Below are 144,179 nucleotides of genomic sequence, written 5' to 3'. Positions count from 1 at the left end.
TTTACATACACCTGAGCGAAATATATTTAAACTCAGTTTTTCACAATTCCTGACATTTAATCCTAGTAAAAATTCCCTGTTTTAGGTCAGTTAGGATCACCACTTTACTTTAAGAATGTGAAATGTCAGAACAATAGTAGAGAGGATGATTTAATTGAGCTTTAATTTCTTTCATCACATTCCCAGTGGGTCAGAAATTTACATACACTAAATTATTATTCGGTCACATTGCCTTTAAATTGTTTAACTTGGGTCAAACATTTCGAGTTGCCTTCCACAAGCTTCCCACAATAAGTTGGGTGAATTTTGGCCCATTCCTCCTGGCAGAGCTGATGTAACAGAGTCCGGTTTGTAGGCCTCCTTGCTCACACACGCTTTTTCAGTTCTGCCCACACATTTTCTATAGGATTTAGGTATGGGTCAGGGCAACCCCACAACATGATACTGCCACCCCCGTACTTCACAATTGGGATGGTGTTCTTCGGCTTGCAAGCCTCTCCCTTTTTCCTCTAAGCATAACGATGGTCATTGTGGCCAAACAACTCTATTTTTGTTTCATCTGATCAGAGGACATTTCTCCAAAAAGTACGATCTTTGTCCCCATGTTCAGTTGCAAACCATAGTTTGGGTTTTTTTATGGCAGTTTTGGAGCAGTGGCATCTTCCTTGCTGAGCGGCCTTTCAGGTTATGTTGATATAGGACTCATTTTACTGTGGATATAGATACTTTTGTCCCTGCTTCCTCCAGCATCTTCACAATGTCCTTTGCTGATGTTCTGGGATTGATTTGCACTTCGCACCAAAGTACGTTCATCTCTCTTTCCTGAGCGGTATGATGGCTGCGTGGTCCCATGGTGTTTATACTTGCGTTCTATTGTTTGTACAGATGAACGTGGTACCTTCAGGCATTTGGAAATTGCTCCCAAGGATCAACCAGACTTGTGGAGGTCTACAAATGTTTTTCTGATTTTTCTGAGGTCTTGGCTGATTTATTTTGATTTCCCCATGATGTTAAGCAAAGAGGCACTGAGTTTGAAGGTAGACCTTGAAATACATCCACAGGTACATCTCCAATTGACTCAAATGATGTTAATTAGCCTATCAGAAGCTTCTAAAGCCATAACATCATTTTCTGGAATTTTGCAAGCTGTTTCTAAGGCACAGTCAACTTAGTGTATGTAAACTTCTGACCCACTGGAATTGTGATTCAGTGAATTATAAGTGAAATCAATTGTTGTAAAAAATGACTTGTGTCATGCACAAAGTAGATGTCTTAACCGACTTGCCAAAACTCTAGTTTGTTAACAAGACATTTGTGGAGTGGTTGAAAAACTAGTTTTAATGACTCCAACCTAAGTGTATGTAAACTAAATTAGAAGGCCTATACAACATAACTAAAGGCAAGGTATAGTGCCTTCAGAAAGTATTCATAACCATTGACTTTTTCTACATTTTGTTGTGTTACAGCCTGAATTTAAAATGGATTACATTTCAATATTTTGTCACTGGCCTAAACACAATAACCCATAATGTCAAAGTGGAATTATGTTTTTAGAAATGTTTACAAATTAATTAAAAATGATAATCTGAAATGTATTGAGTCAATAAGTATTCAACCACTTTGTTAAGCCCAAATACGTTCAGGAGTAAAAATGTGCTTAACAAGTCAAATATTGACTGGCATGGACTCTGTGTGCAATAATTGTGTTTCACATGATTTTTGAATGACTACCTCATCTCTGTAACCCACATATACAGGTATCTTTAAGGTCCCTCAGTCGAGCACTGAATTTCAAACAAAATTCAACCACAAAGACCAAGGTAGTTTTCCAATGCCTCGCAAAGAAGGCCACCTGTTGGTAGATGGGGAAAACATTTAAATCAGACATTGAATCTCCCTTTAAGCATGGTGAAGTTATTAATTATACTTTGGATGGTGTATTAATACACCCAGTCACTACAAAGATACAGGTGTCCTTCCTAACTCTGTTGCCAGAGAGGAAGGAAACCCCTCAGGGATTTCACCATGAGCCTAAATTCGTTCAGGAATACAATTTGGTTTAACAAATCATATAATAAGTTACATGGACTCACTCTGTGTGAAATAATATGGGTTGACCTGATTTTTTAATGACTAACCCTTCCTCTGTCTCCATAGATACAACATCTGTAAAGTCCCTCAGTCAAATATTGAATTTCAAGCACAGATGAAACTACAAAGACCAGGGAGCATGTATGAAACCACCCAGACAAATCAAAAATACAGCAGTCCTTCTGAACTGCGCTGCAGGACAGGAATGACACTGCTCAGGGATGTTACCATGAGGCCATTGGTGATTTTAAAACAGCTCCAGAGTTCAATAGCTGTGATAGGAGAAAACTGAGGATGGATCAACAACATTGTAGTTACTCCGCAACCTAATTGATTAAAGTGAAAACAAGGAAGCCTATAAAGAATACAGAATAAACATATTCCAAAACATGCATCCTGTATGCAACAAGGCATTGAAGTAAATCCAATACAACACATCACAGAGTACCACTCTTCATATTTTCAAGCATAGTGGTGGTTGCATCATGTTATGGGTATGCTTGTAATAGTTAAGGACTGGGGAGTTTTTCAGGATAAAAATAAACGTAATGGAGCTAAGCATAGGCAAAATCCTGCAGAAAACCTGGTTCAGTCTGGATTTCAAAAGACACTGGGAGATGAATTCACCTTTCAGCAGGACAATAGCCTAAAACACAAGGCCAGCCTCCCGAATGGTGCAGCGGTCTGAGGCACTGCATCGCAGACCCAGGTTCAATCCCAGGCTGTGTCACACCCGGCCGTAACCGGGAGACCCATGACGTGGCGCACAATTGACCCAAAAAATACACAAGGCCAAATCTACGCTGGAGTTACCATTGAATGAATGTTCCTGGGTGGCTGAGTTACAGTTTTCATTAAATCTACGTGAAAATGTATGGCAAGACATGGAAATGGTTGTCTAGCAATGATCAACAACCAATTAGACAGCACTTGGGATGACCTGGCAAATAATGCTGTGAATAATGCATGACCTTGTAAAATGGCCGTCCTGGGAGCAACCAGAATGAAAATGCCACAAACGCTGTGGAGAGGTCCTAATTAGCACGACCTTAAACATGACTATAACACACATTATGTACACATACACAGCAGCAGATATTGGGCTGTGACGGTCATGGAATTTTGGAAGATGATTATTGGTCAGTCAAATGACCGCGGACACTATTATAATCCTTTCAATAGCAAAACATTTTATGGAAAGACACATTTTCTCCTCTCCTCCGCTCCTGACTGCATGTGATGTGCTGCTGCAAGGGAGGGGCCGTTGCATAAGCATGTAAAGACTCGTTTGCTACAACACCTTGCTTGTTTCAGCAAGGAACAACAGTCTCATCACATTGTAAAGAGTCCATGTTACCGCTGAAACAGACTAAACCGCACAAATGCCTGGCTGTATCGGTCTTCAGTCAGCTGTTCGGGCCAGAAAAAACTTAAGACGGTTATTTTATTTTCATGAGTCTTCATCCATAATCATTGGTTACACGATTATACGGTAATTGTGCCAGCCCTAATGTTACATAAATCAGTACCTCTACCATAAAACTAATCTTAAAACCTTCACATAAAGTATGTACAATATGGTAATTGGAAATGTTCATTGTATTTGCCTGAAATGAAAAATTCACAGCCAAACATTATCGAGGCCTATTGTATAAATATGATCAGAGATATAGAAACATACAACGCACTGATAAAAACCGCATTGGCAGATAACGAACTGCACATCATCCCCATGTCTTTGTAGGAATTATTGACACCTTTTCTCCCAGCAAAATGACTCCTGTGGTCAATTGTGTCTCCAATTATTTGCCTTACGTGCCTCAGTCGAGCCCCCGACAGGTTGAATGAACTGTATATGCCATTGAGAGTAGATATGACAGTTTGATGTCCCGCCATAAATGTCTTCAATCTGATGTGCACACTGCACCAACCAACACACAGTGAATATTAATAGCAGAGTCAAACACTGAACGCCTCCAAGCAGAGTGCAATCTGCTAACAAATACAACTGGGAACACAGGAATAGACATCAAACTTCACTTCACAGTAGGCTTGTGTCATTTGGTAAACATAATGTATCCAGTTTTGTTACGTGTTTTTAGTTTCTGTGCACACTAAGCAGGGACATTTTCACATTTTCAAGATGAAAAGCAGCCTCTGTCTATCACTGTGCTGAGATTCGATTGTATGGCAATATGCAAAGCAATGCTGGTGGTTATGGGGGGTCTGTAGGCCAAGCCTATTGTCCACATCTGACAGAGTATGAAAATGGAGTTCAGCAGCCTGTCTGCAAAACAGAACGGTTTGCTTCCGGTCTCTGTAATAATCTATCATCTTTAAGAAGACATTTCTCTTTGATTACAAAAGCTGCAATATCTCTCTCATCATCCCACTCATCAGCCCTTTGCACCCATCCTACATCCCTCTCTGATTGGCAGAGCAGGAAGTGGCTCTCTGTGAATGACAGGAACATGGTGTTGGGACTGTTAAAGTTCCTGTCCAGTTCTCCACAATGTCCCTGGGGGGTTAGTGGAATATAAGCCAGTTCCCCCCACCCGCCCCCATCCCTCCCTACTCCCCATCCACACCCTTATCGCCAGCTCTGGCCTTTCACCTCCACTGGGGAGACTCAGGCTCTTTATTAGTCTGCCGCAGCCAATAAAACCCTCTTTATAAAAGATAATGAAACCCACTTTCCTTTCTTCCTTGCGGTGGTAGATAAGAGAGGGGGAGACAGCTGTATCAGGTTCACTTCAGCTGTAACACAGAGCTAGGGGTCTATCAGTACACAGGGCAGAGGGTGGAGTAGCTGCTTTACCCATGCAGATCTCACTACTCTGGAGAAGACATAACAGCAGGGCACAATATGCCCAAGTGTCAGCATTAAGGAAGCTGCAGTTGTGTTCACTAGTATGCAGACAGCTCCAGTATAAAGAGTTGAGTTGCACTATAATTCTATGGATCAGTGGCAGCCTGCCTCTCCCTCCAGTCTACAGCACTGTACCTCTCAGTCATACACTACAATACATCAGTAAGGCAGTCATCCCTGATGAAAGTTTTGCAGAAAAATGTTGTTTGGGTTTTTATCCAAGCCAATACAAATACACTCAAACTGTTCCTGATATCCTACTTGACCTAGTGCCTTGGCTTTTTCCATGTGTGTGTTGGATGGAGTCTGAGTGTATGTTTTGTTTGACATTAGCAATCTGGTACAGATGGATCATATTTCAGAAGTCATGATGAGTCTTTTTCAGTGGAGTGGGACCAAATGGTTGAGCATATAGGCCATAATAGAGCATGGATAAAGATGAGAAATGGCAGTGTCATTTCAAAATGAGCTATGTTTCATCTGGGTGAGATCAACAACAACCAGAGTGGGAGCAATACAACAAGGCTCCACTGTTATAATAACCATTTAGCTGCAAAGTGCCCATCTTCTGCTGTGAAGGGCCAGCTCTCTGATACACATCTACTCCATTCAATTCCACTCACATTTATCTATACGGGTCTTTTTACAATGGCATTATATTCAAGGGAAACCAGTTAACCCCATATGAGCAAGCTTTGGTCGACTGTTAAGTCTTCAATGTGGTTATGATCATGCAGCCATAACAGTCATGCTTACCAGTATACTGCAGTCTAGAGTACATACAATGGCATCAAACGGAAATAAGAACATTTCCGAACTAAAGCTTTTGCATGCACAAACAGCCAAGCAACCATTGGTTGATGCAAGAATGGAGGTATATTAACATCAGCCAGCACAGTACCGTCTCAGTTTCACAATTTTATCCCCTTGTTATTGCATGCTATACATCTTCTAAGGCACTAGCACTTGAAGACAGACAAGCATTTGTTTTATTACAGCAGAGAAGAGGCGAGTGATTGTGTATAACGGCCACATTCTCTGCCTTGCTTTTGGTCCTTGCTGAGAGATATATCTGCTTATTGGAAGTAGTGAGGGCAGAGAAATTAAAAGCTCATGATTCCCCACGCTGTCTTAATTCATTATCAGTGACGAGAGGCTTGGGCACTACTTCACAAGCCTTATGCTGGCTTACGTGATGCCTTGGACCGGCTCTGTCCCTCTTTATTGACTTGGGAGGTTCAAACTACTGTCACTAGCTCTTCATAACATTTTCTCTAGTAGACTAGTGTTGTGTACTGTGGCCTCTACGTTCCAGGGATCTTCCTCACACTAATACAATTCCAACCTAAGCATTATTAACCCCCTCCATCTCCGTCAAAAATACCCTCCTTTCCCAATCTGTCCACCGTGTCAATTTATTACCTTACCCTGCCAGCCTCACCACAGATGTATCTCCCTGAGTGCTGTGCATGACAACACGAGGATCTCCTCTCCTTTTATTGTGCTTCAGGTTAATATCAAGGATCCCAAGGACTAAAGCGACATAAGATTTGTTATGTTCTCTATGTCAAGGTGAGGGACAGCCACTCATGCTCATTTACAAATGCAAAAACACTTATGGGGTACCAAGGGCGTATTCATGATCCGCAACATCTTCAAACAGTTTTAGTAGAATATACACTCAATATATTTGAGGACAACATTATATTGATATATATTTTTATTTATTTATTGCTACCGTAGGTAGCGTGAGATAGCACTAGTCAGCTGTACCTTAGCCAAAACTCTGGTATTTTTCATCCTATAACTTGTTCTCCATATTCTTTTTAAAAAGTGAGCCAACATGTTTTCAGCACTTTTATTTCCATGACTGATCAAAACTAATTTTATCATGCCCTCTCATCTCTCTGCAGCAAACATATAGTGAGCAATATGTTTGGAACATGAAATCGCAGTATCGAATCCCAATACATATAGAATCATGAGAATCCCAATACATATCGTATCGGCACCTAAGTATTGTGATCCTATCGTCATGTGAGGTTCCTGGCAATTCCCAGCCCTAATCTACTTGCCTTGTTTGTTTTCAGTTACAGTTACAGAAGGACTAGAGCAAATCAATAACAATCATCCCTCAGGAGAAATTCATTAAGAATTCTCCTACTAGATATTCATTTCACTAATGGGCCTCTGACTGTCTTATAATTCAACAACCTGTCACGACTTTCGTCGTGGGAAGGAGGAGCGGACCAAAATGCAGCGTAGTTGTGATACATTTTATTTAATAAGGAAACTATACACAATGAAACTAACAAAAAAATAATAACAAATGTACGAAAACCGAAAACAGCCCTATCTGGTGCAAAACACAGAGAAATGAACAATCACCCAACAAACACACAATGAAACCCAGGCTACCTAAATATGGTTCCCAATCAGAGACAATGACTAACACCTGCCACTGATTGAGAACCATATCAGGCCAAACACAGAAATAGACAAACAAGACATCCAACATAGAATGCCCACTCAGATCACACCCTGACCAACCAAAACATAGAAACATACAAAGTAAACTATGGCCAGGGCGTGACACAACCCGTCTAAGTTCTGGGGGAAACACTAAGTCAGACAACTTCATACGTGTCAAATATGTGCCATATTTTGGTCGACAACATGTAGTGAACACTTTCCAGTGTTAAGATACATGGATGGGGGTTGTGTAAAACCAGACATTTTTACGGCAAACCCCTGAGGCATGGATGAATATGTTCTGCCATAAGTGTTGCTGAGGGAGATGAGAGCTGTAGAACTGAGGATGCAAATATGCAATTATGTGAAGTACATAGATGAAATCGAATAAACATGCCCGGGCTTAGGCTAAATGGGTAATTTATTCTATTTATGAGAGTCAATGAAAACTGTGGAAGTAATCAAAAGCATTCGGATATGTGATGTATTTATATTTCAATATGTGCTACTGAACCCCTGCATGAGTGTCAACAAACTTAAAGAGGAAAAAACATGCTGGAACATTAAATGGTAATATTTATGCAACACACTCATTCATATCTTATGGTGCACAGACCCTCATGAAGAGACACAAATCAATGAAATCACACATATTAGTACACAAACAAGTATTTTAACTAAGTAGTACATCTTTGTAAATATCTTAATATAGGCTAAACATTAGCATGTTCAAGTGCATGTAGAAGTATGCATGTGTACACACACAAAATGCCTTTCAAAGTGTACCACTCTGTTTATTACAGTCTACTGAAGTAGTTGTAGATGCAGTCCCCCAAAAATACACATTCACACATATACAAACACAATTGCTGGAGGGAAGGGCAGCAGACTGTTGTTTAACCAGAAGTACTAAGAGCTGCAATATGGTGGTCTTTGACAGAGAGATTGACTCTACGTTTCCATGAGAGGTTAAACAACTGTCAGGTATTGCACCACAGAGAGAGAGGGCTCTACACCATGTTGCTCTTGATTTAATCAGTTGTGAATGAACCTCTGAGTCACAATACTCCACACTCCAAAAATACACTAAGGTTCCGTGTCTAAAAATTGTGACCCTGTCTATTGAAACAGGTCACTTCCGAGCTTTGTTGACAAACTTCCCAAATGATTTCCTGTTTTCACTCCCTTGTGCGATATGACTTTCCCAGAACTATGAAGGCCTGTAGAGAAAGCCTCAGGCTTACTTCCCTCCTGAGGTTACTCGTCTAGCATGGCCTCGAGGTGGAAATAGGTGAGAAGAGACCTGGAGTGGATTCTGTTCTTGAGAGTTATGACTACAGTACCTCAAATTAACTTCAATTAACTGTTAATAAGAAGAGCAAAGATGTTACCTGGCACAACAGGATTATTCAACATTAAACATCAAGAATTTTGTAAAATTGTCTTATTTTCCCCTTGCCTATATGTTTCCCAGCTCCATCCCTCTCTACCACCATCCCTTCCCCATGATCCACTACTCTCTATTCTATCCCTGTCCCTGAGCCAGTGTGTCGCATGGACTACCAGGAAATGAGCGCCAGGATTGAAATAGACCATGGTGTTGAGACAGAGCTTGGGCAGATGTCTGAATAATGGATGCCAGAAGATCAGCAGCGCCATTGTGCTGAGTGCGACTGCCTCTGTCTACCATGTCAAAGGGGGTTTGCACTAGTGAGCAGTGTAAAAGTCTGCAAGAGAACAAATTGACTGTGTCGCCTTGAGAGGTTTTAGAGGCAGCAGAACAATATTCCTTCTGCTGCAATCTGCAGTCAAGAACATTCCTCGTTTGTCCGACCATCTTTCTGAAAAATGGTTAAGACATTCCATTCCACGGAGGCACGTCCGGGATTGATGATACTCCAGAGAAAACGAAGACCACAGCCTCAGACTTTGACAAAGTCTCTGCTCACAAATGCAGCAGACCCAAAAGACCTAACCATGACAACCAATAACTTTAGGAGCTGAATGTTCAACCAATAAACAATGATTCATATTACTTATTAATTACATCCCAGGGATGCATCTGTGGAAGACTGTCAAGGTAATTGCATGATCACCTGAAAACGAACTTGCCTTCGGTTGAATACTCAGATTGTATCCATAACCATGCAGAGCATTTGTCAAGCTCACACACATAAACACCACCTGCATTCCATGGTTTGTCAGCTAATATGTCTCCCTTGGCACTTCCATGTTGCTGTTGCTGGTGCTTTTTTCTGCAAAACTCATTATGGGGAGAAAGAATTAGAGGCAAATATCTGGGTAAGACACAACAGTGAAGGCACTCAAACAGCTAATTATAATAACCTGACACAAGTGAGTAATTTAGCTGCCTCAAAAAGAGGCACGAGAGAAGCACTTAAGAAGAATGTAAGGCTGGAGGCCATTACATAGAGACACATTACAACACAAAATTGAGTTTTTCCAGAGCTTTGGATTTAAACACAGAGTTCTATATGTTTTCAACTAGAAGTGGAAAGGGGTTAGAACACAGATATCGATACAGCCCAAGAACTAGGTCATCATGAAACCTTTGTATCCTATCTGTCAAAGTGCTACGGATGTGTGTATCACATTAATAAACTATTTATACAGTAATCATCAGTCATGAATCATATATGGCATAACAGTTATCCAATTACAGCTGAATTGTGAACTTAAATGCAGCTCTGGCTCAGCAAAGCAGATCTAGGTCATCCTCTAACTAAAGCCTTATTACATTCCATGTTATGGTTCCACATGAGCACAAATTACGAATTGGCCTTTTCTAGATACTTCATTGATCGCCTCAGAATGGCATAATGACCACTTATTTCTATTTCCTTTATGTATGCACCATTTAACAACCTTGTACTTTACAAACATGCACTTTGTCCAAACTGTAATGCTATTCCGAGGGAAACTGCAAAGCTCTCCTGACCTACGACAACCCTCTCTACCAAAGTTGATTGGGTGTTAGAGGGGGTTTGATAACCTAAATAATCACACAAGAGTATGTTAAAGTGAACAAAGAAGATTGACAGGTACGCAGGTAACCAAAGTGGGGGAATGTTTGCAAATGAGTCGTCTGGGCTTCCTGAGAGAGTGATACCTGGAAGTCTGACAGTCGGAAAATAAATAAGCAGCCCCCACCCCCACCACACCATCAACCCCTCCCCATCTCCTCGCTTCCCCTCTTCTCCCTTCCCCTCCTGCTTTTTTGGGACCGAGTGGCGCAGTGGTCTAAGGCACTATATTGCAGTGCTAGAGGCGTCACTGCATACACGGGTTCGATCCTGGGCTGTATCACAACCGGCTGTGATGGGGAATCCCATAGGGCGGCGCACAATTGTCCCAGCGTTGTCCGGGTTAGGGGAGGGTTTGGCCTGGGTAGGCTGTCATTGTAAATAAGAATTTGTTTTTAACTGTCTTGTCTAGTTAAATAAACGTTAAATAAAAATGTCCTCTCCTCCCCATCCCTCTTCAGAAAAAGAAACAGGGTGCAAAAGTCATAAGGTAAGTACTTAAAGACATTAACCATGCATCAGCAGAATGTGTCTCAGAGAGTGGGCGCAGCACTCATTGTCCTCCCCACATTAACTCAGCTTGGTTCCTCGACTGTAGATCTGACATGGTTCCTATGCCCGACGGTGAGACTGCCAGGGGAATAGAGGGAAGAGCAGTGTGTTTCTGAACTGTAGAGGAGGATGGGAGTCGAGAGACAGAAGACTATATTATTTCAGCTCTCCTGTTCATCTTGCCATGCTAATGCAGGGTATACAGTATAAAGCAGTTACATAACAATGATAGATTACTAAACATAAACACATTAATCCCAAACCTCAGCCACTCTCAGTCCATCCTACCGATCACTATAGACCACCCTCATTTGGTTTCCATGTGCCATATATCAATTGTGCTGTGATGTTTTACAAAACATTTAAACCTTTCTAATCGTATATTATCCACAGATTGAGAGCTAAAGATGAAAACCTTTCCTACGAGTATTATTATATTATTTATTGAATTACTATGGTTTTCCAAATCACCCAACACTACTATATGTAAGGCTCATTTTAAGTGCATGTTGTGATTTTTTTCACCATTCCTGTACCTGTGACCAGAAACAAGCAACAGTGGCAATGCCAGAATAAATTATCTATTGATTGTGTCTTTCCGCAGCAAAATGTACAGAGTTGTGATTCTTGTATGCTCCATATATATAGCACTCTGTTGGTGGCAAGAATTTTATATAATTTAAATTGAAAACTCTAGGAGTTGAAACAAGTATAGTTTTTTGTACCAGTTTATAAACCATGTGCCATGGAATTGAACATCGAAAATCTCATCCCATTTATTTTGCAACCTGTATAGTGCAGTTGTCAAAATGTTTGTCCTCAGATGAAAATAATATATTTTTCTATTTATGCCAGTTCCTTTCAGCCAATTTGTATCTTTAATATATGGCAGGCAAACAAGTTACCTAAATTCTACCTTTTCCACTTGCATCCTCCATTTGTGTGGTAGTGCTGCAATCATTTGGTTGTAAGTTTGGATTGACCAGATATTCCCATATATTTTCAATAACTGCATATGTGACATAACTCCTCCCTTTCTATCCATAATATCATTAATAAATATAATGGAAATTAAATGTTTTTTTATGAATCAGTAAATTTGAGTTTAACCATTACATTTGTTGTAATATTTGTTCTATCTTTTCTGGAGGATAAAACTGAAATTGTAACCAGCTTTGTATGGCCTGTTTAAGAAAGGGCGATATTTCAAACAAAATAAAATGTTCAATTAGTAGGAAATGAGAAGTTGTAATCTGTGTGAAGGCAAAAGGCAATTTTTGAACAAAGGATGAGCCTTTCTTAATGATCTACTGGAGATCCATTTTGGGTTTAAGTGTAATTTATTTATGAGAAAAGCTTTTAGTGAGAGGTTTAAAGCTTTAATATTTAATAATTTTAGCCCACCAAACTCATATTCATTATAAAAATAGGCACGTTTAATTTTGTCTGGCTTGGCATTTAGCATTTTCTGCTCATATGATTAAAAAAAGGAGTCATCTGGAGTAGGCAGTGCCATTAGTAAGTAAGTAAACTGTGATAGGACCAAAGAGTTAATCAATGTGATTTTTACAGAAATAGACAAGTATTGACGTCTCCATGGTTGCAGAATTGTATCTATTCTTGCTAACTTACTATTGAAATTAATTGTGGTAAGTTAATTTACAGTTGAAGTCTGAAGTTTACATACACTTAGGTTGGAGTCATTAAAACTCGTTTTTCAACCACTCCACAAATTTCCTGTTAAAACCTTTCTGCGCACGGAACCCGCTAGCGGGCTGAAATTCCACAACATATGGTGATCATTACATAAATAGTCATATTGAACATTCATGAAAATACAAGTGTCTCACATGTATCGAAAGCCTAGAATCTTGCTAATCCAACTGCGTTGTCAGATTTAAAAAAGGATTTACTGCGAAAGAATACGATGTGATTATCTGAGCCTAGAGCCCCATAAAAAATTTTTTTTTTTAAATGTGACCAGCACAGGTGTAACATAATCACAAACTACATTAAAATAAATTGTTTACCTTTGACGATCTTTGTCTGTTTGCAATTCCAATACTCATTGTAACACAATGAATGATCTTTTGTTTGATAAAATCCATTTTTATAGCCTAACACAAAACATTTTGTGAACCGCTTGTGTCGTGAATTCCGTCTCATTCCATTTTCGATGACACATTCCAGGTAAATAACCCACACAGAACGTGACTTTTCCAGTCATGTTAGGTTTCACTGCAATCAACTGGTTTGTTTGTAACACAATCAAACGTGATGGGCCATTTCGCGGGACATATTGACTGAAAGAAAACGATTTGAAGACAAGTCATGACATCATTGTGCACCAATGATTTGCCCGCTGTTTCGTTGATTGACTGTCTTTTAACCCAATGACCACTGACTGTCTTGAAATCTAGCTGGGTTAGATAGCCAATGAGCTGAGATAAACGGCAATACGCCATGTTTATGTGTTGCAAGACCAACCCATGTAGTAAGCTTCAGCGTAAAGTGAGTCATTCGCTATTGAAGTTTCATACTGGAAGAAGCTACGCATATTACGCACTGCATTGTTTGGTGAACGCGCAGATTCAGCTGTTTATATATCACTCATTATGGTGACTAAGTCAGGGAAAGCTAAATCTAAGTCTAGATATACAGATGTACACACAATTTTAGAATAAATTGATTGGGAAGGTGAGACCGAGATTGTTGTAGGATGCTTCATTTAGCGATTGTGGAGGAATATTTTTGGAACAGGGGGGGACATCGTTTTAGACTAGTAAGTTCTTATCATTAATAATATAAAATATTATTTGTTTATTTGTGATTTTTTTTTAATTTAGAAGCAATATATATACATGTAATGTCATGAAATGTGAGATGCGTGTGTCTGCCGCCCCACCCCAACCCACATGAAATAGCCTATTTGAGGCTGTTGAGGAGAGGGCAGGACCACATCAATGGCCAAAGTGAAATGGAGACAGTAGATCTAGCTGGCCTGTCATAATATAATAGAGACAGTAGATCTAGCTGAAATGTCATAATATAAAAGAGACAGTAGATCTAGCAGGTAATAATAATATATTCAACCTAATATATTCAACCTAATATATTCAACCTTCAACTCTCTTTATATATCTGTTTATTATACCTGTTGACACAGGGCTCATATGTGAAACTATTTTAACTGAACATTTTCTTTCACAGTGACACTGACTCCGACTGGGAGTCTTATCCGGTGTCCTGTGCAAATTCAAGTATGCTCTCTCTAATTCTCTCTTTCTCTCTCTCGGAGGACCTGAGCCCTAGGACCATGCGTCAGGACTACCTGGCATGATGACTCCTTGCTGCCCCCAGTCCACCTGCCCTTGCCGCTGTTCCAGTTTCAACTGTTATGCCTTCGGCTATGGAACCCTAAACTGTTCATTTTTACTCTTGAGGTGCTGTCCTGTTGCACCCTCTACAACCACTGTGATCTCCACCCGGCACAGCCAGAAGAGGACTGGCCACCCCTCATAGCCTGGTTCCTCTCTAGGTTTCTTCCTAGGTTTTTGCCTTTCTAGGGAGTTTTTCCTAGCCAGCGTGCTTCTACACCCGCATTGCTTGCTGTTTGGGGTTTTAGGCTGGGGCTATATAAATTGATTTGATAGAGGACTGAGGGTCTTCCAAATATTGAAAGTGTGTACATAGTTACCCATGTTGTTTTGTAAATGTATATATTTTTTTTTCATATATTTTTTAAGCAATTATTATATATTTTTTTAATATTTTTTTTCTTTATTTTTTTGGGGGGGGATGTGTGTTAGAATACCATTTTGGTATGTTATATATAACATAATATAAAATGTATACCTTCACCAATTTGGCCACTTGGGTACATTTGGGCTACTTGTGTGGGACACCTGGTGACTTCATGATAAATGTCATGTAGCACACTCATTTTGGAAGTTATCATTCTGAAACTTTGCACAAGTACTGTTTCCCTCTTATATTTTTCTCATTGTTTTATCTAAACCAGATCTATTGTGTGTTATTCTCCTACATTCAATTCACATTTACACAAACTTCAGAGTGTTTTCTTTCAAATGGTACCAAGAATATGCGTATCCTTGGTTCTGTGCCTGAGCTACAGGCTGTTAGATTTGGGTATGTCTTCAGGCGGAAATTGCACAAAGTAGGGGGGGAGCTGCAAGAGGTTTTAACAAACTAGAGTTTTGGCAGGTTGGTTAGGACATCTACTTTGTGGATGACACAAGTAATTTTTGTTTACTTTTGTTTACAGACAGATTATTTCACTTATAATTCACTGTATTCCAATTCCAGTGGGTCAGAAGTTTACATACACTAAGTTGACTGTGCCTTTAAACAGCTTGCAAAATCCCAGAACATGATGTCATGGCTTTAGAAGCTACCTGATAGGCTAATTGACATAATTTGAGTCAATTGGAGGTGTACCTGTGGATGTATTTCAAGGCCTACCTTCAAACTCAGTGCCTCTTTGCTTGACATCATGGGAAACTCAAAAGAAATCAGCCAAGACCTCAGAAAAACATTGTAGACCTCCACAAGTATGGTTCATCCTTGGGACTCATTTCCAAACGCCTGAAGGTACCATGTTCATATGTATAAACAATAATACCTAAGGATAAACACCATGGGACCACACAGCTGTCATACCGCTCAGGAAGGAGATGCGTTCTGTCTCCTAGAGATGAACGTACTTAGGTGCGAAAAGTGCAAATCAATCCCAGAACAACAGCAAAGGACCCTGTGAAGATGCTGGAGGAAACAGGTACAAAAGTATCTATATCCACAGTAAAACGAGTCCTATATCAACAAAACCTGAAAGTTCTCTCAGCAAGGAAGAAGCCACTGCTATAAAACCGCCATAAAAAACCCAGACTACGGTTTGCAACTGGACATGGGGACAAAGATTGTACTTTTTGGAGAAATGAAATCATCCACTCTGGCTTCAATGAAGACAAAGGGACCCCACTTGATTCCCTGCAACGATTGTCCACTATGCCGACCACGCTTACTGCACTGAAACATGGACTGATATTTGGGACTTTTGACCAACGTGTTCAGCCAGCACAGAAGAAGCATGCTACACCAGAGGAAAGTTAATCTAATCCAACTGGCATTTGAGGGAGATCTTACAAAAAAAAATAGAAATAGATGGGCTACATTCTATTAGGTCTATAGGTTTTTGGGTAGCCCATTGGTTTTCGTTGCTGTAAATGGAACTCTGTGTATCACACCCTGATTAGTTTCACCTGTCTTTGTGCTTGTCTCCACCCCCCTCCAGGTGTCCCCCATCTTCCCCAGTGTATTTATACCTGTGTTCTCTGTTTGTCTGACAGTTTGCTTTGTCCGTCAAGCCTACCAGCTATTTTCCCCTTGCTCCAGTCTTTTTCTATAGTTCCTATTTTCCCGGTTTCGACCATTCTACCTGCCCTGACCCTGAGTCTGCCTGCCGTTCTGTACCTTTTGACTCTGATCTGGATTACTGACCGCTGCCTGCCCTTAACCTGTCGTTTTGCCTGCCTCAATCTAGTAAAAAACTTTTGTTACTTCAACACTGTCTGCATCTGGTTCTTCCATAAAATGTGATAATATGTATTAGAAACGTGTTTATGGTAGGCTGGCATTGCTTAATTTATTACGTGGGTCGAATTTGTTCCACAGAAGTGTATTGTACCATATCACGTGTTGCTGAACTCATGAGCGAGCGGTATGATTTTTCATGTTTGAAGTGTAGACAGCTGTTCATGGCTGCATCTCACTGTAGTAGGCTGTAGGCTGTTTTGGTTATTTGGATCTCCATTCGCCTTTCATTTAGTGCGTTTGTTTACTGTTAATGTAACTAGCCTCAATATAGATTGTCATGCCTTTATCGATTTCTGATATTTAGTTTCCTAGGCCTACTTGGTACCACTGTTTTGTTCTGATCACATTCATTCGCATTCACAGCTGTGTCGGTATTCCAAGACAAACTGCTATTCAGTATGCATGAATAACTTGGCTACTACTTTCAGCATTTAGTTTGCATTATTTTGGTAAGACAGCTGTGTGTACGGCTGCACTGAATTCACATAGAGCAATTACCCTATTGCAGACAGCCTATCTAGCTTGTTGCCTATATTCATTACCAACACAGCCTAGCTGTAGGGTGCTGTCCATTGTGCTGATACAGCGCAGCAGAGACAGGCTACAGATTTCAAAAGCACTCAATGATCTGGGAGTCTCGGCATTTGAACATTATGTTTACTGTGGTGTAGTGTGATTATATAAGCAGAATTCAATATAATTCCAATGCAAGAACACCCCAAAATGTTTCCCCCTTGCCGATTTCAACTACCCCTTTAGTCACTTTATCCTGGCACCGGATCTGCCTGAGAGGAAGGGCCAACACGGCAAGAAAAGGGAGTATGAGAGGGATCCAGGGAGCTAGAAGGACTGGGAACAGGTTCCTTCCTGTTGTTTTCCTAAAAAGCTCTATGTATCACTGCCTGTAACACTGTCCCACTGTCAGAGACAGGCCATTATGCCACAAGCACTACACTGCAATGAGCAGCATTTCTCTTGATTTCAACAGTTCTGGTCAAATAGTAGCCAACAAAAATATATTGTTTCCTGCACTGAATGCATTGTTCTCTCGTCTGTCATATTTTGTCCAATTTTGTGTAGACTTACAATGTTTCATAGCTTCTTAACCTACAGAATAGCTGTATGTGAAGGACTGAGAATGCTCTCTGAAATGAAAAGGTAAAGCCCCACCTGATATCAGTTGATTCTTGAAAAACTCTAAGCTCCTTTTTAAGTGACAGGAGATCAAGCTACTCATAAGCTCTTCTCTGCCATAGGACTGAACAGATTCTCCTCAGGATGACATCAGCTCCCTGCTCTGACTCATCCATCCCCTCTGGACAGTCCAGTCTCAGACAGCTGTGGGGTGGCTGAAAGGTCATCACACATACTACGTCAAATCACATGACATCATCTAACATAAAACCCTTCCACTCTGGAAAGTGGTAAGCGTCAGAAAGCTCCCGTGGAGTCAAACACTTGTGATTTATTACATTCATACATCAACCATGTCCAATTTTCTAATTCCCTCGCCTTTTTCAAAAGGTGATGTAACTAGTCTGGTCAGTGAAGACAAAACCAGACAGACAGGGAAGTGGTGCAGAGGAACAGGGGAAGGAGAGGTGATGAGATAGGGACTTTCAGACAGAAGGGCATGCAGACAGACATTCTGATAAAAACACAAACAAAGAAAACATGCAGTACTGCAGTACAGGATTGAAATAGCAGACTTAGTGTGTGGTTAGAAGCTTCATCTCACCCAACATAAACATTCATATTCTACTCAATGCATAGAGTCCTATAGACACACATGGCCCTCCACAGCAAAGAGCAGCACTAAGCTGGTCCACTTTTTCCAGACAGATAATTCTAGGTTTGTGCCCACTAGCGCCGACCCTCTGTCGGTCCTGCTTTCTCTGACCTGTAATTACATGCCATTCATTTGATTGTTCATTAGTTCAACCCTCGCCTCGGCACAGCCAAACAGGAACCCCCTTATTAGTGGTTCATGACTCCTCTCTCTCCGTGCCGGGCTTTGGGCAGGGGTGGAAAAAAGCTGTGCGTAGCGGAGGAGGAGTGGTGGGCGGTACCGAGAAATGGGGGAGGGAGGGGTGAGGCGGGGAGAGATGTTGAGCAATGGGAGTAGGAGAGGGGAGACCTTGTTTTAACTCTTTGCCCTGGCACTGCTACAGGAAATCCAGGCCTGCACTGGGGCAAAGGAGGGAAATGATGTCATGGTCTGGCTGGAACTTACAGTAGATTGAATAGTTCCCCTTTTTTTCCCACATTTACTCAACGTAAAAATTACAAATATAGATTTTGCCTAAGCACCAATGTTTTTCTCCCCCTACACGAAAAACATCCAGTTACTCAAACTACAACAGGATGCTCAGAACAGGTGCAGGAGGAAACCAACAAACAAACAAACCACTGTTCACAATCCTAGAGAAACAGACAGTCCTTCCAAATAATTCCCCAAAGCGAACGGATCCACACTGGAACTACAATAGGGCTGGCACAATTACAGTATAATCGCGTAACCGACAGCTATGGATGAATACAGTTACAAAAATAAAATAACCGTCAAATTGATGTTAAACGAACAGCTGACTGAAGGCAAGATGGGTGAGGTTGAGTCTTAAGAGTCCATGTTATGGCAGAAACAAAGTGATGAAACCTTGTTGCTCCTTGCTGAAAGCAACAAACAAGTCTTCGGTTGCACATAGAAATAGAATGAATAGAACAGGCTTGGAACCTCTAACCCTGGCAACTGACTCTTCGCTAAGTCCCACCCTAGAATTTTGGGCAACCAATCGCAGTGCTCCAATGGATAGTAACTGTCGTTAAGTCTGACACCTCAGCCAAGTTCACGTTTAAATCACATCCAACCCAATGGGGGATATGGCACAAATTGATAAATAATTTAACAGTGCACCAGCAGAACTTGCTACTGTGATTCCTGAAATACAGAGCCTGTTAATGGAGAATTTTTCGAATCCCAAAATGATACTTTTGATACATTGTTTGCTAGCTCAGCTGGTTAGCTAGCTCTTAGCTGAGGAACGTTCAACTCCGTTCTCATGGACATTGTGCGAGTAACCGAAAAGTCTCTGGTTTGAATCTCTGAGCCGACAATGTGGAAAAATCTGCCCCTTGAGCAAAGCAGTTAATCACCAACAACAACTGCTTCGTGGGTGTCGGTGACATGGAAGTCAATTAAGGCACCCCCTTCCCTTTCTTATATCGAGGCAGAGTTGAGTATTAATAACTGGTCTTGTGATTTGCTAGCAATAACATTGAGTCACCATCAGTCGATACTTTTAAAATTTTAATTCTGAAAAAGCTTAAATCACAGGAAGTTGGTGGAACCTTAATTGGGGGGGCTCATGGTAATGCCTGGAGTGGAATTTGTGGAATGGTATCAAATACGTCAAACACATGGTTTCCATGTGTTTGATGCCATTCCATTTACTCCATTCCAGCCATTATTATGAGCTGTCAGCAGCCTCCACTGGCTTAAATGTACCTATGTTTGTCCTGTTCAACGGTGGTCCTTCTGTAGGTTTTTCATTAAAACTTTGATCAAATTCAACCACTGACTTTTTCCTAATTTGTGTGTTGCTCAACTCAGCACGAATGAGTTTATGCCAATTGAATCTCAGCTTGCGTAGTACACGTCAAGGCCGCAACGTCTCCAGTTTAACAAAACAAATGGGGAAAAAAATGGTGGTTGTGTTCAATAAAGGTTTTTATTAAAAGTATGAATTTAAGCACCCCACCCACGGAAGGACCACAGACAAACATAGACCTGTACAGGTAAGCGTTTTTAGAATTTACATTTTTACAAGTATCGTCTGATGGTGACACTGTTGTTGCTAGCAAATCACACGACCAGTTATCAATACTCAACTCCGCCTCGATATAAGAGAACAGGGTTGAGCGTTCCTCAGCTAGTTAGCTCTAAGTATCATTGACCCCCAAACATTGCTAAAGCTAGCTAGCCACTTCATAAATTTGTTTTTCTAAATGTATGTTAGATAGCTAAGTTAGCAATGTTATGAATACAATTCCCATTTGCTGTCGACATCAGGATATGATTTGAGAGCACTAGTTTGCTCCAAAGCGGTTATAGCTTTGACTGCATTCTGACAGTGAATTCAGAGCCATTCAGTGGCTAGCTACACTACAAACATAATTTTAATCAGGTTCCCGTGAAGCAATTGTAATGACAGTCCACCACAATATACTCAACAGTTTCCTAATTGGCAAAGGGTAGTCTGTGTTAAATGTCATTGTATATTAGAAACACAGTTTCAAATCATTGTGAGGGGATTTTGCCAATGGTTGAATGGGGAATTGGGCTTCCCGGGACAATGTTGTCTGAGGTTGCAACAGTACCCAAGAGAGGCGGGTTTAGTGAAGGGTAAATTTGTTCTGTAAATGGGTACACTCGCAGTGGCTGCTTGGTATTGTGATTTCATAGTTTCCATGGTAATATAGAATGTTCACTCAAAATATTTCTTGCTATTGGAACGGTTATTATGGTTACCAAAATTCTATGACCGTCACAGCCTTGTCTACTACTAAACAGACACACTAAAACCCTACCCAGTGTGTTAAGGTATGTATAACTACTGCAGCTCTCTGCCCCACAGCTACAGTACTGTGTGTGAAAATACTGGGACAGGTAACCCCTGTGAGTGAAATAAATATTTCAGTCTGGGAGAATGAAAGCGAGAAGAAAGAAGTGGGAGCTACATGTTTAATGATTATCCTGGTGACATCTAAAGTCAATTGTTTTATTCTTCACACACACTGAGATCAGATGAGTACTGGTTTAACAGACTGTCATGTCAGAAGGGCTGGATTATACCCTGCACTGGCGCTTTCTCTTTCACATGAAAAGCAGAGCGGCGTTGAGAAAGCGAGGGGTGAGGCGTTAAAATCGTTCCTTCATATTCCTTGTAGCATCAACAGGCAGTGTCGTCACCCAACGGTGTTGAACAAAAACGCTGTGCCTTGTCAGGGTGACAGCATGGTGACAGTGGCTACTCCTCATACTGTATAATTACTGATGTGCTGCTGTAATTAAAGTCCCCCGTCACAGTCCTCATAGCCCTCCACTCTGTCCCCACACACTGACCTTTACCAACGCAAACACCGGCTCATTGTCTCAGCTCACCCTATACATCTTCCACAGGGATACAGATAAATGTCTGTGTGTATGCACATGTCCAAGTGTGCGTGCATATATAGTATGATCGGGTTTATGTATGCCAATACCATAAACCTCAACTTCAGCACAAGTACCAATCAAATGTTCTCCTTCCAACTGACAAGCTGGTGTGTTGTCATTGTGAATTCAAGCCCTTTAGGTTGGAGGAGATTGAAGACCTTCGATGGGCAGATCATACCGCATAATGATGCAGAAGATGGAGTTGGATCCCCTTGACACAGAGCACTGCCACTCTACCTCTGCTTTCCTTTGAGCTTTCAGTCCTGTCTGTCAGTCATCAGTAGAGCAGACAGCCTGAGACAGGGAGTGGAGGAGTGATGCTGCAGAGGGCTGCTATTTGTTTAACGTGTCACTGAAGCAGCAGTGTTGTCTGTGAAGGGCCAGATGGAGAGGAGTTGTGGCTGTGGGCAGCATGCCAGCTGTAAAGACACTGACACTCCTACAGTGCTCTAACAACAACAGTGCATGAGCAACGGGTCACAAAGTACTAACTCACAACTACAGCTGTGCGGTTTCGACCTTTTCATAGGCACACACACACACACAGTATTTAATCTTAAAGTGTAGATGGGGGTTCAAGAGTGTGACAGCATTCCATTTGCAAAGAATGAAGCCCGGGGAGGCAAAAATGGAGTCACACTAACACACATTCATACAAATGGTTTCTCTTTCTCACTTAAACAGAAGCACACACACGCATACATTTATGCCACTTGTCTACTGAATGACACTTCATTTTGTTCTATTTTCAGCCTCTTTGCATTCTGTGGGAGGGTGAAGGACAGAGGGCCTAAAGCTGTCTCAGGTCATTACGCCACATATTTTCTCTTTTCTTTCAGAGAGAAAGAAAGAAAAAGCTCTGGCGCTTTACAACAGCGGGATAAAACTGACGGGTTAGACAGGGCTTCCTCTCTGAGCAGATCGGAGTGCTGCCTGGATATGGGCTTCCAGAAGCCGGGCTGCTCAGCGGTGCGTGCGGCGGTGGGGTGGGTGCAGCCGAGCCTGTCACAACCTGACGGGCCCATCCAGAGGTGCAGCCATGGTGAGGGATGATTGATGATAAACATGTACTCACACAGGATCTAAATGCCAGCACGCTCCTGTGATTTAATCCCCCCTCCCTCATCAAACACACAGCCTTTACGGATTGATCTTATGCCTGTGTAAACCAAACCCCCTCTCCTCTCACTCCCTAAAGCCAATGACAAGCGTGTGAGGAGTGTGAGAAGGACTGCCATTATAATAGTCACAATCCATTTCGGTCTTCTAGACTGGTTGGTAACCGAGGTTAAGAAAAGGTGCATTACTTATTGATTACTTCATTAGGCCATGATCAGCTCTGTCATTCCACTCAAGCATATATACCAATTTGAGACCAGCTATGTTCGTAATTGATTATTACCACATGTGTAACAAATAGACCTAGGCAAGCCAGTATTTCATGCAACTCACTGCTGAAGAATTTAAGGCTGAGTTATATATTTTTTCTTTATTTTCTTTGTCTGTACCAGACCAGAGGAACATTAACCTTGATCTTTCTTTATGCAATCATTATAGAATTAAAAATGTACCATCACAACTCAATCATCCATAACTAGACTTGTAAAGATAGGAGGGAGTCATTATACTTTTTTTCTCACCAATTGGCAAGATAACATAGAACAAATGGATTTTGTATTTAATTAATGTAATGTCTATTTCCTCATTAATTAGAGCACTATGGTGAAATTGCTACAGTTCCCATGTAGCCTAACTGAGAAGAATCTCAGAGCCTTGTACTGTACAATGGCTCTGAAGAATATGTGACAAGACTGTCTCCTAGTGGTGATCAGGCAGAGGATAAAACTCAACCACTGCTTGAGTGACTCACACCTGACCAGAAAGACTGATCCTTGACAATCAGATCTGGGACTAGACAGAAGCCACAGTGTTGTAGTGCAAGCAGAAGCTAACCAAAGCATCAGATATAACATTGTGTGTAATAGGCTAGACTGTGTGCAATAATCTGGCTATGGATTAACCATCCCCCAATCAGAGACCACAAAGAGGTCATTGTGCTGGCCTATCAAAAAGAGAGAGGGGAGAGATTTTGGCGATGGTTTTCGAGTGCAGCTTGCAGGCTTGTTCTCTGTCTGAATAGTTATTTCACACTGTTTATTTAGATGCAGTGATGTATTGTGATTTATCTGACATCAGAGCCACCACAATGTTCCTTCGCCTCTTCCATACCATTCCCACCCCCGGGTCATCAACTCCCACCGTGGAAATTGCTTTGACGCTGCTGGACTATGTTCAATAAAACTCAGTACTCAGAGATTTATGGACGAGAACAATGCATCAAAAAAAAAATTGCCATGAGAATGTGTTGGAGAATTGATTGATACAATCAATATGATAAATCAATGTTTACTTTGTGAATCAAAAATAGACTTACCTGGATATCAATCAAATACTTCCCTTGACCTCAGTCAGGTGAGCTGTGACCTGTGACTTCAGATGAGCTGAGATGAGCATTACAAAAATCACACACACACACCCAAACAAATTAATGTACACGCTTAAAACACACACACACACACACACACACACACACTAAAGACACAGCTTAAATACAGCTCTTTCTGCCTAATCATTCAGCCAAGACGCAAGTTGGGTGCTGAGAGGATTGGCACCCTACTCAGCCTCTGTGGGTGAGCAATGTGAAATCTATGGTAGGTCAAACCACATGCCCCAGACAATACCACAGATGAGACCTAGCAAATATTCTACCTTACCTTCCTCAACCTTACATTGATCAACTCCGCTTATGCACAATCAAAATGAGAAAAGCAAATTAATTATTCAGCAAGCTATTGCACATAGGTCCTAATACCAAGTGGACATCCATTCATGTAACTCAGACTTGTCTCCAATAAATCTTCAGTTCATGTGCAGATCTTAAAACCCATAAACAGTACATGTGTAATACAAAACCATGTACTGTTCTATTTTGGAGTGAATTTAGCTGTGTTTCTGTTCTCACATGTCCTCTTGTCCCATGTTTGAGGTTAAGATGCAGTTGGTGGTTCAGACAGACTCACCTTGGGCCACTTGGGGTTGAGTAGACGGGCCTTGACAGCGTCGTCCAGGGCAGCCTGGTAGCATCCCAGTTTGTGAAAGGCTGCTGAGCGGTTGCTGTAGAGGATGCAGTTCTGTGGGTCGGCTCGCAGGGCGTCGCCATAGAGACTCAAGGCAGCCTGGAAGTCGCCGCGTTGGCACGCCGCGTTGCTCTGCTGAACTCTCTCCATGAACTCTGCCTTGCTGAGGCCACATCGGCCCCCTTCCTCTTCACCCACAAGCCGTGCCGCACTGCCAACTGTCCTGGAGCCGAAGATCGAAAACTGGAGATAGAGGGCAATGAGGAGGAGAAGTTCCATAATTAGGCAGGTCAAAAGGACTGAAAAGTGAAATCATTAAATACAATTTAAAGATGGATATGAGAGCAGAAATGTTTTCTACTTTTACAAATTCTTTGGGGTTTAATTTAAACACTAAGAGAGAGCTTGTCCTATCATTGATTCAGCAAATTTCAAAGCCATGTAGGCAGACCGGCAGAACCCCCTGACTCATGAAATAAACAAAGACAATACCTTCCAGCAGTAGTTCACAATAAAACAACTAAAGACTTAGAATTACTCCAGTAACATTGCAGATCCCAAAAATACAGCTGTTTCTTTCAAACTATTTAGGAAGTCTTAGAAAATGACTGGTTTTGAAATGTTGTGTCAGCTGACCAGAGATGCTTTGTTAAGTACATTATTCAATGAAAAAAAAAAAAAGATTGTCAATCTGATGGAGCCGCTTCCCCAATACCTCATTCATACCACACCTCCTCCAGCTGAATTCTGGGATAGGACAGAGCAGCAGTCAGCATGCCTGGTAATTACTTCCAGAGGGTGAGAGAGTGAAAGGGGAAGATAGGAGAGGAAGGATAGACATTGGCTATGACTGAACTACATTCAACATCACACTATTGTGGAAAGTATTAACTGAACAACAATCAACATCACACGATTGTGGAAAGTGTGGTTTTGACATTCCTCACTTTGCATCCTTCTGCAAAATGTTAATCACGATAATTACAGCATCAGTTAGGGCAGTAAAAATGCATGAAGCTCAGATCTGGACAACCTGTACGCTAACTACCATCCTCTGTTAAATGTCCTCCTTCTGAGTGTTACAACTGGAGTGAAAGCATGTTGAAGTAGGATAAATGATGGGATTGGGGTAAATTTAGGCTAAGTGGGAGTGTGCATACAGTAGCTGGTGCAGCCACCCACTGGTAAGAGCTGTTTATGATCTAAGAATGCACATCAACCAATGGTAAATAACAGACTGGGGCCTAGTGTGGTTTGGGGGCTGTTTTGTTGCTGTTCAGTGCATGTGTTTGTCATTGCATTTGTGTTGTGAGCTTGTGCATGTAAGCTTTTCTCTGGGTGTCTGAAGGGGGTGGAACACTGGAAGCAGAGTCAATTTTAAACACTTACCCATCATCATCTGAGACAATTTTGCCTGTTTGTTATCAAAAATTAATATACTGATGATATACCATTGGCCATCAATGTATTCTTATTAACCACTTTCAACACAATCTAAATTTGCTAATGGATGTGTGATTGAAGGTCCCCTCTATGGTCTAGACGAGGGTACGTTCTGGTCTCTGGCCCAACACATCCTGGGGTATCTGTGTAGGCACTGCACTGGACAGGAAGGGTGGAGAGTGAGGGAGAGAGTGCTGTGATAATGAAAGCCTAGACAACTAGGGGTCCCTATAGACCAGTTGGATAAAACTTCCTAACATGTCATTCCCAAAGGACTGCAGAACAGAATGAAGGAACACATATAGGCTACACTCACACTAGTGGACCACCAGGGGCTGTTCATTAAGCTATTCAGATATTGAACTCATGGTGAGTAAGACGGACACCACCAGAGTACCAGTGTGGTAGTTTATGCCTTCACACCAAAATGAAAACATGTCAAAAGCCAACGATAACATGATCTGCAACAAATTGAGGGCATGAAAACTGGAGGGAATATGAATCGTTAATGCATCAATCTAAAAATCAAACTGAATTTTGAGGTGCTTAGCAAATTCCTATGCCATGAAATGTTGCATGTGGTTCACCAGGACTCTGTATTTACATAGCAATATCATTGAAATATATACATACAGTGTGGCTACACAGTGTTAGGCTACTGTAAATATATACATCTATTATTATTACAACGGTCTGAACTTCAGTTTTTCAAAGACTTCTAAATCAACTCACAATAACTGTACAAAAATGTAAACACAATGTTAAAAAAAGTAATCGTTTTAACAATGTTTCCCTGCACCTTTTCACCATTGAAATAACTTAGTAACAATGTTTCCCTGCATTGTTTGAGTTTATTTTATTTTTAGAGGGACAGTGCACATTGTAGTTACATAATGTCTCGAAATTTGATTTTCAGCATTAATAGCGTCATCCAGAATGTTGTTCGGGACCATTGTGAGCATTGACCCTGCATCCTTTTGGTTATAAACTGACTCTGTCGACTCATTTCATCTGTAGCCTAAGCATGAAAAATATTTTCAGTTACCATATTCAGTCGACAGTGCAATAGTAAATGTGATAGCTATTTGACAACTATTCACTAACAAAATGTACCAATATGGTATATCTTTGTAAGTCATGTGACTGTCTAGCAGTTTTTGTGCTCTGTACCTTTTCCTTAAAAGTTGCTTGCTTCTCCATCCTGTGTGTTTGTAGGCTACTTGTCTTCTGCGGCAGGCTTTTATGATCCCATGATAAAAGTCACTAAATACAATGGCAGTATATTCTTCAATACGTCTTCCAATTGTTTCCGAAGGTTGCCGGGTAGTCGAGAAACTGTAAAAATATTACGTCAAAAGTATTTTTTGGAGTCCTATAGAAACTTTTCTCAGGGATAGTGCGCCATGTTGTCAAAACCTTTTTTATTTTTTTCCTTGCCTTTTCCCCTGTTGCCATAGCGGATTTCTGTGCTGCAGACGTATCTCGAGACAGTTAACTGCAGTCTACCTCGTGACATCAGAGGGGCGTTAGCCTACATTTTCATTATCCCTACACCTGTGTTTTTATTGGTTTAATGTGTGGTATTTATTATAATCCAAACAAATTGATCTTGAAATTCATATAAAGAGTCTTCAACACAGTGGAATGTCACTGCTTGCTTTTCTCCCGTGAGACCCTGATTGGAAATGCTCTTTGAGAGACAGATTATTTTCCATGGCCCCCAACTCTTGTTGAAGTGTGTTACATTTTTCAATATCCCATAGCAAACACATATGGTCAGCCACGCAGATATCATGTGAACAATGTCATAAGCATAGCCGCGGGGACTAGGGGTGCCGAGGGTGCTGCAGCACTCCCTGAAAAATCAGAATTAACAAAAAAATAAATAGGATTTTTTTTTCTCACAAAAATAGCCCACTGGTCCTTTACTAGTATTGGTTGACCAACATCTGTAGATCTGGCAAAAACCTTCTTTCAGTATCTCCGTTTTGGCAAAAAGGTAGTGGTATAATTAACAACAGTATCTTGCAGGATTCAATAGTTGGAATTATAAGAGTTGTTGCCCTGTCATTTCTCTGCGATTGTCATTCTACTGGTATTCAGATAGAACAAAACCCTGTCCTCAAAAATGTACATCAAAAGGTGCAAAGTAATGGGCAAAGACACAAAACATTCACATCAAATTAAATATTTTTATTGATCAAATAACATGGAAAACAACCACCTTTTTGTGCAGTATTAATTTACCATCCTTACAAACCACTTAATGTAAATGTACATTACTGTATTGTACATAGGCTGGTCATCTCGGTTTGTACCCGTAGACTTTCCATCACCATGAAGAAAAACAATGCACAATACAGTAATTGAGTACATTGAGACATCAAGTGGTTTGTGATGATGTGATGTGAGGATGTGGCTCATTTGGTAGAGCATGGCACTTGCAATGCTAGGGTTGTGGGTTGGTGGGACCAGTGTGAAAATGTTTGCACTCACTACTGTAAGTTGCTCTGAATAAGAGTATATACTAAAATGGAAAAGGAATGAATAGAACATTTCAGTTTTCCCATAGAAATACGTAGCATTTGCAAAGTATCTCAATAAATATTCCACAAGTATTATCAGACTCAAGTTACAAATACTGGTAAACACTCAAATACATTTAGTTTAAAAAATGTCACAAAAGTAGTGCACTGGGCCTTTACTAGTCCTGTATTAGCGGACCAAACTACTTCCCGTAGCTATGGTAACAAAAAATTAAGAATTACAGGACAATAGCTTTAAAACTTGGTTTTAAACCAAGGAACCCAAGGAGCTCTCCAAATAGGTCAGGGACAAAGTTGTGGAGAAGTACAGATCAGGATTGGGTTATGAAAAATATCTGAAACTTTGAACATCCCACAGAGCACCATGAAATCCATTATTAAAAAATGTAAAGAATATGGCACCACAACAAACCTGCCAAGAGAGAGATGCCCACCAAAACTCATGGACATGGTAAGGAAGGCATTAATCAGAGAGGCAACAAATACACCAAAGATAACCCTGAAGGAGCTGAAAAGCTCCACAGCGGAGATTGGAGTATCTGTCCATAGGACCACTTTAAGCCGTACACTCCACAGAGCTGGGTTTTACGAAAGAGTGGCATGAAAAAAATAAGCAAATATGTTTGGTGTTCGCCAAAAGGCATGTGGGAGACTCCGCAAACATATGGAAGAAGGTACTCTGGTCAGATGAGACTAAAATTGCTAAAGTTATCTAGGCTAGGGGTTAGGGGAAGGGTGGCTAACACGCTAAGTAGTTGTGTCACGTCCTGACCTTAGTTCCTATTGTATGTTTCTATTTTAGGTTGGGGTGGGCATTCAATGTTTTTGTTCTATGTTTGGTATTTCTATGTGTTTGGCCTGGTATGGTTCCCAATCAGAGGCAGCTGTCAATCGTTGTCTCTGATTGAGAACCATACTTAGGTAGCGTGTTTTCCCACTCTTGTTTGTGGGTGGTTGTTTTCTGTTTAGTGTATGTCACCTTGCAGAACTGTTTTGTTTCTTCCATTCACTTCGTTATTTTGTTTTTGTGTGTTCAGTTAATAAATTAACATGGACACTTACCACGTTGCGGATTGGTCCGATATTTCATACTTGTCGTCAGACGACGGAGAGATCCGTTACAAGTTGCTAATAGGCAAAAATTTGAAATTTGTCTGTGATGTGTTTGAGTTGCTACACTATCTAGAACCTTAAAAGGTTATTTGGCTGTCCCCACAGGATAATCATTTGAAGAACCATTGCTGGTTCCAGATAGAACTGTTTTGGGTTCCATGTGGAACCCTTTCCACAGAGGGTTCTATATGGAACCCAAAATGGTTCTAACTGGAACCAAAAAGGGTTATCCTATAGGGACAGCCGAATAACCCTTTTGGAAACCATTTTTTCTAATAGTGTAGACGTTATACACCCACCCATCCTCCCCAACCAACCTACCTCTTTCATTTTTGGCTTAAAGGTACTACATGTAACAATTCAACAACAAACCCAATGACATAACTCCATTAACTCTCTCTAATTTCAATATGCCTTGTCTAATGCTGTCTTGGCTAGTTATTATATATAAAATAAATAAATATATATTATATATATTTATATATATATTATTTATATATTATAAATAAAATAAAAAATGACTGTTTTATTTCAAGGAAAAGCCTTCAGTCCCGCTCAAAATGCCTTAGACAGCTCTTTCGTCCCACCCAACACACATGCGGAGACTCCACCTGGCTTAACTAGTCCCTCTAGAGACGAAACCTCTCTCAACGTCACTCAACACCTAGGTTTACCTTCACTGTACTCACATCCTACCATACCCTTCTCTGTACATTATGCCCTGAATCTATTCTACCACGCCCAGAAATCGTCTCCTTTAATTCTCTGTCCCCAACGCACTAGACAACCAGTTCTTAAAGCCTTTAGCCGTACCCTTATCCAACTCCTCCTCTGTTCCTCTGGTGATTTAGAGGTTAACCTGTTGAAACTCCCCATCCCGGATCCGGGATCGTGACTAAAGCCTCAGGCTCATTAGCATAACGCAACGTTAAAGATTTCTGAAAATCGCAAATAAAATGAAAATAATGCGTCTGCTCTCAAGCTTAGCCTTTTCTTAACAACACTGTCATCTCAGATTTTCAAAAAATGCTTTTGAACCATAGAAATTGACTAATTTGTGTAAGAGTATGCAAAGCTAGCATAGCATTTTGAGTAGCATTTAGCACACAACATTTTCACAAAAACCAGATAACCAAATAAATAAAATCATTTACCTTTGAAGAGCTTCGGATGTTTTCAATGAGGAGACTCTCAGTTACATACCAAATGCGCAGGTTTTCCTGAAAGCGTCTGTGTGTAGGAGAAATCGTTCCATTTTGTACATCGCATTTGGCTACCGAAACGAACCGAAAATTCAGTCACCTACAACGTCAAACTTTTTCCGAATTAACTCCATAATATCGACCGAAACATGGCAAACGTTGTTTGGAATCAATCCTCAAGGTGTTTTTTCACATATCTCTTCATTGATATATCGTTCGTGGAAGCTTGCATTCTTCTCTAAATTCCATGGAAAAATACTTGCAGCTGACTTTTGCGCACCAATTTCGGCGCAGGACACCGGGCGGACACCTGGTAAATGTGGTCTCTTATGGTCAATCTTCCAATGATATGCCTACAAATACGTCACAATGCTGCAGACACCTTGGGGAAACGACAGAAAGGGCAGACTTACTCCTCTCGCATTCACAGCCATATAAGGAGACAATGGAAAACAGAGCCACAAAAATCCTGCTCATTTCCTGGATGCCGTCTCATCTTGGTTTTGCCTGAAGCTCACGTTCTAGGGCACGCACAGAAAATATCTTGGTAGTTCTGGACACGTCAGAGTGTTTTCTTTCGAAAGCTATCAATTATATGCATAGTCGAGCATCTTTTTGTGACAAAATATCTTGTTTAAAACGGGAACGTTTTTCATCCAAAAATGAAATAGCGCCCCCAGAGCATCAAGAGGTTAACCCAGGCCCTGTAGCCCCCAGTTCCACTCCTATTCCCCAGGCACTCTCATTTGTTGACTTCTGTAACCGTAAAAGCCTTGGTTTCATGCATATTAACATTAGAAGCCTACTCCCTAAGTTTGTTTTACTCACTGCTTTAGCACACTCTGCTAACCCGGATGTCTTAGCCGTGTCTGAATCCTGGCTTAGGAAAACCACCAAAAACCCTGAAATCTCCATCCCTAACTATAACATTTTCCGCCAAGATAGAACTGCCAAAGGGGGCGGTGTTGCAATCTACTGCAAAGATAGCCTGCAGAGTTCTGTCTTACTATCCAGGTCTGTACCCCAAAAAATCCAGCTTCTACTTCTAAAAATTCACCTTTCCAGAAACAAGTCTCTCACTGTTGCCACCAGCTGTGCCCTCGACACCATATGTGAATTGATTGTCCCCCATCTATCATCTTTTTTTGTTTGTGTTTTTTTTGTGTGGAATTTTTACCCCCTTTTTCTCCCCAATTTCGTGGTATCCAATTGTTTTAGTAGCTACTATCTGGTCTCATCGCTACAACTCCCAACTCCCAACCCGGCCATCTAAGCCCTCAATCACACATTAATGATCAATGAACCTACCAGGTACAACCCCAAATCAGTAAACACGGGCACCCTCATAGATATCATACTAACTAACTCGCCCTCCAAATACACCTCTGCTGTTTTCAATCTAGATCTCAGCAATCACTGCCTGCATCCGTAATGGGTCTGCGACCAAACGAACACCCCTCATCACTGTCAAACACTCCCTAAAACACTTCTGCGAGCAGGCCTTTCTAATTGACCTGGCCGGGGTATCCTGGAATGACATTGACCTCCCGTCAGTAGAGGATGCCTGGTTATTCTTTAAAAGTGCCTTCCTCACCATCTTAAATAAGCATGCCCCATTCAAAATAAATGAACGAGGAATAGATATAGTCCTTGGTTCACTTCAGGCCTGACTGCCCTTGACCAGCACAAAAACATCCTGTGGCGTTCTGCATTAACATCGAATAGCCCCCGTGATATGCAACTTTTCAGGGAAGTTAGGAACAAATAAACACAAGCAGTTAGGAAAGCTAAGGCTAGCTTTTTCAACCAGAAATTAGCATCCTGTAGCACAAACTCAAAAATGTTCTGGGACACTGTAAAGTCCATGGAGAATAAGAGCACCTCCTCACAGCTGCTCGCTGCTCTGAGGCTAGGAAACACTTTTGCCACCGATAAATCCACTAAACTTGAAAATTCCAATAAGCATTTTTCTATGGTTGGCCATGCTAACCAACCGGCTACCCCTAACCTGGTCAACTGCCCGGCAACCTCCACAGCAACCCGCCAAAGCCCCCACCATTTCTCCTTCACACAAATCCAGATAGCTGATGTTCTGAAAGAGCTGCAAAATCTGGATCCCTACAAATCAGCTAGACAATCTGGATCTTTCTATATTTATCTGCCAAAATTGTTGCAACCCCTATTACTAGCCTGTTCAACATCTCTTTCGTATCGTCTGAGATTCCCAAAGATTGGAAAGCTGCCGGGGTTATCCCCCTCTTCAAAGGGGTGTCACTCTAGACCCAAACTGCCACAGACCTATATCTATCCTACACTGTCTTTCTAAGGTCTTCGAAAGCCAAGTTAACAAACAGATTACAGACCATTTCGAATCCCACCGTATCTTCTCCGCTATGCAATCTGGTTTCAGAGCTGGTCATGGGTGCACCTCAGCCACGCTCAAGGTCCTAAACGACATCATAACCCGCCATTGATAAGAGACATTACTGTGTAGCCGTATTCATCGACCTGGCCAAGGCTTTCGAATCTGTCAATTGCCACATTCTTATTAGCAGACTCGACAGCCTTGGTTTCTCAAATGATTGCCTCGCCTGGTTTACCAACTACTTCTCTGATTGAGTTCAGTGTGTCAAATCGGAGGGCCTATTGTCCGGACCTCTGGCAGTCTCTATGGGTGTGCCACAGGGTTCAATACTCAGGCCGACTCTCTTCTCTGTATACATCAATGGTGTCGCTCTTCTTGCTAGTGATTCTCTGATCCACCTCTACGCAGACGACACCATTCTGTATACTTCTGGCACCACTTTGGACAATGTGTAAACTAACCTCCAGATGAGCTTCAATGCCATACAACTCTCCTTCCGTGGTCTCCAACTGCTCTTAAATGCAAGTAAAACTAAATGCATGCTATTCAATCGATCGCTGCCCGCACCTGCCCGCCCGTCTAGCATCACTACTCTGGGTGGCTCTGACTTTGAATACGTGGACAACTACAAATACCTGGGTGCCTGGTTAGACTGTAAACTCTCCTTCCAGACTCACATTAAGCATCTCCAATCCAAAATTAAATCTAGAATCGGCTTCCTATATCACAACAAAGCATCCTTCACTCATGCTGCCAAACATACCCTCGTAAAACTGACCATCCTACCGATCCTCGACTTCGGCGATGTCATCTACAAAATAGCGTCCAACACTCTACTCCACAAATTGTATGCAGTCTATCACAGTGCCATCCGTTTTGTCACCAAAGCCCCATACACTACCCACCACTGCGACCTCTCGTTGGTTGGCCCTCACTTCATACTCGTCGCCAAACCCACTGGCTACAGGTTATCTACAAGTCTCTGCTTGGTAAAGCCCCGCCTTATCTCAGCTCATTGGTCACCGTAGCAGCACCCACTCGTAGCACGCTCTCCAGCAGGTATATCTCACCCCCAAAGCCAATTCCTCCTTTGGTCGCCTTTCCTTCCAGTTCTCTGCTGCCAATAACTGGAACGAACTGCAAAAATCATGGAGCTGGAGACTCATATCTCCCTCACTAGCTTTAAGCACCAGCTGTCAGAGCAGCTCACAGATCACTGCACCTGTACATAGCCCATCTGTAAAAAGTCCATCTATCTACCTCATCCTCATACTGTATTTATTTATTTATCTTACTCCTTTGCACTCCAATATCTCCACTTGCACATTCATCTTCTGCACATCTACCATTCCAGTGTTATGTTGCTATATTGTAATTACTTCGCCACCATGGTCTATTTACTGCCTTAACTCCCTTATCTTACCTCATTTGCGCTCACTGTATATAGACTTTTTAGTTTTCTTTTTTTCTACTGTATTATTGACTGGCAACACTGTCACCTCCGATGAATCTACGATAATCGAGAATTTCAAAGAGCATTTTTCTACGGCTGGACATGCTTTCCACCTGGCTAACCCTACCCCGGTCAACAGCTCTGCACCCCCAATATCAGCTTGCCCAAGCCTCGCCAATTTCTCCTTCACCCATATCTAGATAGCTGATGTTCTGAAAGAGCTGCAAAATACCTTGACTCCTACAAACCAGCAGGCCTAGCCAGTCTAGACCCTCTCCTTCTAAAATTATCTGCCGCAATTGTTGCAACCTCTGTTACTAGCCTGTTCAACCTCTCTTTCGTATCATCTGAGATCCCTAAAGATTGGATCGGAACGGATGACTGGAACAAACTGCAAAAATCACTGAAGTTGGAGACTCATCTCCCTCACTAGCTTTAAGCATCAGCTGTCAAAGCAGCTTACTGATCATTGCACCTGTACATAGCTCATCTGTAAATAGCCCACCAAACTACCTCATCCCCATATTGTTATTGATTTTTTTTTTGCTCCTTTGCACCCCAGTATCTCTACTTGCACATTCATCTTCTGCACATCTATAACTCCAGTGTCTAATTGCTAAAGTGTAATTATTTCGCCACTATGGCCTATTTATTACCTTACCTCCCTAATCTTACTACATTTGCACACACTGTATATAGACTTTTCTATTGTGTTATTGACTGTACGTTTATTTATCCCATGTGTAACTCTGTGCTGTTTGTGTCGCACTGCTTTGCTCTATCATGGCCAGGTCGCAGTTGTAAATGAGAACTTGTTCTCAACTGGCCTACCGGGTTAAATAAAGGTAAAATACAAATAAAACATAACATTCTGAGAACCATGTTCTTAGAGCTTCTTAGAGCATTCTAAGAATGTTATTTAAAAACATACATTCTGTTCTCAGCATCAACAAAACTCTATCCTCTATCTTGTTAAGCGTGTTCAGGTGGGTTGGCTGCGCCCACTAATTGGCGACACCTCATCTGAATGATTGCTTGTTTCCTTTGAAATGGGGTCTGCTTGACTAGACTAAAATTAACAGCTTAAAATAAGTTTAAAAAACATGGCATGTTAGCTCCATCCTGTTGGCGCAGTGAACTAATTCAGTGGATGGAGAATAGAAGATCATCAGTTAGAATCTCACTGACGCCATGTCACAATGAAAAATACATGTGTTTGCATGCTCCAGTTTCAACTGTTCTGCCTTATTATTATTCGACCATGCTGGTCATTTATGAACATTTGAACATCTTGGCCATGTTCTGTTATAATCTCCACCCGGCACAGCCAGAAGAGGACTGGCCACCCCACATGTGCTCTCTCTAATTCTCTCTTTCTCTCTTTCTTTCTCTCTCTCGGAGGACCTGAGCCCTTGGACCATGCCCCAGGACTACCTGACATGATGACTCCTTGCTGTCCCGAGTCCACCTGGCCGTGCTGTTGCTCCAGTTTCAACTGTTCTGCCTTATTATTATTCGACCATGCTGGTCATTTATGAACATTTGAACATCTTGGCCATGTTCTGTTATAAACTCAACCCGGCACAGCCAGAAGAGGACTGGCCACCCCACATAGCCTGGTTCCTCTCTAGGTTTCTTCCTAGGTTTTGGCCTTTCTAGGGAGTTTTTCCTATCCACCGTGCTTCTACAACTGCATTGCTTGCTGTTTGGGATTTTAGGCTGGGTTTCTGTACAGCACTTTGAGATATCAGCTGATGTACGAAGGGCTATATAAATAAATTTGATTTGATTTGATTTGATGATTGATGCCTAAGCAAAGGAATTTCAAAATAGTTCATCTAAGCTAGCAGTGTTATTAAATATCTAATTTAAATATTTTCTCAGAACATTATTTAATTACCTTTAAATAACCTATAATTTCTGTTCTGACCCTGCTGGTCATCTATGAACATTTGAACATCTTGGCCATGTCCTGTTATGATCTCCACCTGGCACAGCCAGAAGAGGACTGGCCACCCCTCATAGCTTGGTTCCTCTCTAGGTTTCTTCCTAGGTTCTGGCCTTTCTAGGGAGTTTTTCCTAGCCATCTTGCTTCTACACCTGCATTGCTTGCTGTTTGGGGTTTTAGGCTGGGTTTCTGTACAACACTTTGTGACATCAGCTGATGTAAGAAGGGCTTTATAAATACATTTGATTGATTGTGGCACCATATTTAGGCAGCCATATTCTTTGAGTGTTTCGTGGGTGATTGTTCCTGTCTCTGTGTTTGTTGTCACCAGATAGGCTGTTTAGTTTTTCACGTTTGTTGTTTTGTATTGTTTGTGTTTATTTGTTCATTAAACATGTATGAAAATTACCACGCCGCATTTTGGTCCGATCCTTGCTACACCTCTTCGTCAGAGGAGGAGTTAGAAGAAAACCGTAACAGATTGATTGTTCTCAGAATGTTAATAAAACCTCCTAGGACAACTTTCAGGGAACCATAGTATAACGTTCTCAGAACCTCCCTGCAACCTCAAAATGAAGGTTCCCAGAACAGGAAAGAATTTCACTTCCGTTCTCAGAACGTTTAAAAAAAAACGTTACATTTTTCTTGTCAGGAAGCGTATGGCTTCATTACCCAAAACCAATGGGAAACTAAAAATGTACGTTCCCATAACTTCCAAGGAACCAAACGTGCTAGCTGGGTTCTGTTTTATGTAGGCTAACCCTACCAAACATGACATGTCATACTAATCTGAGTGTCACAGATTTACGATTACTATGTCATGTCTACTCTTTGAGGCCAGGCTGCAAAATCATGCTCCTCAATGGAAATTGTGGATAGACATTTTTTCCTCGATATACTATCCTCAATCACATTTGACAGAACATTGATAATCATCCACTATAAACAACAATTGAAATTGTCTACAATATGCAGGCATGTGCTTCTGGGCATGGTTTTGAAGACAAATGGATTTATGGATGTTGAATTTACTAACCACACACAGGAGGTAACCCATAATAAACGTTAATTAATGGCCATTAGGCCATTATTACCATTTAAACAGTCCGTTATTTGATTTTTAAGTGGATAAAGCAGCCTGCACTGGCCACCAGAGGACGCTGCCAGCTATACAACTTGTCGACATGTTGTACAATATATGTCTATGTCTTGAGCCTGGCCTCCCTCTCATTTTGCGATCCTGTGTTTACTGCAGTGATTAAAGTTCAAGATAAAGTTGGAATTGGGCTATGCCTATGTGATAACGACAACCTTAAAACATTTGCCGCTGAGGAATTTACAGACAGATAGAACTTAACATTTATAAAATATGCTTATAGCCTACTATAAAATTGATTGGAATAAAGCAATATTCAACCTCCCCATTGCATAATTCAGAGGGATTCAGGTTAAGCATGGCTTGTCTAACCCCGCACAACAACGCAGACCACACTTTGAGTGCACTCCACTCGGTTATCTAAAGTCTTACTCAGTTATCTAAAGTAGGCACTATCTGTCCTAATATTCTCTTGAAGTGACACTTGAGAAAACATTGGGTAAACATCCTAGGTCTGATTCTGGCTCAGCATTTCAGTTCACAACGTTCAGACATCTAGCTTAACTCAGACATCTATGCCAGTAAAAGCCTAGTCCTAAACATATGCAGTCAGGCCTAATCACTTGAAGGTGGACAGAAATCAGACTGAACATTAATTTTCATGAATGGTTTATGGAACTGTTTGCGCACTGTATGCTCTCCGACTTTCCTCGAAATATTTAAACTAAAATGATGCGCGGTTGGGTAGCCTATTGCGCGCACTAGGCTACACAACCATGGGGAGATCACAAGGCCTATTAGATCACTTTTTACGGTCTATTGGGATCATTACAAGGGTAGCCTATAATATACACTTTTACATATTGTTTTATCAAATGTTCTCATGATGGGGACAGTATTTGACAGCATGCCAATAGTTATCTTTTGTTCACTGAACCTCTCCAGACGCACGTGAAACGTGAGCAGCTTTTACCTAGTCTGAACTGCACACGACAGCACCAACATGTATATTTTTTCAAGGTTCATCGTGAGATACTCAAGCATTTTATGCTGAGACAGAAAGTGCTTTGCGGAAGACTTACATGTGTGTGCGTAATCGTTGGATAGTGTGGTAGCTCTGTTCGTTTTCCATTATTTCGGACAATAGTATAACTTTAATTCAATGTTTTTATTTTGTTTAGAGGTCCATGCATGATATAACGTTAATGATAATGGTTAGGTCTAAAATATGTAAGTGCTCTGTGATTCCAATTAGTTCAATAGTGTAGGCTACGGCAATGCATTTCTTAAGTATCTAATAGTATGATAGAGTCTATTTAACGCGGACAGCGAGATTAGGGGTCATACAGATCATTTATTTATTTATTTTCAGCAAAAATGTATATGAATATACTTGGGTTTTTCAAACAATTTGGTGCCTTTTGAGAAGTGTATCTTTGTCAAAAATAACTTTTAATTTCAGCTGATTTTAACAGTCTGTCATAAAAAGCAGGTTCGACTTTTAAAAAAACAATTTCCCACTATAGTAAGTGCCAAATAAAGTAACAGGTTTGACCAAGTGATACTAGCAAAGCAAGCAGCATGACAAGGTACAGCACAAAAAGTTAAATTGATCCCAAAAACATTCGAGCCTGTTTTTCTATGCATATTTGACCGTTCAAATTTTCACCACAAAAAAACATCAACAAAGAGTAGAACCAGCTTAACCGCTTTCACATTATGATTTGACTATTATATTTTCAATATTTCTTTTGAAAAAACATATTTTAAAAGGATAGTTTCACCATATTAAAATGAGAGTTCAGTTCACATAACAGGGTTGACCTAAACATTAGGGATAGAAGTAAATGAATCACGCATTGAATAAATAAATATCTTCAGAAATGACTTTTTCAAAGCAGCAAAATAATTAAGGCTTTACAATGATGGTGAAAAGCTGGAGAAATGTTAGGATTAAGTGGGTTAAAATAATGTAAAACAGCACTTTAGTAAGTCTTTATTAATTTAAAAATCCAGATTGATTGAATTCTCCATGTGGTCTATATTAATGGTCTATATTAAAGGGCACCAATTTAATATAGCCGGCTTTTAAAATGCAATATTTGTGCACAATGTCGACTTAAAATATCAGAGGGACGAAAAAGGTTTATAGAACGAACCATTTGTTTTAATGCCTATACTCTCGGGATTCTCTTTCTATTCCAAGTCGGATCAGTCAGGTTTGAGTCGTCAACATGACATTTGCTGCGGCTGAGCAGAGGCCACTCGCCTAGTTGTGTTCGGTCGAATCCGCCGCTTTTGGTAGCGCGGAGTCAAAATAGTCGCGACTCTTTTGGTAATGACAATGATATGGACCCCTGCAGCAAAGCCAGCGCAGCCAGAGGACACCGTGTAAAAATGGTCTGTACACTTATCTATAGACTGACCCAGTTTTGTACCCACGTTTAAATAATTAGTTCAGTAATTTATTACACACTGTCAATAACGTAAAATGTGAATACTACTAAAGCAAGGGTCATAAAAGCAAGGGACACAAACGTGCATTTGTGAATACAAGCAAGATGAATTTCCTTCTATATTGGGTATTCTCCTGCTAGGGAGGGGAATGTGATTTAACGTTGTTTACATTATCCAAATGATGACCATAATTTTAGCAATAGCCTACGTATTTGTGTAGGCCTATCTAGGCGTATTTGATAATGCATGATGTAAGTTGAGGTGCCCATTAATTAAGTTACTACAGTTTATGGCCTATAGACCCAGCAAATATAAATCAAATGTATCATAATATGCAGGACAGTTAATACAGATTTGCTCTAACTTCCAAAGACATTATGTTTATCCTATTTTTCTGAATTGTAGCGGTGATCATACGGGTTAATCAATTTGAGTACATCGCCATGCTAGCCTGTACAATATATTATGTTGTCTTAGACCTCATTAGGGGAATGGTGTGTGACAAAAGCTCTAAAATCCCCACGACTCGTCTAGGGAAAGTGTTGTGTGACATCGAGGAGTGCCCAGAGGAGTGCCCAACGGTGATTGGTTGCGGAGGGAGGTCCCCGCTGTCGAGTAGGAATAAAAACATCTTCTAATTCTCATCAGTGAAAGCTCGACTGGAACTGGAATTTTCCCACTTGACCTGACTGTTGAGAAGTTTGCATTTTACCCTAAAACAGAAGTCTACTAAGGTAAAGTGAAACTTTACTTTGATTGTCTTGGTCTTAAAGCCTGCAATATATGTGCTTGTTTGGATTATTCATATTTTCTATTTATAGGGTCTGTTATTGAAGCAATTGTAAAAGCTTTAGAAGAAAATTATAATATGCCTACATAATTAATTTGATGTAAGAAATAGTATTATATTTAAGTACCTATTATAAGCACCTATTTTATGTATTTTTTTTACCTGTATTTATTTAAAAGTTTGTATTGTCTTAGAGTGTCAGTGTACTCCATTGCTTGCTTATAGGTTTTTATTGATGTTCTTTCTGTAGTGCTAATAGAGTGATATTGAACTCAACCTTTAATGTGGAGGATGTTCATTAATGTGGAGCTCTTCCTCTAATGCTTGTATCCACTGCTGATCTTTCTCTGTGAATTAACACTTAAATGTAGCCCAGTGGTTAAGAGCACTGGGCCAGTAAGCAAAAGGTTGCACATCTGTCTATGTGCTCTTAATCAAGGCACCTAACCACAACTGCTCTGGATAAGAGCGTCTGCATAATGTGGTGCATGAACACAAGAGTACAATCATCTTAAGCTCTTCCTCCACAATTATTGAAAATGTATGAATTAATGTGCTTTCACACTTGTAACACATTAATTAATCAACTTGTCTGTCCTTAGCTAGAGAAATGAACAACCCACAGGAGAGAGCTCTTCACGTGGCCACCCCACTGAGGGAGAGCCTTGCCCTGACCAAAATAGCAGGCACCTCTGTCTACCTGAAACTAGACTCATCCCAGCCCACAGGATCCTTCAAGATCAGGGGTATTGGACACCTTTGCAAGACAGTAAGTGAATCACCCATACCTATGAGTTAGGAGAGGAAAAGGATGTGGAGTGAGGGGGTGCTTGTGATAAGATGGGGTGATGTTGTTGTGCTAGAATGCATGTTAGGGGCCCCAGCAAAACAACATGGGGTGTGGATGTGCAGGTGAATGGTATATAGCATGTTCCCAGTAGGACCAGTCCAGACCAGTTTGAGGAGGTCAGTCCCTGTCTGAACACTGGACATGTGATTAATTTGATTTAATTTGATATTTTCAATGTGGGGTCCCTTGAGTTCTTCTTATAAATGGGAACAGAACTGTGAGTCATATCATGTGGTCTTTGTTGTCTTTCAGTGGGCTGAACGAGGCTGTGAGAGATTTGTCTGCTGTTCAGGTAAGTAATCAATCACATCACAGCTTGAAATCACTGCTTAAAAATCTTTGTCACAATACAAGAAGCATAGCATATTATCTCAGAAATCTATATTCTTCTGGGATCTTTCATCTAAGCACTCTCCGTATAGTATCCGTTTTCCTAAAGTGGCCAATGTCATTGCTCCATCACAGGAGGAAATGCTGGTATGGCAGCTGCTTACTCAGCCCGTAAGCTTGGGGTACCTGCCACCATTGTCGTGCCCAGTGTCACCCCGGAACCAACAGTTGAGAGGCTGAGGGACGAAGGCGCCGATGTGGTCATTCATGGCAAGACGGTGAATGTGAGCATCGAATATGGACAACAGCTTGTGGCCAACAACCCTGGATGGATCTTCATCTCTCCCTTTGATGACCCTCTCATCTGGTGAGTTACAGATACCATATCAATACACTTCAGCAACATCAGTGTTGCTCTATTTCCTGTGAATGTACTGATAATAATAGTCAAAGTAAGAGTGTCTTCCATGAAATAAGGAAAGCTGATAAGGGATAAGAGACATTCAACTCTATTCCAATCCAAATGAAACTTTGCGTGGCATATTTTCTTGTATACATTTATTATGCGTAATATCCTGAGTGTTACCATGCTTTACTGAGTAAAACTTGTACATTGTTCTCTGTGCAATGATAGGATGATTGGCAGAACCTATGAGGATATCTTATTGTGCATTTTTGTGCTGCAGTTAACAAGAGGGATTGAAGATAATCTAATTCTACAAGATGACTGAACCCTCATAGCAGCCAAATGTTTCTGGTTAATTTCACAGCCAAACACTAACTATACACTTCAGCTGAATAGACTTCAATGTTATCAGCAGCATTATAGCAGAACCAGCAGCCTTTTCTTGTCTCATGAACGATTAACAACATAGCTTATTCCGAAAGATTGTTAGTGTTCCATTCCAGTCAACATAGAACGATTATACAAAGCAGATTCTAAGGACTGCTTTGCAATGTATCATAAAATGTATTGTGAATGAAAAGTGAAAACATTTTTGTTTTTCAATGTGTGTGTAGGGAGGGCCATGCGTCTCTGGTGAAGGAAGTGGAGTCCGAGCTGCAGGAGAAGCCTGGGGCGATGGTGTTGTCTGTTGGAGGTGGAGGCCTCATGAACGGGGTTGTCGAAGGACTGCGTCGCGCCGGCTGGGAAGATGTTCCAGTCGTAGCGATGGAGACCATGGGGGCACACAGCCTTAATGCTGCTATAAAGGCTGGGAAGTTGATCACTCTGTCTGAGATCACAAGGTAAGAAATTGTAAGAGTCACACTCACACCAAGAGACCAGGATCTTTAAAAAAATAATAATAATAATAACTTTTATTTCACCAGGTAGGCTAGTTGAGAACAAGTTCTCATTTACAACTGCGACCTGGCCAAGATAAAGCAAAGCAGTGTGACACAAACAACAACACAGAGTTACACATGGAATAAACAAGCGTACAGTCAATAACACAATAGAAAAAAATAAAGTCTATATACAGTGTGTGCAAATGGCGTGAGGAGGTAAGGCAATACATAGGCCATAGTAGCGGAGTAATTACAATTTAGCAAATTAACACTGGAGTGATAGATGAGGAGATGATGATGTGCAAGTAGAATACTGGTGTGCAAAAGAGCAGAAAAGTAAATAAAAACAATATGGGGATGAGGTAGGTAGATTTGGTGGGCTATTTATATATCTCTTTGACATTACAGACAAAAAGCACAAAAAAAGAAGGCAAAGCCGTATGCACAACAACAATTCTATCATCTTCATCTCCACAGCATTGCCACAACATTGGGCCTAACAAGAGTATCTGCACAGACCCTGAAACTTACTGGCGAACATACCGTTTACTCCGAGGTGGTCACAGACCAGGATGCTGTCAAAGCTGTCGAGCTCTTTGTTGGTGAGCATCACAAACAGTAGGCTAGACCTGTGTAGAGGATCATATGATTACTACTGTATACCTAAAAAAGCCCACAAGCCTCTCTGATACTGAATTCCTCTTCCTGCTCCAGACGATGAGAAGGTCCTGGTGGAGCCTGCGTGTGGCGCTGCCCTGGCAGCTGTGTACTGTGACATCATTCCCAGACTGCAGAAGGAGGGCAAGCTGAAGCAGGACCTGGGCCCTGTGGTGATCGTGGTATGTGGAGGCAACAACATCAGCATGGAACAGCTCCAGAAACTGAAGCAGCAGTTGGGCATGTCTTCTAGCTAGGCAGACAGACGGCTTTGGGTTCTGCTGATTCTTTCTCCATCACTCCATTCCCCAGATCGTTCCAGCTTTAGCTCCCCTACTTAATTGTGCACTACCAATATGTGCATCTGATTATGTGTCATGAACACCATTGGGCCAAATCATTCCAGACTGCGTGCAGTATATTCCTGAAAGGGCATGACTGGCTGAAGGATGAACTGACTTTCGATTCAGCAATAGGTTACGGTTAAGATAGAAAAGCATTGAAAGGTGTTGATAGGCATACAGTCTACTGCTCTGGCAGTAGTAGTCTTTCAATTGAATTGCCTAGATGATTAACTTCTTGGTTTAAAATTAACCAAGTAGAGTAGTATTGTTGTTTGTATTTAGCATGTTTTATGTTCATGTAAACTATACCATTGGTTGTATTTTCTTCACCCTCTTTTGTACTGTATGAGTGATATTTCAAAATAAATATAATTATACACATTTTTACTGAATATCCTGTCTGTAAAGAGTCCTGTGTGTAGCTGGTGAGAGAGTCAGGCGCAGGACAGCAGATATGAGGAAAAAACGTGTGTCACAATGCCTAGAATGGTGGGTGTGGAGTCAAATGCAGAGAGCAGAGGATACTGGGGAAACCTGACTGTATTAGGTTTCTAGAGCGAACGCCCAAAACAACAGGCAAAATCAGTCACAAAATTGGCCAACCCAACACAGGGCACAAACGGACAGGAACACAACACACACAACCTGATTAACAGAAAACAAGCCCGCACAAAAACAGATGGGCCTAACAGGCTTAAAGAGACTGAATCAAAAAACGAAATAAGAGACAGGTGCGACCAATAAGACCAAACAAACAGAAAAAGAAAAGGGGATCGGTGGCGGCTAGTAGACCGGCGACGACGACCACCGAGCGCCACCTGAACAGGCAGGGGAGCCACCTTCGGTGGGAGTCATGACAACGTGCTTTACTCAAAAAAGTCAAATATACAAAGAAACATCTTTAGCACACACAGACGGACCAAAATAGACAAACAATCACTCACAAAAACTATGTGGGGAACAGAGGGTTAAATAATGAACAAGTGATTATGGGATTGACAACAGGTGTGTGAAACAAAGACAAAACAAATGGAAAATAAAAAGTGGTTCGGCAGTAGCTAGAAAGCCGGTGACGTCGACCGCTGAACGCCGCCCGAACAAGGAGAGGGACCGACTTCGGCGGAAGTAGTGACAGTAACCTGTAACATACCTCGTAACCTGTAACATACCTCGTTTATCCTCCTCAGGACTATAAATGGCCCAACACACTGCGGCCCCAGCTTCCGGCAAGTCAGTTAAGAGTCAGTCAAGTCAGTTAACAATGACGGCCTAGCAACAGTGGGTTAACTGCCTTGTTCAGTGGCACAACGACAGATTTTTGCCTTGTCAGCTCGGGGATTCAATCTAGCAACCTTTCGGTTACTGGCCCAACACTAACCACTAGGCTACCTGCCGCCTCTTCTACCGGCCTATCAATGTCCTCCTGACCACCACTGTGGAACACAAGTGGCTCTTTGGTTTACGTTATTGTACCAAAGTTTCAACATACCATGCAAGATGGACTAACCATGCCAGGTGAAATGGAATTACTGTAATTACATTGTCTTAAAAAGGAAAATTAGGTGACAACCAGTTCTGGAATGACGTAACAAAAGTGTCTCAAAAGAAGGCATGTCACGCTTGTCTGTCCTTAGCTAGAGAAATGAACAACCCACAGGAGAGAGCTCCTCACGTGCCCACCCCACTGAGGGAGAGCCTTGCCCTGACCAAAATAGCAGGCACCTCTGTCTACCTGAAACTAGACTCATCCCAGCCCACAGGATCCTTCAAGATCAGGGGCATTGGACACCTTTGCAAGACAGTAAGTAAATCACCCATACCTATGAGTTAGGAGAGGAAAAGGATGTGGAGTGAGGGGGTGCTTGTGATAAGATGGGGTGATGTTGTTGTGCTAGAATGCATGTTAGGGGCCCCAGCAAAACAACATGGGGTGTGGATGTGCAGGTGAATGGTATATAGCATGTTCCCAGTAGGACCAGTCCAGACCAGTTTGAGGAGGTCAGTCCCTGTCTGAACACTGGACATGTGATTAATTTGATTTAATTTGATATTTTCAATGTGGGGTCCCTTGAGTTCTTCTTATAAAGGGGAACAGAACTGTGAGTCATATCATGTGGTCTTTGTTGTCTTTCAGTGGGCTGAACGAGGCTGTGAGAGATTTGTCTGCTGTTCAGGTAAATAATCAATCACATCACAGCTTGAAATCACTGCTTAAAAATCTTTGTCACAATACAAGAAGCATAGCATATTATCTCAGAAATCTATATTCTTATGGGATCTTTCATCTAAGCACTCTCCGTATAGTATCCGTTTTCCTAAAGTGGCCAGTGTCATTGCTCCATCACAGGAGGAAATGCTGGTATGGCAGCTGCTTACTCAGCCCGTAAGCTTGGGGTACCTGCCACCATTGTCGTGCCCAGTGTCACCCCGGAACCAACAGTTGAGAGGCTGAGGGACGAAGGCGCCGATGTGGTCATTCATGGCAAGACGGTGAATGTGAGCATCGAATATGGACAACAGCTTGTGGTCAACAACCCTGGATGGATCTTCATCTCTCCCTTTGATGACCCTCTCATCTGGTGAGTTACAGATACCATATCAATACACTTCAGCAACATCAGTGTTGCTCTATTTCCTGTGAATGTACTGATAATAATAGTCAAAGTAAGAGTGTCTTCCATGAAATAAGGAAAGCTGATAAGGGATAAGAGACATTCAACTCTATTCCAATCCAAATGAAACTTTGGGTGGCATATTTTCTTGTATACATTTATTATGCGTAATATCCTGAGTGTTACCATGCTTTACTGAGTAAAACTTGTACATTGTCCTCTGTGCAATGATAGGATGATTGGCAGAATCTATGAGGATATCTTATTGTGCATTTTTGCGCTGCAGTTAACAAGAGGGATTGAAGATAATCTAATTCTACAAGATGACTGAACCCTCATAGCAGCCAAATGTTTCTGGTTAATTTCACAGCCAAACACTAACTATACACTTCAGCTGAATAGACTTCAATGTTATCAGCAGCATTATAGCAGAACCAGCAGCCTTTTCTTGTCTCATGAACGATTAACAACATAGCTTATTCCGAAAGATTGTTAGTGTTCCATTCCAGTCAACATAGAACGATTATACAAAGCAGATTCTAAGGACTGCTTTGCAATGTATCATAAAATGTATTGTGAATGAAAAGTGAAAACATTTTTTTTTCAATGTGTGTGTAGGGAGGGCCATGCGTCTCTGGTGAAGGAAGTGGAGTCCGAGCTGCAGGAGAAGCCTGGGGCGATGGTGTTGTCTGTTGGAGGTGGAGGCCTCATGAACGGGGTTGTCGAAGGACTGCGTCGCGCCGGCTGGGAAGATGTTCCAGTCGTAGCGATGGAGACCATGGGGGCACACAGCCTTAATGCTGCTATAAAGGCTGGGAAGTTGATCACTCTGTCTGAGATCACAAGGTAAGAAATTGTAAGAGTCACACTCACACCAAGAGACCAGGATCTTTAAAAAAATAATAATAATAATAACTTTTATTTCACCAGGTAGGCTAGTTGAGAACAAGTTCTCATTTACAACTGCGACCTGGCCAAGATAAAGCAAAGCAGTGTGACACAAACAACAACACAGAGTTACACATGGAATAAACAAGCGTACAGTCAATAACACAATAGAAAAAAATAAAGTCTATATACAGTGTGTGCAAATGGCGTGAGGAGGTAAGGCAATACATAGGCCATAGTAGCGGAGTAATTACAATTTAGCAAATTAACACTGGAGTGATAGATGAGGAGATGATGATGTGCAAGTAGAATACTGGTGTGCAAAAGAGCAGAAAAGTAAATAAAAACAATATGGGGATGAGGTAGGTAGATTTGGTGGGCTATTTATATATCTCTTTGACATTACAGACAAAAAGCACAAAAAAAGAAGGCAAAGCCGTATGCACAACAACAATTCTATCATCTTCATCTCCACAGCATTGCCACAACATTGGGCCTAACAAGAGTATCTGCACAGACCCTGAAACTTACTGGCGAACATACCGTTTACTCCGAGGTGGTCACAGACCAGGATGCTGTCAAAGCTGTCGAGCTCTTTGTTGGTGAGCATCACAAACAGTAGGCTAGACCTGTGTAGAGGATCATATGATTACTACTGTATACCTAAAAAAGCCCACAAGCCTCTCTGATACTGAATTCCTCTTCCTGCTCCAGACGATGAGAAGGTCCTGGTGGAGCCTGCGTGTGGCGCTGCCCTGGCAGCTGTGTACTGTGACATCATTCCCAGACTGCAGAAGGAGGGCAAGCTGAAGCAGGACCTGGGCCCTGTGGTGATCGTGGTATGTGGAGGCAACAACATCAGCATGGAACAGCTCCAGAAACTGAAGCAGCAGTTGGGCATGTCTTCTAGCTAGGCAGACAGACGGCTTTGGGTTCTGCTGATTCTTTCTCCATCACTCCATTCCCCAGATCGTTCCAGCTTTAGCTCCCCTACTTAATTGTGCACTACCAATATGTGCATCTGATTATGTGTCATGAACACCATTGGGCCAAATCATTCCAGACTGCGTGCAGTATATTCCTGAAAGGGCATGACTGGCTGAAGGATGAACTGACTTTCGATTCAGCAATAGGTTACGGTTAAGATAGAAAAGCATTGAAAGGTGTTGATAGGCATACAGTCTACTGCTCTGGCAGTAGTAGTCTTTCAATTGAATTGCCTAGATGATTAACTTCTTGGTTTAAAATTAACCAAGTAGAGTAGATTGTTGTTTGTATTTAGCATGTTTTATGTTCATGTAAACTATACCATTGGTTGTATTTTCTTCACCCCCTTTGTACTGTATGAGTGATATTTCAAAATAAATATAATTATACACATTTTTACTGAATATCCTGTCTGTAAAGAGTCCTGTGTGTAGCTGGTGAGAGAGTCAGGCGCAGGACAGCAGATATGAGGAAAAAACGTGTGTCACAATGCCTAGAATGGTGGGTGTGGAGTCAAATGCAGAGAGCAGAGGATACTGGGGAAACCTGACTGTATTAGGTTTCCAGAGCGAACGCCCAAAACAACAGGCAAAATCAGTCACAAAATTGGCCAACCCAACACAGGGCACAAACGTACAGGAACACAACACACACAACCTGATTAACAGAAAACAAGCCCGCACAAAAACAGACAGGCCTAACAGGCTTAAAGAGACTGAATCAAAAAACGAAATAAGAGACAGGTGGGACCAATAAGACCAAACAAACAGAAAAAGAAAAGGGGATCGGTGGCGGCTAGTAGACCGGCGACGACGACAACCGAGCGCCGCCTGAACAGGCGAGTCATGACAACGTGCTCTACTCAAAAAAGTCAAATATACAAAGAAACATCTTTAGCACACACAGACGGACCAAAATAGACAATAAACAATCACTCACAAAAACTATGTGGGGAACAGAGGGTTAAATAATGAACAAGTGATTATGGGATTGACAACAGGTGTGTGAAACAAAGACAAAACAAATGGAAAATGAAAAGTGGTTCGGCAGTAGCTAGAAAGCCGGTGACGTCGACCGCTGAACGCCGCCCGAACAAGGAGAGGGACCGACTTCGGCGGAAGTAGTGACAGTAACCTGTAACATACCTCGTAACCTGTAACATACCTCGTTTATCCTCCTCAGGACTATAAATGGCCCAACACTCTGCGGCCCCAGCTTCCGGCAAGTCAGTTAAGAGTCAGTCAAGTCAGTTAACAATGACGGCCTAGGAACAGTGGGTTAACTGCCTTGTTCAGTGGCACAATGACAGATTTTTACCTTGTCAGCTCTGGGATTCAATCTCGCAACCTTTCGGTTACTGGCCCAACACTAACCTCTAGGCTACCTGCCGCCTCTTCTACCGGCCTATCAATGTCCTCCTGACCACCACTGTGGAACACAAGTGGCTCTTTGGTTTACGTTATTGTACCAAAGTTTCAACATACCATGCAAGATGGACTAACCATGCCAGGTGAAATGGAATTACTGTAATTACATTGTCTTAAAAAGGAAAATTAGGTGACAACCAGTTCTGGTATGACGTAACAAAAGTGTCTCAAAAGAAGGCATGTCACGCTGTTGTTCCCAAAACTATGTTGACATGTCTATCTTAACAGTTATGATAATCAATATTATCTTATAAAGTTGAAGTCGGAAGTTTACATACACCTTAGCCAAATACATTTAAACTTGACTTTTCACAATTCCTGACATTTAATCCTAGTTAGGTCAGTTGGGATCACCACTTCATTTTAAGATTGTGAAATGTCAGAATAATAGTAGAGAATTATTTATTTCAGCTTTTATTTCTTTCATCACATTCCCAGTGGGTCAGAAGTTTACATACACTCAATTAGTATTTGATAGCATTGCCTTGGGTCAAACATTTCGGGGAGCCTTCCACAAGCTTCCCACAATAAGCTGGGTGAGATTTGGCCCATTCCTCCTGACAGAGCTGGTGTAACTGAGTCAGGTTGGTAGGTATCCTTGCTCACACACACTTTTTCAGTTCTGCTGACAAATTTTCTATAGGATTGAAGTCAGGGCTTTGTGATGGCCACTCCAATACCTTGACTTTGTTGTCCTTAAGCCATTTTGCCACAACTTTGGAAGTATGCTTGGAATCATTGCTCATTTGGAAGACCCATTTGCGACCAAGCATTAACTTCCTGACTGATGTCTTGAGATGTTGCTTCAATATATCCACATAATTTTCCTCCTCATGATGCCATCTATTTTGAGAAGTGCACCAGTCCCTCCTGCAGCAAAGCACCCCTGCAACATGATGCTGCCACCCCCGGGCTTCACGGTTGGGATGGTGTTCTTTGGCTTGCAAGCCTCCCCCTTTTTCCTCCAAACATAACAATGGTCATTATGGCCAAACATTTCTATTTTTGTTTCATCAGACCAGAGGACATTTCTCCAAAAAGTATGATCTTTGTCCCCATGTGCAGTTGCAAACCGTAGTATGGCTTTTTTATGGCGGGTTTGGAGCAGTGGCTTCCACCTTGCTGAGCGGCCTTTCAGGTTTTGTCGATATAGGACTCGTTTTACTGTGGATATAGATAGTTTATACCTGTTTCCTCCAGCATCTTCACAAGGTCCTTTGCTGTTGTTCTGGGATTGATTTGCATTCGCACCAAAGTACGTTCATCTCTAGGAGACAGAACGCGTCTCCTTCCTGAGCGGTATGACGGCTGCAAAGTCCCATGGTGTTTATACTTGCATACTATTGTTTGTACAGATGAACATGGTACCTTCAGGCGTTTGGAAATTGCTTCTAAGGATGAACCAGACTTGTGGAGGTCTACAATGTTTTTTCTGAGGTCTTGGCTGATTTCTTTAGATTTTCCCATCATTTCAAGCAAAGAGGCAAAGATTTTGAAGGTAGGCCTTGAAATACATCCACAGGTACACCTCCAATTGATTCATGTGATGTCAATTAGCCTATCAGAAGCTTCTAAAGCCATGACATAATTTTCTGGAATTTTCCAAGCTGCTTAAAGGCACAGTCAACTTAATGTATGTAAACTCGTGTCGGGGCGGCAGGGTAGCCTAGTAGTTAGAGCTTTGGACTAGTAACCAAAGGAAGGCACTTTTAGAGGTCACTGGCAAATTTTAAGAACAGCGTAGTCTGCCCATTGAATAGGCTATTTGTCAAATATAAATGGTAAAAACCGTTGCCACAATATTGATATTGAAGTACACAGAGAGTTACACTTAGTGAGAAAATGCTTTGGCCTTGTTGTTTCTCTAATATTATCTGTGTCCCTGCCTGAGGTGAGGAGCTGTTGCAGAGGGTCCACACTAGAAGTCTGAAACTTGTATCCCCAGTTCTGTTTCCTCATTGGCTGGCAGATTTTTAAAACGGAGGTGATCAGCCAATTGTGAGAGGGGAGACTATAAGGATATTGCTGACCAATATCTAAAACTGACTCTAACCAAATATTAACCAATTCTGAAATTAAATATCGGTTTGCAGGTCAGTAGTGTCCATAAAGACCCTCTGAAGACAGGCTTCCTTCCCCCTGTCAAATGACCCAAAACACCTTAAGAGTCCCGGGCATAAAATATTCTCAGAGTTCCTCACATGCAGCCCAAGATGCACGCAGTCTGGGATTGATATAGTATGCAACAGGTCACAATGTGTAGCGTACCAATGGTGGAATGGGAGTAGGTGACTGAGGAGAGGCACAGATCTAGCTGAAACTGGCCCGGCACTTGTTGCTCTGAAAAAGGGTCTGGTTTATAGCAGACTGGGGTGATGTAACACGTGTTTGAGTTTGGACTAGGGCCCTTACATAAAACACACAGAGGGACGGAAGTAAGGAACCAGAGCACCCAACCTTTCTCAATAATCTGTGGGACCACAAGACAACCAACTTTATCTTTCAACACCCATTCAGTAAAGGTTTTATTGGGTCCCCAGAGAGAATGATTTATTTCAGCTGAGGTAGAATGGTTTTAAATATCCCCGCATTAAATTCTGTCCACCAGAAACATTGCGTCATGGTCAGGGCTGAAGGGAGGACGAGGGAGGGCCTTATATGCTTTTCTGTGGGCAGAATTAAAGAGGTCTAGAGTTATAACGCGCCTTTTAGCGCCCCTGCTATCTTTTAGCGCTGGAGATGTGTTGGTAAAATTGAGGTAGAATGGTTTTAAATCTCCTCGCATTAAATCCTGCCCACCAGAAATGCTGCCTCTGGTTGAGCTGGTTTCTTGTTTGTTTATGGCCCGATACAGTTCGTTGTTTATGAAGAGACATACCCATCCCCCTTTGGACTTGCCCGAGGCCACTTTCGTCTGATCATGCCTCAGCAATGATGTGTGAAGAAAATCGTCAACATTTTATCTGCTAGAATAGCATATGCCAAACACACATCTAAGCAAAGACTGGCAAATGAAGTGGATTTACACTATGATTAAATGCTAGTGAATGTGGCTGGGGAAAAAACACTCAAAGGTCAATATCACTAAAAGTGTTGTTTTTTGTCCTCAATATAAATCATTCAAAATTGTATATAAAAAATATACACTGGATTAAATTTCAAAAGAATCATTGTGTGTATGCCTTCATGATAATAGAAGCATAATGACATTTTAGACTATTTTATTTCACTGGAAGGAGGCAATTTTTCAATGTCCCAAGTACTGCTCAATCAACTTCAACGAGAATAATTCAGAATAAAACTATACATCTAAAAAATATTTACTAATTTTCTTCATTAAATGTTATCTTATGTATAGTCATTTTATGTTAAATGCTGCACTTGTAAGGGTTTTCCTCCTCCTCTTCGTCTGAGGAGGAGAAGCGAGAAGGATCGGAGGACCAAAGCGCAGTGTGGTTTGTGTTCATCATGTTTCATATAGACGATAAACGTGAACACTACAAAATACAAAACAACAAATGTGGAAACACCCAAACAGTTCTGTCTGGTGCAGACACGAAAAGACAGAAGACAACCACCCACAAAAACCCAACACAAAACAGGCTACCTAAATATGGTTCCCAATCAGAGACAATGACTAACACCTGCCTCTGATTGAGAACCATATCAGGCCAAACATAGAAACGGGAAAACTAGACACACAACATAGAATGCCCACTCAGCTCATGTCCTGACCAACACTAAAACAAAGAAAAGACAAAATAACTATTGTCAGACCGTGACAGCACTTTTCCTAAGAATATTGACTATTTTCTGGACGTCCTCAAAATCTTTGTCCACCCTGTTACATTGTGCTTACTGGCACTAAGAAAATATATATTTTCTACAATGTAATTACAAACTGCATATTATGCCACTTCCTGGGCGGGAAAACAATTGTGGTGAATCTGGTGAGTATCTAGAGTTTATACTATTACATTTTCATCATTATATGTTAGTGATGTGATGTGGGAAACATAACGTCCACGCAGTTAAGCAAAAATACAAAAGACGTTAATCGAATTTCATAATATATTTTTCAAAAAATGCAAATTACTTTCCATGTGGCAGCCATTATCTTAGCTTCATCATGATTACTTGGAGCATAGTTGCTAACTTTAGCTCAAAATGTCTACCCTGTTATTTTCCACCCTGTTATCCATGTACACGTAACAGGGTGGACATGCACTCAACAGGTTGGACAAATGGATACCTTGCAGTAATGTGTTGCAAAATATGTTTTTATTCATAAATTGTATTTACACAATTACAGTATATATAGCATGGGCAGTATTTTAAGAATAAATAAATATAAATTGAATTAGTTCTTTCTGAAGGAATGGCACCTCCTCTTAGTGCAGCGACAATACAGAGAACGACGTAATGCTGACCCAGAGAGAAGGAGAGAGTATCTTGAGAAAGAGAGGGAGAAATGGAGGAAAGATAAAGAGAGGGAAGAAGAAGGCAATAGCTGAACTCAGTGACAGAGTGCAGTGTGCAGAAAGAAAGAAATGGAGAGATTCAAAAAGGATAATCAGAGGCAGAGCCAAGCTGAGTGCGTTGCTGCAGTCCCAAACACCCCCCTAAACTCCTGAAGATCAGCCTGGGCCTTCAAGATTAGAATATGCTTAAGATAAGACATTTAAGATTATTAGTTGGTAAACTAAAGAGATAGATCATTTAAAATCAGAAGTGGCAAAGGAGCGGAAAAAAGGAAAAGTACAAGAAGAGGAATGCAAGGATTAGGGGAGAACAGGCATCTGTATCGCCTCGTTCAACAGTCAAAGCATTGCTGAGACGTCAGAATGTGACATAACGTATCAAGAGGGCTCTTCTCTTTCACACATCTCTCATTAAAGATATCAAAACAAAATACAGAAATGCAAGGAAACAGAAGAACAAGCAAATCATTGCGAAAGTGACCTCTGTTAATATGTTGAAGAAGTATACGCTTCAGAAGTATGCCCAGACGGTGTTGGGCTTTTCAAATAAGAGAGCAAAGTTGGAAGGGGACCTTTGCTCTTTTTTGACGAGGAAGGAAAGCAGAACAGAAACAGAAATCGAAAGGAAAGTGAAGGATTTCTTTCTCCGTGATGATGTAAGTCATATAACGACCGGCCACAAACAAACCATCACATGACTAAAGAACAAAATGCAGAACAGGCTTTTGACTGACACAATGACAAATCTGCATAGGAAATTCCTGTCTGAGGAACTTGGCCAGTTGTCCTATACCTCCTTCTGCTGCCTCAGAACATTTGGGGTTGTTACGCCCAATGACACTGATCGTGAAATTTGTCACTGCAAAACCCATGAGAATTTACAGTTCATGGCAAATTCTCTTCACAGCCTTGGGCTTTTGTCCACCAAAAGCCTTGAGGACATGGTCAACTCAAGTATGTGTGACCCGAAATCGAAGCTATGTGCTTATGGTGAATGTAAGGATTGCTTCCTCACCACTCATCCATCCAACTCTGAAACCTACTGGGAATGTAGAAGTTCCTTTGACACAATGGAGACGATCCAAAAAGATGAAGAGAAGTGCTCCATGATAACCGTGAAGAGGGAGGTCACAATAACAGAAACTGAACTGGTCAGTCAGTTTCAAGAAAGGCTCGCCAAGTTTAGGCAACCCATCTTTAATATCAAGTGGCAATACCAGGCCTATAGGGAGCTTAGGGAGAGTCTGAAGAACAATGAATGCTTGTTGCACATTGACTACTATTCATGCAAATACAGTCAAGAGACCCAGTCCGAGCATTTTGGAGGATCTCATCAGCATGCCACTCTCCACACTGGAGTGCTCCACACTGCTACATACCAACCACCAATTGCTTTTTGCTCCATTTCACCATCACGGAGACATGATCCACCTGCCATCTGTATAACCCCTACCTTGTCACAACACAACTGATTGGCACAAATGCATTAAGAAGGAAAGAAATTCCACAAGTTTACTTTAAGAAGGCACACCTGTTAATTGAAATGCATTCCGGGTGACTACCTCATGAAGCTGGTTGAGACAATGCGAAGAGTGTGCAAAGCTGTCATCAAGGCAAAGGTTGGCTATTTGAAGAATCTCAAATATAAAAAAATGTTTTGGTTACTACATGATTCCGTATGTGTTATTTCATACAATGTAGAAAATAGTAAAAATAAAGAAAAACCCTTGAATGAGTAGGTGTTCTAAAACTTTTGACCGGTAGGGTATGTGTGTGTTTTTTGTGTGAGTGTCAGTGTAGTGTGTGTATATATAGCTGTATAGTCTTGTGAGTGTGCTTAGAATTAGTGCAAGATTGGGTCAGCCCAGATAGTCTGGGTAACCATGAACTATTTAGCAGTCTTATGGCTTGGGGGTAGAAGCTGTCTAAGAGCATGTTGGTCGGAGAGTCGATGCTCAGGTACCATTTGCCGGCAGGTAGCAGAGTGAACAGTCTATGGCTTGGGTGGCTGGAGTCTTTGGCAATTCTTCAGGCCTTCCTGATATAGAGGTCCTGGATGGCAGGGATGTCGGCCCCAGTGATGTACTGGGCTGTCCGAACCTCCCTCTGTATCGCTTTGCGGTCGAGGGTGGTGCATTTGCCATACCACTTTGGCAATTCTTCAGGCCTTCCTGATATAGAGGTCCTGGATGGCAGGGATGTCGGCCCCAGTGATGTACTGGGCTGTCCGAACCTCCCTCTGTATCGCTTTGCGGTCGAGGGTGGTGCATTTGCCATACCAAGTGGTGATGCATCCCAGTCAAGATTCTCTCGATGGTGCAGCTGTAGAACGTTTTGAGGGTCCGAGGGCCCATGGCAAATTTTTCAGCCTCCTGAGGGGGAAGAGGCGTTGTCGTGCCCTCTTCATGGCTGTGTGGGTGTGTGTGGACCATGTTAAGTCCTTTGTACTGTGGACACCAACAAACTTGAAGCTCTTGAACCGCTCCACTACAGTCTCGTCGATTTTGATCGGGGCCTGCTCTCCCCTCTTTCTCCTGTAAACCACGATCAGCTCCTTCGTCTTAACGACGTTGAGTGAGAGGTTGTTGTCATGGCACCACACTGCCAAGTCTCTGACCTCCTCCCTGTAGGCTGTCTCATTGCCTTCAGTGATTCGGCCAACCACCGTCGTATCATTAGCAAACTTGATGATGGTGTTGGAATTGTACGTGGCCACGCAGTTGTTGGTGAACAGCGAGTACAGGAGGGGACGAAGCACACACCTCACCTTGAAGGGTGAGGCGGGTTGAGGGTCAGCGTGGCGGGAGTGTTGTTGCCTACCCTCACCACCTGGGGCTGTCCCGTCAGGAAGCCCGGGATCAAGTTTCAGAGGGAGGTGTTCAGTCCCAGGGTCCCCAGCTTGGTGATGAGCTTGGAGGGGACTATGGTGTTGAATGCTGAGCTGTAATCTATGAACAGCATTATCACATAGTGATTTCCCCTCTTGTTCAGGTGGGAGAGGACAATGTGAAGCGAAATGAAGATTGTCTCATCTGTGGATCTGTTGGTGCAGTATGTGAATTGGAGTAGGTCCAGTGTATCTGGGATGATGGTGTTGATGTGTGTCATGACCAGCCTTTTAAAACACTTCATAATTACAGATGTGAGTGCTACAGGGTGCTCCAAGGTTACCTTGGAGTTCTTGGGAACAGACATTGGTGTTCATCTTAAAATATGTTGAGATTACAGACTGGGACAATGAGAAATTGAAAATGTCAGTTTAGACACAGCTGGTCTGCACATGCTTTGAGAACACAACCTGGTATTCTGTCTGGCCCAGAGGCCTTGTGAGTGTTAACCTGTTTAAAACTCTTACTCCGGGAACAACAGGGGCTTTCACGCAAGACTCAGTGTTGTATTCCTCGAAGCGAGCATAGAAGGCATTTAGCTCATTTGAGAGTTCTGCATGACTGGGCATCTCACAGCTGTGTTTACTTTGCGCCCCCCCCTCCCCCCTCCTTGGGTTGTGCCGTGGCGGAGATCTTTGTGGGCTATACTCAGCCTTGTCTCAGGATGGTAAGTTGGTGGTTGAAGATATCCTTCTAGTGGTGTGGGGCCTGTGCTTTGGCAAAGTGGGTGGGGTTATATCCTTCCTGTTTGGCCCTGTCCGGGGGTGTCCTCGGATGGGGCCACAGTGTCTCCTGACCCCTCCTGTCTCAGCCTCCAGTATTTATGCTGCAGTAGTTTATGTGTCGGGGGGCTAGGGTCAGTTTGTTATATCTGGAGTACTTCTCCTGTCCTATTTGGTGTCCTGTGTGAATTTAAGTGTGTGTTCTCTAATTCTCTCCTTCTCTCTTTCTTTCTTTCGCTCTCTCGGAGGACCTGAGCCCTAGGACCATGCCCCAGGACTACCTGACATGATGACTCCTTGCTGTCCCCAGTCCACCTGACCGTGCTGCTACTCCAATTTCAACTGTTCTTCCTTACTATTTTTCGACCATGCTGGACATTTATGAAAATTTGAACATCTTGGCCATGTTCTGTTATGATCTCCACCCAGCACAGCCAGAAGAGGACTGGCCACCCCACATAGCCTGGTTCCTCTCTAGGTTTCTTCCTAGGTTTTGGCCTTTCTAGGGAGTTTTTCCAAGCCACCGTGCTTCTACACCTGCATTGCTTGCTGTTTGGGGTTTTAGGCTGGGTTTCTGTACAGCACTTTGAGATATCAGCTGATGTACGAAGGGCTATATAAATAAATTTGATTTGATTTGATTTCATCCGTTATCATTTGCAAGCCCTGCCACATATGACGAGCAGGAGAGCCGCTGTAATAGGATTCCACCTTCCTCCTATATTGTCTTTTTGCATGTTTGATGTCTCGTCGGAAGTCTTGGCGGGATTTCTTGAATGTGTCCATCTCTGTGTCCCATTTCTTGTAAGTGGTAGCGCTAGCATTTAGCCCGATGCAGATATCACCTGTAATACATGGTTTTTGGTTTGCATACGTTCATATAGTCACTGAGGGGATGACATCTATGCACTTATTGATGTGAGTGGGAATTCTATGTTGTGTGTCTAGTTTTCCGTTTCTATGTTTGGCCTGATATGGTTCTGAATCAGAGACAGGTGTTAGTCATTGTCTCTGATTGGGAACCATATTTAGGGAGACATCTATGCACTTATTGATGCACTCTGGATGTCCAATTGGATGTCCAACTCTAGAGCTTGTTTATGGAAAAGTGCTTAATGTTCATTTCATCTCAAATAAACAGCACAGCAAGAATTGGACATCCAGAGTGCATCAATAAGTGCATAGATGTCTACCTAAATATTGTTCCCAATCAGAGACAATGACTAACACCTGCCTCTGATAGAGAACCATATCAGGCCAAACATAGAAACGGAAAAACTAGACACACAACATAGAATGCCCACTCACGTCCTGACCAACACTAAAACAAAGAAAACACAAAATAACTATTGTCAGAACGTGACAGCACTTTTCCTAAGAATATTGACTATTTTCTGTACGTCCTCAAAATCGTTGTCCACCCTGTTACATTGTGCTTCCTGGCACTAAGAAAATATATATTATAAAAATATATATTTTCTACAATGACATTACAAACAGGATATTATGCCACTTCCTTGGCGGGAAAACAATTGTGGTGAATCTGGTGAGTATGCAAAAATACAAAAGACGTTAATCGAATTTCATAATTTCAAAATATATTTGTCAAACAATGCAAATTACTTTCCATGTGGCAGCCATTATCTTAGCTTCATCATGATTACTTGGAGCATAGTTGCTAACTTTAGCTCAAAATGTCTACCCTGTTATTTTCCACCCTGTTATCCATGTACACGTAACAGGGTGGACATGCACTCAACAGGTTGGACAAATGGATACCTTGCAGTAATGTGTTGCAAAATATGTGTTTTTATTCATAAATTGTATTTACACAATTACAGTATATATAGCATGGGCAGTATTTTAAGAATAAATAAATATAAATTGAATCAGGTCTTTCTGAAGGAATGGCACCTCCTCTTAGTGCAGCGACAATACAGAGAATGACGTAATGCTGACCCAGAAAGAAGGAGAGAGTATCTTGAGAAAGAGAGGGAGAAATGGAGGAAAGATAAAGAGAGGGAAGAAGAAGGCAATAGCTGAACTCAGTGACAGAGTGCAGTGTGCAGAAAGAAAGAAATGGAGAGATTCAAAAAGGATAATCAGAGGCAGAGCCAAGCTGAGTGTGTTGCTGCAGTCCCAACCACCCCCCTAAACTCCTGAAGATCAGCCTGGGCCTTCAAGATTAGAATATGCTTAAGATAAGGCATTTAAGATTATTAGTTGGTAAACTAAAGAGATAGATCATTTAAAATCAGAAGTGGCAAAGGAGCGGAAAAAAAGGAAAAGTACAGGAAGAGGAATGCAAGGATTAGGGGAGAACAGGCATCTGTATCGCCTCGTTCAACATTCAAAGCATTGCTGAGACCTCAGAATGTGACATAACGTATCAAGAGGGCTCTTCTCTTTCACACATCTCTCATTAAAGATATCAAAACAAAATACAGAAATGCAAGGAAACAGAAGAACAAGCAAATCATTGCGAAAGTGACCTCTGTTAATATGTTGAAGAAGTATACGCTTCAGAAGTATGCCCAGACGGTGTTGGGCTTTTCAAATAAGAGAGCAAAGTTGGAAGGGGACCTTTGCTCTTTTTTGACGAGGAAGGAAAGCAGAACAGAAACAGAAATCAAAAGGAAAGTGAAGGATTTCTTTCTCTGTGATGATGTAAGTCATATAACGACCGGCCACAAACAAACCATCACATGACTAAAGAACAAATGCAGAACAGGCTTTTGACTGACACAATGACAAATCTGCATAGGAAATTCCTGTCTGAGGAACTTGGCCAGTTGTCCTATACCTCCTTCTGCTGCCTCAGAACATTTGGGGTTGTTACGCCCAATGACACTGATCGTGAAACTTGTCACTGCAAAACCCATGAGAATTTACAGTTCATGGCAAATTCTCTTCACAGCCTTGGGCTTTTGTCCACCAAAAACCTTGAGGACATGGTCAACTCAAGTATGTGTGACCCGAAATCGAAGCTATGTGCTTATGGTGAATGTAAGGATTGCTTCCTCACCACTCATCCAACTCTGAAACCTACTGGGAATGTAGAAGTTCCTCTGACACAATGGAGACGATCCAAAAAGATGAAGAGAAGTGCTCCATGATAACCGTGAAGAGGGAGGTCACAATAACAGAAACTGAACTGGTCAGTCAGTTTCAAGATAGGCTCGCCAAGTTTAGGCAACTCATCTTTAATATCAAGTGGCAATACCAGGCCTATAGGGAGCTTAGGGAGAGTCTGAAGAACAATGAATGCTTGTTGCACATTGACTACAGCAAAAAATATTCATGCAACTACAGTCAAGAGACCCAGTCCGAGCATTTTGGAGGATCTCACCAGCATGCCACTCTCCACACTGGAGTGCTCCACACTGCTACATATCAATCACCAATTGCTTATTGCTCCATTTCACCATCACGGAGACATGATCCACCTGCCATTTGGGCCCACCTTGATCCGGTTCTTGCTATGTTGAAGCAGAAGTACCCTGAAGTCAGTCAGCTTAATTTCTTTAGTGACGGGCCGGCTACACAATACAAGCAAAAAGGAAACTTCTACCTACTTGCCACAGAACCACGTAAACAAGGCTTTCAAGAGGTCAATTGGAATTTCTTTGAGGCCAGACACAGCAAGGGGGCACCAGATGGGGTTCGAGGGGCCCTCAAGAGATCTGCAGATAGAGCAGTGCACCATGCAAAGGATATCCCAGAGGCACAGGCCCTGTACACTGTCCTAAAGGGCCCCAACTCCTCTGTGGAGATGTTATTCATGTTGTTGAGGTAAGATCAGAGGTAACTCTCCTTCCTCCCCATACACACATTTTTCTTGTACAGTAGCTGGTTGAGTATTGAAATGTATAAGGTGTTTGTTACTCATTATATCTTATAATATGCTTTATCTTCTCACCTCAGATGCCTATCTTAGATGCCATTAAAGAAGGATGAAGATTCATCAGGTTATCAGGTTCTCACCAGGCCAGATAACATACAGGGACATTACTTGCCTGTGCAAGAAGGATAGTGGCATGTTGGACTGTCTTTGTTTTCAGCTCAAAGAGGCAACTCTGGGTGACCCTGCAGCGTCTAACCAGCTCCCTGCATCTCATGACAAGCATGACACCATATGGCGACCTGGCACAATTGAACTTAATCACGTAGAGGAGTGGTGTGTTGTCAATTATGACCATGAAGGATAACTGGCATCATCATGGATGTAGAGGAACATAACATTCAGGTGAAATTGCATCAAGTCCAAAGGAAGATATTTGTTGGTACTCAGATGGACAGATCATTTGTCTGATGCCAGAGCCACAGGCTGTTAATAGATGCTCTGTGCAGATGGAAAAATCCACCTGGAAGTATGTGGAAGAGCATTTGGGGTGAAAGGGGGGATATGGAAAGAGGGGGAGCGAGAGAGAGGGAGAGGAAGAGAGGGACAGGAATGTGTTTTAATGCTAATTCCAATGATTTTGTACCGCCAATGTATTTTTGAGTTGTTTTTCACAATGAATATGTAACTAAATAGCAGTTCCAGTGTTGTTACATGTATTACTATGTAGATGTCTATTCGGGTTTAATTCATGTTCTGTCCCGTTATAGCGGTCCACCCTGTTGTACCTTGGTCCACCCTGTTACCTTGGCATCTTCTTCAAATTAATTCAGTTTCATTGTCAAATATTAAGAATTTGTGTCATGTATTTTAGAGTAAGACACGGCCAACACCACACAATTATAAACTTGGATAAAATATAATTAATACCGGAAAGATAAGGTGCAAATTAGATGATGTTCTGTATAAAACCACACATTGTATATAAAATCTGTTATCTCTTTATAATTTGACCTGAACAAATGGACAGGGTTGACAAGGGGACACAAAAGCTTTATGAAAATGTAAATATGATTAAAATAGTCCAATGAAAGTAATTAAAGACAGTTAAGTGCATGTCCGTAACAGGGTGGACATACAGTGCCTTGCGAAAGTATTCGGCCCCCTTGAACTTTACGACCTTTTGCCACATTTCAGGCTTCAAACATAAAGATATAAAACTGTATTTTTTTGTGAAGAATCAACAACAAGTGGGACACACTCATGAAGTGGAACGACATTTATTGAATATTTCAAACTTTTTTAACAAATCAAAAACTGAAAAATTGGGCGTGCAAAATTATTCAGCCCCTTTACTTTCAGTGCAGCAAACTCTCTCCAGAAGTTCAGTGAGGATCTCTGAATGATCCAATGTTGACCTAAATGACTAATGATGATAAATACAATCCACCTGTGTGTAATCAAGTCTCCGTATAAATGCACCTGCACTGTGATAGTCTCAGAGGTCCGTTAAAAGCGCAGAGAGCATCATGAAGAACAAGGAACACACCAGGCAGGTCCGAGATACTGTTGTGAAGAAGTTTAAAGCCGGATTTGGATACAAAAAGATTTCCCAAGTTTTAAACATCCCAAGGAGCACTGTGCAAGCGATAATATTGAAATGGAAGGAGTATCAGACCACTGCAAATCTACCAAGACCTGGCCGTCCCTCTAAACTTTCAGCTCATACAAGGAGAAGACTGATCAGAGATGCAGCCAAGAGGCCCATGATCACTCTGGATGAACGACAGAGATCTACAGCTGAGATGGGAGACTCTGTCCATAGGACAACAATCAGTCGTATATTGCACAAATCTGGCCTTTATGGAAGAGTGGCAAGAAGAAAGCCATTTCTTAAAGATATCCATAAAAAGTGTTGTTTAAAGTTTGCCACAAGCCACCTGGGAGACACACCAAACATGTGGAAGAAGGTGCTCTGGTCAGATTAAACCAAAATTGAACTTTTTGGCAACAATGCAAAACATTATGTTTGGCGTAAAAGCAACACAGCTCATCACCCTGAACACACCATACCCACTGTCAAACACGGTGGTGGCAGCATCATGGTTTGGGCCTGCTTTTCTTCAGCAGGGACAGGGAAGATGGTTAAAATTGATGGGAAGATGGAGCCAAATACAGGACCATTCTGGAAGAAAACCTGATGGAGTCTGCAAAAGACCTGAGACTGGGACGGAGATTTGTCTTCCAACAAGACATAAAGCAAAATCTACAATGGAATGGTTCAAAAATAAACATATCCAGGTGTTAGAATGGCCAAGTCAAAGTCCAGACCTGAATCCAACCGAGAATCTGTGGAAAGAACTGAAAACTGCTGTTCACAAATGCTCTCCATCCAACCTCACTGAGCTCGAGCTGTTTTGCAAGGAGGAATGGGAAAAAATTTCAGTCTCTCGATGTGCAAAACTGATAGAGACATACCCCAAGCGACTTACAGCTGTAATCGCAGGAAAGGTGGCGCTACAAAGTATTAACTTAAGGGGGCTGAATAATTTTGCACGCCCAATTTTTCAGTTTTTGAGTTGTTAAAAAAGTTTGAAATATCCAATAAATGTCGTTCCACTTCATGATTGTGTCCCACTTATTGATTTCTCATAAAAAAAATACAGTTTTATATCTTTATGTTTGAAGCCTGAAATGTGGCAAAAGGTTGCAAAGTTCAAGGGGGCCGAATGCTTTCGCAAGGCACTGTATCTTATGGCTGATTCACTGAAAATGTGTTTATAATTGTCTAACTCAAGTGCTGGAGCTTGGCCAACATGCTTTTCTACAAGTCTAATAGTTCCTTTTTATAGTAAAACATTAAAGGAAAACCAATTCTGAAATAAAATGTAAAATATTGCATGGTTCAAATGGTACTGTTTTGTGATATTGACACTCAAACAGAAAAAAATATCAAATATTGATGTGACTTAATCCTTCTGCTTTGCCTTCTTGGGCGCATAGGGCAGTCCGTGTGTTTTTCCTGCGTGTGTCTTCTGACACAAACACAAGAGAAATAAGTGAACAACAAGACGCTTACATCAAGAAATGTTTTATTGTGACACAGAAATCTCAAATGCCATCTTATTCTTTACCCCTCTATAATTAATTTTAGAGATCTGTGTTATGTTTCTGATGTGCAGAGGTAAGACATTAAAAGTTAAGTTAATGCAAACATAAATAATTGTAATAAATATCAAGTAAATGTACAGCACACATTTTCTTACCGCAACACCCCTTTGTATGAATATGTCCGTTTTAATTGTCTATTCAAATCCTCCAAAAGCAGGTAAGAACAGAAAGAGAGTGTCCTTGTTAGCAGCAATTTACCCTTTAAAAGAACAAAACCAAAGTAATTTGGCAAGCAATCCAAACATCCATCTCAAATATTTTGTGGTAGCTCTCATTGTGTTCTTCAAGTCCCATCCAAGTCAAATAGCTGTTTAACTCACACAAGAAAACATGTTTCACCATTGAGTAGAAGAGAATGAGCGGTAGAATCCATCTGAGTTCCAAGACATTAAGGTGACATATAACTAGTCATTTCAAAATTGGTAAAAAATAAAACCCCAACAAACTGGATATCCAATAAAGAATATCCTAGATATATCATTTTTATAATCATATTCTTTCCCTGGAAGAATAGCGCAGAACAAAACAAAACAAAAAATAATTGTTGAAGTGAAGCATCAAATATAATGTAGAAGTCTATTTACATGTTTTCTTCTGTGAAGTCCTTACACAGCTAAAACATTTTGGTTATGGGTCAAACAAAAAAGCAGCAGAACCACTGCTCATTCGTCACAGGAAATATATAAAAAGGCTAGACCCCCTGGTGAGTGGATTGTGTGTGTTTGGCGGGGGGATTCGGCGCACATTCAGTAGCACACAAGCAGTGTGGGAGGGCAGCTCGGGATAACAACATCTCCCTCAAACTCCACAAAGCAACACAAGTTTCGTAACCTGAAATGCAAGTATAGCAGACCTGGCAACCCAGAAAGCCAGACTTGACAACCAGGTAGAGCTTTAGTCTGTTAGTCCAACTTCAGTGTACCTGACAGTACCCTGCTGCCACGGCTACTAGGATAGTTTCAAAACTCAAAACTGCAACCTCACGTAATAGATGAATATGACTTTTTACAAGACTTATATACATACCCTCTTTATAGACTTAAATAAACCATATTCACTGTATATATAGGCTGATAGACTGCTAAAAGACTAAACTAACTATCTTTACAGGCAGTAACTATATAATGCCATACAGAGTGCTTGTCAACGTTTTGACTGCAGAGAGCTGACCTGGTAAAAAAACCCAGTTTCCTTTTCTATGTCAAACATCAAACAATACACAAGCCTTGATTCCAGAGGAATATTTGGAGTTTCCTTTTCACACAGAGACTCCGTCTCCCCTTCTTGAGGAGGAGGTGCTTGTGGTAAAGGCATGCCTTAGAAATAGTACCCTCTGGAAGGGTGGGAGGGGAGCAGTAAAAACTAAGCTTAGAAGACCAAGTCCTCTGAAAGAGGGATGGGGAGAAAAGTGAGGGGAAATAAGGTGGAAGAGAGAGTACCTTTCCCTATAATCAAAAAGGGTATGTGCCCTATCACAGGTCCCTCCCACTATGTGTGTAGTGATCAGTCAGCTCACTGCCACTTCAAAACAGAAGAGATAACAACATTAGTGTCAAGGAAAGTGGGGTTGAACTCCCCTACATCAGCTCTGAAAAACACACTCCTGAAATGCTCAACCTGATTAGAATGGTTTTGAAATTAAGCAAAAGCCAAACATAAAACAAGTAGAAAAAAGAAACGCTTCAGTGTCTTCTTGGAAAGCAGGTTGGCCTTCTGTTCTGTGGGTAGCTCCAGGAGAGGGTGGAAGTAAAGTTGGGCAGGAGAGGGGTTGAGAGGGTGGGGCTGTATGGGTAATAAATAGTAGGGTTGGTGTTGAAGCTGCATTTATATGGAGGTGGTGTACTCCATCCATCAGGTCCCTTTAGCCGCTGAGAGGGTCCTCACGGTAGTGGATGGAGTAGCGCAGCTTCTCCAGCATCACATCCAGGGAGCTGTACTGGGGCAGTTTCACCATAAACATACAGGTCTCCACCCGGATGTAGCGAGAGTCTGGCGAACCTGGCAAACACACAGATAGGTAAACATACTGGATGAAGAAAAAGCATCTTAAAACATTAAATGTAATATTTACATTTGAGGTTTTTTTGTAGGACACTGGCTTCTTACTTTATCTTAATGAAAAAAAAACATCAGTTGCAAAGATGTGAAAAAGTTTTGTATTGCTTATGTTTTTGCTATTGTGAACTCGTGAAGTGGTACATACAACGGCCGGATCGGCAAGTCACGGTGAAACATTGATATGTTTTACTCTTGTTTCTATTCCTCTGCTACTACTAGGATGTAATTGACATTTGGCACTAATTGCAGGTGGAAATGTTACATGTATAATATAACCTTTAAAACATTAAACATCTGCAGAAGGAGCCACTGCACTTCTACTATGTTCAAATTCTGTTCTGCTGAGAGTATTATGTGCAGTCTGGAAAGTCATTTCCATCAATTCTCCATGTCAATAATGGCCCATAGTATGATTGTTATTGCCTGGAACAGAAGCAGGCTGTCTCGTTTCGTGACCCTAACCTCTAATCTATGGAAGCTATTGTACTCATCAATCTAGTTTTACTGTTCATACTGTTGTGGTTGGAGTCTGACATTGGTTACATTTTTTTGTTGCTATCTAAAATATAAAAAGTTGGGGTAAAAAGTCCTTTGAGCAGCTTTGACACTTTGGTCTACTCTAAATATTCTTTGGAGTTTGATCATAAGGTCTGAGGTGATCAGTTTTAAGATAACAGCTCTGCATCTTCTCCCCATAGAACATCCCCTACTAATTAACACTACATTACAGGTGGGTGAAAATAGAAAATCATTGTTTCAAAGTCCGTCCAAGTTTTAAGACAGTGTGAGCTAATAAGGACAATAAACACAATCCTCCCAAGAGTTTGTGCACAAACAGCACAGAGGACATCAAGCACTTATTAACCCGTGTGGCTTTGACTCGTATGTCTGTTGTCCCACTACAATCTCCTATGACACACACCACTGACTTTTCCAGGCACTTACCTGCTCCCCCGTCCGGAGGGGCGATCTTCATGGGGTAGGGGGGTACGTGAGCGGTGTCCGGGCCCCCGTCCTTGCAGGGGCAGGTGAAGGGGACGCGCTCCTGGTTGCAGGAAAACTTGATGAACTTGCAGAGCTCCTCCTGAGTGAAAGCCTCCAGCGCCATCCAGAAGAACTCAATGTGCTGGTCGGTCTCCATCAGACCCACCTGATACATGGTGTGGGCCTACAGAGAGAGAAGTAACAGGGGTTCATGCAAAACAGGGACAATTAAGGGACTCTTCTAGGCAAAGACATTCACTATTACTGCCCACCAAAAATATTATCTTTTCATTACTCTATACAATAACTCTTACTTCTTAGTGGTGGAGTGATGATTGAAGGTGTGTGTGTCGTAGGGTTTCAGAAGGGGATGTGTACAGTAGGTGTGAGTGTCCTCGGGCTTCAGAAGGGGATGTGTACAGTAGGTGTGTGTGTTGTAGGGTTTCAGAAGGGGATGTGTACAGTAGGTGTGAGTGTCCTAGGGTTTCAGAAGGGGATGTGTACAGTAGGTGTGAGTGTCCTCGGGTTTCAGAAGGGGATGTGTACAGTAGGTGTGAGTGTCCTCGGGTTTCAGAAGGGGATGTGTACAGTAGGTGTGAGTGTCCTAGGGTTTCAGAAGGGGATGTGTACAGTAGGTGTGAGTGTCCTAGGGTTTCAGAAGGGGATGTGTACAGTAGGTGTGAGTGTCCTAGGGTTTCAGAAGGGGATGTGTACAGTAGGTGTGTGTGTCGTAGGGTTTCAGAAGGGGATGTGTACAGTAGGTGTGAGTGTCCTAGGGTTTCAGAAGGGGATGTGTACAGTAGGTGTGAGAGTCCTAGGGTTTCAGAAGGGGATGTGTACAGTAGGTGTGAGTGTCCTCGGGTTTCAGAAGGGGATGTGTACAGTAGGTGTGAGTGTCCTCGGGCTTCAGAAGGGGATGTGTACAGTAGGTGTGAGGTGGCAGGGAGGGTATGGTATATGTATTAGCTACCTCGCACTCTCTGCGAGGTTGGAAGAAAGCGGATATTTTCGGTTTTCAGAGATACAGTATTTTCAATCTAACTTCCGTTTCCCCTGAAAAACGGATGTGGGGACTCCGCTAAGGCGTTTTTACACCTGCTACGTTAGGTTAGCTACCTTGAGAAAATCCAGGTTGATGTAGGGCAGGCCACAGGTTCGTAGCTCCACCTCCAGGGGGCTGAGCATGGTGAGGAGCTGCAGGGGAATGATGGAGCCCAGGCCTGCACGCACCGCTGTCATACACTCCACATTCTGCAGCTCCCTCAGGCGCAGGCCCCGCACTGCTTGCGCATACACATCCTTATTCTGCCAGCTACAAACACACACACACACAGGACAGACAGTGTAGAGGGATAGAGGGGTTAAACAGAGATAGCACATTCTGTTAAGGTCAGAAATTACTGTCCTGAAAGGACAAACTTACTTGGAGAGAAAAATTGACGGCTAAAGGGTATCGCATTAGAGAACATCAACAAAGACTCATACGAACTAAACAAGTCCCTGGGCCATAGAGACAGAATGTCACTGTACCTGACACCAAGGTTGTGCCCCCCCTGGCACAGGTCCACCTCCTCTCCAGTCATAGTGATGTAGGTGAAGGTGCAGCAGGGCTGGCTGGGGGAGTCAGGACTCTCTCCTGAGTGGTGCTGGGTCGAGATCTCTGCACACAGGGCCTCCAGATCATCCTCGTCACTCACCTGGGATGTAGAGGGAAAGGGTCAGGTTGAGGTCAATGGAACACTGTTCTTTGGGAACAAGGGTGGGAAATGGTATGGCGAAACTACAGTCTGGGTTTGAACTGTAGAAAGCAGAAGTCAGTAATGACTGTATGGAGTTTACAGTGGAAAGGGACTGGTCAATAAGCTAGCTATTGGCCGAACCATGGAACATCTGCATACAGCATCATCCGTTTTTTGATGGGTTTGTTTCTGGTCAGAGCTTTCAAAACTTCCATGGAGTCAGTTCCTCCTTTCATTATCAAAATCACCTCAACTTCTCCAGAAACATGACCAATATGCATGTCTAAATGACTGTCTCTTACACCCTCAAACTTCTTGACGTAGTTGTATGTGAGCAGGTCGGCCTCCTGCAGGTCCTGCTCTGGGTCCAGAGGCTCACCCACCAGGCTCTTCCAGAAGGAGCCCAGCAGGTCCAGGGGCAGGGGCACATCTGCCCGGATGGCAATGCCCAACAGCTGGCCAAAGAACTGCAGCAGCTGCTCCTCCGCATAGCTGATCGGACAGGGCGTCAGAATATACTTCCCCTTTGGAACAAAACAGCACAGAAGCACCACAATCAAGTTAGAGACTCTTCTAGCCTATCAGTAATACAGTGATCACAGGCCATGTAGTGCCCAACTGGTTTGCAATCCAGACACGGTTTACACTCCTAATAAACTGGGTAGATCGAGCCCTGAGTGCTGATTGGCTGACAGCCATGGTATATCAGACCCTATATCATGAGTATGACAAAACATGTATTTGTACTGCTCTAATTACATTGGTAACCAGTTTATAATGGCAATAAGGCACATTATCATCGTTCCTGGTGTTAAAATGGTGCTGCAACCAGGGAAGGCAGATGGGAGGGGGGGGTTCACTGTATCTTGTTGCGGTGAAGGCAGATGGGGGTTGGGGAGGGTCACTGTACCTTGTTGCGGTTGGCTGCTGCACTGGGGCAGGGGAGCAGCAGGGAGAGGGCGGAGCTCTGGAGTTCCTTACACACCTGCCACAGGAAGTGACGAAAGGAGCCACCTGGGGGAGTCACAGAAGTCAGGGGTCAACTTAGACAGTGTTTCAGTCTTATTGAACAGAGTTTATTCCTATAGGACAAAGGTGGGAGAAGATGGTTGATACTAACTGGTACCGTGGACCTCCTCTCCAGTGAAGCGGATGTTGAAGGCATAGGTGGGGTCTCCTCCGCTGGCCAGCTTCACACACAGCTGGGACGAGGGCACACAGGCTAGCTGGCGTGCCGCCTGGCAGAAGTAGGTGTTCTCTGAGGAACGGATCTCTCCTGGAGGAACACACACCATCAACACTGAACGTAGAGGGCATAACGTGAATGAAGGTAAAACAGGGCTCTGGGCTTGTCCTGTGAGCTCACCTCCAACAATCTCCAGAGGGTCCAGTGTGATCTCAGGGGCAGCGTGGTCTGCAGTCCGCTGTACTGTGGCGTTCAACACCTGGTTCATCACTATCACTTTGTTATCATAGAACACCAGGCCTGCATAGAGATATAGGGTGAAGGTAGAATAAGTAGGTCAGCAAGACTGTTTTAATACTGTTCATATGCTCCACCTACAGCTTAAACGATTTAACAACCAGCCAATTCCCTGACACAACACCACTCCTTAATGATCCATACAGCACACTGTTGCTGTGTGCCATTGACCTGACAGAGCAGTTCTGATATGTTATTTTTGTGTGTGTGTCACCTTTGGCCCCAGAGAGCAGTGCTGCGATGCTGTTCTGGTAGGTGTGTGTTTGTCTCAGCTCCACCAGGGGCAGGAAGAAACTCTCCAGGGTGTTGTTGAGAGACTGCAGGAGAGCAAAGCGTAGACGCAGGCTCTCCACAGGCACATCTACACACACACAGGGGAAATGTGAACACAGCAACACATATACGCAAATACACATTCCCACCCACTCACTAACACGCACTTACACTCATGATTAATGATGTCCAATACCACACAAACACGTGTAATAATAGACTGTGTATGTAAACTAATGACGTGGTATGTCAGTGAGCAGGTCACATACTGAGAAGACAGGCCACGCGTGGGTCAGCGACGTCACTGGGTTCCAGGTAGGCCTCATGGGGGTGCAGCCTGGCAGGTGTGATGGCCAGGTGACCACACAGCCTGTTGATGTACTGAACCAGCGCTACGTCCATCTCCAGGCTCCACCTCCTACAGGCCTTTTGGGCATGCCGCGTGTCTATACAGGTACATCTGGAAAACCAGAGGAGAGGTAATACAACAGAGTGGTTAACCACTACATATGAAGAGATCCTCTTAAGGCAGATGTAGGATCTTAATTTGATCACTATTGTTGCTGAGATTTCCTGCACAGCAGGAAAACGTGTAGTATATTTGATGTTTAAATGGCTTCTGAAGTTTGTAATTTCCACTTTAAAATGTCAGACTTGATTTGCCCTAACGAAAAATGTATCAACCCTTACAAAAATGTAAATGAATTATAATCCACATTTCCTGGCTCAAATCAAGATCCTACATCTGTGTATAATATGGCTTAATCTGGCACCAGCTGCCTTTCTCTAATTACAGAGATTACATGTACTGCACAGGGCAGTAAAGTGTGTGACTCAGATGATTTCACGTGACATCATTTCTTAGAGTACATCATGTTTAAATGTGTGATGTGTGTTGACGTAACCATCACAGTGTGTTCCATGCTCCAACTGTTTACAACATGCTCCAGGTCATGTGTGTTCCTTTCCACACTAGGAATGTGAAGGCTGACTGCAGGGCCGGGAGGGGGGCGGGTCGCCAGGCTCACCTTTCAAAGTGAAGGTCATAACCACAGGCCAGAATGGCCCTCCACACGCTACGGATATCCTGCTTGGCACGGTCCACAGCAAACTTATGGAAGCCCTCCAGAGTCAAGTACTTCTCCTCTGGGACTACGTGAGAGGGGTGAGGGAGGAGACAATACATGTAGAAATACATTAACAGCCAGACTCACAGATGCATGGACTTTATGCTCTCAGTTTCCATCTCGTCATCTACATTCTAACTGGAGGGAACTGTTCGTCACTTCCAGAGAGATATTGGCTGACAGATGGGTAACATGAGAGGGTACAGAGTGGTCAGTACCTTCAGGCTTCTTGGCAGGAGATTTCTCTGTGTCCTTCTCATCAGGCCTGGATTTCTCAGGGGACTTGGGCTTCAGTACAGTCTTCTTCTCACTCAGTGCAGTCCTGACAGAGACATGGAAAAAGGTCAGGAACAGGGGCCAATGGAAAATGTCTGTCCAAATGAGTACTGACGAATGTCATGGCTGAAATAACAGTATACTGAACGAGGCTTGATTTGATGATTAAGCATAATAAGCAACATTTAATGTAATGTAAATGTCTTAAATGTTAATCACTCTCCATTTTCCTTCTGTAAGTGGATAAAGAATCCACAGAGAACAGTTTTTATTGCTATTTTTTTGTTTCTTAACATGAGAATTGAATTCGTAAGACTCGCTATTTAAGTAACACATTTGAGTGTGGGAAGCATAAGAGAAGGCTCTTAGTGGGAGTGTAATTTTGAAACCCACTACTTTCCATAATTACAGGTGGGAGTGGAAACTATTTCAGAAAATGGTGTTCAGGGTGGCATTGTGTGTGTGGTGAAGGACAAAACTCACCTGACGCTGTTGAGCACAGACTTCTCCTTGCTGGGTGGTTTGGTGATGGGTCTCTTGGTGCTCACCACCTTGACTGCGTGCTGTTCCTTACCCGCCTTGCTGTATTTGTTCTTGTTGGGCTTGGGGGTGCCATATTTACGCAGGATCTGTGGAACATATAACACTGCTCAGACAAACATGGCTGCAGATGCATATAGATGAGTGTGTGTGTGTGTAAAATCATGTGGATGAGACAGGGTCAATTAAGCATATATCTATTTTGTTGTCTTCAAACACTCATGAGGGGGGGGTGTACCAACCTGCGTCAGTTGGTCCTCCAGCACCTTCTTAGGCGGCCGTACACTAGTGAAGAAGACGTGGAGGAGGTTTCCAGTAGTCTGGGAGTTGATCTGCTCCTTGCTCAAGTAGATGTCTGACACTTTGACAGGCTTGGCTGGTGTGAGGCTGAGCATCTGCTCTGAGTGTACACAACTCTTGAAGATGTCCATCAGCACGTCTCGTGCACTTGGAACCAACTTGTCCCCTGGGAACATAGGAGAAAAGATTAAGACCCCTCCAGATGTAGGACTTTTATCTGTATTGATAGAGTACAGATGATTGAGCCATAAACTACTTACCTCTGAGAGACTTGTTCAGGAAGTAGTCCTCAAGGGCGGAGCTGCCCTGTGTGTCAAACAGGCTTGGGTTGACGCTGGAGGCTGTGAGGATCTCCTCATTGGTCAGTTCCATCAGCTCCTCCTCACCCTCCAGGCTGGATAAGCCAATCAAGTCGCTGCTGTTGAAGAGACTAGCGCGGATCTTTTCCACTTTGGCTCGGGCGCGAACCTACATTCAGGATGTGCAAAACAGATGAAGGACATGCAAGTCTGCCTCCATCAAAGCAAAAAATATATATAAATCAACAATATCAATATATCAAGTTCTTTGTAAAATGCACTTGTGACCCACCTCTATGACAGCATAGCCCTTGATGGGCCGGGCCAAGATGGAGTTACTGTCCAGAGAAGTGACGGTGTACATGGAGCCCCCGTCTGACACAGAGGCTGTTTCTGCGTTGTCCAGAGGTTCCCCCAGGCTGCCAAGACTGCCCAGGCTCCCCGTGCTGCACAGGGAGATATCCAGGCTCTCCTGGCTGGACACCGTGTGGGGATCCAGGGGCACTTGCTGTGGGGAGGGTATGGTCGAGGCTGCAGCCACAGGGGTGAGAGGTGGGGCAGCCAGCAGCTCCTGGTCCACAGAGAGCTCACTGGCGGTGCGGGACACACCCCCCTGAGAGGAGCTGCAGATGGAGGTCTGGCTGGTGGAGGCTGAGGCCGAGACACTCATGGCTGGAGTCAAGCAGCTGGAGCTGTCTGGGCTCTCGTTGCTGGAGAAGGGGCGCCCAGGCTCGGGGGCTGCTTTGCCATCCAGGGGGGTGGACACTCCGGCTCCTGCCTTGGGCTTCTTAGGTTCTTCCTCCTGCAGGGGGATGAAGATCTCGTCCTTGAAGAGACCCCCGTGGGCATGGCAGGCTCTGCGGATGGCGCTGCGCACCACAGCCTCCTCCAGGTGTGTGGGGATGCCAGAGAGCACCAGCAGACGGCTGTGAGCGGTAGGTCCCACCAGGGCCTGGCAGGCGTCCGTCACAGCATCACTTGTCACACTCAGCCCCTGGGGGTCCTTGTTGGCCAGGTGACGGAGGATCATGAGCAGGGTGAGGCCACGGTGGAACCACAGCATGTCCTCAGGTTTACTACCGGCCATGTTGAGCAGGGCGCTGTCGCTCTCTGACAGACGAGCCCTTCCAGCAGAACCCCTCTTCCCTGAGGCCACTGCGGCCACTGCTGCTGCCGCACGCTCCCTCTTCATCTTCACCTTCTTACGCTTGGAGAGCAGGCTGGGGCTCTGGGGGGTCTGGCCTGGGGAGGAGGAGGAGGATGAAGAGGAGTCGCTGAGATTAGGGGCACTGGTGGAGGACAGGGCTCCCACTCCTGAGCACCCCATGTTGAGGGGGACGGTGACCTCAGCTATAGCCAGGCACACCTCCATCAGGGCGTGGAAGTAGGTGGAGAATCTGCTCTGCTCATTCCCCAGGGCCAGGCCACCGCCACCAGAGGAGGAGCCCCCTGCTCCGGCCCCTGCAGTCACCCAGCCCTGGGTCTCCCGGTCATACAGCTTGCGGAGCTCTGTCTGCAGGGCCATGAGCACGGCCAGGCAGGGGTTAAGCAACAGAGCGATGGAGCTGGACAGGCCTGCAGGGCTTTTCCGCTGCTCCAGGTGGTGGATCTTACGGAAGAGCTCAGCCAGCAGATGGAAGGAGAGTTCCTTGACACAGGGGGCCAGATCTGTGGTCCATAACAGCCCACCTAGAACGTCACAGACAGGAAGAGAGAGGGAACAGAAACTCTTAGAAAATAGTGACCAACTTGTTGTCAGCACAAAACAGGATGCGATATTAGTCCCATACAACGAGTGACTGAAGGTTATGTAAAAGATGTAGACGTTGGACACCTCATGGATCGCCATGGAGGCAGACATTGTAGCACCTACCCAGCAGCTCCACCACCTGCAGCAGCACAGACGAGGGCACTGTGTCCAGCTCCTCCTCAGAGTGCTCATTATTCTCCCCTAGCTTCCACGTCAGCAGCTGCTCAGCAAATGCCATAGCCAGAGGGAACTCCAGTGGCAGGGAGTGCAGCACCAGCACCACGCCAGGAGGGGGCGACACCCCTGAGAGAGAGACAGTGAAACAAACCAAGCTATTATCAATACATGTTAATCATTTGAAACAGAGAGAAACATAATTAACATATATATGCTGAAAAGAGTTATTACTGTAAGCCAGGACTAGGGGAGATCAAGCACTCACCCAGTTTGATGTGCACTTTGTCGGTGGGGATGATGACAGTGGGGAACTGGTTGGTAGTGGGAGGGGGGGTGAGGCCTGTGTTGGAGGGTGAAGCATCCAGAGGGTAGCACACCGCCTCCATCAGGTTGAGCTGGCCGTTCCTGCGCACCTTGTGACCAAGGCCATAAACCATAACCCGCGCCCATGGGGCTTTGTACAGGGAGGAGCTAGTGGGGAAGAAAGGAAACGTGAGAGAGGCAGAAAATGGGGGCACTGTAAAGACATCTAGGATGGTCAAGGGTCATGGGTTAAACTTAGATAAAGGTAATTGGAAACAAAAAAGTATGTTAAATTAGCTCACTCTTTGCGGCAGCCTAGTTGGCTCTCTTTGCAGGAGACGATCACGAAGGCAGCACCCGGGAAGTTGACATCCATGCTGACCTTTGACTCTGATACTGGGAAGTCCTCTGAAGTGAACTGCTCTGGTGCATTCTACATAATGGAACAGGGGAAATAAAGATGAACCATATTAAAACAAAAGATCTCCATCCCTGGGGAAATATACATTCAGACAGACTCGGGTCATTAGTTAACCCTGTGCAGACCTGTAGAAAGCAACAGATCTGCTTGGTGAGCTCCAGCAGGCTCTCCTCCCCCTGGTGCAGGGCGCGGGTGATGGCCACGGTGAGCCACTCCCGGATGGGCTGTGCGTTGCCCTGGTAAAACAATTCTGTGGGAGAACAGCTCTGGCCCTGCAGATTGTGAAGTAGAGACTGGGCCACCAGGATGGAGCTGGAGCTGATGGTGCCATCTGCAGGACAAACAGAGAACACTCAGCACAAAGATCATGGAAAGGTTGTCTAATAAATCAGTCTGTGATACCAGCTCGGGTAACACAGTCTGAAATAAAGCACTGCAAAAATGTTGAAAGATTTCTTATAAGCCAGAATGTCACATGCCTTAGGTGACAACAAATCGTGATAGCCACACACAGAGACCTGCGTTTTGAAGTCGGTTCAATAAGATTTCCTGCGGATATTTTGTCATAAATTTCCACCGGCAGCAGGACAAAATCAGTGGACAACAGGTATACATTCAACATTCTGACTTGTAAAGGGACTGTTTGGAATTTTGGAATCTAAATGTTAGAGACGGTAGTGGATGCTTGTCCAGTCTACACTCGGATTCTTAAAAGCAGACTCCAAATCACTCCATTCATTCAATTGTACACCTAAAAATCCATGTGTTATTTCAGTCTCGTCCATTTTCTAACTTCATTCTATTTAACCCATTATTTTCCGTGGATCATCATGTCATCCAGAGAGAGTCTGCTCACCAGGTAGAGGCGGAGCCAGCAGCTGATTGGACAGTAGCTGCAGGTGTTCCAAAGTGATGTCTCTAATGGCTGGGATGTGGAGGAGGCGGGTGAAGGTGTGGGGGCTCTTGGGGGCAAAGATGTTGAGTAGCGCCATGCGGCAGTAAAGCCGAGCAAGGGCACTCTCACAGCGCAGGAGCTCCCTGAAACACAGCAGGCCACGGGGGATGATTTACAGTTCATAGCAGTGTGTTATTTCAGCGTGTGTGTGTGTGTTAGTTACCTGTGGATCTGGATGTTACTGCTGTCGAGATTAACAAGGCCATTGGCAGCAGTACGGCGGGACCCAACAGGGGGACGCTCCAGCATTTCAATGGGGTACCAGTACCTCACCAGCACCCCCTCACTGCGCAGGTACGTCTCTACCTGTACCAGCTCATTCACCTGAAAACACAGACACACACAGTAAATAACAAGAGACAAAGCTTAACTTATTTTCGCTTTGTTTCTATGACAACTGAAGTGAAGTGTTCCACACTCACAGAGTCCACGTCCAGAACCACTCCGTGCAGGCCGAAGGTTTTCAACATTCCTCGGATGGCAAACTTGGGCAGGGCTGTTCCGCCTGTGGTGCTGTTGGTGTTGTTGCTGTCTGGACAGCGGATGACCACGGTCAAACCTGAGACGAGGAAACATACTGTATAAGTAAGGGCAAAGCCGGGTAACACTACAGCCTATATGTTCATAATGATAATTACAAAACATTCTTAAAAGAAAATAGTGCTTCAGTAATTGTTAAACCAGCTATCAGGAAAACTCCTGTGTTTAATAATGTATTTACAGTGAGGGTCAAAGGTGATGAAAACAATAACGGTTCAATAACCGAGGTCTCTGCCATGGTGGTGGGTGCAAGTGCAGGGTACCTTTGCGGACTTTATCGATGGTGAACTTGTTGGCCTCATCCTTGATGTCCTCGATGGTGGGGAGGTAGAGGTCCCGGGGGATGCCCCCGTTCTCTTCATACAGGAACTCCACTGTCTGCCTGGCGATGTCAACCATGCCTGAACAACATTTCAAGCAATAAAAACACCACAAAGAACAAACGTCAAAAAGCATCCCTTCAAAAATGTCAAACAGTGGAGTCAATGGGGAGCTGCTCTTTAAACAGACATACAGGGTTGACCACCTCTTACCACCTGGTTTTCAGGTGAGTGTGAGTGTCCCAAGCTGCTCAAAGAGCAGAGGAGCAGAAACGAGAGACTGAACATAAATCCTCACCCAGCTGCAATGCTCCCTTGATCTGGTCCAGACCGGACTTCCTCTCTGCCTCATTGCGGAAGCGACGGCGGATGGTGGGGAACACCTTGGTCTCCCAGGCCTTCACCAGCAGGGCATAGTGGTCCTCCTGGGTGGGTGAAACAGTACATTCATGCCAACAGTGAAAATCCAGGATACCAAAAAGAGAATGGGTTATTTCAAGTCTCTTCTCAGAACAATAAGCACCAGAAAAATATTCAACTCACCCTGGGAACATCGTCATCATCTTCGTCATCACTCTCGTCGTCAGCGATAGGCGGGGGGTGTGCTTCAGGCCCTGAGGTGACCAGGTTCTCGTAGCTCAGCTCTACCTTGTAGAGGGACGACGAGTCACTGTTGTACTCTGTCTCGACAGGGGAGGACAAACAAAGCCAGTTCTTACAAACGCTACCAACTGGGAGACATAAACACAGACAAGACAGTGAGGGTGAGGGTTAGGGCGGGGTGGGTTTGCAACCAACTGGGGGGACGGGGTGAGGATTAGGGCTGCGACCAAACAGCAAACGCAACCAACTGGGAGACATATACAAACAACTGGGAGACATATACACAGACCAGACAGTGAGGGTGAGGGTTAGGGCTGCGGGGCGGGGTGGGGTTGACCAAACAGCAAACGCAACCAACTGGGAGACATATACACAGACCAGACAGTGAGGGTGAGGGTTAGGGCTGCGGGGCGGGGTGGGGTTGACCAAACAGCAAAGCATTTCTGGGGAACATTTAAGTACCTTACTGTGATTGTTTTCAATTAAAATGGTAAAACATTTCTCAAGGAATAATTTTGCTAGGACTGTCTGAGAGTGGGGAGGAGAACACTGAAAAGTTGCTGTTATTGGCAGAGTGGTTTGGAACTCTTTCTTGTTGGTCTATTAACTAATTTACCGCCTAATGATGTCACTAGGAAGGCCAATACTCCCTCCCACCAAAACAGGCAGACATTTCAGACAGTCTTTTCAAACAGCTCTTACACTAAAAGGATCAACATAATATACACAATTTCACAGTATTATTTAACCTCAGTGAGACAATATATTTAAACACAGGAAAATCACCTTTTTGACTGCACTGGGCCTTGAAGTAAAACAACACATTTTACGTTACGTGACCGGAAAGTAACTGAAACACATGCATTTGGTGAAAGGGGAAAGTGAAAGGAACATACGTTGCTGGGCAACTGCTACCGCGGCGATCCGACAGGGAGGTCCGTGGGATCCAGAGTCAGATGCCACACTAGCACCCGCATCATTGTCGCTGTCAGATGCCATGGCGAATGGGAGGGCCTCGAAGTTGGCACTGATTTCCTCTGCCAGGTCAACACAAAAGTCCGCAGCATTGCGGTGTGCTTGGCCCTCTGCGTACGCAAATGCCCGGCAACCAAAGTTGGCACGAATCTTTGTGTTCTAAACAAAATGCAAAACACACCATGATGACATACAGGCTGCATTAATTAGGCTTTATCTTGTTTAACTTGTTATCTTGTTTTACCCACCTTCTTCTGAATGTGCACCAGAGGCCACATGCCCCCTGCTACATCCTCCAGGAAGGGGCTGAGGCGGTGGCCGCAGTAGGTGAAGTAGACCCGCCCTTTAGAGACCTGGCCAGGGGGTGGAGGGGTGCCCTCAGAGCGCTCCCAGCCAATGCCCGCCACATCCCCTGTAAGCAGGAAGAGAATGGTCACCATCCAAGATACAGTTCAAAATCAGATGTTTCACCAAAATGTTATAAATATGCAATACACATTAGTTCCATAAGCAAAAACAGTCAAAAATAGGAGGTAGGTGATATTATGAAACTAGATGAGAGGATTGTTTCCCATCTCACCAGGAAGTAGGGCTACGTCCAGCCTCACACTCTTCCACTGCAGCAGACTGGAGCCATTATAGTGCACAGCCCTGCCATTACTGAAAGGGAGAAACACAGAGACAGCACTCAATCTTAGACAGGGCAGTGAGAAACCTCACAGAGATTACATATGTCAAATCCATAGGAGCATATACTTGTGAAAGAGGCAGGTGCCAACAGGGTTGGTCCATGCTCCGTCTCTCTTCTCCGCCTCTGTGGCAAAGCCAAAAGACACAATAGGGCCGCTGTCGTCTTCCGAGTCTCCATAGGAGACAATCTCTATTTCCCAGTAAAAGGAAGGAGCCTACAGGAAAAAGGGGGAGAGGAATTTAAAGATTCCAAATGAGTTAGCCTGCTTCATAAGCATGCAAAACTGAATGACCATTAATATAAAACCTAGCATGTGCCATTCCCAAGACATCCAGTAAGTGTAGGGGTGCCCACCTGAACAGGTACAGGTGAGGTGGCATAGATGAAGGTTCCCCTGGGCAGGCCTCCTCCAGCGCTGGGGTCGGCCAGGAAGGTGACGGAGGTAAGGCGAGATGAGAACATGCAGGCACGCACTGGAGGGAACACCCTGGTTGGACTCCATGTAATCTCTTTGGGCTAGGGAGAGATATAGTCCGGAGCAGAGAGCGTTACAAGGCTCCACAAACTTTAAACTGAATCCCTTCATCCCTCAAAAAAATCCTAGTATGGTTTTGTGTCAGTTATTCGATCAGTAGATCAATGAGTACAGCAACACCCACCTGGCACCTGTCTGTCTGGAGGGGAGGGGGTGGCGGTCGAGCGCAGTCTCGGTACAGCATCCTCACTCGCTCACACTGTGCCTCAACCATGCCCAGACGCTCCCCTGCACAACACAGCAGAATCAATACTACGGTCATAGAGAAAATATGGCCAGTAAAAGTACAGTCATGCTGCATTGTAGAAGTTGTGTCATCATTGAGCACTATGCTACTGGGTGAGAGTGGGTGGTCACTCACCAGGACTGCACTCCTGGGCCACTAGGTTAAGCACCTCCACAGCAGCAGGACACTGCTGAATGAACTCTTCACAGAACGAGCTGTCCTCCAGGAGCTGGGCCATCACCAGACATGCCCTGGGAGCCAAACACAACAGACACATTTAAACCTGCACACTAACTAAGCAAAACAAATGTATGACATACAGGTGCAGACACACACTTGGAGGAGCAGCAAAACATCTTGACCGAGGTAATTTCCTCCTTAGTGATTTACCTGGTCCTGATTTCAGCCAGCAGGCGGACAGCGGCCATGACAGGACTAGAGCCATCTCCTGAGGCGGGGAGGGAGGTGTGGATGGACAGACTACCTTCCTGTGGCAGGAGCATGGACTGTACCGCCTGCACCACCTTCTCTGTGATAGATAGCTTGTAGAGGGGCAGCGCCTGGGAGAGAGAGGGGGAGAGGGACATTGATGAGAAGAGAACATTAAATGAGTCTACTGCCATCATGCATTAAAGCCTTATGTGCACTTGCATCAATTCCAGTCGATTTACATGTGTTAGTTGTATGTGTTAGTTGCACGTGTTAGTTGTATGTCTTAGTTACATGTGTAAGGTGTATGTGTTGGTTGCATGTGTTGGTTGCATGTGTTGGTTGCATGTGTTAGTTACATGTGTTAGTTACACGTGTTAGTTACACGTGTTAGTTGCACGTGTTAGTTGCACGTGTTAGTTGCACGTGTTAGTTGCACGTGTTAGTTGCACGTGTTAGTTGCACGTGTTAGTTGCACGTGTTAGTTGCACGTGTTAGTTGCACTTGTTAGTTGCACGTGTTAGTTACACGTGTTAGTTACACGTGGTAGTTACACGTGTTAGTTACACGTGTTAGTTACACGTGTTAGCTGTATGTGTTAGCTGTATGTGTTAGTTGCATGTGTGACTTCTCTAACCCTCCCTGTCCTTACCTCAGAGCGGGGAGTGCAGAGGCGGGAGATGGGCACCGTCAGGATGTCGGAGGCCTTGCAGGCCTTCCTGTACTCGCAGGAAGGGAACTTTACTGTGGCGAGGCCTTCCTGCTCATTGATGGACATGACCAGGCCCACGCTGTCCAGCACTCCTTTACCCACCACCTGAGGAAGCAGAGGGACCATGAAGAGAAACATTCACTGATAGACCATTCACTACTATAGATCTTTCTGCCCACAGCATTATTGGCCTGGTATAGTGTTATTGACATGTGAATGTTGGCATGTGAATTTCAGAGACAGGTACAATTTGTATTGCTAAGTCTTCTATTGGATCTATCAACTTCTGCTCATCTCCTAACCCACCTGGACCTCTGAGCCGATCTTGATGGTCTCCTTGAAGCCTCCGAGGGCGCAGAGTGCTGCCACAGCCTGCCTGCCGATGGCCTGGAGTTTGGCCAGCTTCCTGCTGCTGCTGCTACCGTTCTCCAAGATGCTCTCAGCATACTTCCCCAGCTGTGGGATGAACATCAGTGCTCTGGACAGCACCTGGCACAGTCATCAACAGCGTTAAATCCATGTGTTATCACTATGACCTTCATATACAGTATATTCTTAGAATTACATGGATCTAGCATCTGCAAGTAGATCTTAAAATGGCTGCAGCTGCCTCTAAAACCTATGCATTCTGATGGTGCTTTACCTTCTCTGCAGTGCTGGTCCAGATCTGGGCGGTGTTGGACTCGGGAGCTGTGAGCAGGCTGTGCAGCAGGGCAATAACCTCAGCAGCCATACTGTTGGCCACATGGCCACTGATGAAGGGCCTGATTGGGTCGGACCTGAACAGTGGAGGGAGAGAGGAGACCGCTCAGAACCACTATCCCCGGTGTTCTTTTATTTTTATTTTTACCTTGACACATTTTTCATTATTAAAAGGTTTCTTTATTATAAAAAATACTTTGACATTTTTGGGGTGGTTATTTCATTCCTAGGCTTTTTTCCCTTCTCTTTAATTTTTTTTTAATATCATAGGCATGCAATACCATTGACAGCTGTTACAAATACGCATCCCACAATAGGGGAGTGGGAGCTAAAGGTTCATTGTCCCCAAGAACACCTAACCATTTTCAGCCCACTACCTCAGTGCGGTGGACACACAGAAGCGTACAAACAAGCAATTACCCTAACAAATTACAAAGAACATAAACATGAATTACATACAACAAATACCACAATAAATACAACTAAACAAACAAAAGAACAAACAACTACAATTATCATACGACTGGCGATCCAGGAGCACCTTTCCTTTGTCTATGAAATCAAATCAGGCCCATCCCTCGACGACCTCCCACTTTCTTTTGCAATCAAGCCTTCTAGTGTATAATAGTGTTCGACAGTTCTTTTAAAAACTCCAATACTAACATGTTTGTTTTCTGAGTTTTAAAAATTAAAAACTTCCCCAGCTGAGCCAAGAGATTTTATATCGTGTTGCATCTGTCCCTTAAGTCACCCAATGGAACTGTTTGTGGAGAGATCAAAAACAGGGAGGAACCACTCTTGTACTTTTGTCCAAAAGTTAGCAACTATGGGTCATTATCAGAAGATGTGGAACAAAATCCTCTACTTCCACACCACAAAAAAGGCACAAATAAGAATCTTCAATCCCCCATATTTGTAACTTTCGAAGACCAAACAAACACGTAACAAAAACAGAGGGTTGAAACCCAACCAAAAGAGCGAGGAGTACCTTGAATAAAAAACACACGCACAATGATTAACACACGGGGTGAGACCCGTAATCATCTGCGCAAACCACACGGGCACGAAAGCCCAAAACACACAGCACAGGTACTCACACACACACACACCAATGGACACTGTAACAATAATGGACAGCACCATGGTGAACAAAGGGCACATATATACAAATACAATCAGTGGGAATAGGGGCCAGGTGTGCGCAATGAACGTTCCAGAGGGATCCGTGACAGTAACATAGTAGAGGGATCCGTGACAGTAACAAAAATGTGTACAATATCTTCAATTGAAACATTCAGATAGTGGAGTCTAATGATGTTTTATAAATCAAACCAAAAACCTGCTTCTAAGGGATGGGTATCAAAATTATACATTTTTACAAATTTTCTCTCGTTAATATCTGAGATTTAATATGCCTACAAACAGTTTCTATTTTCTTTCCCTTAACTTTTTCTTCCATTCCATTGGAATTTTTTATTTTATTTTTCATCTTTATTTAACCAGGTAGGTTAGTTGAGAACAAGATCTCATTTACAACTGCGACCTGGCCAAGACATACAAAGCGACAAAAACAACAACACAGAGTTACACAAACAAACATACAGTCAATAACACAATATAATAATCTACTTACAGTGTGTGCAAATGTAGAAGAGTAGGGAGGTAAGGTAATAAATAGGCCATAGAGGCCAAATAATGACAATTTAGCATTAACACTGGAGTGACAGATGATGATGTGCAAGTAGAGATACTGGGGTGCAAAGGAGCAAGAGGATAAATAACAATATGTGGATGAGGTAGTTGGATGGGCTATTTACAGATTGGCTATGTACAGGTACAGTGATCAGTAAGCTGCTCAGACACCTGATGCTTAAAGTTAGAGAGGGAGATATAAGACTCGAGCTTCAGTGATTTTTGCAATTCGTTCCAGTCATTGGCAGCAGAGAACTGGAAGGAAAGATGGCCAAAGGAAGTGTTGGCTTTGGGGATGACCAGTGAAATATACCTGCTGGAGCACGTGCTACGGGTGGGTGTTGCTATGGTGACCAGTGAGCTGAGATAAGGTGGGGCTTTCCTTCGCAAAGACTTATAGATGACCTGGAGCCAGTGGGTTTGGCGACGAATATCTAGTGAGGGCCAGCCAACGAGAGCATACAGGTCGCAGTGGTGGGTAGTATATGGGGCTTAGGTGACAAAACAGATGGCACTGTGATAGACTACATCCAGTTTGCTGACTAGAGTGTTGGAGGCTATTTTGTAAATGATATCGCCGAAGTCAAGGATCGTATTCTTTTGCTGCCAGTAACTGATTTGACTTATGATTTGTACCTCCACTGAGTAATTAGGAAAACCTTCCTAATATTGAGGTGTACCATTCTAAGTGCTAAACATTTTGCTAGAATACGGGTGTCACAGCACAATAAAGCGAGATGTCTCCAGTTGAGGTGTACAGGGCTTTTATATTGGCCATTTGCCTCATGCTCCAATAGTAATTGTAATGCCCTCTCTTTGGGTTGTTGATAGTTCTCCCTGTTCAAATGAAAAAGCATGCAAGCAAAGGTTCTTTGATTTCTGTAAAAAAACATTTTTACCCATTCAGAAAGAGTTTGCCATTAGTAGTAAATCATCAGCTGTCAACCTCTCATAACATAAATACAAACATTATCCTAAGTGGATATTATCATAGTCTTCAGTGAAGATGACATTACAATCAAGTTCTGAAAACAGGGTTGGATGCTCCTCGAAATAAAAAAATGAAATATTGTACTTGCACCTGTAATATCTAGTGGGGTAATAATAAATGAAGCCCTACAGAGGGATGCAGTTATGTGACAGTTTTCTTATGTTCTACTAGTATTACTAGTGGAACAGTGTTATGATAGTTTCTAATCCACTAGTATTACTGTTATGAAAAATGCATAATCTAACGTTTGCACAGCTCGAGTCAGACTGACCTGGCCAGTTCAGAGTTCCTGTCCCGACACACAGCGGTCTGAGCGGTCTTCTTCTTGTCCCCCGTGGTGACTCCTCCAGCAGCCTCCTGTGCCAAAGCCTCCACAGGCGGGCCCACGCTCACTATCAGCCCAGACTGGGCCCACTTATTGGCCTTCCTCAGGGCGGCTGCAGCCTCCTCTGTGATTACCTCACAGCTACCACTCTGGTGGGGTGAAGGAGCAGATCAGCCAGGAATAATGGTATGATTAATGAACACGCCTTCACAAGTAAAAATGTTTCTTTCACTTAGTGACAGCCAAATGACATATGAAGCCACATTAAACAGGCCTGACCTTGGTCATGTCTCTGTCCATCTTCACCACTTTCTCCATGTTTGCTCCAGTTCCAAGGCGGAATGGCCGACCCTCTGAACTGCTGCTGGCCACCAGAAAGAAGGTGTCAGAGAAACTTTATGGATGGTTTGGCACACAAAAGGTGTCAGGAGGTATTATGATGAGTCTTACCTGAGCAGTGGCTGGAGCACCTCATGAGAGGACTGGTCCTCCCTCTTGTGGATAAAGATGGACAGTTTTCCATCCACAGCCTCACTCTCCTCCCCCGCATCCTTATCAGACTTCAGGGTTCCTTTGGGGCTGGAGCGGCTCAGGCTGGTGTCTGGCTCCGAGGAGCTGGGGGACAGCAGGGTCTGGCAGCCTGGTGAGGGACATGGTTTTAGAAAGATCACTAACTGAGACCAGAGATCTCCTGACCAACATGTCGAGACCAAAGGCTCCTACCTGGTACTACGTAGTCAGCCAGCTTGGCCAGCAGCAGGGCAGCAATGCGCGAGGCGGGGTCGGCGGCATCCTGCTGCTCAGCATCCAGGGTGTTGATGGAGTAGCTCCAGGCGGGCAGCGCCACGTTGCCACAGTCCTCCACACTCATCAGGGGCAGGGCAGCGCGGCACAGCTGCAGGATGATCAGCACCAGCTTGGGAGACGGCCGCTGGTCCAGCAGCAGGGACAGGAGCTTGGACACACAGGCTGGCTGGCTCAGGATGGCCTTCCCTATGTGGCTCCTGGAGAAGCACCAGACAGTCAGGAATAATTAGAAGACAAAAACCTAACAGTAATTTCTAAAACACAGAACACGAAATAAAATTGAGCCCTCATGTTGATAGAGGAGTTTGTTTAAGGTGTTGTCTTGTTGTCTGGTGGTGTTTACCTGGACAGGTCGTTGAGCAGGCTGAGGACATCTTGCAGGGCGTCGTTCCCTGCTGCCTGGTTCCCACAGCACTCTGTGGCTCTGGCCAGGTGGTTGGTCAGCAGGCTGGATACCTGCCGGGCCAGACCCGAGTGCACCGCATCTGTTGAACCACCTTTAGAAAGGGGTAGAAGGATTTCTGTAGTAGCTAAAATCACCACACTAACTATTATTGTAAATATAACACTTATGTGAGGTTGCATCTTAAAGTCTGATCATCTGTATTCAAAGGTCCTCAAAGATGAAGTCATACATATGTTTCTGATCATAAGCTATTTCAAATCCACCCATCTTTCCTCTGGTTTCTGAATTAGTGGCCCAATTCAACTTTTGTCAAGCTTGCCTAACTTTTACAACTATTCTTCTGCATCTTGTCCTCACTTTGATAGTAGACCCTGAAGACATTGAGACCGTCTTTCAAACCTTCCTCTTCAGCTAAAGGCACAGTGCAATATCAATATATTGGAAACTGAAATGTTCTTACATGCTCTGCTTGAGTGCTGAAGTTCTCTTAATTTCTTGGAGTGAGCTACCTGCTTCACAAGCGGATAAGTCCCCCACCCTCAAAAAATTATATTGCATACCTTCCACCTTCTCCCACTCAATGCAGCGGTTGGCCAGCACCTGGAAAGCAGCCCAGGCCATGGTGGCCACCTTCTGCTTCTTGGTTTGCTTCTCATTGGAGCTGCAGTCCCTCTGGCCACTCAGGCTGCACAGGCGGTCCATGAGCTGGACCAGACCACTGCGCACCAGGCACTGCTCCTCACTCCTACAGGTACACAGGACCAGACGGGTTGGGGTTTGGAGGATGGCAATTATTGGAAGTCAGGCATTTTTGGGTGCCAGGAGAATGAGTTAAGTTGTTTGTTACAAAAGCAGTTACAAAACAGTTTTCCAAGAGTAGCATGAGAAAGATGGAGAATTATTTTCTTGCCTGGTATAGGGGATGGTGCAGAGCATGCCAATACTGTTAGCACAAGCAATGGGGTAGCGGGCACATAGTGACACTACAGACGTCATGGTCTCCCCAAAGGCCTCCTGCACCTGCTCCACCATTCCCCCACAAGTCAGCTCCTCGATCCTGCAGAGGACACACACAGATACACATACATTTAGAAAACTACATTTTCTTTCAGAATGTTAATTGATGATAGGTTTGTGTGTGAGTGTGTCTGTGTCCATCCCTTACCTGGGCCCTCCCTGCAGCACCATGGTAACAGGGCCCACCAGATGAGTGACCCCGCCCACCCTGACTGCAGCGGTGAGCAGCTCCCTCATGTGAACCAAGGCCTGCTTCCTCGTGCTGCCACGCCTCCACCGTGTCTGAGCCGCAGACAGGAAACTGCTGCTGGACACCTGGAGGAGGAAGAATTAGGGTAAAACATGAGTAGACTCATCTTCTTTAATCATTTGACACCAAAAACAATTTCAGTGTGTATGTGCAGTGACTTTGTGGCGGAGGGCTGGACTTACAGACTGGTCGGGCGTGGTCCCAATGAAGGCAAAGAGCTGTCCCAGCAGCACACTGTACGTTGGCTTGTCCCGGCTGTCCTCCATGGCTAGAGACTGCAGCAGTGTGAAGGAGCTACTGCGGTGACTGGTAGGGTGGTGTCGCCTCCTACAGTAGGGGAGGACAACAAAGTGGAGGGGTGAGTACTCTCTCCATTCATCATCAACTTAGTGTAGTTACACTTGTAATCCACTTTCTTGGTGTCATCAAAAACAGTTCAGTGTACAGAAAACCTTTGGCTGCTGTGTGTGAACTCCAGGTCCTGGTTGGCGATCATTTCCAGGTCGGAGGGTGCAGACATGCTGCGCAGGAAGACTGGCTGCTTCACCCCGGGGACCACCGTCTTAGTGTCTGACACAGACTTACAGGCTGCAACAACAAAAAGACAGTATTGGTTACCTCTATTTCATCATACTACATGCAGGCAGTCAAAGTAAATCAGGGAGGGCTATAGAGGAGCAGGTGTAAGCTAGAGAAGTGTAGTAGGTTGGGGAGGTACAGTAGCTGGGGAGGTGCAGGTTGGGGAGGTGCAGTAGGTTGGGGAGGTGCAGTAGGCTGGGGAAGTGTAGTAGGCTGGGGAAGTGTAGTAGGTTGGGGAGGTGCAGTAGGTTGGGGAGGTGCGGTAGGTTGGGGAGGTGCGGTAGGCTGGGGAGGTGCGGTAGGCTGGGGAGGTGCAGTAGGCTGGGGAGGTGCGGTAGGCTGGGGAGGTGCAGTAGCTGGGGAGGTGCAGTAGGTAGGCTGGGGAGGTGCGGTAGGCTGGGGAGGTGCGGTAGGCTGGGGAGGTGCGGTAGGCTGGGGAGGTGCGGTAGGCTGGGGAGGTGCAGTAGGCTGGGGAGGTGCAGTAGGCTGGGGAGGTGCAGTAGGCTGGGGAGGTGCAGTAGGTTGGGGAGGTGCAGTAGGCTGGGGAAGTGTAATGTAGGAAGGTGTAAGTTTAGTTGTACCTGGCGTGCCAGCAGGCGTGGTGCTCAGGCTCCTGCAGTGAGGAGCGATGGTGACGTGGAGCAGCAGCTCTGTGCGGTTCATCAGGCTCTTCACCAGGGCTTTGGTTTTGGCCAGCGGCACACCACTCTTCATGTGGACAGAGTTCACCTCCTGGAAAAACTTCTCCCTGTGGACAAATTCAGATGATCACAAACCAGAAGACAACATGGTCTTCGAAAGCAGTGTAGATGTTACCTCATCAGTCAACATCTGTATTGTCACGTCGCTCTTCTCTTACCTCAGTGTGAGGACAACGTTTTCCAAATCACTGCAGTCCAGTGGGACCTCTTTTAGTGAACACAGCAATTCTAGTTCCTTCATTTTGTTCTGGGGAAACAAAACAAATTATGTGAGCTGAACAGTGAACAATTTGAAGAGAATCTGTGGAGAATTAGAGGTAGAGGGATGTGCACCTCAAAGAAGTGGTAGTCATGGAAGAATGGAGCATTGTTCTCCAGCTTTCCCTGCTGAGCTTCCTCCACCTCGTTCTGCCACTTCTGTTCCAGCTCTGCTACACTCTGAGGGGGGGGGGCAACAGACAAAGTTATACACACATACACACACTTGGAGAGGGAAAAGCTGAATTGTGCCACTTGTGTACCTGCAGCTGGCGCTCCATGGCATTGATCTTCTTGAAAGTCTCGGCCATGATCTTACAGAGCAGGTCGTACTCCTCAGCGTGCTCCTCGCGGTACTGGAAGTTGACGAGTGACTGGAGAGCATCCACCAGCGTCAGGTGCTTTATCACACAGGACACTATGACCTCCTCCATAACGTCTGGCCTGATCACCTCCCTGACACGGGAAAGTCAGAGAGAAAGGGGGAGAAAATGATAGACAGTAATGACTGGTTAAAATAGAATTAGGATGGCAGTTGTGCAAGCCTGCCGTAGATATCGTCACCCCTTCTCACTTGATGCTGGGACGGAACTGTGGCCGCCCCCTGCCGGACACCTCTCGTAGCCGGCCCATGATGCCTGGAGGCAGGCGGATACGGGGCAGGTCAAAGTAGGCCCCAGGCATGAGGCCCGGGGGAGGGATGAGGACATCAGAGGGGTAGGTGAACTCCTGGTCCTCCTCGATGGTGAGGGGTAAGGGTGAGGGGCTGGGGGTGAGGGCTGGAGAGAGGGCACCATTAGCCTCCACCTGCCATTGGCACCTGAAGGAAACACAAAGCAGAAACACAAAGCAGCCTCTCACACATGTTATTTTACAAATGTATTCTTATACATTGGTTATAGCTGTGTACGACTGTGCTTCTATATTGCAGTGCATTTGTGCTATCTATAGGGTGGGCTCTGTATCATTCTCCATTTATGCTGTGTCACCTTTGGAGCAGCTTGGAGCAGAGCAGGTCATGGCAGGCGTCCTCCTCTCGGGTTACTTCAGGTCCATTGTATAGGATGCGGAGCATGGAGCAGGCTAGTACAGACAGACCCAACGCCAGGTCTGCCAGGAAGGGGAGACCCCCAGAGACATCCTCCGATGACTCCTGGAGTGGGAAAACAGAGACAGTTCAATGTAACACTGTAACAACGTCTGGGTGTGTATGTCCAACATGGCAGCAACATGCTAGAACTCATGCAGTTTTTTCAACTCCACAGCTGTGTGTACCTGGGCTCGGACAGTGCAGGAAAACCCCCACATGGCTTTGTCTGGGGTGTTGTGCTCACGCCCACTCCTCATCTCAAAGGAGAACGTCACTGTGTCCCCCTCCACCTTGACCAGGTCTTTGGGCCATCCTGTCCCTAGGACACTGCGACTGCCATAGCCCAGAGTGTTGCCTCCATACTCAGTAACCTTGCGACTGTTAGTGTTGGGCCCGGCATACATCACCAACTGGAACATCAGAGAGAAAAGATCAAGTAAATACTATTCCTCATAGAGCTTTGCAATACTAGACATGTTATGCCATAGCTTTACCAGGGAAATATGATGTGGGGTGTAGAGGTGCAGTGATTGGTCACCTTGTCGTAGTCGTACTGTGAGGAGCAGCGGGAGTCGAAGCGCAGGTAGAGGCAGCGTGCTCCTGGAATGTGTACCGTCTCTTTGAACTTATAGTTGTCTCGCACCGGGTGGACCGTCTCCACCGTCTTCCCAGCAGCCCACGGGGCAGGGATCTTCAGGCCTGTTAGGAAGCCTGGCTCCTCCCGCTCATCTAGGATTCTAAAGCTGGAGAAGGACAGACCGTCATTGGCGACAGAGGAAGTCGTCAGGGACAGAGGAACAGTCGTCAGGGACAGATACACAAACACACTTGGAAAACCAGGCTTATGGTCCTGATAAACCTGGCCTACACAGAGGACCGTGTGTGCACTTACTTGTCATCAGCAGCAGCAGGCGTCTTTTGGCCCAGCGGCCCTCCTACCAATGGAGTGCTGTCAGTGAAGAGAGGAGACTGGGTCTTGAGCAGCAGAGCAGTCTGGGAAATTACCAGGGGAAACCCATATAAATATATACTCATTCTCCTTCCAAATTATCATCAACCTTCATTTAACAATCACCATATGCCTACACATATTCCACCACAGAAACTAGAGATGACGGCCACAAGTTCTAAACCAGAGAAGAATATCAGCATTGAGGTGAGACTGTTTGAGTGCCCCCACCTGGCTGGTGTAGAGGACTAGCTGCACTAGTTGGGGCATGAGGGCGTCGGCGAGCGCAAGTGTCTGCAGGTTGGGATGCATCAGAGAGGTGAGCAGAACCGGCAGCAGGTGCCCCAGCATTGTAGCCTTGGTAATCTGCTCCAAGCCCTTCAGCCTGCGGCCCAGGAGGAGAGGAAGAGTAGGGACAAGGAGGAGAGAGAAAGAGGAAGAAAGAGAATGAGAGAGAAATGTTAGATGAGAGGTATGTAGAAGAAGAGGTAGTCAAAAAGGGAACACGCAGATACACAGGCAACAGGTTGAGTGCTTAGGGGTAAGCAGACAACAGGTAAAATGACAGGTAGACAGGCAACAGGTAGACAGTAAAGCAGAGAGGGGAGTGGTGATGGTCACCTGGTCTCTCGGTCGGTGATGTCACTGTTGATGAGGGCAGTGGTCACCTGCTGCAGGCTCTCCAGCACCTCGTCACACCCCACCAGGATCTTGGTGGCCAGCGACAGGATACTGGTCTGCAGCTCCTGGAAACCACACACAGAAAAGGCAATGCTTCCGTAACAGTGCCTACTTGCTTACAACAGGAAAAACAACTACATGAATTCCCCAGAAAATGTACAGTCGCAGCTATACTATGTGCCTGTGGGTAAGAAAACAAACACCCATAGATAAAAGCACTAAGAAAAAAGGGCTTACTGTTGAATATGCTAAATGGGGTGGCTATGCTGTGTCATGATTTCCTTGCTCCATTGCTGCAGCAATTGAGGCCGCTCAGAGAGAGAGAGAGAGAGATGGAGAGCGAGAGAGAGAGGAAGAGAAGAGAGGGGCGGACATATGGACTCCACATGGACAGACAGCAGTAGGGGTATTTAAAGGGGGTGTTTACCTGTACCTTCATTGTTTCCCCTTGTAGGGAGTTGTCACTGTCGTCGTTGTCGTCGGGGCGGATCAGAACAGTGTTGCTAAGCAGGTGGTTCTGAATGGCCATGAGGTAGCGCAGGCTTGATGAGGCCACCTGGTAGAAGGGAAGGAGGGAAGTCGGTATACAAGAGATAACACACAGTCTACTGCTGATTGGACAACAGACGGTCTGACCAGACAAAGCCCAGTTGATCCTCGGTGTAGTTGAGCAGTGACAGAGACACATACTGGCACAGTGGAGAGAAGCTTCTGGAAGTCATCCCTGGCGACAGTCTGACATTTGGTGATAAGACGGCAGGATTCACGGACAACGGTCTTCAGGATGCTGTGCAGGAGTTCATCACTGAGTCTGACGGGGAAACACAGGAGAGAGATGCTCAGACTGATTCAGCTGAACAACCCTCTAATACAGAGACAGTGTCATATTGCATTATTATTATAGAACATTTTATGGCATCAGGTTACTCAGAAAAACCCTTTAGCTCTGGTTAGGGGAGGAATTGAGGGTTATTTTTCAAGCAGGAATGCATGAAATTACGAAGTGTTGAGCAAAACTCTGCAATAGCTGTGCTCTACCTGTAGTGGTCATCTTCGTCACTCCCAAATCGATTTTTCTGCAGCTGGTCAGCCAGGTTGGTGAGGATGACATCACGGAGCTGGGACAGACCACTGTTCCTCTCCCCTAAAGATCACACAGATACACACAGACCACATTCAGCGATTCCATTGTACCAGATACAAGCCCTATATGAAGATGATTAGAATGTGTTAAGAGTGTGCATAAAACCCAATGAGTAGGTTGCAACTATCACCTTCTGTCAGGACCAGCTTCAGCAGGTTGTTGAGTTCAGACTCCCCCTGATACAAGGTATTCAAACCCGAGCTACAGAGAGGGAGAGATAACCGAGACAGTAGATGCCAATCAAGGGACCGATAGTTGTCTCAAAGTCCAAGTCTTTATGTGTGTCCTGTGTTTATGGTTATGGATTTGTGCTGTACTGTGTTTACCTGATAGCCAGGCACACTTCTGCCTGGATCTCTGGTCCGATCTGATCCACCGGTGCCATGAGCAGCTGCCACAGGAGCAGACCTGAACGCCGCACGCTCTCCCTGTTCTGCTCCGACTGAGGGTTGAAGAACCTGAACACCACCTGAACGGCAAACACCAATGTGTAAATATGAGTGATTAGACGTCAGTTGGACTCCAGGCAGCATCACAGCAGCAGGCTGGATCTCCTGCTCCACCGTACCTGGAATACTACCAGGATGCAGCGGATGATGCAGCTGTCCCCATTGACCATGGCTTTCTCCATGATGTCACAGATGCTGCTGAAGTGGCGAGCATCGATGGGGTGCTGCTTGCCCAGGAGGGTACCCAGGGGCAGGCTGCTGCTGGCTGCCAGCAGGTTGAGCTGGTGGATGCACATAGCGCCCACATGGTGAAGCAGCTGGTTGATCACCTCACCGGTGGCCACGGTCTCCTCTGCAGCAGGGAGAGAGAGGAAATGAGGGTAGTAACTATTAACTGCCTGATCTCACGTGAATGAAGAAGCTGGTTCAGACACTATTTAGCCTATGATTCTGCAGCACATCACTTGAGGTCAGCGTCGATTGACAAACAGGATTAGGGCTGTTTTGGTTACCTTTGGGTTCTTTGATGACATTGCTGACGCCAAGCCTATGGCACATGTGATGGAAGGCCTGGTTGCCAGGGTTACACCACTGGTCCATGTAGTCACTGGAGCAGGTCCAGATCAAGTTGTTGAGGGCGTCATAGCAGGCTCCTACAGCACATAGGAAAGGGTGCAGGGGTTACAACACAAATAAGTGCTGCACTTTATACATTTCAGCTCACATAGAAAAAAACTAATTCCTGAACAGGAGCTTACCTAGCCCTGCCACCTGGGCACCCCTGCCCAGAGAACTGCCAGGGGCATCAATGAGGTCTGCCCGGCTGCTGAACTGACCATCAGCTAGGTTGAATACCAGACTGGACGAGAGGACTGATCAGAGAAAGAGAGGAAAGCAGTCAACAAACATGCCATTGACAGTAGAAAGAAAAGAGACTTAAAAACACAACAGAGATTCCCAGTGAAGATGAACACGTCTGCTCTTACTTTTCAGGGAGGACAGACCGCTGGTGCCTCCAAACAGGGAGCGTGTGGTAGAACTGCCAGACACGCCGGGCGGAGACGCCAGCATCACCAGAGAGGTCCCACACACATACATGGGCGTCTTCCTCAGAGTCTTCAAAGGGAGGCCACAGCTAGTGTTCACTGCTGTGGAAGAGGAGCAAAGACATGCTTCAACACACAACATAAATATACAGGACTAAGGGACGTGAAGTGTGAATTGCACAATGTGATGAGGATAATGGATTCAATCATAATTTTCACTGCCTGGTTATTTCACATTTAATTGAGTGTGAAACAATGTGTACAGTAAAGATATCTAAATAGTGTGAGTGTATTATGACAAGTGAATGTGAGTATTACCGGACTGCTCCTCCTTGACAGTGTTGGAAATGGCAGAGCCGGTGAGAGCGGCCAGCGTGGCGGAGTGGGAGGCGCGGAAGCGCGACATGCGACTCAGCAGCAGCTCGTTTAGACACTTGGAAGACTCGCCCTCCTTCCGTGTCAGGATCACCCTCTCCTGCAGGACGTCTGCCACACACAACCCTGTCTCTGTCTGCACCGGGAGGAGGAGGAACAGAGGGGTGAGAGAGGGGAACGAGGGAAGAGCTTTGCTAAGCATTGTTGAGAGGCAAGATTAAGCATGCTCACTTACCGACAGCTGAAAGACATCCATGAAGATGGAGTGGCCTTTCTGGGTCTTCTCGTTAAGGCTGGCGGGAGACCACACCCAGTACAGGTAGGTTCCATCTGAGCACAGGTGCAGGGTGGTCATGCTGCTGCCCACAGGGAAGTGGTGGGCTGGCATTGACACGATCTGGCACGCCTGGGACGGGTAGAAAGAGCACAGTCAGTCTTTTAGTGGAGATACACAACTGTGTAATTTGGTCATCATAAGTGACGTCATGAAGCCTGTCACTAGATGCCAGCTGGCGTACCTGAAGGGTGAAGGGGTCGATGACGTGGCACAGTTGATGGGGCTTGAAATCAAGGGAGGCGGGGCGGTGGAGAAGGTGGCCGCTGCTGAACACCACCCAGCCCGCCTCAAACTCCTCATTCCGACAGTACACAAACCCCCTGCACAAACACAAAACCAGGCTCTCCATTTCCTTTGACATCTTGCTCAGAAAGTGAAATCAGAGGGGGATTTCCAGTAGGGCAGAAGAAGGGAACAGGAGGTATCCCTGTGGCAAGGGTATTTTAATGTGGCACTCTCACTTTTTGGGAGGGTAGATATTGTAGATAGATTGTGGCTTCCATCAATGTAATTGTCTGCATAATTTCCAATCCCACCCCATACATTTGTTTGTGTGTGTGTGTATATACACATATACACACACACACAGTAGCAGTCAAAAGTTTGGGCACACCTACTCATTCAAGGTTTTTTCTTTATTTGAACTATTGTCTACATTGTTGAATAATAGTGAAGACATCAAAACTATGAAATAACACACAGTAATCATAGTAAGATATAGTAACTGCATGGAATCATGTAGTAACCAAAAAAAGTGTTGAACAAATCCAAATATATTTTCAAGATTCTTCAAAGTACATTTACATTTACATGTAAGTCATTTAGCAGACGCTCTTATCCAGAGCGACTTACAAATTGGTGAATTCACCTTCTGACATCCAGTGGAACAGCCACTTTACAATAGTGCATCTAAATCATTTAAGGGGGGGGGGGGTGAGAAGGATTACTTATCCTATCCTAGGTATTCCTTGAAGAGGTGGGGTTTCAGGTGTCTCCGGAAGGTGGTGATTGACTCCGCTGTCCTGGCGTCGTGAGGGAGTTTGTTCCACCATTGGGGGGCCAGAGCAGCGAACAGTTTTGACTGGGCTGAGCGGGAGCTGTACTTCCTCAGTGGTAGGGAGGCGAGCAGGCCAGAGGTGGATGAACGCAGTGCCCTTGTTTGGGTGTAGGGCCTGATCAGAGCCTGGAGGTACTGCGGTGCCGTTCCCCTCACAGCTCCGTAGGCAAGCACCATGGTCTTGTAGCGGATGCGAGCTTCAACTGGAAGCCAGTGGAGAGAGCGGAGGAGCGGGGTGACGTGAGAGAACTTGGGAAGGTTGAACACCAGACGGGCTGCGGCGTTCTGGATGAGTTGTAGGGGTTTAATGGCACAGGCAGGGAGCCCAGCCAACAGCGAGTTGCAGTAATCCAGACGGGAGATGACAAGTGCCTGGATTAGGACCTGCGCCGCTTCCTGTGTGAGGCAGGGTCGTACTCTGCGGATGTTGTAGAGCATGAACCTACAGGAACGGGCCACCGCCATGATGTTGGTTGAGAACGACAGGGTGTTGTCCAGGATCACGCCAAGGTTCTTAGCGCTCTGGGAGGAGGACACAATGGAGTTGTCAACCGTGATGGCGAGATCATGGAACGGGCAGTCCTTCCCCGGGAGGAAGAGCAGCTCCGTCTTGCCGAGGTTCAGCTTGAGGTGGTGATCCGTCATCCACACTGATATGTCTGCCAGACATGCAGAGATGCGATTCGCCACCTGGTCATCAGAAGGGGGAAAGGAGAAGATTAATTGTGTGTCGTCTGCATAGCAATGATAGGAGAGACCATGTGAGGTTATGACAGAGCCAAGTGACTTGGTGTATAGCGAGAATAGGAGAGGGCCTAGAACAGAGCCCTGGGGGACACCAGTGGTGAGAGCGCGTGACGAGGAGACAGATTCTCGCCACGCCACCTGGTAGGAGCGACCTGTCAGGTAGGACGCAATCCAAGCGTGGGCCGCGCCGGAGATGCCCAACTCGGAGAGGGTGGAGAGGAGGATCTGATGGTTCACAGTATCGAAGGCAGCCGATAGGTCTAGAAGGATGAGAGCAGAGGAGAGAGAGTTAGCTTTAGCAGTGCGGAGCGCCTCCGTGATACAGAGAAGAGCAGTCTCAGTTGAATGACTAGTCTTGAAACCTGACTGATTTGGATCAAGAAGGTCATTCTGAGAGAGATAGCGGGAGAGCTGGCCAAGGACGGCACGTTCAAGAGTTTTGGAGAGAAAAGAAAGAAGGGATACTGGTCTGTAGTTGTTGACATCGGAGGGATCGAGTGTAGGTTTTTTCAGAAGGGGTGCAACTCTCGCTCTCTTGAAGACGGAAGGGACGTAGCCAGCGGTCAGGGATGAGTTGATGAGCGAGGTAAGGTAAGGGAGAAGGTCTCCGGAAATGGTCTGGAGAAGAGAGGAGGGGATAGGGTCAAGCGGGCAGGTTGTTGGGCGGCCGGCCGTCACAAGAAGCGAGATTTCATCTGGAGAGAGAGGGGAGAAAGAGGTCAGAGCACAGGGTAGGGCAGTGTGAGCAGAACCAGCGGTGTCGTTTGACTTAGCAAACGAGGATCGGATGTCGTCGACCTTCTTTTCAAAATGGTTGACGAAGTCATCTGCAGAGAGGGAGGGGGGAGGGGGAGGAGGATTCAGGAGGGAGGAGAAGGTGGCAAAGAGCTTCCTAGGGTTAGAGGCAGATGCTTGGAATTTAGAGTGGTAGAAAGTGGCTTTAGCAGCAGAGACAGAGGAGGAAAATGTAGAGAGGAGGGAGTGAAAGGATGCCAGGTCCGCAGGGAGGCGAGTTTTCCTCCATTTCCGCTCGGCTGCCCGGAGCTCTGTTCTGTGAGCTCGCAATGAGTCGTCGAGCCACGGAGCGGGAGGGGAGGACCGAGCCGGCCTGGAGGATAGGGGACATAGAGAGTCAAAGGATGCAGAAAGGGAAGAGAGGAGGGTTGAGGAGGCAGAATCAGGAGATAGGTTGGAGAAGGTATGAGCAGAGGGAAGAGATGATAGGATGGAAGAGGAGAGAGTAGCGGGGGAGAGAGAGCGAAGGTTGGGACGGCGCGATACCATCCGAGTAGGGGCAGTGTGGGAAGTGTTGGATGAGAGCGAGAGGGAAAAGGATACAAGGTAGTGGTCGGAGACTTGGAGGGGAGTTGCCACCCTTTGATGACAGTTTTGCATTCTCTCAACCAGATTCATGAGATAGCCACCTGGAATGCATTTCAATTAACAGGTGTGCCTTGTTAAAAGTTAATTTGTGGAATTTCTCTCCTTCCTAAAGCATTTGAGCCAATCATTTGTGTTGTGACAAGATAGGGGTGGTATACAGAAGATTATTTTGTTAAACGACCAAGTCCATAGTATGGAAAGAACAGCTCAAATAAGCAAAGAGAAACGACAGTCCATCATCACATGAAGGTCAGTCAATGTGGAACATTTCAAGAACTTTTAAAGTTTCTTCAAGTGCAGTTGCAAAAACCATCAAGTGCTATAATGAAATTGGCTCTCATGACGACAGCCACAGGAAAGGAAGACCCAGAGTTAACTCTGTGCAGAGGATAAGTGTTCGATTTTTGGTTCTATCTGTAATGTCTTTGTGAGACGCAGAGTAGGTGAACGGATGATCTCCGCATGTATGATTCCCACCGTGAAGTATGGAGGAGGAGGGTGATGGTGTGGGGGTGCTTTGCTGGTGACACTGCCTGTTATTTATTTAGAATTCAAGGCACACTTAACCAGCATGGCTACCACAGCATTCTGCAGCGATATGCCTTCCCATCTGTTTTGCACAGTTTGACTTTCATTTGTTTTTCAACAAGACGATGACCCAAAACACACTTCCAGGCTGTGTAAGGACAATTTGACCAAGAAGGATAGTGATGGAGTGCTGCATCAGATGACCTGGCCTCCACAATCATCTGACCTCAACCCAATTGAGATGGTTTGCGATGAGTTGGACGCAGAGTTAAGGAAAAGCAGCCAACAAGTGCTCAGCATATGTGGTAACTCATTCAAGACTGTTGGAAAAGCATTCCAGGTAAAGCTGGTTGAGAGAATGCCAAGTGTGCAAAGCTGTCATCATAGCAAAGTGTGGCTACTTTGAAGAATCTCAAATATAAATTATATTTTGATTTGTTTAACACTTCTTTGATTACTACATGATTCCATATTGTCAGGATTTGGCCAGGGTTGTTCCGGGTTTTGGTCACTAGATGCCCCCATTGTGCTTTTTGACCTTATGTTTTTTCCCTTGTTCCCCATTATTATTTGCACCTGTGCCTCGTTTACCCTGATTGTATTTAAACCCTTAGTTTCCCTCAGTTCTGTGCTCTGTGTTTGTATGTTAGCACCCAGCCCTAGTGTTCTGTGTATTCTTGTCGATTCCGGTGGATGCTCTTGTGGAATTCTGTTTTTGTTTTCGAGTATCTCTTGAGGCTTTTTTGTGCTATTCCTACCACCTTTTGGATTTGCCATTTTTTGTATTGAAGGACTTCTCCTTTTTACTTTATTAAATACACCGTCTTAAGTACTGCTGTGTCTGCCTCATCTTCTGGGTTCTGCTGACTATTCGTGGCTCAGTTGGTTAAGTGACTGTTTCTCACTCTGGAGACCCAGGTTCGTAACCGGGTCCTGACACATATGTGTTATTTCATAGTTTTGATTAACTATTATTCAACAATGTAGAACATTTTAAAAATAAAGAAAAACCCTTGAATGAGTAGGTGTCCAAACTTTTGACTGGTAGTGTGTGTGTGTGTGTGTGTGTGTGTGTGTGTGTGTGTGTGTGTGTATATACATACACACATACACTTATGGACAACAACTCTTAGGCTTCTACTTCCAGCATATACATACATTTTCCTCTCACTCTCTCTCTCTGCATTATCACTCGGTCTGCATTATCTATCCATCTGCATTATTCCATCTAAATTTTCTCTCTGCGTTATCGCTCCCTCTGCATTATCACTCCCTCTGCATATGAAAGCAGGGGTGCCATGTTACCTCAGTGTCCCGTGCAAACCGGAGCCCAGCTTGCTGATTCCTCTCCCAAAGGAGTTAGTGGTGTAGAGATAGAGCCCGTCTGTGGCCAGACAGCGCCCCAGGTCTGTGTCTGCAACAGCAGGGAGGGAGGAAGAGACGGAGTGAGAAACAGCAGAAGAGGGAGAAAAACAGAAGGAGGGGTAAAGAAACAGGGAAGGAGGGGAAAGAGGGAGGACAGTATAGAGAGCACGGGACAACAACAGTGAAAGGGGTGAGGCAACAAGACGATGTCCATCCGTTTGCTTTCTCACATCTTCCCGCCAGTGTGAGAAACCATGGTGCAGGCAGCAGTGACAGTCATAGTATAGCCCTAATTGTCTGATTGATCATTGTGTTTACATATACTACTACTAATAATAATAATAGTAATACACTACATGACCAAAAGCTTTTTAATTCTGTCATGGAAATAATTGTATTTCCTATTACCACATCATATATGATTTATATGCCTTTAGTTTTCCATGTTGATTAATTCTGAAAAGCTATCCAAGGACTGTTCCATAAAGGTGTGTTTTAGGGTAGGATATTGTATTTTGTAGAATCCATTTTGTTTTCTTCCATACTTTTATAGTGTTCTTAACTATGAAGTTGTTAATGTTTTTAGCTTTATCCTTTGAAAATAGACAGGTAAAAAGATTCTGGGGATGAGCATGTGCATCTTCAATATGTACCCATTGTTGCTCTTTAGTACATTTAACTACACTGCTCAAAAAAATAAAGGGAACACTTAAACAACACAATGTAACTCCAAGTCAATCACACTTCTGTGAAATCAAACTGTCCACTTAGGAAGCAAAACTGATTGACAATAAATTTCACATGCTGTTGTGCAAATGGAATAGACAACAGGTGGAAATTATAGGCAATTAGCAAGACACCCCCAATAAAGGAGTGGTTCTGCAGGTGGTGACCACAGACCACTTCTCAGTTCCTATGCTTCCTGGCCGATGTTTTGGTCACTTTTGAATGCTGGCGGTGCTTTCACTCTAGTGGTAGCATGAGACGGAGTCTACAACCCACACAAGTGGCTCAGGTAGTGCAGCTCATCCAGGTTGACACATCAATGCGAGCTGTGGCAAGAAGGTTTGCTGTGTCTGTCAGCGTAGTGTCCAGAGCATGGAGGCACTACCAGGAGACAGGACAGTACATCAGGAGACCTGGAGGAGGCCAAAGGAGGGCAACAACTCAGCAGCAGGACCGCTAACCTCCGCCTTTGTGCAAGGAGGAGCAGGAGGAGCACTGCCAGAGCCCTGCAAAATGACCTCCAGCAGGCCACAAATGTGCATGTGTCTGCTCAAACGGTCAGAAACAGACTCCATGAGGGTGGTATGAGGGCCCGACGTCCACAGGTGGGGGTTGTGCTTACAGCCCAACACCGTGCAGGACGTTCGGCATTTGCCAGAGAACACCAAGATTGGCAAATTCTCCACTGGCGCCCTGTGCTCTTCACAGATGAAAGCAGGTTCACACTGAGCAAATGTGACAGACGTGACAGAGTCTGGAGACGCCGTGGAGAACGTTCTGCTGCCTGCAACATCCTCCAGCATGACCGGTTTGGCAGTGGGTCAGTCATGGTGTGGGATGGCATTTCTTTGGGGGGCCGCACAGCCCTCCATGTGCTCGCCAGAGGTAGCCTGACTGCCATTAGGTACCGAGATGAGCTCATCAGACCCTTTGTGAGACCATATGCTGGTGCAGTTGGCCCTGGGTTCCTTCTAATGCAAGACAATGCTAGACCTCATGTGGCTGGAGTGTGTCAGCATTTCCTGCAAGAGGAAGGCATTGATGCTATGGACTGGCCCGCCCGTTCCCCAATTTGCTTACCACCCCAACAGGTCCACTGATGATGCAATCGCCATCACACTGCCCTATCCCATCTGGACAAGAGGAATACCTATGTAAGAATTCTGTTCATTGACAATAGCTCAGCATTCAACAGCATAGTACCCTCCAAGCTCATCATTAAGCTCTCCTGTACTCCCTGTTCACCCATGAATGCGAGGCCATGCACGCCTCCAACTCAATCATCAAGTTTGCAGACGACACAACAGTGGTAGGCCTTTTTACCAACAACGACGAGGCGGCCTACAGGGAGGTGGTGAGGGCCCTCGGAGTGTGGTGTCAGGAGAATAACCTCTCACTCAACGTCAACAAAACAAAAGAAATGATCGTGGACCCCGCCATCCACATCGACGGGACAGTAGTGGAGAAGTGGAAAGTTTTAAGTTCCTTCTGCGTACACATCACGGACAAACTGAAATGGTCCACCCATACAGACAGCATGGTGAAGAAGGCGCAACAGCGCCTCTTCAACCTCAGGAGGCTGAAGAAATTTGTCTCGTCATCTAAAACACTCAAGCTTCTACAGACGCACAATCGAGAGCATCCTGTCGGGCTGTATCACCGCCTGGTACGGCAACTGCACCGCCCTCAACCGCAAGGCTCTCCAGAGGGTAGTGAGGTCTGCACAACGCATCACCGGGGGCACACTACCTGCCCTCCAGGACACCTACAGCACCCGATGTCACAGGAAGGCCAAAAAGATCATCAAAGACAACAACCACCCGATTCACTGCCTGTTCACCTCTTTAGCATCCAGAAAGCGAGGTCAGTATAGGTGCATCAAAGCTGGGACCGAGAGGCTGAAAAACAGCTTTTATCTCAAGGCCATCAGACTGTTAAAACAGCTATCACTAACATAGAGAGGCTGCTGCCAACATACATACTCAAATCTCTGGCCATCTAAATAAATGGACTTAATAAAGGTATCAGTTGTCACTTTAAATAACGGCACTTTAATAATGTTTACATATTCTACATTACTCATCTCATATGTATATACCATCTACTGCATCTTGCCTATGCCGCACAGTCATCGCTCATCCATATATTTATATGTACATATTATTATTCATCCCTTTACATTTGTGTGTATAAATAAGGTAGTTGTTGTGAATTTGTTAGATTACTTGTTAGATATTACTGCATTGTCGGAACTAGAAGCACAAGCATTTTGCGACGCTCGCATTAACATCTGCTAACCATGTGTATGTGACAATAAAATCTGATTTGATTACCTTTGCTCTCTGCCCCTCCATTACTGCTGTCAGGTGTAGGCAGCATGTCCTCAAAGCCCCAGGAAACGCTGTGCTTGCCCCCGAGCAGACAGGACGGGGAGCCTGGCCCCCCCTCCAGCACTAGGAGTCTGGGTGGGACAGACAGGGAGAGAAAGAGGTCACAACCACGACAAGACAAGGAAGGGACACAAGGGTGTCTCACCAAGCACATCCAGACATAAGGATACTAGACTCACTTGTAGAGCACATCAGCCACAGGGAGCTGGCCCAGGTCTGTCTGTTTCTGCAGCAGGTGAACAGTGTGGATAAAGGTCTTTAAGGACCCCCTGGAAACACAAAGCACGTGTGTTAAACTAGGGAAAGGGAGGGAGCGAAGGTCAGTGCAGTTGAGAGGTCTTCTCAGGTAGTTCCAGTTGTGTGCACTAGTGGGAATGTTGCTCCATGCTCCAGCTGTGTCGTGTATGTGTGTGTGTCGTGTGTGTGTGTATGCTTCTAGGAGAGTACAAAATGTTACTTTACAGTCATTCTAAAAATTGATAAAATTTTGAAAATCGGCATCCACACACAATGCCCCATAATGACAAAGCGAAAACAGGTTTTTGGAAATGTTTGCAAATGTATTAAAATTAAAAAACAGAAATAATTTTACATAAGTTTTCAGAGTCGAAATTGAGCTCAGGTGTATCCTGTTTCCATTGATCATCCTTGAGATGTTTCTACAACTTGAATTTGAGTCCACCTGTGGTAAACTCAATTGATTTGACATGATTTTGAAAGGCACACACTAGTGATGCACCGATATGACATTTTTCGCCGATACCGATATTTTCCTTGCCAAAACAAATTGATACCGATAATTGATTTTTACAATTTTAGCAGCTTTTTAATCATTCTAGTACAGTTAAATAGTTAACATGTAACAATATTCGTCTTCCTCTGACAAGGAGTATGAAGGATCGGACCAATATGCAACGTGGTACGTGTCCATGTTGACAATTTATTAACATTGAACACCAAAAATAAAATAACAAGGAGAACGAATGAAAACGAAACAGTTCTGTCTGGTAAAGACACAGAGACAGAAACAATCACCCACACCTAAAATGGGGAAAACAGGCTACCTAAGTATGATTCTCAATCAGAGACAACAAACGACACCTGCCTCTGATTGAGAACCATACCAGGCCAAACACATAAACACAACATAGACTACCCACCCCAACTCACGCCCTTACCAAACTAACACAAAGACATAATAAAGGAACCAAGGTCAGAACGTGACATAACACACACATGGACGCAGCGGTCTAAGGCACTGCATCTCAGTGCAAGAGGCGTCACTACAGTCCCTGGTTCAAATCCAGGCTGTATCACATCTGGCCGTGATTGGGAGTCCCATAGGGTGGCGCACAATTTGCACAGCATCGTCAGGGCCGTCATTTTACATAAGGGTTTGTTCTTAACTGACTTACCTAGTTAAATAAAGTTTTTTTATATATATATATATATATATACACACGCACGCACACACCAAAAAGTTTTTTTGTTGGCATTTACGTACGTCCCCATTACCAGTAAAACAATCTAAATCTATTTCTTTCACTTACTTGCTGTGCTGTTGCGTTGTTCATTTGTTCAGTCGTTTCATTCTCAATCAGGATATCTATGGAATGCCGTTTGGGTCTTTGCGTGTCAAAAAAGATACACATCAAATAACACGACATAATCTGTTTCAGTAGCTACGGTTAGCTAGCTAACAATATAGCAAGGTGTCGTCACCTAAAATAACCCTCATTTATAAGACAGTTCTTATTTGTTGAATGGTTGTCGGACCCATCTATGTGAAGCTAGCTACAATAAGGATTAGGCACAATAGTGGACCTTGCGGTTAGCCTTCAATATAAAAGAATGGCATAATGCTACTATGTGTATTCATATGCATCACTGTCAATGGCAGCGTAGCCTAGTGGTTAGAACTTTGGACTAGTAACTGAAAGGTTGCAAGTTCAAATCCCCGAACTGACAAGGTACAGATCTGTCGTTCTGCCCCTGAACAGGCAGTTAACCCACTGTTCCTAGGCCGTCATTGAAAATAAGAATGTGTTCTTAACGGACCTGCCTAGTTAAATAAAGGTAAAAAAAAACTTTCTTTTGAAGGCAAACAGCAAATTCCACTATTGTGCCTAATCCTTACTGTGGCTAGCTTCACAACACATAAACCGGTCTGGTCAAGACCCACAAGCCAGATGAAGCTAGCTGGCTGCTTATAACGTTAGCTTTGGGCAACAGCTGGCTAGCTATTTATTTTCATGAACTGAAGTTCAATTTCAATAGGCGAACAACAATACTTACTCACAAGGATTCCTAAATCATGGCTAAGAATAATGACAATGACTGCAGTTTCTACTGGTTATTGTTTTTAGGATGGTTGTATTGGTGCTATCTAAATACCAAGCTAAAATTAGCTAGCCCAGAAGTTGCGAGCGAACAAATTATGTTTTATTACCAATGCGGGATTGTAAACGCATCATTCGTGGCCTCTGTTTGCTTGTTTGCTGACTTTTTTGTACAGCTTTGACAGGGCTACTGTATCTATTTGGACATGCAAAGACCCTAACGGTGTTCCATAGTATGTATGTCGTGAAGCTAATAGCAGTGACGCTATTACTGTGTACCTCCGGTAGGGCAACATCTGAAAAATAGCGCACTTGGTAGTGTGTACCGGTACTCGACCAGTCAGAAAAAACCAAAATCACCAACAACAGAACGGTATATTGTCAAGGGTTGTCTCGCAGAAATATTCGTACTTTTTCAAATGACTGCTCAACTTGTTGACTGCTCGATCCACACAGCAGACATTGTGTGGGCTAGGTTAGGAATGCTGTGTTGAACATGTTGTGCAAAGTTTTATATGCCATTATTACGTCATTATTACGTCATGCACAGTACCTTTGAAATCAGTTTTTAACATCGGCATTAAACTAGACATCGGCCAATACCGATGTTGGCATTTTTAGCTAATAACGGCCAATTCCGATATGTTCACCGATATATCTGGCATCCCTAGCACACACCTGTCTATATACGGTCCCACAGTTGACAGTGCATGTCAGAGCAAAAACCAAGCCGTGAGATTGAATAGACACAGGATTATGTAGACACACAGATCTGGTCTAAGGGTACCAAAACATTTCTGCGGCATTGAAGGTCCCCAAGAACACAGTCCATCATTCTTGAATGGAAGTTCGGAAATGCAGAGACTCTTCCTAGAGCTGGCTGCCTGGCCAAACTTAGCAATCAGGGGAGAAGGGCATTGTTCAGGGAGGTGACCAAGAACCCGATGGTCACTCTGACAGAGCTCCAGAATTCCTCTGTGGACATGGTTGTCCTTCTGGAAGGTTCTCCCATCTCTGCAGCACTCCACCAATCAGGCCTTTATGGTAGAGTGGCCAGACAGAAGCCACTCCTCCATAAAAGGCTCATGCCTTTTGCCAAACTCCAAGCAGGCTGTCATCAAAAGGACTCTCAGACCATGAGAAACAAGATTCTGTGGTTTGATGAAACTAAGATAGAACACTTTGGCCTGAATGCCAAGTGTCACGTCTAGAGGAAACCTGGCACCATTTTTACAGTGAAGCATAATGGTGGTAGCATCATGCTGTGGGGATGTTTTTCAGCGGCAGAGACTGGGAGACTAGTCAGGATTGAGGGAAAGATGAACAGAGCAAAGTACAGAGAGATCTTTGATGAAAACCCACTCCAGAGCTCAGGACCTCATACTAGGGCTAAGGTTCACCTTCCAACAGGACAACGACCTTAAGCACACAGCCAAGACAATGCAGGGGTTGCTTCGGGAACAAGTACCTAAATTTCCTTGAGCGGCCCAGCCAGAGCCCGGACTTGAACATCTCAGGAGAGACCTGAAAATAGCTGTGCAGCGACGCTCCCAATCCAACCTGACAAGAGCTTGTGAGGATCTGCGGAGAATTGTAGCGTCACACCCAAGACTCAAGGCTGTTATCGCTGCCAAAGGTGCTTCAACAAAGTACTGAATAAAGGGTCTGAATACTTATGTAGATGTGATATTTCCATTGATTTTTTGTACACATTTGCAAAAAAGAAAAAGAAATGTTTTGCTTTGTCATTATGGGGTATTATATTTAATACATTTTACAATAAGGCTGTAACGTAACCAAATGTGGAAAAGGTCAAGGAGTATTTGAAAGACATTGCACTGTATTTGAAAGACATTGAAGTTATCATTGTGTGTCAGAGTTTTTGTTTGTGCCTGTGAGTGTGGCTTAGGTAACTGTATTCACATGAGTCTTGCTGGTTCCCACATGTAATAAACAACAGATGATTCAGCCTGGAACCAGCATCCCCCTCCTCACCGCAGACCACTTTACACTAACACATTAACAAGACGTGGTGTGATCATAACAACATACAGGAACTCAAGTCCTTCTATTCACCTGACTTCGAATTCCTCACAATCAAATGTTGACCGCAATATCTATCAAGATAATTCTCTTAGATTATAATCACAGCCGCATATATTCCCACCCAAGCAGACACATCGATGGCCCTGAACGAACTTCATTTGACTCTATGTAAAATGGAAACTACATATCCCGAGGCTGCATTCATTGTAGCTGGGGATTTTAACAAGGCTAATCTGAAAACAAGACTCCCTAAATTCTATCAGCATATCGATTGTGCAACCAGGGTTGGTAAAACCCTGGATCATTGTTATTCTAACTTCGGCAATGCATATAAGGCCCTCCCCCGCCCTCCTTTTGAGAAAAGCTGACCACGACTCCATTTTGTTGCTTCCTGCCTATAGACAGAAACTAAAACAGGAAGCTCCTGCGCTCAGGTCTGTTCAACGCTGGTCTGACCAATCTGATTCCACGCTTCAAGATTGCTTTGATCACGGGGACTGGGATATGTTCCGCATTGCGTCAAACAACAACATTGACGAATACGCTGATTCAGTGAGGGAGTTTATTAGCAAGTGCATTGGCGATGTCATAACCACAGGAACAATTAAAACATTCCAAACCAGAAACCGTGGATTGTTGGCAGCATTCGCGCGAAACTGAAAGCGTGAACCACTGCTTTTAATCAGGACAAGGTGACCAGAAACATGACTGAATACAAACAGTGTAGCTTTTCCTTCACAAAGGCAATCAAACAAGCTAAGCGTCCGTATAGAGACAAAGTGGAGTCGCAATTCAACGGCTCAGACACAAGAGGTATGTGGCAGGGTCTACAGTCAATCACGGATTACAAAAAGAAAACCAGCCCCGTCGCAGACTAGGATGTCTTGCTCCCAGACAGACTAAACAACTTCTTTGCTCGCTTTGAGGACAATACAGTGCCACTGACACGGCTCGCTACCAAAACCTGCGGACTCTCATTCACTGCAGCCGACGTGAGTAAAACATTTAACTTCTTCGATATAGGGGGCACTCTTTTAATTTTTGGATAAAAAAACATTCCTGTTTTAAACAAGATATTTTGTCACGAAAAGATGCTCGACTACGCATATAATTGACAGCTTTGGAAAGAAAACACTCTGACGTTTCCAAAACTGCAAAGATATTATCTGTGAGTGCCACAGAACTGATGCTACAGGCGAAACCAAGATGAAATTTCAAACAGGAAATGGCCCAGATTCTGAAGGCGCTGTGTTCCAATGTCTCCTTTTATGGCTGTGAATGCGCCAGGAATGAGCCTACACTTTCTGTCGTTTCTCCAAGGTGTCTGCAGCATTGTGACGTATTTGTAGGCATATCATTGGAAAATTGACCATAAGAGACTACATTTACCAGGTTGCCCGCTTGGTGTCCTCCGTCAAAATTATTGCGTAATCTCCAGCTGCGTGCATTTTTCCATTTTCTTCAGAGGAGAAACACAACTGCCACAAATGATTTATCATCGAATAGATATGTGAAAAACACCTTGAGGATTGATTCTAAACAACGTTTGCCATGTTTCTGTCGATATTATGGAGTTAATTTGGAAAAAAGTTTGGCGATGTAATGACTGAATTTTCGGGGGGTTTTCTTAGCCAAACGTGATGAACAAAACGGAGCGACACAATTCTCCAACACAAATAATCTTTTTGGAAAAACTGAACATCTGCTATCTAACTGAGTCTCCTCATTGAAAACATCCGAAGTTCTTCAAAGGTAAATTATTTTATTTGAATGCTTTTCTTGTTTTTGTGAAAATGTTGCCTGCTGAATGCTAGGCTAATGCTATGCTAGCTATCAATACCTCTTACACAAATGCTTGTGTAGCGATGGTTGAAAAGCATATTTTGAAAATCTGAGATGACAGTGTTGTTAACAAAAGGCTAAGCTTGTGAGTGAATATATTTCTTTCATTTCATTTGCGATTTTCATGAATAGTTAACGTTGCGTTATGCTAATGAGCTTGAGGCTATGATTACGCTCCCGGATACGGGATTGCTCGACGCTAGAGGTTAAACGTGTTAACCCTCGCAAGACTGCAGGCCCAGACGGCATCCCCAGCCGCATCCTCAGAGCATGCGCAGACCAGCTGGCTGGTGTGTTTACGGACATATTCAATCAATCCATATCCCAGTCTGATGTTCCCACATGCTTCAAGAGGGCCACCATTGTTCCTGTTACCAAGAAAGCTAAGGTAACTGAGCTAAACGACTACCGCCCGTAGCACTCACTTCTAACATCATGAAGTGCTTTGAGAGACTAGTCAAGGGACCATATCACCTCCACCCTACCCGACAACCTAGACCCACTCCAATTTGCTTACCACCCCAATAGGTCCACAGATGACGCAATGGCAACCACACTGCCCTAACCCATCTGGACAAGAGGAATACCTGTGTGAGAATGCTGTTCATCGACTATAGCTCAGCATTTAACAACATAGTACCCTCCAAACTCATCATCAAGCTCGAGACCCTGGGTCTCGACCCCGCCCTGTGCAACTGGGTACTGGACTTCCTGACGGGCCGCCCCCAGGTGGTGAGGGTAGGTAACAACATCTCCACCCCGCTGATCCTCAACACTGGGGCCCCACAAGGGTGCGTTCTGAGCCCTCTCCTGTACTCCCTGTTCACCCACGACTGCGTGGCCATGCACGCCTCCAACTCAATCATCAAGTTTGCAGACGACACTACAGTGGTAGGCTTGATTACCAACAACGATGAGACGGCCTACAGGGGGAGGAGGTGAGGGCCCTCGGAGTGTGGTGTCAGGAAAATAACCCCACACTCAACGTCAACAAAACAAAGGGTATGATCATGGACTTCGGGAAACAGCAGAGGGAGCCCCCCCCTATCCACATCGAACTGACAGTAGTGGAGAGGGAAGTAAGTTTTAAGTTCCTCGGCATACACATCACAGACAAACTGAATTGGTCCACCCACACAGACAGCCTGGTGAAGAAGGCGCAGCAGCGCATTTTCAACCTCAGGAGGCTGAAGAAATTTGGCTTGTCACCAAAAGCACTCACAAACTTTTACAGAAATTTGTCTCGTCATCTGAAACACTCAAGCTTCTACAGACGCACAATCGAGAGCATCCTGTCGGGCTGTATCACCACCTGGTACGGCAACTGCTCCGCCCATAACCATAAGGCTCTCCAAAGGGTAGTGAGGTCTGCACAATGCATCACCGGGGGCAAACTACCTGCCCTCCAGGACACCTACACCACCCGATGTCACAGGAAGGCCATAAAGATCATCAAGTACAACAACCACCCGAGCCACTGCCTGTTCACCCCACTATCATCCAAAAGGCGAGGTCAGTACAGGTGCATCAAAGCAGGGACCGAGAGACTGAAAAACAGCTTCTACCTCAAGGCCATCAGACTGTTAAACAGCCACCACTAACATTGAGTGGCTGATGCCAACATACTGACTCAACGCCAGCCACTTTAATAATGTATAAATTGATGGAATAAATGTATCACAAGCCACTTTAAACAATGCCACTTCATATAATGTTTACATACCCTACATTACTCATCTCATATGTATATACTGTACTCTATACCACTACTGCATCTCGTCTATACCGTCCTGTACCATTACTCATTCATATATTTTTATGTACACATTCTTCATTCCTTTACACTTGTGTGTATACGGTAGTTGTTGTGAAATTGTTGGGTTAGATTACTCGTTGGTTAGTACTGCATTGTCGGAACCAGAAGCACAAGCATTTCGCTACACTCGCATTAACATCTGCTAACCATGTGTAAATGACAAATGAAATTGGATTTGACATCATTCTCACCAGCTGGTGACATCACAGTGCACACACAAAAAACGCAGTACAGCACGCCCATACTATCAGAGAGGGAGACAGATAATAGCCTAGCTCTTTAACTAGCCACCACTGTTGGTGTAGACAGAGCACTAGGACTGGATGATTCCCTGACACAATGGGCTCTCAGGCTCTACAGAGGGGACACAAAGGGGGGATGGTTCTGGTTTTGACAAGTCAAGCTCAGTTGTCAACAGCAGAAGCCGGGCCGCAGCCAGTGAAAAAAAAGGGTTCTTTCCGATGTGAAACACACAAGACCCCAGTGCAACAAGCATCACTGTCAAAGCAAACAAAATAACTGAAAGGCCTTTTTCAAAGAAAGAATCTTAAAGGGCACTCTATTTAGTGAACAACAGGCGCTGGCAACAACAAGCGCTGGCAACAACAGGCTACGACAGGCGCAACAGGCTACGACAGGCACTGGCTAGCTACGACAGGCGCTGGCTAGCTACGACAGGCGCTGGCTAGCTACGACAGGCACTGGCTAGCTACAACACTGGCTAGCGAGGACTAGGGATGCACGATATATTGGTAAGCATATTGGAATCGTTCAATATTAGCTAAAAATGCCAGCATCTGCATTGGCCCGACGTCTAGTTTAACGCTGATGTACAAAACCGATGTCAAAGCTGATGTGCATACCTATATAACGTAGGTAGATGACGTAATGACGCCACAAAAAATACAGAGCTACATGTGCAACACAGCCTTCCTAACCTCGCCCACAATGTCTGCTGTGTGGATTTATTTTGAAGTTTCAAAGGAAGATAACAAAAAGGCCATATGCAACGTTTGTGCTGCTATTATTTCCAGAGGGGAGAAAGTGAAATCTTTCAATACCACAAACCTAATTACTCATTTGAAAGTGCACCACCCCCAGACGTTCAGCGACTACTTAGAACAAAGGCAGAAAAAAAAACTAAGCGCACACTACCAACAACTAAGTTCAAGTCAACCAGTCATTTGAAAGAGAGAATTTCAGTGAGACAACTCAAAGGTGAAAACTATTAACGCCAAGATAATGGAATTCATTGCCCTTGACAATCAACCGTTCTCTGTCGTGGATGATGTTGGCTTTCGCCGACTGGTCGAGCACCTCGAGCCCCGGTACACACTACCAAGTAGGCACTATTTTTCAGATGTTGCCCTACCAGAGTTACACAGTATTGTTGAAACGCACATCCATGAGCTACTTGCTATGGGCGTCACTGCTATTATCTTCACGACTGACATTTGGACCAGCGATGTCAGCCCCACGAGCATGCTGAGTCTGACAGCACAGTGGGTCGACGAGGATTTCGTACTGAGGAAAGCTGTATTGCATGCTCAAGAATGTGCTGGTTCTCATACCGCTGCTGCCATTTCAATGGCATTTGAGAACATGTTTGAAACTTGGAAACATGAACACACCTAGCGCCATTTGAACAACTGACTGGAGAAATAAGTCCAACTGCGTCTGCAGCAGACATAATACCCTCTGTCGTGGCATTGAAACGCCTGTTCAACAAAACTGCCGACACAGACCGTGGGGTTAAAACTTGCAAAGTACTCTACTAGAGGCTGTGAACAAGCGATTCGGCGGCATTCTCACTGTGCCTCTATACTGTGTCGCCACCATGCTTGATGCTAGGTACAGGGACCACTACTTCGATGCAGACAAGAAACAGGGTTTACGTGAAATGTTACAGACACAGCTGGACAAGATGGAAATGGACACAGTGACAGTGAGCACCGAGGAAGAGGACCCACGACAGATGAGGCCACGGACAGACAGAGCTGAAACTTCACTTCTTGACATGTATGATGAAATCCTGGTTGAGAATGAAATGATAGAACAACAAAACAGAAAGTAAGTGAAAGAAATAGGTTTTGATGATGTTTTACTGGTAATAACATTTTGGTCAGTGTGTGTGTGTTGTTTCAACTATTTAACTGTGCTGGAATGCTTTAAAATGTTAGCTAAAATTCTAAATATCGGTGTCAGGTTTTTTGACAAGGAAAATATTGGATATCGGTATCGGCCAAAAATCTTGTATCAGTGCATCCCTAGCTAGGACACTGAATAGCTAGGACACCTACAAGGGCTAGCTACAACACGGGCCAGCTACGACACAGAGTAGCTACGACATGGCTAGCTACAACACGGCTAGCTACAACACTGACAGGGGTTAAGTTAAGTCACTGACAGGGGCTAGCTAGGAAACTGACAGGGGTTAGCTAGGATACTGACAGGGGCTAGCTAGGATACTGAAAGTGAAAACAGAAATGGGATGACACTATACGGCTTGCATAATCACCATCTGGGCAGTATTTTGAAGGTGGAGTAAATGAGCCAGACAGGTAAGCAGAATCAGATGATCCAGAATACTACTATATCCTCTTATGGGCTCCCGAGTGGCGCAGCGGTCTAGGCACTGCATCTCAGTGCCAGAAGCATCATTACAAACCCTGGTTCGCTTCCAGGCTGTATCACAACCGGCCGTGATTGGGAGTCCCATAGGGCAGCACACAATTGGCCCAGCGTCGTCTGGATTTGGCCGGAGTAGAATTTGTTCTTAACTGACTTGCCTAGTTAAATAAAATAACAAAATACATTTTAGTCACTTGTGGTGTTAAGGGTGTGGTCTCACCTGGCGCAGGCGAGGGCTACCAGGGCAGCGGCGGCATTCTCCCTCTGCCTGTGTGCATGGAACATGTATGTCGGAGCCTGTCCCTGCTGGGTCTGTGCTGTCTGCTGGACCCCCTCCTCCAGCCAGGAGCAGAGCAGCCCCTCCAGGCCGTTGAGGCAGTCTGCGGGTTCCTTGCTGAGGCTGAGGGGCTGGCAGTCACGCAGGCAAGACAGCAGCACCTCCGCCGTGACCCCACAGAGTGCTGGGTCACTGCGTGTCTGGGACTGCAGCAGGGGGAAGACCAGTAGCAGGCCCACACGGGAAGTGAAAGGCGCCTGTTCAGGCTGCTGCAGCAGGCCCTGTCGTTTTAGCAGGGCCAGGGCCTCCTCATCTCCCCCCCCGGCCCCCTCCCGGTCCTGCTGTTCCTCCAGGGCCAGCTGACGCTGGGCCCCCCACAGGCCCCGCAGCGCATTCAAACGGTACTCAAACAGGCGGGCATATGCATTGCTTTGGTTACCACAGACGGCACGGAGACGCTCAGCCAGCTCCGCAGGGTTCTTTGTTTCGAATGTGAGGATCTAGAGAGAGAGGAAGAGAGAGACAGAGAGACTGAGAGAAGGAGAAAATGTGAGGGATACATAAAATAGCAATGAAGATCTATAACCAACAGGAGAAAGTACAAATCTGTGGGGAGACGATGGGAGATGATGGGTAGAGATCTTAAAGTGATGACCGCATCCAGTATAGTGCACGGACTGTAAATCACCATCTAGCTGGGATCTGGCTACCTCTTAATCCAATTTACAACAGAGCACTGCTTCAATATGAGATGTCAAATCAAATCAAATTTTTCACATGCTTTGTAAACAACAGGTGTAGACAAAGAGTGAAATGCATACTTAAAAGGGCCCTTCCCAACAATGCAGAGAGAAAAATATCGAACAATTACAACATAAGGAGAAAATACACAATGATTAATGATAACTTGGCTATGGTGTACCAGTAACGAGTCGATGCGCAGGGGTACAAGGTAATTGAGGTGTCTTCAGAAAGTATTACTGCCTGAATATAAAATGTAGTTATGTCACTGGCCTACACCCAACACCCCATAATGTAAAAGTGGAATTATATATGGAGCGATATCCAGTGCCAACAGAAATTGTATTTGAATTTCATGTTTTATTTGTATTAGGATATTGAATTTGAATGTAATATTATTTTAATTTGTAATGCAATTCATGAATTGAACATGTATTTCAGGATTTGAAATTGAATGAATTTTGCATTCAGTTTTAAGATTCAATTTCAATTCAATACGCATAGTAAATATTTATATATTTGGTTTCAATATGGTAGATATTGCGTTCATTTTTCATGTATCAACTTTACAAACTATAATTTCGAGTTGATCCAAGTTTCATAAATTCAACTTCTCAGATGTATTCAGATTCAGTTCTCTAAATTCAGAATATAATTTCAAGTTGATCCAAGTTTCATGAATTCAACTTCTCAGATGTATTCAGATTTAGTTCTCTAAATAAAACCCAGAGACAGCGTCCTGGTACTGTGCCAGCAAGGAAAGGTAAAGGAGACCAGATAGAATCTACTGTTTACCACAGAGAGCGTTTGATTCTATCGGTTTCTGAATTGATTTTCTTCCTATGAATTTGGCTCTAGCATTTGAACCATTTTGGATATAAGCTATTATGACCCCATTCATGATAGCAAAGACACTGGAACATGGACGTGATGATCACAGGCTGAGCAGGACACGATAGAAAGTGGATATAGTTGAATAGCCCTATCATATACTTCTAAGAATAGCCTTTCCATTCTATTTAATCTTGCTCTTGTGACTGACTGGGTTCAAACCAGGTCTTCTGTATGTCACAAGACTATTAGCCCACTTAGCTAAAGACTATAGGGATAAGTTCAGGAAGTGCATGAAAAGGACAACACACTACTTGCTTAGTGAGTAGCCTACCGGTTTTTGCTAAAGAGTTCTTTAGCAAAAACCACCTAAAGGACTAATCATGAGAAACAAGATTCTCTGGTCTGATGAAACCAAGATTGAACTATTTGGCCTGAGTGCCAAGCGTCATGTCTGGAGGAAAACTGGCACCATCCCTACGGTGAAGCACGGTGGTGGCAGCATCATGCTGTGGAGATGTTTTTCAGCGGCAGAGACTTGGAGACTAATCAGGATCAAGGGAAAGACGAACAGAGCAAAGTACAGAGAGAATCTTGATGAAAACTTGCTCCAGAGCACCCAGGGCCTCAAGACTGGGGTGAAGGTTCACCTTCCAACAAAACAATGACCCTAAAGACACAACCAAGACAACGCAGTAGTGGCTTAGGGACAAGCCTCTGAATGTCCTTGAGTGGCCCAGCCAGAGCCTGGTCTTGAACCCGATTTAACATTTCTGGAGAGACCTGAAAATAGCTGTGCAGCGTCACTCCCCATCCAACCTGACAGAGCTTGAGAGAATCTGCAGAGAAGAATTGGAGAAACTCCCCAAATACAGGTGTGCCAAGCTTGTAGCGTCATACCGAAGAAGACTCGGGGCTGTAATCGCTGCCAAAGGTGCTTCAACAAAGTACTGAGTAAAGAGTCTGAATACTTATGTAAACGTGATATTTCAGGTTTTGATTTTTAACACATTTCTAAAAAGCTGTTTTTGCTTTGTCATTATGAGGTATTGTGTGTAGATTGATGAGGGGGGTAAAAAACATTTAATACATTTTAGAATAAGGCTGTAACATAACAAATTGTGTAAAAAGTCACAGTGTCTGAATACTTTTTGAATGCACTGTAGGTAGGGGTAACGCGATAGGGCAACAGGATAGATAAACAGTAGCAGCAGTGTAATATTTGTATTTATTTAACCTTTATTTAACCAGGATTGACCCTGAGGTTAAAAACCTATTTTGCGAGGGCGACCTGGCAAGATGGAAAACTACACATAAAAACGTGTACATAAAATCTTGCAACAAGAAATACACAAAAAAGACAGTGTCACAACTTACAGATACATTTATTAGAAACAACTGCAGCTATCAAAAACAGTGTCGTCGATCAGTCTTAAACAGGCAAGTACGCTAACTCCCCTAACTGTAATATCTTTGGAAGCATGTTCCAGGATGAAGGGGCATAATGGGAAAAACATTGTTTCCCAATCTCAGTTCTAGCCTTAGGAACAGACAAGGACAGCAGCGACTGTGAAAGAAGACTATTGAGTGTCTGATCTGGTCAGTAAGGAACAGAGGGAGTTGTCCTATCAATACTTTGTACACAAATGTGCACCAGTGCTTTAGACCCCTGGTGAACAGAGGGTCCATTGCATCATGGCATACAAATCACAGTGATGGGTGAGTGATCTTGCATTTGTGATAAATCTTAACGCACCATTGATACACTGTGTCCAGAGTTAATGTTCCTAAAATAGAAACCCAATTTCAACTTCTGTTTCTTGGTCAAGTTATCAATGTGCTGTTTAAATGTGTTGCTCAATTGAATATATGCGGGAGGAATAAGAAGTTAGACCCTTTAAACCCAATGATATATATTAAAGAACCAGAATACATTAGTGTGGAAATAAACTACTCCTTGTTGAATTTCTAACGCACAGTAATAATACATTACAATTCTATTCATGTTGCAGATGTTCTTACCCAGAGAAACAGTCAAATGCAACATTACATACTTTTTCTAAATAAGTGGTGTGAAAAATTGAGATTGTGGGGTTATTTCAGAGGAGATAAAAATACCAATATTGCGCATCATCTGCACTTAGGCAGCACTTAAGCCAGGTATCTATTACAGTGTGTAGTCCAAGACGCCACTACACCATTTTATAGGCACATTTTTTATTGACTCAATTTCAGATAGACTAACGTTCATTGGAGGCTGAGATTGTGCACCAACCTTCTCCACCTTGCTCTGCAGAAGGGCTTCTACTCCATGATGCTGGCATAAATAGCCAGAATCTAAGCACCATGGACTGATGGGATGCTGGATGACCTGATCAATCATGAGTTTGGCAAAGTTAGCCCAAATAGAGAGGCAGGAATTAATAAACCACACTAGACCATAAGGTCACATGACATAGGGAAACAGTAGAAATCCACTTTTTCAAGCGGAAAGACAGTGGCCAGAGCTGACCCATAATGTTAAGTCATCATTTTAGTCAAAGTATGATATAAACTCAGCAAAAAAAGAAACGTCCTCTCACTGTCAACTGCGTTTATTTTCAGCAAACTTAACATGTGTAAATATTTGTATGAACATAACAAGATGCAACAACTGAGACATAAACATGTTCCACAGACATGTGACTAACAGAAATTGAATAATGTGTCCCTGAACAAAGGGGGAGGGGGGGGGGGGGGGGTCAAAATCAAAAGTAACAGTCAGTATCAGCTGTGGTCACCAGCTGCATTAAGTACTGCAGTACATCTCCTCCTCATGGACTGCACCAGATTTGCCAGTTCCTGCTGTGAGATGTTACCCCACTCTTCCACCAGGGCACCTGCAAGTTCTCGGAAAATTCTGGGGGGAATGGCCCTAGCCCTCACCCTCCGATCCAACAGGTCCCAGACGTTCTCAATGGGATTGAGATCCGGGCTCTTCACTGGCCATTGCAGAACACTGACATTCCAGTCTTGCAGTAAATCACGCACAGAATGAGCAGTATGGCTGGTGGCATTGTCATGCTGGAGGGTCATTTCAGGATCAGCCTGCAGGAAGGGTACCACATGAGGGAGGAGGTTGTCTTCCCTGTAACGCACAGCGTTGATGTTGCCTGCAATGACAACAAGCTGTCTGATGATGCTGTGACACACAGCCCCAGACCATGACGGATCCTCCAAATCTATCCCGCTCCAGAGTACAGGCCTCGGTGTAACGCTCGGTGTAACGCGAATCCGACCTTCACCCCTGGTGAGACAAAACCGCGACTCGTCAATAAAGAGCACTTTTTGCCAGTCCTGTCTGGTCCAGCGACTGTGGGTTTGTGCTCATAGGCAACGGCATTTGGAAATTGCTCCCAAGAATGAACCAGACTTGTCGAGGTCTACAAATGTTTTCTGAGGTCTTGGCTGATTTCCCATGATGTCAAGCAAAGAGGCACGGAGTTTGAAGGTAGGCCTTGAAATACATCCACAGGTCCACCTCCAATTGACTCAAATTATGTCAAGTCAGCCTATCAGAAGCTTCTAACGCCAATACATAATTTTCTGGAAATTTCCAAGCTCTTTAAAGGCACAGTCAACTTAGCATATGTAAACTTCTGACCCATTGGAATTGTGATACATGGAAATAATCTGTCTGTAAGCAATTGTTGGAAAAATGACTTGTGTCATGCACACGTAGATGTCCAAACCAACTTGCCAAAACTATAGTTTGTTAAGAAGACATTTGTGGAGTGGTTGAAAAACAAGTTTTAATGACTCCAACCTAAGTGTATGTAAACTTCTGACTTCAACTGTACGTCCTGATCAAAGTAATTTTAGCGTAACATTTCACTTCCCTCATGAGAATCTTGAGCTTGGGCAGGCTTGGCTTTGCTGTACCCACAGCTGAAGACTGCTAGCAGCCTACTAAAATATTGCACCGTGTCCAATACAATGTAGAAAACGTATATCAGCTAGCCTATCTTTCAATATCACCGGCGCTTCATCTTATTCCAACTATTTCTTGACGTATTTCCAGCAGCAAATAATTAGGGATGCATATTAGGGACGCACCGATATGAAATTTGTCCGATACCGATATCCAATATTTCCCTTGTCCCGAAAAACCCAGTACCCGATATTAAAATATTTTGCTTCCTTTTAAGCATTCTACTACAGTTAAATAGTTGACATACACACACTGACCAAAAAGTTATTTTGTTGGCATTTACATATGTCCCCATTACCAGTAAAACATTTCACTTACAGCTGTAATGTTTCGTTAAATTGTTCATTCGTTTAATTATCAACCAGGATTTCATCATACATGTCAAGGAGTGAGGTTTCAGCTCTGTCTGTCCGTGGCCTCATCTTATCGTGGGTCCTCTTCCTCTGTGCGCACGGTCACTGTGTCCATTTCCATCTTGTCCAGCTGTGTCTAACATTTCACGTAAACCATGTTTCTTGTCTGCATCGAAGTCGCGGTCCTTGTACCTAGCATCAAGCATGGTGGCAACACAGAAGAGGCTCAGGGAGAATGCCACCGAATCGCTTGTTCACAGACTCTAGTAGAGTACTTATGCAAGTTAACCCCACGGTCTGTGTCGGCAGTTTTGTTGTAGAAAATCCTTGTCGACCCACTGTGCTGACAGACCCACTGTGCTGTCAGCATGCTCATGGGCAGTGTTTGAAATGTACTTTGTTGTCTCACCTGCCAAGTGGAGTGGTAGATGAAAAAAATCCACCAGCCAAACATATTCTTTACCATCCAAAATAATAAATTGCCTTTTCGTGTCACAAATACATTCATTTCAGTACATGTGAATACAAACTTAAATAAGCAAGAGCAAGATTTGAAACAAATTTTTTACATATTGATCAAGAGTTAATCAAATCAAGTTTATTTGTAGAGCACATTTAAAAACAACTGTAGTTAACCAAAAGTGCTGTACAGAGTGCAAAAACACCAAACATTGGGCACACAATGAAATAAACAAAATATAAAAGATACAATGAATAAGAGTACATAGAAGTGAAAACAGGGCAACAGCAATGGTAAAATACAATTATAAGAAGTACAGTGGACATAGAACTGGTGCTCTCCTGATACAAAGGGGAAACAGGGGAAGCAGGTCTACAAATCCTTTACTTTGATTAGAAATACCCTGATTAAATACAGGTTAAAAAAAGAGGCTTATCAGATGCTGGTTCATTTTGGCTGTGGCTAGATTTAATTTCCCAGCCTGAATACAACAGAAGAAGTCTTGAACTCAAAATTCTACTGAAGTATTTGCTATTAAATGTACTTAAGGATCAAACATAAAAGTACATTTGAAGGTTTTGTAAACCTATCAGATGCTTAATCATTTTAATCAACTTAAACCTCAGAACTCCTCACCCTTTCTTTGCATGGTCCATGAAGTCTGGCCTCCTGCTCCTGACAGAGTCCTGGTGTCACAGCATCAATACTTTTAAAGGATCATACTCCCTGATCTCTGGAGAGGACAGCTGGACCATAAGGAGATCTGACAGTGTGTCAGACTTTAGGTTGGACCGCCAATCGGTTTTCACCTGTTTCATGGTATTAAAACCTCTTTCACATTCAGCTATGGAGGCAGGAAGGACAGGACCAGGTCAACAAATGCCAGAAAACTAGGACAGGAATGCTGATGGCTCCTGTTGACAAGGAACCAGGACATCTTCTGCAGGGACTGGGACTCTTGGTACATCAGCACCTTCAGGACAGTTCACTGGTCAGGGATCCTTTCAACATGGATGCCAGAGGTCTCCAGGACAGTTCACTGGTCAGGGATCCTTTCAACATGGATGCCAGAGGTCTCCAGGACAGTTCACCTGGTCAGGGATCCTTTCAACATGGATGCCAGAGGTCTCCAGGACAGTTCACCTGGTCAGGGATCCTTTCAACATGGATGCCAGAGGTCTCCAGGACAGTTCACCTGGTCAGGGATCCTTTCAACATGGATGCCAGAGGTCTCCAGGACAGTTCACTGGTCAGGGATCCTTTCAACATGGATGCCAGAGGTCTCCAGGACAGTTCACTGGTCAGGGATCCTTTCAACATGGATGCCAGAGGTCTCCAGGACAGGAAGTGGTCCACCAGGGTTTCCAGTTCAATGTCTCCAAAATCTAGAATAATTAAATACATTACAACCAGCATCATGCAGTTTTAATTCTCAAACTATAAAAATATGATAATGAACCTGACTGACCTGTAATAAAAAACATAAAGTAACCTGCTGCTGCATCTCCTGACACTGGCCAGTTGGTGAAGCTGACCAGCTTGGTGGCACACAGGACCCTCACACAGGCATCCTGGAACCTGTCAGTCATACTCTCGACTAGCCTGTCAAGCATTATGTCTTGTGATGTGACGAGGGTCTTGCTGTCACCTCTGGTCAGCAAAATTCCCTCATATCTGTGGCCTTCATCATGGGCCCTTCTCTGATGATAAAAGGCCATCCTTTCAGAATGTTCCTTTGCAACACACTCTCACTCTCTCCCACTCTTATTAACATAATCATTTCTCTTAATTCTCTTAAGTATTTCTTATTGCAGTTTAAATAAACATACCTGGTTTTGTACTCCTTAAGTACTGCCTGTGTTGAGCACAAGGAGCTGTGGGCTTCTGCTATGGTGATGGTGGACCTCTGCAGACAGTCAGACAGGTTGCTCAGGTGTGTTAAAGTGTCATGCAGGAAGCCACAGAAGCGGATAACAACAGCCTCCCTTGCAGTACTGTAGTATTTCCTGGCCTTGGCCTGCTGGACACCTCTGGCATTTTGGGCATCAGCAGATTGAATCTGAAATACATAAAGAACAAATAGACAATTAATTGCTATCCAATTTTTTTTTTTTAGATATGACACATTTTATCAGTGTATAAAGCATTGAAACATGATGTAACCGTGTTTGTTGTTTTTTACTGGACATTACATATTGATGATGGCTGAGTACTTAGCATAGCAATCTAGAGACACTACCTGTTCCAGGTGCTGGACAAGCCACTGGTAACCTCGCAGGAAGTGGTCCAGTGCACGCAATAGGTAAACTCTTTGGCCTGCTTCTCATTTCTATATGTTGAGCCCACAGCGATTCCTTTTTTTCCCCATCTAAACTGCAAAAATGAAACATCAATTAATTCAATAATAATTAAATATACAATCATGTTATCCAGCAGTTGATTGTGCAAAATTAGCCTTCTACCCTTTGTTTCGTTAAGAATCAACACGATAAGGCTAGTAAAGTAAATTGTGCCACAATGCTTTAAAATGTAACCAGCATCTGGAGACAAACATTAAAATATTATGTTACAGAGCCATAGGAAAGCATGGAGATCCATGTCAGCATTAGTAGGCTTATCATTTTCTGGAATTTATACACTATTTTGAGGTGAACCAAAGCTTATCAACGGCTGAGAAATAACCTACAATACTGGACCACGTCTGCTAAATAGACTTAAACTCGCTACAAAAAGTACTAGTCTAGCTACAAGAGTAACAACATTTTCACTTACTCACACATCCACTCCAAGTCAGAAAGTGGTCTCACCTTCTTGCCAATGGCATGTACAATCCTAAACAGTATCTTCATCTTCGTGCTGGTCTGCTCTGACATTGCCATTAGCGCCATCACAGAGGGTGTCAAAAGGAGAGGCTCCGATTGAGGCCGGGACATAGACACGCAGGCAATGTGACACTTGCTGTGTGCATGGTCACAAATGTTCTCCAGCTTCATAATTTTAATTCTGATGACAAATTAGTTGTCTCTGCTTTTATCTTTAGCATACTGGCAACATACAGGACAACTCATCACCACAGCCTCTGCATCATACTGTAGCCAGCCTCTTGAAACTCCATCTCCAAACCTCCATTTCTCATAAAACTCTTTGTGATTCGTCATCCTTTTCTTCGGTGGGTTTTCGTTTTAAAGGTTGGTTTACTCCAGGTAAATGTTGCCACATAACAGCTATTTAATGAACGGTAGCTAGCAGCAGACCCGTAATAAGTGAGCGATGTCGAGTAGCCGATGTCCCGTACGGTAAACAGTGCCGTGCACTAGAGACAGTCTGTGGTAAGCTGGCAAACATAATTTCCTCCGAGCCATCATGCCAGATATTTTATTACATGGCTATTTTGGTACAAACATTCACCCTCCAGTGTGGCGGTTTGCCTTCTGAGATTCTCACCAAATGGAAAATCTACCTGCATTTGGCACTTGGCGGGTGTTCATTTCGAACTGTGCTCATGGGGCTGACATCGCTGGTCCAAATGTCAGTCGTAAAGCTAATAGCAGTGACGCCAATAGCAAGTAGCTCATGGATGTGCGTTTCAACAATACTGTGTAACTACGGTAGGGCAACATCTAAAAAATAGAGCCTCCTTGGTAGTGTGTACCGGGACTCGAGGTGCTCAACCAGTCAGCAAAAGCCAACATCATCCACAACAGAGAACGGTTGATTGTCAAGGGCCATGAATTCCATTATCTTGGCGTTAATAGTTTTCACCTTTGAGTTGTCTCACTGAAATTCTCTCTTTCAAATGACTGTTTGACTTGAACTGGTTTCGTTTTTTTCTGCTTTAGTTCTAAGTAGTCGCTGAACGTCTGGGGGTGATGCACTTTCAAATGAGTAATTAGGTTTGTGATATTGAAAGATTTCACTTTCTCCCCTCTGGAAATAATAGCAGCACAAACGTTGCATATGGCCTTTTTGTTATCTTCCTTTGAAACTTCAAAATAAATCCACACAGCAGACATTGTGGGCGAGGTTAGGAATGCTGTTTTGCACGTGTAGCCCTGTATTCTCCGTGGCGTCATTACGTTATCTACCTACGTTATATAGGTATGCACATCAGCTTTCACATCGGTTTTGCACATCGGCCGATGATGACATTTTTAGCTAATATCGGCCGATTCCGATATGCTTACCGATATATCGTGCATCCCTACAATTTATGAAAGATGCCAAAACTTAAGATAACAATAGATGGCGAAGTCAAAGACAGGCCAGTGGTTCCCATCTGTGGTGAAGTTCTCCCTAAATCAATGCTTATGACTATCCAGCTCAAAAACCAGCCATAAGCCTTGTTCACATTGGCAGTTTGAAGTAACTCAAATCCAATTTTTTTGCATATCCGATTCCGTTCTTTTTCCTGCAGTCTGAACAGCAAAAAAAAGCACAAAGTATCAGATATTTCGCTCCACATTTCAAACCACCTTCGTAGGTGCGAGATAACGTTACTCTTAACAGTTTGACAAGAACATGTGTTAGCTAACTAGCTTGTTTATTGTTTACAAAACAAATGTGTGAATGCGCAAGAAGGTTAAACAGCTACCTAGCTAGCTAAGTGACTGCTGTGGTTAGCCAAAAAGAAGTCATTTTGAAAGTTGGATCATCTTATCCTTTGAGGCTTTAAAGAGTGTACTTACACTATGACTTTGAACATTCAAAGCAAATGAGAAATGTCCATGGCAGGCATTGTTGTTACCTTAGCTTGCTAAATAACTTCTAAGTGATAGGAAGCATGAGTACCACTAAGCAGCTTACGCCACAGCACACACACCCGCAGGTAATATAACAACTAGTGTAGCCATGTCAGCAAATGACTGCCGTCTGAACACACAAATACAATTTGGTAACTTGTAACTTGCTGTTTGGACAGTCAGTACTCCAAAACAGATTTGAAAAACAAAACTGATTTGAGCATTTAGGCCTGCAGTGTGAACAAGGCTATAGAGCGAGCTGGCTAATCTTTTGAAGACGGTGTACAAAAAAATATATAAAAAGCAACCGATAACATTAGCTAGCTAGATAAGGTTAGCAAGGCAGCATGCTAACCCTAGCTAGATAAGGTTAGTAATATAGCATGCTAGCTTGCCAGCCTGACAGCTGTTAGTGCCCTATTTGTTGATGTTTATCAACTCCACATAGAAATTATCACACCCAATTTGTGAATAAGTAGCCTTTGTTATTCTTTGGAGGTAGAACCAAAACATGCATCTCATGTGGGGGGGACCCACCTCATTATACACTGATTCCTGCAGCCCTGTTTAACTCCTTCTCACATAAGAGTGAGGTTAGTGAGAGCAGGGGGAGGGTGAACAGTGGTGACAGTACAATAACCAGACACACTGCAGATGCTCAGGTTACATTCCATCCATACTTCCACTGCAGAGAGGACAAGCAACACATACTTGTCCTGTACTGCAATTGAACCAATGGTACTGCGCTCTTCTGAGGAGTGGCATGGGCAATAAGGGCTTTGCTTTGACCTCCACCCGTCAGACCCAGAGCTAATCCAGTCCTACTATGAAACAGCATAAACAAGATGTCACACTACTGCACCTGGGGCACAGGTCTATGGCTAGCTAGCACAGCTGCTCCATCGCCCCAGTCATTGCTCCATCCGTATGAAAAATAAGAACATTTTAGAAGCAGGCAGTGTACGCAGTAAAGTCTAGTCCTCTCAGGTTGATTCATTCTCAGTGTTCCTCTGTAGCATGCCATCTGTCTGTTACCATCTATCAATCTATGTCCCATTTATTTGTCTGTTTCGGTCTACCATCACTGATATGGCTTTAAAATAAGGAGCGTGCAAAAATTGCGCATCGGCCATTGCACGTGCACTAGGCTTCATTGCAAAGTTTATTTTGGACATTACATTTACTATTAGATTAATACCTGGCTACTAGCAGTAGGTGTTATAGTTAGTGATCGAGCGAAAGTGTTCTGAGTTTCCACTTCCTCAGGTGGTGAATGAGCACCAACTAAATTAGGCCTATATAATATTAATGCACATAAAGATGAAGACAAATTCATGTCTATTAAACAAACAAATCAGACCCTATTTTGACAGTAAAATAACACAAATAGCCTAATTGTCAACCTAAAATTCATGACGATCACTGGATTAAGTTGCACAACAAAATATTTTGAATCAAGCATTCATGCTTGGAAATGTTAGATGTAACAACTTATTTACTTAATACATACATTTACATTTAAGTCATTTAGCAGACGCTCTTATCCAGAGCGACTTACAAATTGGTGAATTCACCTTCTGACATCCAGTGGAACAGCCACTTTACAATAGTGCATCTAAATCATTAAGTATTGTGAATACTTGAAGAGGTGGGGTTTAAGATGAATGAACCATTAATTAAAGTATTGTGAATGACTTTACAAGATGAATGAAATTAATTATATTGTGCGACAGAGCGAAACACATTTCTTGGGTGCCACCAAATCATGGGCTTGTCCCACCAACTGAAAAAGTTAGTTAGAGGCACCAGTGACACCAGGGGAAAATGTTAGTCCGGAGCCATGATGATGTCAGGGTTGACTGGACAGGGCCTTTTAACATTAGAACCACCTGGCCTTTCAGCCTTTAAGTACCCACTAGAGAACATAGCTGGGCGTTCCATTTAGCATATGCATCAGCTGCATATCAACCCACAAGGTGTACAAACATAAGCACCAACACTTGATAAATAGTGCATATTGCAAATGATGAATTGAATGAAATAAAAACATTAAAAAGGATATGTTTTATATAATTCTACAAAGTCCTAGAAAAAACCTAGGCCTATAGGCTATTTTCATTTACCTTACAATAAATAAAAAAAATGTAATCTATTTGATCAACTTTATTTGTAGATTTGATTAGTAATAGAGTTACAGTAATTAAGTCCAGTTACAGCTTATTTTTGACAAAGTAGAAACTAAAAATATTATAATATAATTACCAGCCAGGTGCACAGGTGAAATTGTTTTCCATTTTCCTAAACAAAAGTACAAGAACAACTGTAGAGGATAAATAGCATAAATAAATATTTTTGATAATATATTCATGACAAGAAATAAAAAGTAATTTGTTGATTGTGTGGGACACTGTAATGAGTCCTTATATGCGTGCCTTTACACATACATGAATCAATCTCTTCATGCTTCGGGTGCACAGTCAGCACTAGAGGTCGACCGATGATGACTAACGCCGATACCGATTATTGGAGCACGAAAAAAGCTGATACTGATTAATCGGCTGATTATTTATTTGTAATAATGCCAATTACAACAATACTGAATGAACACATATTTATTTATTTTACTCCCCAATTATGATGTATCCAATTGTTTAGTAGCTACTAACTTGTCTCATCGCTACAACTCCCGTACAGGCTCGGGAGAGACGAAGGTTGAAGGTCATGCGTAATGAACACTTATTTTAACTTAATATAATACAACAATAAAATCAATTTAGCCTCAAGTAAATAATGAAACATGTTCAATTTGGTTTAAATAATGCAAAAACAAAGTGTGGGAAAAGAAAGTATAAGTGCAATATGTGCTATGTAAGAAAGCTAACATTTCAGTTCCTTGCTCAGAACATGAGAACATATGAAAGCTGGTGGTTCCTTTTAACACGATTCTTCAATATTCCCAGGTAAGAAGTTTTAGGTTGTAGTTATTATAGGAATTATAGGACTATTTCCCTCTATACCATTTGTATTTCATTAACCTTTGACTATTAGATGTTCTTATTGGCACTTTAGTATTGCCAGTGTAAAAGTACAGCTTCCGTCCCTCTCCTCGCTCCTCCCTGGGCTCGAACCAGCAACACAAAGACAACAGCCACCATCGAAGCAGCGTTACCCATGCAGAGCAAGGGGAACAACTACTAGAAGGCTCAGAGCGAATGACATTTGAAACGCTATTAGCGCGCGCTAACTAGCTAGCCATTTCACTTCGGTTACACCAGCCTCATCTCGGGAGTTGATAGGCTTGAAGTCATAAACAGCGCAATGCTTGACGCACAACGAAGAGCTGCTGACAAAACGCAAAGAAAGTGCTGTTTGAATGAATGTTTACGCGCCTGCTTCTGCCTACCACCGCTCAGTTAGATACTTAGATACTTGTATGCTCAGTCAGATTATATGCAACGCAGGACACGCTAGATAATATATAGTAATATCATCAACCATGTGTAGTTAACTAGTGATTATGATTGATTGTTCTTTTATAAGATAAGTTTAATGCTAGCTAGCAACTTTCCTTAGCTTACTGCATTACTCCACAAGGAGTGCAACGAGAGAGAGGCAGGCCGTTATTGCGTTGGACTAGTAAACTGTAAGGTTGCAAGATTGGAATCCCCAAGCTGACAAGGTAAAATCTGTCATTCTGCCCCTGAACAAGGCAGTTAACCCACCATTCCTAGGCCGTAATTGAAAATAAGAATGTGTTCTTAACTGACTTGCCAAGTTAAATAAAGGTATAAAAAAAAAAAATTACAAAAATTTTTAGATTTTTTTCTTTTCTTTTTTTTCTTCTTTAAATCGGCGCCCAAAAATACAGATGTCCGATTGTTATGAAACATTCCGATTAATCGGTCGACCTCAAGTCAGCATACAGCGTTGGGGCTTTGTGTGAGCAAACCCCACCAACAAAATCCCACCACTGTGTGGGGCACTGCAGTTTTCATGGGCCTTGTTTCGTGTGCACCTGCCGCAGGTGTCGCATAATCTTTCTGAAGCGGTTGTGTGGAATGCTCCACCCCATACCTATCAGACCAAAATGACTCCACATCAACGCTCTTCCATCATGTGCCCCGCAGAACATATAAAGGTCCAATAAAAGCTTTAGGTCCAGACACGTCCCACATACTGTTTCCTTTTCTGTGCGCATGAGCAACAGTACAATCGCTGATGTGCTGCAACATCTACACGTCACATACCGTAAACTCGTCACTCTTTTCTTACCAAAACGTGCCATCCCTCCCCGATTCCAGTCTCATCGTGGCAGTTGAGATCACCATCTCAGTTTGCTCAGTTCTGTTTTTTCTGCGGCGAGGTTCAGGCATCGGAGGCGAAGGATCGAAGTGAACATCAGAATCAGATGAAGACTCATCAGCAACGTCGATTTCAAGCTCAATATCCGATCCTCCATCCTACTCCAACTTATCGAAATGCTGCAGCATTTGCAATGCTGTCAGTGCGTACATTAGTTTGTTTCGGCTTGCCATTGTGAACTACACACATTGTATTTTGTACTCAGTGTCTGATTTGACTCTCAAGAGGGGAATTTAAATACCATTTCCAGACTTTCATAATAAAATAATTAGACCACCCACAATTGTTCATCATCATTACAATATTGTTCTAAATTCAATCCTCATTATTCAGATAAAATTCAATCACCCTTTTCACCCTCCTCATCATTCAGTTCATTGAAGTCACATGCACCATTATCTGTTTCAATCTGATTTCTATCGCCCACTCATCCAGTGAAAACAGAATAGCATATTTTTATTGTACGTTTAGTATGTTACTGTTTTTTGCTTAGTAGCCAGAGCAATGCTGCCATGCGAGTGGTCTTGTGCTGAATGCATGGACAGCATAGAAATTCTTGGATAAAGTTACATTTGGAAATCTTGAATTTTGAGATATTTGATTATGGCAAGGGTCGTAGAAACTGCAGAACATGCTCTTTCTGATACTATAGAAATCAAAATGTTTTATCTGCATGTGACTGAAGGAGGATTTGATAAAGTAAGCTGTGTGTGAATACTTTCTGAAGGAAGTGTAGATTAGGTGAAAGAAAAAAATCTTTGTAATTAATTTTGAATTCAGGCTGTAACAACAAAATATAGAATAAGTCAAGGGACGGCAGGTAGTCTCGTGGTTAGAGTGTTGGGCCAGTAACCGAAAGGTTGCCAGATCGAATCCCTGAGTTGACAAGGTAAAAATCTGTCGTTCTGCCCCTGAACAAGGCAGATAACCCACTCTTCCTCGGCCGCCATTGTAAATAAGAATTTGTTCTTAACTGACTTGCCAAGTTAAATAAAGGACAAATGAATACTTTCTAAAGGCACTGTCAAGCGTGCCAATGATGAAGCATTCTGTGCTGAACAAGACCTCTTGGCTACTTACTGGCTTGAGGAGCTTTCAAGAGTGCTGAATTTACTGTTTCCTATTGTATTTTTCCAGTTTGTGTGCCATGCCAATCAATGTGCTTTGAATAATTTAAGTGAGAATAGGTCGGTGAGCTGATGAATACAACAATAATAGCCTGCAACCACTCAAGAGCACCCAATGTCTGGACCAGAGGGGACACGGTTCCCACAAAGGGTGGGGATTTAAAGGCCATGATAATAAGGTACCCTTGCTAGCTAGCTACGTCGTGAGTCATCATGCCTACACACTGTTATTCATATAGCAACTAACACTACATTATCTTCAAATTATAGACTGTCTGCTAACTAGCCTGTTACTGTAAACAATGGTCAACGTTATGTTTCAATGTTCTCTTTAGTTAACTAGCGTAGTTATTGGTCATGCTCCTCGTCAAGGCGACGTTTGCGTCCTTAGCTAGCTAATGTTACACATGGACATGACTAGCGAAACGTGTTGCTATTAATGTGACTTTATTCATATGGAATTATATAACTTGCTGCTTGGCAATCCCTACTAGTTAATGCTGAGCAGGTAGGTAGCTAGCGCTTGACAATTTAGCTAGCTAACTAACGTTAGCTGTGTTCGCTTCCTCCAAGAAAGACATTCAAAATGCAACCGTTGAGATGCAGACTAACAGTACTCACCTCCTGCTCAGTGTCCCCCTGCTCAGACACACCGATTTCACTGGGCAGTTCAGCCAGATCCGTGACCCGAATCAGTCCATCGTGAAGGAAAATAGTCTCTTCCTTCACTGACAACCACTGGGACGAATCCACGGCCCCGGAGCCCATCTCTCTCTCCTCCGAGAAAAATGCCAGAAAGGTCGAACATTAAAACAAATCCAATCCGAAATGACAACACTACCCTACAGACATGCTGTCAGTCAGATGAGAAACTCAGACCTACTCCGACCCAGCTAGCTAGGTAACGCCAATCGTACTACCAAATATTTGTGGGTACCACTTTGCTGCTACGGTGCTAGCTATCGAGGCTTGCTAGCGAACATAGGTCGGCCAGCTGATCGCACTGTGTGGGGCAGGTTCTTTCTTCCGCTACCAACTGTACCATTGAGCATATCGTACTGTCTTTACAGAGCAGTGGGCGTGACACTGTCTCTAAACCGTAATATTTAGAGCATAGTTTAGTAATTGACTGCCTTCTCCATCTGAACACGAAGTCTGAGCATAACCAAAACACGATAAGAACGCAGGAAAAACGGCTCCGATGGTGGTCCAACAACTGATTATTAGTGGCCGGACAGATAATGGAAACCCCACAGCTGTCGGTGAGACGCCATGTTTCTTAGGCCAACAGTTACTGTTCCCAGCATACATTGCGCTTTAGCCTACAATAAACACGTCAACAAATTGAACCACCAAAATAGAATTTATTATCAATACTAAGATTGTATGTATGTATCGTCATAGTTTGTTTAATACACATGGTTTAATTTGTAAATTTTCTGATTGCGGTGACAATGTAGGTAAATTATGATAAGCTGACACAAGATTCAAAGCAAAAAGCCTTTAGGTATGAAGTGCAACACTGTTTACACTACACAATTCAACATTATCCACTGATGACACTCAAATTAAGAAACAATTATTAATTAACATGTGTAAAGATAGGTGGTCAATCGCCTTACTTGTAAAAGTACGAGGGCGCCACCTCCTGAGCATTTTTTAAGGCTCTTGGCTGAAAGATAGTGCACCTTTACAACATTCGGGAAGTTTGTAATCTGAGATAACGAAAAACAGAGATTGGTTATATTTAAGTATTTTAATCGAGAAGTACACAGACTTAATATAAATATATTAAATGAAAACCATTTGTCAGGGGTCTTCTCACACGTCACAACTCTAGTTTTCATTTAGTTATTATCCAGTTATTATCATTATTTACAGTTGAGATCAAAGGTTTCTGGATGGTATTTCGAGCAGCAACTCAAATCCGTTTTGCATAAGGCTTGCAAAACATACAGGTTGATGTTACACAGATGTATTGCATACTGTATACACAATACAAAATTATTCCCATTCTGGTAACTGGTAAGGGTGCTGATTTTTGGGAGACATCAGCCTAGGTTTTTTGGGGGCTCAATGATCCTTAGACATAGTCTCTAGAGGCGAACAGGAGTCCCTCTTTTTGTATCTTTACTTGTGCCCTGAGCATTGTCTTCCTCTTTCCTCCATGTTTTCAAATACATGCATTAGTCCCTCCCACAAAAATAATGTTTTTATTTTATTTTTATAAAATAAAATATTATATGTTAACACTAGATCCCACAAGCACTGTTTCAACTGTATACAGTATACTGCTATAGCCCATTTATTATTGTTATCACATTGACACTAGGTAGGACAGTGACACATTGCGTGTAACAATTAGCAATATCAGCTTTGTGAAGAGATCACATTAAAAAGTCTAAGGGGCAGTTGTGGCTCTTTGCAAATATATCACATGTTTTAATTGAGCCAACCTTTTCCCCAAAGACAGTCTTTTAAACTTCACACATCGAGGCAGAATAGAGACACAAAGTCCTGCAGGACGGATAGGAGAATCTTGGTCCTCTCCAAGTATCTGATCTGACCAGCCAGCAATGTGGTGGAGGAAGCGGAGAGAGATGGAGGGACAGAGGAGATCGATGATCCAAGTAGACAGTCAGTGGATAAGAATTAAGAGATGTTAAGAGAAATACGCAAACAATTTCAGAAAGGAAATAGGGGGACACAGTTTTCTGGTGTCTGTGTATATACATACGTGTGTGTGTATGCATGCGTGTGTGTGTCAGAGATGTGATCATGCATAAAGTAGTTATCTAATCCATTTAAAGGAAGGTAACTGCAAGTTAGCGCAGATCCTCTTAATTGATCACAGTGAAAGAGCTCAATATAGAGCCACAAATGTGCCAGCTTGCAAGATTATACTGTATGTACCGGTATACGGCTACTGCCTCACCTTCAGGTGCAATCACAATGGTACAGTCTTTGATTCCATGTTGTGAAGATCATCTCTCTTCTCCAGAGGGGAATGTTGTATTTACATTCATCCAAATGCTTGAGGGTCCCACAAAGATGCAGGCTATCTGTAACAGAGAATAAACAGAACATGCTGTAGCTACATGAGTCATGATGATATAACTGATAAATTACACAATTACGACCTTTCCCTTCAATCGGATCCATACTGCTTTATATCTATATAGACAAAGCCACATAGTTTGTTATCCTCCATGGCTGAATTTTTACTGAGGCAGTTTGTATTATACTTCACAACACAAAACCACTGTTTGTGACCAGGTGGTTTTCTTGGTTATAATATTGTCCACGCTATGGACCCTAACTATTCAAAACTACTTTCTTTACAGCTTTCTTCTATTTCGTAACCTCAGAGCACACAGACATGTCATTTGGGCGATGCCACTGAAATGTAACAAAAGAATATTTCAGGCTTGAGCAACTCTGTTCCCTCACAGACTAAATGACACACACATGCAATCCATGTTGTCTTCTTCGTCATCATCTTCTATGATATCATGGCGGTCCGCAAACAATCGTTTAGGTGCATGCCGCCACCTACTGTGCTGGAATGTACGATCAATCATGATCTGCCCAATTCTGTACTACCATGAATTAAAATAATTTAAATCTCTACTAACTTCTACCAAACACTCCCACTCCCCCCTAAACTTGATCTATATCATACTGAAACACTCCACCCTTGGGATTGTTCAGTATGACAACAATGATTTCAACAGCAACATCTGTTACCCCGAATATCTATTTTGCAGTCTCCACAATAATCTTCAACCTGGCATTTCTGCTTTCCACCCAAGTCGTATTGATAACCTTACCAATAAAAGCTATGAAGTCAACTTTATTCATTATCAAAGTGACCTTTGACACCACACATTCATGAGCACAAGATTTCTGAACAGGCCTCCAAACCATGCCAGGACCAGCAGAAACATTAGACCCGACAAGGTCCACTTATTACAGGAGCAGCCATGGAAGCTCCATGATTCCACATTGTAGTTCCACCAATCTGTCTTACAGCCTCTGCATATGACACATCATGACTAATTCTATATCTCAGAGCCTCTCTCTGCACCTGGCATCCACCAAATGCTGCACTATGTTCCCCCCACAATTACAACACTTAACCTTGACATTGCTCCCACATTCACCATAATCATGTTCCCCTCCACACTTGACACATCTATCCTTCCTTTACATTGAACAGCTACATGTCCCATTCTTTGGCATTAAAAAAATGGGAACTGGGCAAATTCTCTGACATTGAAACTAAGGAATCTTAGCTGTACTTTCCCAGGCACAACCTTCTCAAACCTCAGCAGCACTGATAGGCGTTCACTTCTTTGATCTTCTTTCCTACTGATCCTTTTGTCCTCAATCACTCTTCCTCCCTTCACATTTTCTTTAATATCATCTATGGACATAGATATTGGGACCCTAGTAATGACTCCCTTCAATCTAGCATAAGCACACTGGACATGGCTTTTAATCTTCGTCAAATTAAGCTTTTCCATTTTCAGAATCTTCTATTGCTAGGCCTGGCTACCACAAACTATTAGCAACCTTCAATTTCCAATGAATCAAGATAATTTCACTTCAACTACCTCTTTCTCTACAGCATTAGTTAGTCGGATAGGGTGTACGTGTGGTCTCATCAAACACTATCACCACTTTCCACTCCAACACATCATTACTCTTGCTTCCTACTTTGGCCTTCTTTATGCTTTCTTAACTAGACGCTCCACTGCTTTCTGTATCATGAGCTCTCTTCTTCCTATGTCTTTCCACTACCGACCATTCTGGTCCTTGACGCTCATCCTCCCGCTGTCACGGCTTTCGTTGTCGGAAGGAGGAGCGGACCAAAATGCAGCGTAGTTGTGATTCATTTTATTTAATACGGAAACTATACACGCCAAACTAACAAAATAACAAACGTACGAAAACCGAAACAGCCCTATTTTTTTTATTTTTTTATAAAAAATAATTTATTACCTTCAATACCATTCATTCTTTACAACTCATCATTTTCATATATACTACAATAATGGTATTTTAATTTAACTATACAACAACCCCAAACAAAATCTCAGTGGAGCATCTTCCCTCCCCGTCACCCTACAAAATACCTTTCCCTATCTCCCCGTCCCTAATCTATCCCCTTACAAATCTAAATAACACCCAGCCCTAAACCCCCCTTCCACCTCTCCCGAGCAGCATGCTGCCCCCACTTCCTCTCCTCCCTCTTCATCCTGCCCCTCAAATCTCCTTCCACCCTCCTCACTATCCCTTCCACCCCCAATCTCTCCCTGTCTTCACCATGTTCTGCCTGGCTTCCCACAGCCCCCGTTTAAAGAGACTCATGAGAAGCCAGAGCAGAAACCTGTCCCTATCCGTCCCTCTCGCTCTCCCTACACCTCTCTCTAACCTGGCCCACGTCAATACAAAATCCCCCCTTACCAAACCTAACAACACCCGTGCCCTAGCCCATACTACTCCGGCAAAGGCACAGTCCCAAAAGACATGGCGCACAGTCTCCTCCCTGCCACAAGAGGATCTTGGACAGGTGGGGGATTGCACCAAACTATACCGGTTCATGATGGAACGTACCGGCAAGCACTTATGGAGCCTCAACCAATTCAGGTCCTTGAGCCTGTTGTCCAGACCCCGCGCCTGCACTCCCTGCCAGACCACTTCCGAGATGCCCACTACAGGCGCCGGACTCCCTGCCTTTCTGACCTCCTCGTACAGGTGCCTGTGATCTAAACCTACTCGGGCAACTTCAACCTCAGGGTGCGCACGCAGCCACTTGGCCGCATGACCAAAGTGCCACGGCAGCTGTTCCGCCCGAGGACCCGTGTTAGACCACACCATTATGCTTCTCGTCTGATACGAGAAGAACACCCGCAGGAGGTAACCGGACGGGTGTATCACTGGATGAGCAAGCTCCGTTAACAAGAAAGAAACAAACATTGTGTCCAGCTTGAGGGGGAAATGTGGTACCCCTCTACCTCCCTCCCCGATGGGACAGATCATGCGTGCCCTGGCGACCCACTTGCACCTGCCACTCCACATAAACTGAAACACAAGCCTCACTAGAGGCCTTCTCAGACAAGCCGGCAATGGGTAGATGTACACCAAAAACAAAAGAGACGGCAACACATCCACCTTTAGGACCAGGACTTTGCCCACAAAAGACAAATTCCTAGCCTTCCACATTGCTAGCTTCCTCTGTACCACTGCGATACGCATGTTCCAGTTTAGCGTCGCTGAGCCGGAGGTCTCAAAATGGACCCCGAGAATCCTCAGGGCCCCCTCACAGAGAGATAACCCCCCAGGCACATCCGTTCTACCGCGCCATCTTCCGAAAAACTTGACGGAAGACTTTGCATGGTTCAGAACTGCTCCCGACGCTCGGGTGAAATCCCCAAAGATGGCAAGGGACCTTGTCAGGCACGAGTCCTTGCACAGCAGCAAGGAAGTGTCGTCGGCGTACTGCATCAACTTAACACGCAGCCCACCACTTCCAGGGATCAACAAGCCTTCCACCCCTGTGTCTGCCCTAATGGCAGCCCCCAGAGGCTCCATGTACAGAACGAAGAGGAGAGCCGAGAGTGGGCACCCCTGCCTGACCCCAGACGAGAGGTCAAAAACGTCACCCAAGTGACTATTTACACTAACTCGGCACCCTGCTCCGACATATAATGTACGAATCCATCCTATGAACTTCTCCCCAAATCCTAATCGACCTAACACTCTGAATAAAAAGGATCTATTCACGCGATCAAAGGCTTTCGCCTGATCTAGCGCTGCTACCATTAAAGGCAGTCCTCTATCTTCAACCCAAGCGATGGAGTCCCTGATTAACTGTAGGTTCCATCTAATAGAGCGGCCCTCTACCCCGCACGTCTGATCCTCATGGACGACGTAGGGAAGGGCTGTGCGCAACCGGTCTGCTAAAACCTTTGCAAGTAGCTTGTAATCTACACACAGCATGGTCAACGGCCGCCAGTTGCCAAGGTCTGTTACTTCCCCCTTCTTATATAAAAGCGACAGCACACCAACAGCCATTGATCCCCCGGGACCCTCGTCTCAAGGATGGCCTTCAAGACTTCGAGGACCACTGGTCCAAGTATACCCCAAAACTTGAGATAAAACTCAGCCGGCAGCCCATCCATCCCAGGCACCTTCCCTTTGCCCATCCTCCTAAGAGCGCTCTCAACCTCTTCTAGTGAAATCTGGGCCTCCATCACTTCTCTAATGTCCTCCGGCAACCGCCTGGACAAGTGTTCTAAAAACACATTTCCCTGCTCTACATCTATTTCCCTTTCCTTAAATAAACCTTGGAAATGATCAGTTGTCACCCTGACCATATCCTCTGGTTCTCTAACTATACTACCATTTTCTTCCCTAACGCCATGCATTACCTTCCTACTCTGTCTGGCCCTAACCAACGTAAAGAACATAGCAGAACAAGTCTCATTATGTTCTAGAAAGCCACTATGCGCACGCTCCAGGAAAGCTCGAGCCTTCCGCTCCTGCAACTCCCTGAGCTGCGCCTTTAGGGTTGCGGATCTCTCCCAGTCAAACGACCCGCCGAGGTTGCCAGCCTCGTATTCGAGTTCAATTAACCTTTGGATACCCCAAACCGACTCCCCCTTGTCCCACTCCCTCTTAAACCTACTAACATCCCCTCCATCCCTCAGGTGAACCTCCTGTAAAAAAACTAAAATCAAACCCCACACCCTCCAAATAACTAAAAACCGCCCTCCTCTTAACAAAATCCCTTAAACCCCTTACATTTAAACTAACAAACGTAAAATTAGACCCCATGAAAAAATAAAAACATGTAATACACTCAAATTCTAAACCCAGACAGAAAAAAAAAAACAGGAGACTCACCCGATGCTGCCCTGCTCCATATCTACCGGTGAGAACACCATCCGTATTCCCAACATCCCCCCCTCTTCCTCCATCTCACCAACCCAGGATGCAGGAATAGTGTTTGGCTCCGGGGTGCCCTGCACCCTGGGTCTACCCCCAGAATCCTCCCCCTCCCCAGTGCTGCAGCTGGATTGGAAAAAAAATTGGGGAGGCTGTCCCCAAACAAACTCTCCACCTCCTCCTGTACCCAGTCCTGAGTCTTGTTAAGTGTGTCCCCACCCAACAGAAGTTGAGGGCCTGGGGAAACCAGCAGCAACCCAGAAGTTTCTCCCACCCCATCACTCTCTTGGCCATCCCCTCCCTCTCACTGTCGGCCAATCGCACCCTCCTCTTCATTCTCTTCTTTGGTGATGGCGGTAGTGGAGAGATACCACCCTCCCCCCCCGCCAGCTCCTCCACCATACCCCTCATCTCTTCCACCAGGGCACTTTCCCCCCAGTCCACTTGCTCTTCCACCGTCTCCTTCTCCAACACTCCTCCCTCGCTTTCTTCTCTCTCAAGCTCCTCCACTCGGTTGCCTTCTTCCGCCACTTTTGCTGTTTCTTCTACTCCCGTGCCTTCCGTTTCCTTCTCTCTTCCATCCGCCGCTTCTTGCTCCTCCTCCTTCCTTGCGGCCTTCCCCTCTGGACCTGTACTCTGGTCATGAGGCGTGCTTCCTTCCCCTCCTCTTCTTCCCCCATCCCCCGCTCCTGCTCCCCCCCCAGCCGCAGACGCATATGGCTTCTGACGAGCCGGGCACCCTCGCCACAGGTGTGCTGACGAGCCACACCTGTGGCACGCCTTAGGCTTGTCACAATCCCTCGCCTCGTGATCCTCAGATCCACAAAATCTGCATTTTCTCATGCTGCACGAGGCAAAAATGTGTCCGTAGGCCATACAGCGCCTGCAAAATGGGGGCTGACGTGCATAAAACAACGTCCCCCTGTCAGCCCCTAGGGAGAACATAGCAGGAGGATGGAGGTAGCCACCATGTCCCTTTGGGTCCTCCCTGAGGAGGGCCTGGAAGCCTCTCCTCCCATTCCAAAACCCAAGGGAGTCTTTGAGGTGCCTAGCTGAGGAGACGTTATCCATGTATCTCCCCAGAAAGGCCCTCACCTCTTCGTCCTTAACGTATGGGTTGTACATGTTGACAGTTACAACCCTAAAGTTATTCTTCGCCAGGCTTGTTATTTCATAGTGGCTTATCGGCCTCTCACCTCCCACTGCTCTTGCCCTTCTCAGGATATCATCGTGTTTCTCCTCTGTATATAGTGCCACGTCGTATGCTCCCTCCAACGAGTTGCCTTGGAAACAAAACACGTCCTTCACCGTCAGCTTTAGAATCCCCATCAATATTATCCTTCCAAAAGTTTCCCGTCCTAAAGGCTCCAACTCCTTTTCCTTCCAAGCAAACCGAATCGTGTTGGCCAGCCCAATCCCAGGGACCGACCGTGTTGATGTATTTAGCACCATCTCCGCAAGGAGAATGGCGCTCGTTCTCTTCTCTTCCAAAACAAGGAAAAAAGAAAAACCAAAGTGACAGCCTATCTGGTGCAAACAAACACAGAGACAGGAACAATCACCCACGAAACACTCAAAGAATATGGCTGCCTAAATATGGTTCCCCAATCAGAGACAATGAAAATCACCTGACTCTGTTTGAGAACGCCTCAGGCAGCCATAGACTATGCTAGACACCCCACAAAACCCCAAGACAAAAACACACCACAATAACCCATGTCACACCCTGGCCTGACCAAATAAAAGAAGATAAACATAATATATTTCGACCAGGGCGTGACACCCGCTCCATAACATCAGAACTGACACCCATATTGTTTGCATTCCAGCACAGCTGTTGCTTCACCAACTTTTTCTCAATTTCCTCCATTTTGTCCGCACTACTCGCCACCATTTCCGACTCCTCGGCTCCAGCAGTCACCTCGTGCCTTCTTTCCCAACCACAAGTAGGCATTCTCATCAATCACACTGGTTTCCTGCTTCACAATCTATGTCTCAAGGCTTAAACAGGCTTAAACATCCTTCTTTAACCGGTCTCCTCCCCTTCATCTACACTGATTGAAGTGGATTTAAGAAGGGACATCAATTAAGGATCATAGCTTTCACCTGAAATCACCTGGTCAGTCTATGTCATGGAAAGAGCAGGTGTTCTTAATGTTTTGTATTCTCTGTATATATATATATATATATTTCATGGCCTGAAATAAAAGATTCCAGAAGTTTTCATTACGCACAAAAAGCTTATTTCTCTCAAATGTTGGGCACACATGAGTTTACATCCCTGTCAAGATGTGGCTTATCAAGAAACTGATTAAACAGCATGATCATTACACGGGTGCACCTTGTGCTGAGGACAATAAAAGGCCACTCTAAAATGTGAATTTTTGTCACACAACAAAATGCCACAGATGTCTCAAGTTTTGAGGAAGCATGCAATTGGCATGCTGACTTCAGGAATGTCCAACAGAGCTGTTGCCAGAATATTGAAAGTACATTTCTCTACCATAAGCCGCCTCCAATTTTGTTTTAGAGAATTAGGCAGTACGTCTAAACGGCCTCACAACCGCAGACCATGTGTAACCACGCCTTCCTTCTATCCCTCCACCCCTCCATCCCTTCACTGCGGGGAATTTGCCCTAGCCCTCGCCCTCCAATTCAACAGGTCCCAGATGTGCACAATGGGATTGAGATCCGGGCTCTTCACTGGGCATGGCAGAACACTGAAATTCCTGTCTTGCAGGAAATCCCGCACAGAACGAGCAGTATGGCTAGTGGCATTGTCATGCTGGAGGGTCATGTCAGGATGAGCCTACAGGAAGGGTACCACATGACGGAGGAGGATGTCTTCCCTGTAACGTACAGCGTTGAGATTGCCTGCAATGACAACAAGCTTAGTCTGATGATGCTGTAACACACCGCCCCAGACCATGATGGACCCTCCACCTCCAAATCTATCCCGCTCCAGAGTACAGGCCTCGGTGTAACACTCATTCCTCCGACTCGTCAGTGAAGAGCACTTTTGTGCCCATAGGCAAGAAGAGCACAGTTTGTGCCCATAGGCGACGTTGTTGCGGTGATGTCTGGTGA

The 144,179-nt window shown here is 44.0% G+C and overlaps 3 protein-coding genes and 1 long non-coding RNA gene across 6 annotated transcripts; 2 read left to right on the top strand and 2 right to left on the bottom strand.

Annotated features, from left to right (window-relative positions):
- Positions 1 to 41,246: 41,246 nt before the first annotated feature.
- On the top strand, positions 41,247 to 45,269 carry LOC135514088 (L-serine dehydratase/L-threonine deaminase-like). Of its 2 annotated transcripts, none has more exons than XM_064937282.1 (7): positions 41,247 to 41,350; positions 42,009 to 42,175; positions 42,509 to 42,548; positions 42,722 to 42,953; positions 43,607 to 43,834; positions 44,354 to 44,478; positions 44,591 to 45,269. In XM_064937282.1, the coding sequence occupies exons 2-7, from the start codon at positions 42,017 to 42,019 to the stop codon at positions 44,788 to 44,790; spliced, it is 984 nt and encodes a 327-aa protein (XP_064793354.1). In that variant the 5' UTR covers positions 41,247 to 41,350; positions 42,009 to 42,016; the 3' UTR covers positions 44,791 to 45,269. The 2 variants fall into 2 exon arrangements, with proteins under 2 accessions (XP_064793354.1, XP_064793355.1); XM_064937283.1 differs by having other exon boundaries at positions 41,261 to 41,350; positions 42,013 to 42,175.
- A 1,216-nt stretch (positions 45,270 to 46,485) lies between these two features.
- LOC135514087 (L-serine dehydratase/L-threonine deaminase-like) lies at positions 46,486 to 49,686 on the top strand. The gene is made up of 6 exons (XM_064937280.1): positions 46,486 to 46,678; positions 47,012 to 47,051; positions 47,225 to 47,456; positions 48,108 to 48,335; positions 48,855 to 48,979; positions 49,092 to 49,686. The coding sequence occupies exons 1-6, from the start codon at positions 46,520 to 46,522 to the stop codon at positions 49,289 to 49,291; spliced, it is 984 nt and encodes a 327-aa protein (XP_064793352.1). The 5' UTR covers positions 46,486 to 46,519; the 3' UTR covers positions 49,292 to 49,686.
- A 16,112-nt stretch (positions 49,687 to 65,798) lies between these two features.
- LOC135514085 (probable E3 ubiquitin-protein ligase HECTD4) lies at positions 65,799 to 134,414 on the bottom strand. Its single transcript, XM_064937279.1, has 75 exons — positions 133,761 to 134,414; positions 116,500 to 117,056; positions 105,785 to 105,874; positions 105,549 to 105,676; positions 102,430 to 102,538; positions 97,591 to 97,729; positions 97,308 to 97,478; positions 97,016 to 97,208; positions 96,638 to 96,799; positions 96,410 to 96,523; positions 96,164 to 96,304; positions 95,771 to 96,003; positions 95,529 to 95,671; positions 95,333 to 95,403; positions 95,097 to 95,202; positions 94,749 to 94,869; positions 94,486 to 94,614; positions 93,999 to 94,123; positions 93,609 to 93,762; positions 93,321 to 93,421; positions 92,967 to 93,171; positions 92,614 to 92,838; positions 92,328 to 92,491; positions 91,913 to 92,158; positions 91,602 to 91,794; positions 91,414 to 91,518; positions 91,239 to 91,327; positions 90,961 to 91,127; positions 90,253 to 90,388; positions 89,983 to 90,127; positions 89,699 to 89,865; positions 89,444 to 89,590; positions 89,094 to 89,278; positions 88,471 to 88,624; positions 88,044 to 88,324; positions 87,771 to 87,960; positions 87,600 to 87,681; positions 87,267 to 87,469; positions 84,254 to 84,389; positions 83,917 to 84,099; positions 83,551 to 83,715; positions 82,860 to 83,029; positions 82,605 to 82,720; positions 82,368 to 82,471; positions 82,063 to 82,224; positions 81,774 to 81,922; positions 81,598 to 81,677; positions 81,266 to 81,429; positions 80,939 to 81,176; positions 79,983 to 80,119; positions 79,738 to 79,864; positions 79,383 to 79,520; positions 79,002 to 79,138; positions 78,743 to 78,903; positions 78,481 to 78,662; positions 77,750 to 77,955; positions 77,506 to 77,636; positions 77,166 to 77,371; positions 76,847 to 77,026; positions 75,266 to 76,662; positions 74,935 to 75,142; positions 74,617 to 74,840; positions 74,318 to 74,463; positions 73,777 to 73,880; positions 73,460 to 73,583; positions 72,701 to 72,891; positions 72,373 to 72,519; positions 72,042 to 72,161; positions 71,796 to 71,951; positions 71,586 to 71,689; positions 70,978 to 71,199; positions 70,467 to 70,633; positions 70,053 to 70,248; positions 68,898 to 69,120; positions 65,799 to 67,892 (listed from the first exon to the last, which is right to left on the bottom strand). Exons 1-75 carry the CDS (start codon positions 133,905 to 133,907, stop codon positions 67,756 to 67,758), a joined length of 13,356 nt encoding a protein of 4,451 aa, XP_064793351.1. The 5' UTR covers positions 133,908 to 134,414; the 3' UTR covers positions 65,799 to 67,755.
- Positions 122,295 to 129,150, bottom strand: LOC135514086 (uncharacterized). Of its 2 annotated transcripts, none has more exons than XR_010451628.1 (4): positions 125,151 to 129,150; positions 124,741 to 124,970; positions 124,380 to 124,611; positions 122,295 to 124,296 (listed from the first exon to the last, which is right to left on the bottom strand). It is a non-coding gene; the product is annotated as an uncharacterized LOC135514086 (long non-coding RNA). The 2 variants fall into 2 exon arrangements; XR_010451629.1 differs by having other exon boundaries at positions 124,404 to 124,611.
- Positions 134,415 to 144,179: the final 9,765 nt, after the last annotated feature.

This window comes from Oncorhynchus masou, chromosome 25 (assembly GCF_036934945.1).
Source record: "Oncorhynchus masou masou isolate Uvic2021 chromosome 25, UVic_Omas_1.1, whole genome shotgun sequence".
In the NCBI taxonomy this organism is placed as follows: Eukaryota; Metazoa; Chordata; class Actinopteri; order Salmoniformes; family Salmonidae; genus Oncorhynchus; species Oncorhynchus masou.
Note: the sequence above shows the minus strand (reverse complement) of the source record. Positions and strands in the feature narration are given on the sequence as shown.

What these genes read in the sequence shown, in the direction of transcription:
- LOC135514088 (XM_064937282.1), top strand. Translation starts at nt 42,017, where the DNA reads ATGAACAACCCACAGGAGAGAGCTCTTCACGTGGCCACCCCACTGAGG. An exon ending in TTTGATGACCCTCTCATCTG is followed by an intron (nt 42,954 to 43,606) that starts GTGAGTTACAGA and finishes ATGTGTGTGTAG; the next exon opens with GGAGGGCCATGCGTCTCTGG. An exon ending in AGCTGTCGAGCTCTTTGTTG is followed by an intron (nt 44,479 to 44,590) that starts GTGAGCATCACA and finishes TTCCTGCTCCAG; the next exon opens with ACGATGAGAAGGTCCTGGTG.
- LOC135514087 (XM_064937280.1), top strand. Translation starts at nt 46,520, where the DNA reads ATGAACAACCCACAGGAGAGAGCTCCTCACGTGCCCACCCCACTGAGG. An exon ending in TTGGACACCTTTGCAAGACA is followed by an intron (nt 46,679 to 47,011) that starts GTAAGTAAATCA and finishes GTTGTCTTTCAG; the next exon opens with TGGGCTGAACGAGGCTGTGA. An exon ending in GAGATTTGTCTGCTGTTCAG is followed by an intron (nt 47,052 to 47,224) that starts GTAAATAATCAA and finishes GCTCCATCACAG; the next exon opens with GAGGAAATGCTGGTATGGCA.
- LOC135514085 (XM_064937279.1), bottom strand. Translation starts at nt 133,907, where the DNA reads ATGGGCTCCGGGGCCGTGGATTCGTCCCAGTGGTTGTCAGTGAAGGAA. An exon ending in AGGGGGACACTGAGCAGGAG is followed by an intron (nt 117,057 to 133,760) that starts GTGAGTACTGTT and finishes CTCTCTCTCTAG; the next exon opens with ATCCTCACATTCGAAACAAA. An exon ending in TATGACCTTCACTTTGAAAG is followed by an intron (nt 72,892 to 73,459) that starts GTGAGCCTGGCG and finishes CTGGTTTTCCAG; the next exon opens with ATGTACCTGTATAGACACGC.